This window comes from Nelumbo lutea, chromosome 3 (assembly GCF_056320005.1).
Source record: "Nelumbo lutea isolate HS-2025 chromosome 3, American lotus-T2T, whole genome shotgun sequence".
Lineage (NCBI taxonomy): Eukaryota > Viridiplantae > Streptophyta > Magnoliopsida > Proteales > Nelumbonaceae > Nelumbo > Nelumbo lutea.
Window position 1 is genome coordinate 75,180,399 of NC_142686.1, and position 144,179 is coordinate 75,324,577.

Consider the following 144,179-nt stretch of genomic DNA (forward strand, 5'->3'; position numbering starts at 1 on the left):
CTTGCCCTGGGTTGGCCTGGAACCTACTTACCACACTCACCGCCTGAGTGATGTCAGGGCGAGTGCACAACATGGCATACATGATGCTCCCAACGACTGAGGCATAGGGAACATCTTTCATGCCCTCAATCTCCTTAGAAGTCTTGGAAGACATCTTCTTGGAGAGAGTGACTCTGTACCTGAAAGGAACGCTTCATTTCTTGGAGTTCTCCATGCTATACCTTTTGACAACTTTGTCAATGTAAGCAGCCTGAGATAATCCAATTATCCACTTCGATCTATCTCAATAGAGTCAAAGACCGAGTATACAGGAGGCTTCTCCAAAATCTTTCATGGAGAATTGCTGCAAAAGCCACACCTAGACCGAAGTCAACATTCCTACATCATTCCCAATGAGTAGGATATCATCCACATACAACACCAAGAAGGTGACCTTATCCCCACTGGACTTCCTGTAAACACAGGGCTCATCTGGATTCTTCTCAAAGTCAAACGATTTGACTGTAGAGTCAAAACAGATGTTCCAACTCCTAGAAGCTTGCTTAAGTCCATATATGGATCTATTAAGTTTACATACCATGTGTTCTTGACCAGCAGCAGTGAAGCCTTGCGGCTACTGCATGTAGATATCTTCACTAAGATCTTCATCCAGGAACGCAGTTTCGACATCCATCTGCCAAATCTCATAGTCATGGTATACTATTACAACTAGCAGGATCCTAATGGATTTAAGCATGGCCACGGGCAAAAAGGTTTCCTCATAGTCGATGTCTTCTTTCTGAGTATACCATTTCGCCACCAAACGAGCTTTGTAGGTCTCAATCTTGCCATCAAGGCCCTTCTTCCTCTTATAGATCCATTTGCAACCAATTGTTCTTACCCCGAAGGGTGGATCTACTAGAGTCCAGACTCCATTAGCCTCCATTGAGTCCATCTCGACTCTCATGGCCTCCACCCACTTCTCAGAATCTATGTCCAACATAGCTTTCGTGTAAGTCCCGGGATCCTCCTCACTAGTTAAGGCTTCCACCAGGTAACTATCCTGGTCATAACTATAATGGACTAGTGGTCTGGATACCCAGGTGGATCTTCTAGATTGTCACTACCTGGAACTTGTGGGACATCTCCCACTGCTCCTGAGCGCTCCTCATCAAGAACTATTTCCTAACGATGGGTGTCTAGGATGTAATTGGTCTCTAAGAACTGGGCATTTCGACTGCAAAACACTTTCTACTCGCTTGGGTCATAGAATAGATAGCCCATCGAATCCTTTGGGTAGCCTACAAATAGGCAATAGCTGGTCTTGGATTCCAACTTGTTCGTGCTCATTCTTTTAACGTGCGCAGGACAACCCCAAATCTTCAAGTGTCTAACACTTGGTTTCTTTCCAATCCAAAGTTCGTATGGAGTTTTCAGAACCGATTTGGTTGGAACTCGATTCAGCATGTAGAAAGCAGTCTCTAGTGCATATCCCCAAAAGAATGTGGGTAATTCCGAGCGTGTGAGAAGTGACTGGACCATGTCTAACAATGTCCTATTCCTCCTCTCTAAAACACCATTAAGATGTGGTGTTGCAGGAGGAGTTAACTATGATATTATCCCGTTGACCTTCAAGTAGTCCCTAAATTTGTCAGAGAGATACTCGCCACCTCGATCTGATCGAAGGGCCTTAATTTCACTCCCTAACTGTTTCTCGATTTCTTGTCTGAACTCCTTGAACTTTTCAAAGGATTCTGACTTCTATCTCATTAAGTGCACGTAACCATATCATGAGTAATCATCGGTGAAGGTGACAAAATACACGTGTTGATTACGAGTCCTTACACTCCGGGGACCACATACATCAGTATGTATAAGGTCAAGCGTGCCTGTACATCTTTCAGGCTTACCGTTAAATGGTCGTTTCATCATCTTACCTCGAAGGCAAGGCTCACAAGTGGGAAGATCTTCTATGGTTAGAAAATCCAAAGGACCATCCTTGTGATTCGGTAAATACCGATATGGCCAAGTCGATAATGCCACAGGCACGTGGGACTAACTATATCACGAGTCTTTTTCTTGGGGATTTTGACTGACGTAGTTTCAATTAAGTTAGTTTCTAGAAGATGATGTAGAACATAGAGACCATTCTCCAGTTCCCCGCATGCGATGAATTTATTGTTCCTTTTAATAGTAATCATATTTCTAAAATAGACAATATATCCATCAGCACACAATTTAGAAACAGAAATCAAATTTCTTCTTAACTTTTGTACATAAAGACAATCCCTAAGTACAAGTATTCCTTCTCTAAAGACTAATTCTACGGTTTCTATCGCTGTAGCTGCAACACTTGTAGAAGTTCCCAAGTAAAGTGTCACTTCTCCTTCACTCAGCCTTCTGCTTACTTTGAACCCCTATAGTGAATTACATGCATGAGTTGAAGCCCTGGAGTCAACACACCAGGACACAGAAGTAACTAACAAATTAGTTTCTATGACACAAGTTTTGAAATTACCTTTCTTAGATTCCAAGTAGGCAGGACAGTTCCTTTTCCAGTGGTCGGCTTGCTTGCAGAAATGACAGGCATCAGATGCCTTGTCTTTCTTTTGCTTCTTAGATTTAGTGGCCTTTTTCTGGGGCTTCCTCTTTGTCCTCCTCTTCTTGCTAGATTTGCTAGCTTCAACAAGCATTGCTATCAGCTCATCCTTCCTAATCAGTTCTTTGGCTCGTTGCAACATATTGCTGAGCTCTTGAACGCTGACATTCAGCTTGTTCATATTATAGTTCATAATGAACGGATTGAAGGACGGAAGCAAGGAGTTAAGAATGGCGTCTATCTGTGTGACCAGATCTACCCCAGAACCAAGGGCCTCCAGCTCGATTATGTAACCCATCATCTGAAGACAATGGTCATGAACTTGCTACCCTTTGGTCATCTGCGCGATCATGAACTACTTCAAGACCTTTTGGCGAGTAGAATGATTCTGCTCTTCGTACATAGTTTTTAGACTATCCAATATGTCTTTGGCAAGTTTGATCCGATCGAACTGCCTCTGTTTCGGATTATCTAAGGAGGCTATGATATAGCAGCGGGCTAGGGAGTTTTTCTGAAGCCCCTCCTACGAGCTTCTGAAGCCCTGTCTCCCAGATGATCCGGTGCAGGATTCTTTGCCACTTTACCTAACTTTTCTGAAGTCAGGACCAGCATAAGGTTTCTATACCAGTCAGCATATTTTGGGCCCTTAAGCTTATTATCGTTGAGATGCTTTGCAAATTAACCGTTTGCCATTTTCTGGTAAAATAGCAAAACGTTAGTCCACAACCTTAGTTTGATTCATGTTACCTACATAGATATGGCTTTTAATCTATGTTCCATTTCCATTTGTTCATCTCTGAGATTTCCCTCCCATCTCAGTGATGGAGATGGTGAAATGTCTATGGAAATGTGGGAAATCACATAGGGTGCATGGAGCCAATTGTTTCAGCTACATAACCCCACCACCTTTCTGTGAAGGATCACATCCACTCATCGTATGAGTTTTCCTTTTGGCCTCTGTCAGACAAGGTTAATAGCCATTTTAGGGTAACCTTTCTATCTAGTGAGTGCTCACCTATCATATTCAGGTTACGCCAAGGTACTGTGAGAGAGTTCCCATTTTCTGGTGAAGCCCTCCCACATCGGTCTATAACGCCCCTATCATCTTATGAAACACTCTAACAAATCCAATAGCAAATGGATAGCCCAATTTTATGGTGTGTTTCCTCATTATTGAAGGACCCATCATCGTGCTAAAGATGAAAGGCCTTTAGAGAGTTCATCACATGAATCTCCCTATTACATGCACTCATATTTGTTGGAGGGAACAAAATTTACACCCTAGTTAATTTAGGTCAAACCAAAGTGGCTCCCACTAACATTCATAAAGTCAAATTTCTGGTGGCCCAATTCGGCTAGGGTTTCCGCATGCAACTCCTTTCAGGGTTGTGGGGCTCACCACGAAGGGAGGGGTCATCCAATGACCACAAGGGACACCATGGAAATGATGTGCGTTCAGCCATGGTGTGCGTAAGAGCCACTATCACATCATCATGGGCCAAGTGCTTATGGCCCATGGTCGCAGCACATCAAACATCCATACATCACATGACATGGAAGAATTGATGCAATCAATTACTTGCTGTAAAGCCCATTATTAAGCCCATTAAAAATCCATAATATTAACAATTAACATTTTCTAGGTATATGGGCTGAATAGCAGTTAGCAGTTCAGCCCATATAGCTTTCACGCAAAAGTGGGCTTTTGTAGTTTTAACTCTTTAAAATTGGGCTTCATAGGTTTGGCCAAAATTATTCTTGCAATTAAACATTAGTTTCATACCTGAAAGTGGGAGAAATCAGGACTGAAAATAGTCTCCTTCGAACCCTAGATTCGGTCCAAACAGTTTTGGTCCAATATGGTCCAAAATGGTCCAAAACCAAATTTCAATTCAAGAAAGATCTGAAATTAATAATTCTGATTATAGACAATCACAAATCAGAAATGGGATTGTTCGTACCAAATCCACATGCAAAACAGAGGTTAGAACGCAGGGTTGCAGTTTCACAAACTGTAAAACACAGATTGCGACAGCGACATCTGCGAACCTCCAGCACCGCCACCAACTTCAATCAAGAAATAAAAACATAAATCCTAATTTCTTATAATTAATTACAACTTGATTGAATCCTTTACATTCAGTCTAGAAAAAAAATTATTTATAGACCGAATGAATAGAAACTGCAAAAAAGAATGTGCAAACATTCTGCGTTGAATCTGCATCTCGATCTCCAAGTACGAACAGCCCAATAAATCAAGAAATAAATAAAGAACAATTCTAAATCAATTTTAGACTTAAAAATTAATTTCAAATCAATCACCCCACATCCAGAAACAAATTTTCTAGAAATAAAAACAATCTGCGCATTTGCATAGGTTCAAATCTAATTTTATTTTAGTCAAGATTTGAACCTATGGCTCTGATACCACTGAAAGAATGGTAAGATTCATCATATGGATGCCAAAAAGGTTGCGGACTGGGTGGGCAAATTTCAAAAATTTCTTGCCATTCTTCTAACTGAGAATCATATTCCCTGAATTTAGAATACAGTATTCAAGGATCTAACTTGAACCAAAACCGAACCAGATCTGAACCACAAGAGAAGGGAAGGGATATACCTGATCCGGAGTAGTATCTCCCAACGTCGGTGTTCACGCCCAAAGAAAATCCCAAGAACTACTCCCACTGAAGATGACATAGTGATGATGGAGCAGAACCAGCAGTGTTCATCCCACGAACCAGGTTCTTCTGAAGAACTCGATGGAAGCAGAGAGCACCACACGAAATCAAGAACTTTTCTTGATTTTCCTTCACAAAGAACTCGAACTGGCAGTAGATGGTAGCGGAAGTGGTTGCTAACAGTGCAAATGTAGTGGTCGCCTGAAGCATTAAGAAGAATCTTCATGCGGACTGGTTGAAATGATGGAACCGATGGGTGTCTTGGTGTAGGAGTCATAATTAGCTTTTGTCACTTGGGTCACGTCGTGCGAGCTGGAGAAATCGAACTCTGGGGAACATAAAAAGCATTACTTAGGATAATGATTAATTCTAGATGAATTTGTTGCCGGTGAAAACCCATCTGCTTTAGATTTAAATTTAGGCTGGATTTAATGGAAAAAAAAAGTGATTTCTTTGGAAAACAAAGGTGGGTTCAAAAATTGATTGCGCATGTGTTCTTGTCCAGCACTAGCACGCACAGAGTGAAACTATAGAAAGATTGGATTTTGAAGAATCCTTACCTAGAGTCTCACCAGTGGAGAAATTATGGCTAGAAGACCGGGTGGTGTAGAAACTATTGGAAGATGGACAACTGGTGTTGCCTCTGATGGTGTGTGTTGTCTACGCAGCTGCACTCTAAAACAAGCTACTACAACAAACATGCTGAAAGAATGGTAAGATCCATCATATGGATAACAAAAAGGTTGCGGAATGGGTGGGCAAATTTCAAAAATTACTTGCCATTCTTCCAACTGGGAATCATATTCCTTGAATTTAGAATACAATATTCAAGAATTTAACTTGAACCAAAACCAAAACAGATCTGAACCACAAGAGAAGAGAAGGGATATACCTGATCCGGAGAAGAAGTATCTCTCAACATCGATGTTCACGCCCAAAGAAAATCCCAAGAACTGCTCCCACTGGAGATGACACAGTGATGATGGAGCAGAACCAGCAGTGTTCGTCCCACGAACAAGGTTCTTCTGAAGAACTCAATGGAAGCAAAGATCACCACACAAAATCAAGAACTTTTCTTGATCTTCCTTCACAGAGAACTCGAACTAGCAGTAGATGGCGGTGGCTGCTAGAGGAGAAAGCTAGAGAAGAAGATGGCGAGCTGCTTTTCTCTTCTCTAGGGTTTTTTAGATCCTATCTCAAGAATGTAGAGAGCAATCTATGAAATCCTTAGGATTCGAATTCTTGTAATTCGAATTTCTTTTTTCTCCTCTTTTCTTTGGATAAGGAGTCTTCTTAATCCTATCTACAGATTAGAATAGTCCACTCCTGATCTTATCAGGAGGTTACCATATTCAAATCCTATTTGAATTTGGTCTCCATGAGTGGATAGGGTTAAGACCCAATCCTTTTTGGCTTAACCTAATCTCAGATCTGCCCCTTTAAGTGATTGATCAAATCAGCCTAGTTCAAAATGGGCTTTAGGCCCAATATGTATTAAGTGCTCAATAGGCTTCTAAACTATTGCCCAGGTGGGCTTCTTTGTGTGGTGTTGGACCCAAGCATTGATCTACACATCAGCCACATGGGTTTGGCCCAGCCTCTGTTACAAGGCCTAGCCGAATTCACTAGAAAGCCCATTGAACCCCTTGAGCCCATCACATGGACTCTATGGGCCCAACACTTACACTCAGTGGTCCCTAGGTCAAGCCATCTTATAAAACCCCAGGGACTATGGGAAGATGCAAGATTAGCCCATCAGGTATAACCCTCAATGGCTTTATAATCAACCACTCAGCCCATAATGATCAAACACTGCACGACAAGAGAGGACCTCTCACTCGGCTGCATGGAACAGTGTTGCACTCTCCACTCATATGGATCCCGGGAATTAAAACCATTTGCAAACATTTTGAAATCATACATATCTATATATCTTATATATAAATTTTGCAAAACAAAATTCCAATGATTGAAATCAACTACCGGAAGTTTGGTTTCTATCAGAGAGAGTGCATCCCCGATCATTACCTTTGTCTGACAAAGGGGCTGATCCTATCACTATGATCACCTACTCAGATGAATTCTCAAATAGTCCCAACATACTCAGGTTTTGACCCCCGCTAGGGATCTCATTGATTGGCATATCAAAGACAGCCCAATCCGACACCTAGTGCAGTATCATAATCGAGTCTAGGGGTCATGTGTAATTTTCCAGTTTTTCCCATCAATCTCCAAGGTCCAGGGCAATTTTGGAAATCTGGTCCAGTTCAAATATTTAAGTAATCCTACATTGCATGTGCTTTGGGTCTCACCCTGGTAGCTGAGACAGGCCACTCCAACACTTGGCAGCACACCAGTGTCAGCCTTGGTAGGATAAATCTCCCCAGACTTATGCAACAGTTGTGAACATTCTAAACTAACAGAGTCTCATTAAGTGTCCAATTTATGGGTCTTACACAGAAACATAACACATAACATGAATCAAACATTCACTTTATTCATTTACACTAAATGTCAAAAGTACATCAAAACTGATTGGAGCTAAGGGCATACAAAACCATCTAACACATGCACCCCATCAAACCCATCATCCTACGAGCCATGTTTTGATGTTCACCAGGTCATCCCTGTCTCTCTCTGAACAACGACGAGTTCAACTTGTTTGTTAGTTGTGACAGAGTGGGTGAGAAGATGGTGAAGTAATGCAGATTCGGTTAAGACGTGAGCAGGGAGAATAGTCAAAAGACTCAAGCCATCAAGGAATTAGTGAACCTTAACTACCCCCCGTCCATCACCACCGCCATCCGGCTGTCAAGTCTGCTTCAGAGACTTCTGGACTCCAAAGAGGGAGTTGGATCCAAACTCAAGCGGAGGGGAGTAGAATGGGTCAAGCACGATTTGAGGTTAAGGGGGCGGAATTGTTGAAATGAAGAGGGTTTTTGGGCTCGCCCCGCCCATGGAAATGCCCCATCATATGTGACTGGACATGTGGCAGTTGCACGTTATGTGGGGCGATAGACGATGGAAAGGAGATGTGAACTCCACCCTAACCCTCACTCACCCATATTGACCCACTTACATTGACTCGACCCATATGTTCAGAAAAAAGAAACAATTTTAAGAGAATTGCCTCACTATCATGACTATCACAATACAGATGTGGGTCAGGTTAACCTACCAGAAAAGGGAATTTTAAGAGGATCGCCTCACTCTTACTATCATGTGAAAGATGTGGGTTGGGTCAACCCATATACCCAACAACAAATTTAAAAGAATTGCCTAACTCTCATTTTGTAGTTTGACGAATATGGGTCAGGTTAACCCATATACTTGAAAACAATTTTAAGAGAATCTCTAGCTATTGTGATTGTTATTTGATAGATACGGGTCAGGTCAACCCATATACCCGGCAAACAATTTTAATCGAACCGTCTTGTTCTCATAACTATCACATGATAAATATGAGTAGAGTCAACCCATATGTACAAAAAATTGTAAAAATGGAAAATATTATAGAAATTTTCAAAAAAAATCATGAAAATGCATAAATTTTGTAGAAAAATAACAGAAATTGTAGAAAGATATCATAAATTATAGAAAATAGCAGAAAATACATAAAAGTGTTAATATTCAAAAATTATATATTTCACTAAAAACAATAATAGTAGAAAAATACATAAAATGATAATTTTTCAAAAATTATATATTTCTACAATAAAATAAGTTTTGCAAAAATACATAAAATAATAATAATTCAAAAAATATATATATTTTGACTAAAAAATAAAATATATAATTTAGTGGAAATAGAGATTTTCCTGCAGCAAACCACTCTGAATTTAGTATGAAACAACCATGGATTCCAATCATCTAATATCGAATGCCCCCAAATTCTAGATTTTAATAGATCAACAATAGATTAATAACGTTATTTCCACCATAAAAAACACAAATCAATAGCAATGGTGGTGCCGCCACCAACAATGACATCCTAAGATTCGAAGAGATCTACAAGCATTTTTCCAACAAGTAGAAGGACTTCCATATAGTAGCATTGTTGTTCGTGACTTCCATACACAATGGTGGTTCTGTCACCAATGGTATCGATCTACAAGCATCTTGTTGATGCCTTTGGGACTAAGATTGATATGGATGACATTAGTGACAGTTAAGTCAACAATGATGTTAATCCTAGTCATTTCCTGTCAGAGAAAAATGGGGTACACCCCCTTGATTGGTTATGGAATTTCAAATCAATAACTAGACGTACAAATTCTTTGGGGGTTCACCACTTGGATTCATGAAGTGAACAAAGAGAGTGACCATAAATTTTTGGGGATTCATTAGATGTAAGGCTCTGAGTCATCGATTACCTATATATATTAGATCTGAGTTTTCGATGTTTGTCAACACCCAATTTTTGCTCAGTCCCTTCACCCTACCTCTTTGTACCCTACTTTTAGACCCCAAAACTTGGAAATACAAACCAGACCAAATTGATACTTTTCAAAGACAAAATTCCTTCTTTTGCACACAATCCACAAGACATCCAATCATTGACCTACAGACTTAGGAAACTATAAATTAGTCACACATCTGCCATTCATCATGCCAACTTCCTTTGTAATGGCCTTGGTCCAACACACTAACCACCTTAAGATCACTAGGATACAATCAGCTAAAGAATCATATTGTAAGTTTACAATGATCAACCTCAAAAGCACCAAGATTTCATTCTAACGACCCTACACAACTAGATTTAGAAAACCTAGATTAACCATTTCTCTTTAAGATCATAACCATCTACTTAATCTCTTATCCACAAAATTTTATCACAAAATTCTCACATTTGATCTACCATCAAGCCTAGATCCTATTTCAATAAATCTCACCAATTAGAGCTTATCATCCATCACTCCATCTTCATTTGGCCAATCAAACCTCGTCACTATGTTCAAAAACCCAAAAAAACCCCAACACACCTAGATCCTACTTCAATAAATTTCACCAATTAGAGCTTATCATCCATCATCCCATCTTCACTTGAACAATCAAACCTCACCACTGTGTTCAAAAACCCAAAAAACCCCAGCACATCAAATTTTATGACCAAACTCCTCCATTAGATTGTTAAGAAAGTGAGATTCCATTTCAAGCCTTCTCATTAATTGATAAACCATTGGCTAAAACCTAGACCCAAACCAAATCTGTCAATCTACAACTCTGATCAAAGATCTGTCACCTCCATTAGATTCATGATGTTCAAAAGCGCATACCCACCAAATTTCATCCCGAAAGCCCCTCGTTGGACTTTTCATCAAGCAAAGATTCTATTTCGGCAAATCTCATTGATCCGAACTTGTCAACCATAGATCCCTATCATCACAACCCTATTAGACCAATCAAATCTCACCAATGTGTTTACAGTGTTTGAATAAAAGTGCATTACTGTGTCATGTTGTCATTGGTATGTTTCTATGAATTTGCCCCTTAAACTAGTCATTTATGAGACTCATGTTAGTTTAGAATGTTCTCAGTTGTTTGATAGACTTGAGGAGTTTATCCTACTAAGGCCAACACTAATGTGCTGCCAAAGAAGTTGGAGTAGCTTGTCGTAGCTGATAGGATTAGACCTAAAGCACATATAGTGTGTGTTTGGTTTAAACACTGAACCTGGACCACTTTTCCAATTATGCTCTGGACCTTGGAGATTTATGGGCGAAATTGGAAATGTACACATAACCCCTAGACTTGATTGTGGTACTGCACTGAGTGTTGGATTGGGATGCCTTTGATATGCCAATCAATGAGATCCTTTGTGGGTCAAAACTTGGGTAGGCTGGGGCAATCTAAGAATTCACTTAAATGGGTGATCAGAGTGATAGGATCGGCCCCTTTGTCACACAAAGTGAATTATTAGGACTGCACTCTCTTTGATGGAAACCTAAACCACCGATAGTGGATTTCAACCATTTTTGATATTTGGTTTTGCAAAATATATATATATATTATGTTATAAGAAAAGTATTTGCAAAAGGTTTTAACTCTCGGGATCTATTCGAGCAGAGAGTGTAACATTGCACCTTGCAGTTTGGGGAGATGTCCTTCCTGGTCGGGTAGTGTTTGATCATTGAGGGTTGAGAGGTTAAGTGTAAGAGACCATTAAGGGCTGATTACCTGATGGGCTATATCTTACTTATGTCCATTATCCTTGGGTCTTCATTGGATAGTTGGATTCAAGGATCATTTAACTGTAAATGTTGGGCTCATTTTGAGCTCATAGTGATGAGATTTGGGGTTCACTTTCACTGCATTTGGCAGTGAATCCGGCCAAGCCTTATCATAGATGCTAGGTCAAACCCATGTGGGCCTATGTGAGGTCATTGTGGGGTCCCATGCCATACAAATTAAACCTAAATTGGTCAAGCATCACTCTTGGGTTGTGAACCATACAGCTAATGGGCCTAAATCCCATAATTAGTATGATTAATTAAGATGTCACATGACAGCTTAAGTTATTATGTGACATAGGTGTTAGCACCCAGTTTTTGCTCAGTCCCTTCACCCTACCTCTCTGTACTCCCCCTTTGCACTCCAAATGTTCACCCTACCTCTCTGTACTCCCCTTTTGCACTCCAAATGTTAGATAGTTATGCCCTTAGCTTCAATCAGATTGATGTATCTTTTGACATTTATTGTAAATGAATAAAGTACATAATTGATTCATGTCATTGTGATGTGTTTCTGTGTAATACCCTTAAACTGAACACTTATGAGACTCATGTTAGTTTAGAATCTTCAGAGTCATTGGACAGATCTGGGGAGATTTAACCTGCCAAGGCTGACACTGAAGGGATGAGATATCCATCGTATGGATACCCGAATCTTGCGGAATAGAATGGGCGAATTTCAAAAATTTCTCTCCATCCTACTGGAAATCGTATTCCCTATTTTAGAAAAATCATATTTTTCAATGATTAATCTTGAACCAAAAACCAAACCAGATCTGAATAAAAACAGTAGCAGAGGGATATACCTGATACGGAGTAATAGTATCTCCCAATGGAGGTGTTCACGCCCAAGGAAGAAATCAAAAACAGTTTCCACTGAAGATGGCGCAGTTGATGAAACTAAAAAGTACCCTATTTTTATCCCCAAATATTCATTCTTTTTCATTATTTTAGCACTTAATTGGACTCATTACTCTTGTATTTCGATTCAGGGCAAGCAAGAAAGCGATTGGAAGAAAACAAGGCTAATCAGATGTTTTTGCACAGTTTCGGCACCTTTCAGTAATCTAGGCATAACTCTCTATTCCGGACTCCGATTTGGATAATTCAAGATGCACTAGAACGATGAGGGATAGACCCACAACTTTTATGTTTTGAATTTTGATAGATTCAATATGATTCGAAGGAAAAATCGGGCCCGAAGTTAGAGAAAGTTTGCAACAAAGCCCATTTTACAGTTGAAGCCCAATTCGCAGAAGAGCCTTGTAGCAACCCAAGTTATTAAAGCAGCCCAACTCGAATTCAACAGCCAAGAGTCCCAATTTCAAATATAATATCCATAAAGAGATTCTTATCAGATTTAAGTTTTGAATGTAATCCTAGAAAGATAAGATGATTGAGATTAGATCACTAGATAAGAGATAGGATAGGATTAGTTCAAAACAGATCAGGACTTTCTCAATTGAGGTTAATCTTCTAAAAGGAGTTGGAAAACAGCCCTCCTCCTAAAGCTATATAAAGGGGGGGGGGACTAGTTTTAAGAATCAATAAAGAAAAAATCAATCAAGAAATGAAGAAAATCAAGCAACTCAATCAAGAAGATCAGTCCAGCCTTCTGGAAACAGAGCAAGGAGGATTCAAAAATTATGAGCAGTTAAGCTTTACTTTTCTAGTTCAAGGGGGGATGTTCGATTGTGTCATCATGAGGTTCAGTATTTAATTCAAGTTCTTGTTTTTTTTTTCAAGTATTCGTTGATTCTTGTGCTTATTCTCTATGGATGTTAATGTTAATTAGTCTGACAAATTAGTTAATATTGATTTTCCTATTGCTATCCATGGTTCGGTGAACCATAATTGTCACAAATAGTGGTACAAGTAGCAGTTAGGTTAATATCCATCTAGGTCAATTGTTCGTGACAGCTTTTGACCAATGTATTGACATGTTTTAACCTAAAGGGAATCAATGGAACAAGATTCGATAATTGTAGCTATCTCAATTATTGTTATTTTGGTTTAACTATTTTCACAAAGTTTAATGCTATCACTAGTTAATAGGGAGTGCAATCGTACCCAGTCGATTAGTGATAAGTGTTGATCGAATGCTGGGTTTGGTCAGTGTTAGACAGTTGTATGCCATTAGCTCCAATCAGAATGATGTACATTATGAATTTATTGTAAATGAATAAAGTACATATTTGATTCATGTTCCTATGGTGTGTTTCTGTGAAATACTCTTAAATTGGACACTTATGAGACTCGTGTTAGTTTAGAATGTTCACAGCCATTGGATAAGTCTGAGGAGATTTATCCTGCCAAGGTTGACACTGGTGTGCAACCAAATGTTGGGGTGGTCTGTCTCAGCCGCCAGGGTGAGACCCAAGGTACATGCAGTGTAGGATTAATTGAATCTTTGAACCAGACCAGATTTCCAGTATTGTCCTGGACCTTGGAGATTGATGGGCAAAACTGGAAAGTTACACTTGACCCCTAAACTCGATTATGATACTGCACTAGGTGTCTGATTGGGCTGTCTTTGATATGCCAATCAGTGAGATCCTTATCGGGGGTCAAAACCTGGGTATGTTGGGACAGTCTGAGAATTCATCTGAGTGGATGATCATAGTGATAGGATCAGCCCCTTTGTTGGATAGAGGTAATGATCGGCGATTCACTCTCTCTGATGGAAACCAAGACTGTCGGGAGCCGATTTCAATCATTGAAATTTTGTTTTGCAAAATATATTTTATATGAAATATAAAAGTATATATATTATGGTTTTCAAACATTTGCAAAAGGTTTTAACTCCCGAGATCCATGTGAGCAGAGAGTGCAACATTGTTCCTTGCAGCCGAGGGAGAGGTCCTCTCTTGTCGGGCAGTGTTTGATCATTATGGGCTGAGAGGTTAAGTGTAAGACCATTGAGGGTAATACCTGATGGGCTAATCTTGCATATGCTCACAGTCCCTGGGTGTTACAAGGTGGCTTGGCCTAGGGACCACTTAGGGTAAGTGTTGGGCCCATAGAGCCCATGTGATGGATTTCAGGAGGTGCACTATCCATAATAGTGTATTTGGCCAGGCCTTGTAACAAAGGCTGGGCTGAACCTATGTGGCTGATGTGTAGATCAATGTTTGGGTCCCACGCCATACAAGGAAGCCCAACTGGGCAGCAATTTGGAAGGCTAAGTGAGCACATAACCTAATTGAGCCTAAAGCCCATTTCAAACTGGGCTGATTTGATCAGTTAAATAAGGGGTGAATTTTGAGATTAGATTAGCAGATAGGATTGGGTCTTACCCCTATCCACTCAGAGACTCCAGATCTAAATGTGATTCAGATCTAGAAACCTCCTAATAGGATTAGGAGGGGGGCTGATCTAATTTGTAGATAAGATAAGAGTTTACCCTTATGACTTATAGGGAATTCTGATCCAAATATGATTCGAATCAGCAAATCCTAATGGAATTAGGAGCTGATCCCTTTAAGCTTATAAAAGGAGGAGGGGGCGGCAGCCTTTAGAAGATACATATTCACATCCTCTTCAGAGCTGAAATCACAGAAGAGAGAATTCAGCATTATTGTGCTAAGTCTCTCTTGGTACCTCCTTCCTGCCGCCGCCACATCTGCCAGTTCGATCTCCTCTTGTCAGTAGGAATAATCAAGATTGGATCTTGATACCAGTCCTTTGAGAAAGGGCTGATTAGAAGAAGTGCTCACATTCCATCCAGCTGATACTTGCACAGGCTCTTGTTCTTTTGAAGAACGCTGTTGATTCTACCCCATTCTGCACTGCGCCATCTTCAGTGGGAGTAGTTTTTGGTTCCTTCCTTGGGCATGAACACCTTCATTGGGAGATACTATTTCTCCGTATCAGGTATATCCCTCTCCTAATGCTTTTGTTCAAATCTGGATCGGTTCTTGGTTCAAGATTGATCCTTGAAAAATATGATTTTTTTAAAATAGGGAATACGATTCCCAGAAGGATGGAGACAAATTTTTGAAATTCGCCCATTCTATTCTACAAGGTTTGAGCATCCATATGATGGATATCTCATCCCTTTAGTGGTATCAGAGCTAGGTTCAAGTCTTGAACCGAATTGGATCAAATCTGAACCTACGCAAATGGGCAAGAGGCGTTCTACCCGATTTGCACACTTATAGGGTTTTTCTGATTAATTTGTTTCCACTTGATGGGCGATTTATCTGAAATTAAATTTTATAAATCTGATTATTATTTAGAATTATTCTTTATAATTTTCTTGATTTATGGGTTGTTCGTATACCTAGAGATCGAAATCTCGATTGGCGCAGGGAACCTGCGAATTTGTAGTTTCTTATTTTTTTATTACATTCAGTCCTATGTAATTATAATAGAAATTAGGTTTTCTATTTATTTTATTTTGGATCGAAGATGGCGGCACAAGGAATGATATTTCGCAGATGGGAAAATCGCTATCTGCGATTTGCAGTTTATGAAAGTTTAAACTGTGATCTAACCTTTGTTTTGCAAGATGGATCGTGTGAACTGCCCTATCTGACTGATTATTGATTTTCTTTTATTAGTATTTAATTTTTGATTAATATCTTGAATTAAATCTTTAATTAAAAATCAAACCCTAGACTCATTCGAACCAGATTAGTCCAAATTGGTTGGACCAAATCTAGGGTTCGATCAAGGCTGAATGTCAGCCCTAGTTCTCCCACTAATGGGCCTAAGGATTGATAATTAATTGAATGTTTAATTCGGCCCAACCTGTGAAGGCCCAGTTTTAAGTTGTTAAAACTGCTAAAAGCCCTCCTCGCAGATAAAGCTATATGGACCAAATTGATCAACCCTAATTTCGGCCCATATACCAAGATAATATTAATGGTTAATATTATGGGCTTTAAATGGGCTTTACAGTTATTAATTGATTGAATCAATTCTTCCATGCAAGTGATGTATGGATGTGTGATGTGCTACATTCATGGGCCATAAGTATTTGGCCCATGCTAATTCGACAATGGCTCTTGCACGCACTATGGCTGAATGCACATCATTGTCATGGTGTCCCTGTTGGTCATTTGATGACCTCCCTTGGTGGTGGGCCCCACACCTCCTGAAGAGGATACGTGCGGAACCCTAGCCGATTTGGGTCACCCAAAATCTGGCTTTATAAAAGCCAATGGGAGCCACTTTGGTTTGACCTAAATCAAACTAGGGTGTAATTATTCGTTCCCTCTAGAAAATATGAGTGCATATGATAGGGAGATTCATATGATGAACTCTCTAAAAGCCTTCCATCATTAATATGAGGATGGGTCCTTCAGTAATGAGGAAACGCACCAGAAAATGGGATATCCATTTGTTGTTGGGCTTGTCTGAGTGTTTCACAAGATGATAGGGGTGTCATAGACCGATGTGGGAGGGAAAATGGGAACTCTCTCACGGTACCTTGGCGTTCATGAGTACGATGGGTGAGCACTCACTGGACAGAAAGGTTTACCTGAAAACGCCTCTGAACCTTGTCTGACAGAGGCCAAAGGGAAAACTCATATGATGAGTGGATATGATCCTTCACAGAAAGGTGGTGGGGTTTTGTAGTTGAAACAGTTGGCTCCATGCACCCTATGTGGTTTCCCACATTTCTAGAGACAAGTCATTGTCTCCATCACTGAGATGGGAGGGAAATCTCAGAGATGAACAAATGGGAATGGAACATAGATCAAAATCCATATCTATGTAATGAACATGAATCAAATAAGGTTGTGGACTAATGTTTGTTGTTTTACCAGAAAATGGCAAACAGACAATTTGCAAAGCTTCTTGATGACAATAAGCTTAAGGGCCCGAACTATGCTGATTGGTACCGTAACCTCATTCTGGTCTTAACATCTGAAAAATTGGATAAGGTAGTCAAAAATCCTGCCTCGGAGCGTCCGAGTGACAAGGCTTCTGAGGCCAAAAGGAAAGAATTCCAAGATTGGGAGGATAAGAACTCCCTAGCCCGCTGCTATGTCATTGCCTTGCCTCCCTAGACAATCCGATACAGAGGCAGTTTGATCAGATCGAACTAGCCAAGGACATATTGGATAGTTTAACAACAATGTACGAAGAGCAGAATCATTCTACTCGGCAGAATGTCTTGAAACAGTTCATGACCGCTCAAATGTCCAAGGGGCAACAGGTTCATAACCATTGTCTTCGGATGATGGGTTATATCAACGACCTTGAAGCCCTTGGATCTGGGCTAGATCATGGCACACAAGTGGATGCCATCCTTAACTCTTTGCCTCCTTCCTTCAACCCGTTCATAATGAATTACAATTTGAACAAGCTGAATGTCAACGTCCAGGAACTCAGCAACATGTTGCAGAGGGCTGAGGATTTGATTAACAAGATAAGCCTGTGGCTATGCTTACTGAAGCTAGCAAATCGGGCAAGAAAGGGAGGAAGGCAAAGAAGCCTCAAAAAAAAGTTGCCAAAACCAATAAGCAGAAAAAAGACAGGGCATCGGATGTGTGTCACTTCTGCAAACAGACCAGCCACTGGAAGAGTAATTGTCTTCAGTACCTAGAATCCAAGAAAGGTAATTTCAAATCTTGTGTCATAGAAACCAATTTATTGGTGTCTTCTGTGTCCTGGTGTATTGACTCCAGGGCTTCAACTCATGCGTGTAACTCACTACAGGGGTTCAAGGAAAGAAGGATGAATGAAGGTGAAGTGATGCTCTACTTGGGGACTTCTGCAAGTGTTTGCAGCTATGGCGATTGGAACCGTAGAGTTATTTTTTAGAGAAAGATCCATTGTACTTACAGATTGTCTTTTTGTTCAAAATTTAAGAAGAAATCAGATTTCTGTCTCAAAACTGTGTGTGGATGGATATTCTGTCTTTTTCAATAATGCGATTACTATTAAAAGAAACAACAGATTCATCACATACGGGGAACTGGAGAATGGTCTCTATGTTTTACATTCTTCTCTAGAAACTAACATAGCCGAAACTACATCGACTGATATCCCCAAGAAAAGAGTACATGATACAGTTAATCCCAGGTGCATGTGGCATTACCGACTTGGCCATATCGGTATTGACCGAATCACAAGACTGGTAAAGAGATGGTCCTTTGGATTTTCTAACTGTAGAAGATCTTCCCACTTGTGAGCCTTGCCTTCAAGGTAAGATGACAAAGAGACCATTTAACGGTAAGCCTGAAAAATGTACAGGCATGCTTGACCTTATACATACTGATGTATGTGGTCCCCTAAGTGTTAGGACCCGTATCCAGCACATGTACTTTATTACATTTACCGATGATTATTCTCGGTATGGTTACGCGTACCTAATGAGACATAAGTCCGAATCCTTTGAAAAGTTCAAAGAGTTCAGACAAGAGGTCGAGAAACAGTTAGGGAGAGAAATTAAGTCCCTTCAATCAGATCGAGGTGGCGAGTATCTCTCTGACGAATTCAAGGACTACTTGAAGGTCAACGGGATAGTATCACAATTAACACCTCCTACTACACCACAACTTAATGGTGTTTCAGAGAGGAGGAATAGGACCTTATTGGATATGGTCCGGTCACTTCTTGTTCATTCAGAGTTACCCACATCCTTTTGGGGATACGCATTGGAGACTGTGATATACATGCTGAACCGGGTTCCAACCAAATCAGTTTCGAAGACTCCTTATGAGCTTTGGGCAGGAAAGAAATCAAGTGTACAACACTTGAAGATTTCAGGTTGTCTGGCATACATTAAAAAAACAAGTCTGGACAAATTGAAATCCAAGACCAGCCATTGCCTATTTATAGGCTACCCAGAAGGCTCTATGGGTTACCTATTCTATAACCCAAGTGAGCAGAAGGTGTTTTGCAATTGAAATGCACAATTCTTGGAAATGATTACATCCTGAACAATCATCGTCAGAAAATTGTTCTTGATGAGGAGAGCTCGGATGTAGTGGGAGGTGTCCCATAAGTTCTAGATAGTGACCAACGTAGAAGATCTACCCTTGTATCCAGGCACCAGTCCATTTTGGTTATGACCAGGATAGTTACCTAGTGGAATCCTTGACTAGTGAGGAGGATCCCGTGACCTATGAGGAAGCTATGTTGGACATAGACTCCCTTAAGTGGGTAGATGCCATGAGAGCTGAGATTGACTCAATGGAGGCCAATGGAGTCTAGACTCTAGTAGATCTGCCATCCGCGGTAAAAAGCAATTGGTTGCAAATGGATCTACAAGAGGAAGAAAGGCCCTGATGGCAGGGTTGAGACCTACAAAGCTCGTCTGGTGGCGAAAGGGTACACTTAGAAAGAGGGCATTGATTATGAGGAAACCTTTTCGCCTGTGGCCATGCTTAAATCCATTATGATCCTGCTAGTTGTAACAGCATACCATGACTACAAGATTGGGCAAATGGATGTCATAACTACATTCCTAAATGAAGATCTTACTGAAAATATCTACATGTAGCAGCCGCAAGGCTTCATATCTGCAGGGTAGGAACACTTGGTATGTAAACTAAATAGATCCATATATGGACTTAAGCAAGCTTCTAGTAGTTGGAACATCCGATTTAACTCTACTATCAAAACGTTTGACTTTGAGCAGAATCCGGATGAGCCTTGTGTTTACAGGAAGACCAGTGGGGACAAGGTTACATTCTTTGGTTCTGTATGTAAATGAAATTCTACTCATTGGGAATGATGTAAGAATGTTAACAACGGTGAAAGTATAGCTTTCACAGCAATTCTCCTTGAAAGATCTTGGAGAAACCTCCTATATACTGGATCTTTGACTCTACAGAGATTGATCGAAGTGGATAATAGGATTATCCCAATCTACTTACATTGACAAAATTGTCAAGAGATACAGCATGCAGAATGCCAAGAAGGGAAATGTTCCTTTCAGGCATGGAGTCACTCTCTCCAAGAAGATGTCTCCCAAGACCTCTGAGAAGATTGAGGGCATGAAGGACGTTCCCTATGCCGCAGCCATAGGGAGCATCATGTATGCCATGCTGTGCACTCGTCCTGGCATTGCTCAGGCGGTGAGTGTGGTAAGCAGATTTCAGGCCAACCCAGGGCAGGAGCACTGGACTGTTATGAAAAATATACTAAAGTACCTTCGGAGGACAAAAGAGTTTTGTCTGGTATTCGATGTTAACTCACTATAAATCCAAGGGTATATTGATGCCGATTTCCAATCAGATCCAGATTATAGAAAGTCTACAGCTGTGTATGTTTTCATAATAGGATCGTGTGTTGTTTCCTGAATGTCAGCAAACAGGGGTCCAAAGTAGCAAATTAACAATCCACAACCCAAGCCGAACACATTGTCATAAGTGAGGCTGCCTTATGAATGAAAGTGTTCATTCCTGAATTTGGAATTCAGTACATCACCCATTCCACTGTTGTGTTTCAACACTGGACCTACAGGAGGTTGATGTTAAGAGGTAGCATCAACGGAGAATGTGGCAGACCCGTTGACTGAGCCACTGACACATAAAGTGTTTGAGAAACATGTGGAAAGTCTGGGACTCCGACTTGTACCATATTGGACCTAAGTGCAAGTGGGAGTTGTTAGACAGTTGTATGCCCTTAGCTCCAATCAGAATGATGTACATTATGAATTTGTTGTAAATGAATAAAGTACATATTTGATTCATGTTCCTATGGTGTGTTTCTGTGTAATACCCTTAAACTAGACACTTAGGAGACTTGTGTTAGTTTAGAATGTTCATAGCCGTTGGATAAGTCTGGGGAGATTTATCCTGCCAAGGCTGACATTGGTGTGTTGCCAAATGTTGGGGTGGCCTGTCTCAGCCATCAGGGTGAGACCCAAGGCACATGCAGTATAGGATTATATAAATCTTTGAACCATACCAGATTTCCAATATTGCTCTGGACCTTGGAGATTGATGGGCAAAACTGAAAAGTTACACCTAACCCCTAGACTCGATTATGATACTACACTAAGTGTTAGATTGGGCTATCTTTGATATGCCAATCAGTGAGATCCTTAGCGGGGGTCAAAACCTAGGTATGTTGGGACAGTCTGAGAATTCATCTGAGTGGGTGATCATAGTGGCAGGATCAGCCCCTTTGTCAGACAAAGGTAATGATCGGGGATGCACTCTCTCTGATGGAAACCAAGACTATCAGTAGCCGATTTCAATCGTTGAAATTTTGTTTTGCAAAATATATTTTATATGAGATATAAAAGTATATATTTTATGGTTTCCAAACGTTTGCAAAAGGTTTTAATTCCCGAAATCCATGTGAGCAGAGAGTGCAACACTGTTCCTTGCAGCCGATGGAGAGGTCCTCTCTTGTCGGGCAGTGTTTGATCATTATGGGCTGAGAGGTTAAGTGTAAGACCATTAAGGGTAATATCTGATGGGCTAATCTTGCATCTGCCCACAGTCCCTGGGTGTTACAAGGTGGCTTGGCCCAGGGACCACTTAGGGTAAGTGTTGGGCCCATAGAGCCCATGTGATGGGTTTTAGGGGGTGCACTGTCCATAACAGTGTATTCAACCTGGCCTTGTAAAAAAGGCTGGGCTGAACCCTTGTGGCTGATGTGTAGATCAATGTTTGGGTCCCACGCCATACAAGGAAGCCTAACAGGGCAGCAGTTTGGAAGGCTAAGTGAGCACATAACCTAATTGGTCCTAAAGCCCATTTCGAACTGGGCTGTTTTGATCAGTTAAATAAGGGGTGAATTCTGAGATTAGATTAGCATATAGGATTGGGTCTTAACCCTATCCACTCAGAGACTCCAGATTTGAATGTGATTCGGATCTAGAAACCTCCTAATAGGGTTAGGAGGGGGGCTGATCTAATCTGCAGATAAGATGAGGGTTTACCCTTGTCACTTAAAGGGAATTCTGGTCCAAATATGATTTGGATCAGCAACTCCTAATGGGATTAGGAGCTGATCATTTTAAGCTTATAAAAGGATGAGGGTGCGGCAGCCTTTAGAAGATACATATTCACATCCTCTTCGGTGCTGAAATCACAGAAGAGAGAATTCAGCATTATTGTGCTAAATCTCTCTTGCCGCTTCCTTCCTGTTGCCACCACATCTACCAGTTTGTTATCCTCTTGTCAGTAGGATTGATCAAGATTGGGTCTTGATATCAGTCTTTTGTGCAAGGGCAGATTAGAAGAAGTGCTCACATGCCATCCAACTGATACTTGCATAAGATCTTGTTCTTTTGAAGAACGCAGCTGATTCTGCTCCATCCTGCACTGCACCATTTTCAGTGGGAGTAGTTTTTGGTTCCTTCCTTGGGCGTGAACACGTGCATTGGGAGATACTATTTCTCCGTATCAGGTATATCCCTCTCCTAATGCTTTTGTTCAGATCTGGATCGGTTCTTGGTTCAAGATTGATCCTTGAAAAATATGATTTTTCTAAAATAAGGAATACGATTCCCAGTAGGATGGAGAGAAATTTTTTAAATCTGCCCATTCTATTCCGCAAGATTCGGGCGTCCATACGATGGATATCTCATCCCCTCAATCAGCTGATTTAGGAAAACACAAGGTTTATTATGGCTGTCCTAATAAATCTAAGGTTAAATGCTTGAATTGCAAGACTGCCGAAGTCTACCTAGGATCGATGACCAATTGATTAAATCCGAACCCTTGAATCAGAATTCGGTAAAGACTGATTTCTCTTAAGTTGATATTGCTCTCTTGATTCTTTTTGAATTTTAATTATTTAATTTTCCCACTCTTTATTTTGCACATTCGGCTGAGAAATTATTTCCCTAGCTCCCTATTGGATTTGACCTAGAACCACTATTTCTAAAAATTTATTGTGGGACTAGAATTAATTTTGAGGGCTTCGACAACCCATCAAAATTTTGGCACCGTTGCCGGGGAGCTACTTTAATTTCTTAGTTTGTTACCTTCTATTTGTGTTAACCTTCTTTGTTTTATGAGTCGTGCTTCTCAAAGAGATGAACTAGAGTACAACCCCGAAATTGAGAAAACTACCCATCATTTAATGAAGGAGGCAAAGCAAAGGAAGGACCGTTCACCTCTAAGGGTGAATTCTGAATTCGACATGCCAACTTGTGATCCACCTATTTTCGAAGAAGAAGAAAGGATGGCTGATAGGAAGAGAACGCTAAGGGAGTTGGCTGCACCAATCATGAACCAACAGTCCTTGTGCATAATATATCCCACTCTCGAGGTAGCCTTTGAACTAAAGTCTAGATTGATTCAACTAAATCCTATTTTTCAGGGCTTTCCAGGTGAGGACCCTCATAAGCATCTCAAGGAATTCCATGTTGTCTGTTCAAGCATGAAACCACAGGGTATAACTGAGGATCAGGTAAAACTTATATCTTTTCCTTTTACTTTACAAGATAAAGCAAAGGATTGGTTATACATTCTTCCTCCCGGTTCGACACATACATGGGATGAGATGAATAGAATGTTTTTAGATAAATATTTTCCTGCATCCCAAGCTGCAAATCTTAGGAAGGAAATCTGTGGAGTTCGGCAGTTTGGTGGTGAGACACTATACGAATATTGGAAAAGATTTAAACAACTTTGTGCTAGCTGTCCCCACCACCAAATACTCGAACAGTTCTTGATCCAATACTTCTATGAAGGACTCCAACCTATGGATAGAAGTATGGTAGATGCAACTAGTGGAGGAGCCTTGGTCAATAAAACACCCGAAGCGGCTAGGGAATTGATTTCCAACATGGCCAAAAATTCACAACAATTTGGAGCAAGAAAAGATGGTACTATCAGGCATGTTAATGAGGTAAGTCATTCTAATTTAGAAAATCAAATTTCCAATCTAACTGCCTTGGTTCGACAACTGGCTACAGGGCAATCAGAAACGGCAAAGGTATGTGGTGTCTATTCGATTCCTAGGCATCCAACGGATATGTGTCCATCATTGCAGGATGGTTCAATGCAGCGAGTTAGTGTCGTAGGAGGATTTCTGGGCCAACCTCAACACAAGTATGATCCCTATTCCAATTACTACAATCCTGGGTGGAGGAATCATCCCAATCTGAGCTATGGAAATCAAGGAGGACCACAGAGATATCAGCCCCAAGCTTTCAACAGACAACCCCCAATTTCAGCACCTATCTCAGCGCAAACTCAACCCTCAAGTTCAGGTATGTCATTAGATGAAATCGTTAAGGCTCTTGCTACTAACACTCAACAATTTTAATAGGAAACAAGGGCCAGCATCCAAAACTTAGGGAACCAAATCAGTCAGCTTGCTACTTCCATTAGCAAGTTGGAGGCACAGAACTCTGGAAGGCTACCATCACAGACGGTAGTTAACCCTAAGGAAAATGCTAGTGCAGTGGTGCTGAGAAGCGGGAAGGAATTGCAGCCACAACCTACCTCACCAAGGAAGGCAGATAAGGGATAGAAGGAAGAGGAGAAACAAGATTCAAACGAGAGCCCCATTAAGGTAATATCCGACCCCCCTCTCCCAAAGATTACTAATGCCATTGTGCCTCCATTTCCTAGTAGGTTGGAAAAATCCAAGAAGGAAGAATATGAGAAAGAAGTCTTGGATACCTTCAGGATGGTGGAGATAAATATACCCTTGTTAGATTCCATCAAACAGATCCCAAAATATGCAAAGTTTCTGAATGATTTGTGCACTAACAAGAGGAGGCTGCAAATCGATGAGAAGGTAAGGGTTGGAGAAAATGTTTCAATTGTCATTAAGAGGACCTTGCCGAAAAAACGTGTTGATCCAAGTATGTTCACTTTACCTTGTGTGATTGGCAATAAAAGAATCGAGCATGCCATGTTAGATTTAGGTGCATCCATCAATGTCATGCCATACTCGATTTATTGTGCTTTGAGATTAGGTTCCTTAAAGGAAACTAGGGTAGTCATTCAGCTAGCTTATCGTTCTAATGCCTACCCGAAAGGGATCATTGAGGATGTGTTGGTATAGGTTAATGATCTAATCTTTCCAGCCGACTTTTACATTCTGAAGATGGAGGAGGACACGGTCACAAGTTCAGCCCCACTTCAATTAGGCAAGCCATTCATGAAAATGGCCAAGACAAAAATAGATGTGGATGAGGGAACCCTCTCCGTCGAATTTGATGGCGAGATTGTCAAATTTAATATTTTTGAAGAAATGAAGTACCGCAATGAATGCCATTCGATTTTCTCAACTGACATTGTTGATTCAATTGTGCAAGAAACATTTGAAGAAAAAGATTTGAATGAGGAGCTCGAATTGAGTGCAAAATTGGATATGAAGAAATCATCACCCTCTGTTTTGCAGGCCCCTATTCCAGATTTGAACCCGCCCATGATGGATGAAAGGGGAAAACATAGAAAGCTGCAACCACGAGAGTTAGAGGATCCGATTCATGATTATTAAAAATAGGGAAGTTTGTTTTTCCATTTTCTTTTTGTTTTTACATTTCTAGTTTTGTTTTTTTGCCCTTTCGTTGCATTTAACCTCACATTGGGAACAATGTAAGTTTTAAGTGTGGGGGAGGGGATTTAGGTTAGAATTTAGGTTGCGTTTTAAAATTTGATTTAGGACATTTTTTTCTGCAGTTGCTTTTCCACAAAAAAAAAAAAAAAAAATCAACTCTATTGAAATCAATTGAAACAATGTTCTAGGGAAATTCTTGTGAACCTAGTAATGAGGCACGATCAAGGAGTACATGACTTATCTAAAGTCATTTCCAGTTGAGCTAGTCCTAAATTCAGGTTTAAGTAAATAGGGTAAATACTTCACCATTGCCACAAACGGTAGGATGGAGCATAAAATGCACCTACCAGTCAAGTAATCTGATGGTAGGATGGAGCATAAAATAAAATACACCTTTCAGCCAAGTCATCTGATAGTAGAACGGAGCATAAAATGCACCTACTAGCTAGTAAATCAAACAGTAGAATGGAGCATAAAATGCACCAACTGACACTAAAGGGATGAGATATCCATCGTATGGACGCCTGAATCTTGTGGAATAGAATGGGCGAATTTCAAAAATTTCTCTCCATCCTACTAGAAATCGTATTCCCTATTTTAGAAAAATCATATTTTTTAAGGATCAATCTTGAACCAAGAATCGAACCAGATCTAAATAAAATTAATAAGAGAGTAACCATATTTTTCAAGGATCAATCATATTTTTCTGTCTCATTAGGTATACGTAACCATATCGAGAATAATCATCGGTAAATGTAATAAAATACACGTGTTGGTTACGGGTCCTTACACTCAGGGGACCACATACATCAATATGTATAAGGTCAAGCGTACCTGTAAATATTCCAGGCTTACCGTTAAATGGCCTCTTTGTCATCTTACCCTGAAGGCAAGGCTCACAAGTGGGAAGATCTTCTACAGTTAGAAAATCTAAAGGACCATCCTTTACCAATCTTGTGATTCGGTCAATACCGATATGGCCAAGTCGGAAATGCCACAGGCACGTGGGATTAACTATATCACGTACTCTTTTCTTGGGGATATCAGTCGACGTAGTTTCAGCTATGTTAGTTTCTAGAGAATGATGTAGAACATAGAGACCGTTCTCCAGTTCCCCATATGCGATGAATATGTTGTTTCTTTTAACAGTAATCATATTAGTGAAAAAGACAGAATATCCATCCGCACACAATTTTGAGACAGAAATCAAATTTATTCTTAAATTTTGCACAAAATGACAATCTTTGTACAATGGATCCTTCTCTAAAAAATAACTCTATGGTTCCTATCGACATAGCTGCAACACTTGCTGAAGTCCCCAAGTAGACAGTCACTTCACCTTCATTCATCCTTCTGCTTACCTTGAACCCCTGCAATGACTTACATGCATGAGTTGAAGCCCCGGAGTCAATACACCAAGACGTAGAAGCCACCAAAAAATTGGTTTCTATGACACAAGATTTGAAATTACATTTCTTGGATTCCAAGTATTGAGGACAATTCCTCTTCTAGTGGTCGGTCTATTTGAAGAAGTGACATGCATCCAATGCCTTGTCCTTCTTCTGCTTCTTGGGTTTGGTAGCTTTCTTCTGAGGTTTCTTTGCCTTCCTCTTTTTCTTGCCCGATTTGCTAGCTTCAACAAGCATAGCCACAGGCTCATCCTTCTAAATTAAATCCCCGGCCCTCTGCAACATGTTGCTGAGTTCCTGGACGCTGACATTCAGTTTGTTCATATTGTAATTCATTATGAACGAGTTGAAGGAAGGAGGCAAAGAGTTAAGGATGGAATCCACTTGCATGTCAAGATCTAGCCCAGATCCAAGGGCTTCAAGCTTGTTGATATCACTCATCATCCAAAGACAATGGTCATGAACCTGTTGCCCCTTGGACATTTGAGCGGTCATGAACTGTTTCAAGACCTTTTGACGAGTAGAATGATTCTACACTTCGTACATTGTTTTTAAACTATCCAATATGTCCTTCGATAGTTCGATCTGATCGAACTGCCTCTGTATCAGATTGTTTAGGGAGGCAATGACAAAGCAGTGATCTAGGGAGTTCTTATCCTCCCAATCTTGGAATTCCCTCCTTCTGGCCTCAGAAGCCCTGTCACTCGGACGCACTGGGGCAGGATTTTTTACTACCTTATCCAAGACCCGCATGAGGTTATGGTACCAATCGGAATAATTCAAGCCCTTAAGCTTGTTGTCGTCAAGAAGCTTTGCAAATTGTCTGTTTGCGATTTTCTGGTAAAACAGCAAACATTAATCTACAACCTAATTTGATTCATGTTCATTACATAGATATGGATTTTAATCTATGTTCCATTCTCATTTGTTCATCTCTAAGATTTCCCTCCCATCTCAGTGATGGAGACAACGACTTGTCTCTAGAAATGTGGGAAACCACATAGGGTGCATGGAGCCAACTGTTTCAGCTGCAAAACCCCACCACCTTTCTATGAAGGATCATATCCACTCATCATATGAGTTTTCCCTTTGGTCTCTACCAAACAAGGTTCAGAGCCGTTTTCAGGTAAATCTTTCTATCCAGTGAGTGCTCACCCATCATATTCGTGAACGCCAAGGTACCATGAGAGAGTTCCCATTTTTTGGTGAAGCCCCCCCCCCCCATCGGTCTATGATGCCCCTATCATCTTATGAAACACTCAAACAAGCTCAACATCAAATGGATAGCCCATTTTCTGGTGTGCTTCCTCATTCTTAAAGGACCCATCCTCATGCTAATGATGGAAGGCCTTTAGAGAGTTTACCATATGAATCTCCCTATCACATGCACTCATATTTGCTGGAGGGAATGAAAAATTATGCCCTAATTTGATTTAGGTCAAACCAAAGTGGCTCCCACTGACTTTCATAAAGGCAGATTTTGGTGGGCCCAAATCGGCTAGGGTTCCGCACGTATTCTCTTCAGGAAGTGTGGGTCCCACCACTGAGAGAGGTCATCCAATGAACAGCAGAGACACCATAGCAATGATGTCCATTCAGCAATGGTGTGCGCAAGATCCACTATCGAATCCGCATGGGCCAAGCACTTATGGCCCATGAACATAGCACATCACACATCCATGCATCACATGCAGGGAAGAATTGATCCAATCAATTAATATCTGTAAAGCCCATTTTAAAGCCCATAAAATAAGGGATTATCCTTATCTTTATCTGCAAAGCCCATTTTAATTAGGAAGGTTGATCTTTATCTATAAATAAAATAAGGGTATCCTTATCTCTTCAAGAGAGTCTGGATCCAAATATAAGATTTGGATTAGGAAACTCCTAATAGGATTAGGAGAACCTCTCTTTAAGATTATAAATAGGAGAGCAGGGCAAACCTAAAGAGATACAACAAATAGTCTACTGAATTAAGAGAGAAGACAATATATAGTTCGATCTTCACTTGTTCCTGCTCTTGCCGCCCTACCCAGTTCAATCTCCACTAGTGGGAGTGATCAAGAATGGTTCTTGATATTGCCTTTTGCTAGAAGAGGCAAATTGAAGTCGTGCTCCCCAGCCCTCCATCATATTCTTGGTGAAGAATTCGGTTCCTATTGAAGAATCGTCTTGTTGATTCTACTTCACCTCACACCGTGTCATCTTTGGTGGAAGCAGTCTTTTGTCTTCTCATTGGGTGTGAACACCTTCATTGGGGGTTTACTATTACTCTGTACCAGGTATATCCATCTACTCCTTTTTTGGTTTCAGATCTGGTCTGGTTTGGTTTCAAGATTGATCCTTGAAAATGTAGTTTTCTAAAATAGGGAATGTGATTCTCACATGGAGAGAGAGAAATTTTTGAAATTTTGCCCAACCTTCCTGTAGGGTTCGACCATCATATGATGGATCCTTCATTCCTTCAGCCATGGTGCCAATAAGTTCATTGGATGATCTCCCTACATGATGGGCCCCACATCAGCTTCCTCACCAAGAGGAACCGTGCAGAACCCTAGCCGTTTAGGGCCCATCTAAATCTGGCTTTATGAAAGTTAGTGGGAGTCACTTTGCAATCTGGCTTATGAAAGTCAGTAGGTCGTACGCTATTTGGGAGAGAAGCAAAAAGGATTCATGACAAAAAGAGAAAAATTTTTGCATTTGGATATTTCTTCTTCTTTTTCAAAACCCAAGCCATCAATTGAGAAGCCTCCTACTCTTGAACTTAAATCTCTTCCTTCGCATTTAAAATATGTTTATTTGAGGAATTCATCTACCTTACCTGTGATTATTTCTTCTCACTTGATAGGTCTTGAAGAAGAAAAGTTGACAAGAGTGGTTCAGGAACACAAAAGGGCGATTGGATGGTGCATTGGTAACATTCAAGGAATAAGTCAATTAGTTTGTACACAAAATTTTGACGGAAGAATGATTCAATCCAATGGTGCAACCCCAAAGGAGGTTAAATCCTAATATGAAAGAGGTAGTCAAGAAAGAGGTGATAAAATGGCTTGATTTAGGTATTATCTTTTTATCTCTGATTCTTCCTGGGTAAGCCCTATGCAAGTTGTGCCTAAAAAAGGTGGGACCACTGTGGTCAAAAATGAAAATAATGAATTAATCCTTACAAAGACAATAACAAGTTGGAGGGTATGTATTGACTATAGGAAATTGAATGGTGCTACTAGAAAAGATCACTTCCCCCTTCCCTTTATTGATCAAACGATTAAAAAACTTGTTGGTTAGGAATTTTATTGTTTTCTTGATGGTTATTCTGGTTATCACCAAATTCCTATTGCTCCTGAAGACCAAGAGAAAATTACCTTTACATGCCCTTATGAAACATTTACATTTAGGATAATGCCTTTTGGTTTGTGCAATGCCCCAAATACTTTTCAAAGATGCATGATGTTTCTATTTTTGAATTTCATTGATGATTTTATGGAAATAATTATGGATGATTTCTCTATTTTTGTATCTTCATTTGATGGATCTTCAATTGAAAACTTCCTCCTCCAAAATCGTTGAAAGAAGTTAGAGGTTTTTTGGGACATGTAGGTTTTTATAGGAGGTTCATTAAGGAATTTTCTAAAATTGCTAGGCCTTTAACTAATCTTTTAGTAAAAGACACACCTTTTGTAATTGATAATGTTTGTTTACATGCATTTAATTGTTTAAAAGAGAAATTGATTCAAGCCCCCATAGTTTTGGCCCCCATGTGGAATTTGCCTTTTGAGATCATGTGTAATGCAAGTGATGATACTTTAGGCACAGCTTTAGGATAAAGAATAGACACGGAATTTCATATCTGGAGACTAAGAAGAAAGGTAATTTTGACCCTTTTATCATAGAGACCAATTTATTGGTCACTTCTACTTCCTGGTGTATTGACTCTGGGGCTTCAACTCATGCGTGTAACTCACTACAGGGGTTCAAGATAAGCAAAAGACTGAGTGACAGAGAGGTGACGCTCTACTTGGGCATTTCTGCAACAGTTGTAGTTACAGCCATAGGAACTACAGAAATAGTTTTCAAAGAAGGAATTATCGTACTGAAAGATTGTCTTTTCGTACCAAATTTAAGAAAAATTTTGATTTCTGTCTCAAAATTGTGCATGAATGGTTATTCTATCTTATACAGTAATGTGATTACTATTAAACTTAATAACAAATTCCTTGCATATGGAGAACTTGAGAATGGTCTCTATGTTCTCCATCCTTCTCTGGAAATGAACATTACCAAAACTACGTCAGAAATAATCCCCAAGAAAATGAACCATGATATAGTGAATCCCACATGCATGTGGCATTACCGACTTGGCCACATTAATATAGATCATATCACAAGGTTGGTAAAGGATTGTCCTTTGGATTTTCTAACTGTAGAAGATCTTCCAACTTGTGAACCATGCATTCAGGGTAAGATGACAAAACGGCCAATTAACAATAAGCCTAAAAGATGTACAGGCACACTTGACCTTATACATACTGATGTATGTGGTATCCTGAATGTTAGGACATGTAACCAGTATGTTTATTTCATAACCTTTACAGATGATTACTCACAATATGGTTACGTGTACCTAATGAGACATAAGTCTGAATCTTTTGAACAGTTCAAAGAATTCAAACATGAAGTCGAGAAATAGTTAGGGAGAGAAAATAAGACCCTTCAATCAGATCGAGGTGGTGAGTATCTCTCTGACGAATTCATGGACTACTTAAAGGACAATGGGATAGTATCACAACTAGCTCCTCCTACTACACCACAGCTAAACGGTGTGTTAGTGAGGAGGAACCTGACTTTATTGGATATGGTTCGATCACTTCTCGTACAATTAAAATTACCCACATCCTTTTGGGGTTACGCATTAGAAACTACGATATACGTGTTGAACCAAGTTCCAAACAAATCAGTTCCAAAGACTCCCTATGAGCTTTGGACCGGTAAGAAACCAAGTGTAAGACACTTGAAGATTTGGGTTGTCCAGCACATGTTAAAAGAATGAGTGCAGACAAATTGGAATCCAAGACCAACCGTTGCCTATTCATAGGCTACCCCGAAGGCTCTATGGGTTACTTATTCTATGACCCAGGAGAACAGAAGGTGTTCTATAGTCAAAATTTCCATTTCTTGTAAGATGATTACATCCTGAACAATCATCGTCCAGAAGTTGTTCTTGATGAGGAGAGCTCAGGGGTAGTGGGAGATGTCCCACAAGCTCCAGTTAATGACCAACTTAGGAGATCTACCCGAGTTTCTTGGCCTCCAATTCGCTTTGGCTATGAACAAGATAGTTACTTGGTGGAATCCACGACTAGTGAGGAGGATCTCATAACTTATACGGAAGCTATGTTGGACATAGATTCCATAAAGTGGGTAGATTCCATGAGAGCTAAGATGGACTCAATGAAAACCAATGGAGTCTGGATTCTAGTAGATTCGCCCCCTGGGGTAAAAGCAATTGGTTGAAAATGGATCTATAAGAGGAAGAAGGGCCCCGATGGTAAGGTTGAGACCTACAAGGCTCGTCTTGTGGTAAAAGGGTACACTCAAAAAGAATGAATCGATTATGAGGAAAAATTTTCACCCGTGGCCACACTTAAATCTATTAGGATCCTGCTATCTGTAGTAGCGTACCATGATTATGAGATTTGGCAAATGGATGTCAAAATAGTGTTCCTGAATGGAGATCTTAGTGAAGATATATATATGCAACAACTGCAAGGTTTCATAGCTGCGAGTCTGGAACATATGGTATTTAAACTAAATCAATCCAAATATGGACTTAAGCAAGCTTCTAAGAGTTTGAACATCCAGTTTGTCTCTACCATCAGAAGTTTGACTTTGAGCAAAATCCGGTTGAGCCCTATGTCTACAGGAAAACCAATGGTAAAAAGGTTATGTTCCTAGTTTTGTATGTAGATGACATTCTACTATTGGGAATGATGTAGGAATGTTGACTATGGTGAAAGTGTGGCTTTCATGTGGAAAGTCTGGGACTCCGGCTTATACCAGATTGAACCTAAGTGCAAGTGGGAGATGTTAGACAGTGTATGCCCTTAGCTCCAATCAGAATGATGTACATTATGACATTTAATGTAAATGAATAAAGCACATATTTGATTCATGTTATTATGGTGTATTTCTGTGTAACACCCTGAAACTAAACACATATGAGACTCATGTTAGTTTAGATTCTTCACATCCGTTGAATAGATCTAGGGAGATTTATCTTGCCAAAGATGACACTGATGTGCCACCAAGTTGGTTGGGGTGGTTTGTCTCAGCTGCCAGGGTGATACCTGAGGTACATGTAGTGTGGGTTTTCTTGAAACCCTGAACCGGACCAGAATTCCAGTATTGCCCTAGACCTTAGAAATAGATGGGCAAAATTGGAATATTATACCTCACCCCTAGACTTGATTATGATACTACACTAGGTGTCAAATTGGGTTGTCTTCGATATGCCAATCAGTGAGATCCTTAAAGGGGGTCAAAACCTGGGTATGTTGGGACAGTTTGAGAATTCATCTGAGTGGGTAATCATAGTGATAGGATCAGCCCCTTTGTCAAACAAAGTGAATGATTAGGAATGCACTCTCTGTAATTGAAGAATGGGGAATTCCTTATCTCCGTCCTTTAATCGGTTTATCATGAATTACAAGATGAATAAGCAAAACGTTAGCCTTCAGGAACTCAGCAATATGTTGCATGATGAGAATGAAAAGTATTATATTTTTATCCCTTAATATTTAGTCTTTTATACTTATTTACTGCCTAAATGGACTCATTATTCTCATATTTTGATTTAGAACATGAAAGGAGGCGTTAAGTGAAAAACAAGGCTAATCGGGTAATTCTGGACAATTTTGGAACCATGTCGTAATTTGGGCATAACTCTCTCATCCGGACTCTGATTGAGATGATTCAAGATGTGTTGGAAAGATAAGGGAAAGTAGTTCTACAACTTTCATGTTTTGAGTTTTGATATATCATGACTACATCGAGGTTAAAATCATGACCAAATTATCTGCAACCGCACTACTGATGTGCTGGAGCCATTCCTTAACCTACAAGTTTTCATTCGAGAATTCACCACTCTCCCACTTAGACAAGAACTTGGTTTTTGAACTCTTACTTGATGAGTCAGACTTAGAGACTGTTATCTAGAGAAATTTTAGGAGATTTTGGAGGCTTCTCTTGGAGGCTGAAGAGGAAAGGTATAAAAAGGAAAGAAAAAGAGAGGATTAGGGTTCAAACCCCTGGAAAAAAACTAAGGAAGAAGGACTGCTAAAGGGAAGAGAAGGCTGCTGAATGCGAACTGGAGAAGGATGACAGCAAGGAGATCAAAGTTTGATGCCAAGATTCATAAGTTGTCTTCTTCTTTGGTTCTTCATTGGTAACCAAGATTCGATTGGGTTTCTTGAGGTTCTCTATTGAATTTTTCTTCTTTCTTTCTTTTATGCGAACCATGATGAGTTTTAATTCTGATTTGTAATTAATTTTTAGCAAATCCGGTTGAGTGTGATTTAGTCATGGGATTCTTGATTACTTGAACTGCTTGAGAAAGAGTTAGGTAATTAGATCATCTAATCAAGAAATGGACTGAATGCACCTTAGAGATAAGTTGCATGCTTCGGTTGACAATCATTCATACCTGAATTGATGACCTACGAATTTTGTGTTCTTAATGCATGTATGATGACTCAATTTCTGATAGAGATATAGGAATTGTCATCATAGATAGGGTGGGCTGCACTTGAGAGAGGCTGCTCATAAATTAGGGTTTTGCCAACCCAAGATCGAATTCACTTCGGTTGGACAGCTTAAAGATTTGATTGCTGAATCAGTTCTGTCAATTCTTGTATGCAGTGACTCTTCTTATCATTAAGAGTGGTTTGATCCAAAGGTAATTAGGGTAGTTTGTTTGTTCTTGATTATATCATGAGGGGCTAGGTTTTTATTGTTAGGGAATAATGTTTGATCATGCATTGAATTTTGTTCATTAATAAAATCGATGTGGTTCTTGTTATATTGTGTTATTTGAGCTGATTACATGTCATTGGATGATCACCAATAAATCGTTCCTTGAACAAGATTATTCATTGAGAGATGATAATTGAGGTGGAACTAATAACACTTATTCAGCCAATAGTTAGGTAGAGATATCAATTTAAGGTAGGATTTCCATATAGGTGTACTGATAGCTTGTGTTTATGCAAAGAGGATTTCAATTAAAAGAATGAGAATTCATTGATAGTAATTCCATTTAATTGAACATAGGTTTAGCTAATCAACTCTTGAGAAAGATTGACTAGTGCTTTTAGGAAACACCTTGGAATATAATAGCCCTCGTGAGATTTTATTGATGTTGAATCTTAATGATTGTGATAGGATTATTCCCTAGCAACTTTGTTATTGACTTTGTTCAAGGTACTTGTTTTTGTCATTAAATTTCCTTAATCAGTAGCGCTAGTTTGAATTCCTAAATCGCAAACCAAATTGATTATTGCTTTAAACAAGTTAAGATGAAACTAATAGGTGGCTAAATAATTCATTCCTCGTGGGAATGATTCTGAACTCTCTACTATATTACTTGCACGACTCCGTACTCTTGCGCATAGTTGACAAGTTTTTTGCATCGTTGCTGCGGAATGAATTTTATTTAACACCATAATTAATTTAGTTTCTCTTGATTTAAAGCATAGTTTTTTTTATTAGTTTTTGCTAACTTTGTTTGTTTGCATTCTTTCTTTAGGTAGTGTTTCGGCGTATATGAAGAACTCGAAGTTCACAACCTGAGCTTCTTCCTTTCAGACCCGAAATCGAGAAGTTTGTTAGAGAAAACAAGAGAGCTCAGCAAGGAAGGGTTCCAGAGATGGTGGAGGATAATGGAGGTAACCAAGCAGATCGACATGATAATGAGAGAACTCTTAGAGATTTTGCTATGCCTAGACTACATGGTGCCCAACAGAGTATTGCAAGGCAGAACATCAATACCAACAACTTTGAGATTAAGCCAGCTCTACTCCAAATGATCCAATCAAGTGTGCAATTTTATGGCATGGGCAATGAAGATCCTCACATTGCAAATTTCTTGGAAATCTATGATACCTTCAAATACATTGGAGTTTTAGATGATGCTATTAGGCTGAGGCTCTTCTCTTTCACCTTGAAGGATAAAGCTAAAGCGTGATTAAATTCTCTACCAACAATTTCTATAACCACATGGGCACAGCTGGCACAGGCTTTCTTGGCTAAGTATTTTTCCCCAGCCAAAATCGCAAAGATCATCAAAGGCATCACTACCTTTCAACAATTCGAGAATGAATCATTGTGATGAGGCTTGGGAAAGATTTAAGGATTTGCAGAGAAGCTGCTCTCACCATGGCTTACCTAGGGGACTTTTGATTCAAACTTTCTACAATGGAGCCACTCGCACTACTAGAGATACTATTGATGCTGCTGCAGGAGGTTCCTTGATGAGGAAAACTATAGATGTTGCTTTTGATCTCTTAGAGGAAATGGCAACTAATAATTGTTTGTGGCCAGTCGAGTGGCTAAATCCACCTAGACAGGGAGGTAAACTAGAAGCGGACTCCATAGCATCCTTGCAGGCTCAGATTTCAACCTTAATCAAGCAATTGGGCACCATGAACATGCAAGCCAATGCCATCAACAATTCTATGTAATCAATCTGTGGATATTGTAATGATATAGGCCATGTTAGTTCTGATTGCTGTGTTGGAAATTTTAATTTTGCACGTGAAAATTTTATTGAGCAATGCAACTTTGTGGGGAATCAATTCCAAGGAAGGCAGGTCAACAACCCGTACTCCAACACATATAATCCAGGGTGGAGAAATCACCACAATTTTTAATGAAGTAGCAATAACAACAATGCGGGCAGTTCCAGTTTCCAAAACAACAACATGCCTAGATAGCAAGGACCACCAGGATTCTAGCCACATCCTCAACAGGATAGATCAGCTTCTTTTGAAGCTAAGCTGGATAAATTCATGGACATGATGAGTAGAAGGTTGAGCAGCCAGGATGAAGTCCAGAGAATGATGGAAGCTAAATTTGATCAAATTGCAAAGAACCATTCATCTTCAATTCACAACTTGTAGGTGCAAATAGGCCAACTAGCCAATGTTGTTTCGGCTAGGAACCAACGCAATTTACCAAGAAACACTAAGACTAATCCAAGGGAGCAGCTCAAAGCAATTTCACTAAGGAGTGGGAAAGTGTTGGAGCCAAAGCAAGATGTGCAAAGTAAGAGGACAGGTACAGATGTTGATAGTCCATCATCAACCAATTCTGAAATCTATGATGAAGAAACTAGTGATAAGTCAGAGGAGAACCAAGGTGACAAGGAGAACTACTCTAATGCCCAACCTTCACCCTATGCCACACGAATCCCTTTTTCTCAAAGACTGAAGAAACAGTAGACTAAATAGCAATTTTCCAAATTTTTGGATATTTTTAAGAAGTTGCAAATCAATATTCCTTTTGCTGAGGCTCTTGCCCAGATGCCTCAATATGCTAAATTTTTGAAGGAGATCATCAATAATAAGAGGAGATGGGAGGATGACCAAACTGTCCCATTGACTAAAAAGTGCAGTTCAATCATTTCCAGCAAGATGCCTGCCAAATTGAAAGACCCAGGGAGTTTTACAATTCCATGTGTTGTTGGTAGCATTGAGTTTCCTAAGTGTTTGTGTGATTTAGGTGCTAGCATTAATTTGATGCCTTTGTCTATTTTCAAGAAACTTGGTCTAGAAGAAGTGCAACCTACCTTGATGACTTTGCAACTGGTGGATCATTCCATCAAGAAACCTCATGGTGTGATTGAGGATGTACTTGTGAAAGTGGACAAGTTTATATTTCATGTGGACTTTGTTGTGCTCGATTTTGAGGAGGATCGTGATTGCACCTTGATCCTTGGCAGACCGTTTCTAAACATAGGGAAAGCCTTGGTTGAAGTGTATGAAGGGAAGTTGACCCTTCAAATTGGCAATGACAAAGTGGAGTTTAACATGTCCTACGCTATGAAGCATCCTATGGAGGAAGAACTTTGCATGAAAATTGATGTGATCGATTCATGTGTGAAAGAAATATGTCAAGTTAGTTAGGTAGAACAAGATTTAGAAGAAGATGTCAATGGTCAGCACCTCAAACCATATGTAGTGGATGGAGCATTGCCTACCCCGCCAACTGTGTACCTAGATGTTCATTGAGGCCATTGCAATGTCGAGATTTAGACGAAAAACAAGCGCTTATTGGGAGGCAACCCAATGCTGATAAGTAGTTCTTATTTTTATTTGTTTTCTGCTTTTCTTTTTCGTATCATTCAACTTTCTTTTTTAGGATGTTAATTTTGTTGATTGCTGATCTTTCTAAGTGTTTATCATTCTCTCCGCCTAGTCTCTTTTGGTTCTTAATAGCTAGAGGGTCCAAATAGAAGGATCCATTCTAGATTTCAGAATGCTCTTTAGGGAAGTTCTCGAAACCCCTTCAATTACTTGAAGTCCCACTGCCCTCATTGCTGAATTCATCTTCACATTCTATCTCTATGAACATTGAGGGCAATGTTCATGTTAAGTGTGTAGGGGATTAGGTGTGATGTTTTATTAATAGCAGCAGCTTTTCTTTATTAATTGCAGTAGTCTTAAAGGTATTACATAGAAACACACCAAAATGACATGAATCAATTATGTACTTTATTCATTTACAATAAATGTCAAAAGATACATCAATTTGATTGGAGCTAAGGGCATAACTGTCTAACAGCTCCCACTTGCACTTAAGTCCAATCGGGTACAAGCCGGAGTCCCAGACTTTCCACGTGTTTCTCAAACACTTTCTGTGTCAAGGGCTTAGTCAATGGGCCTGCCACATTTTCTGCTGATGCTACCTTTTGCCATCAATCTCCCGTAGAACCAGCATTGTCACACAACAATGGAATGTGTGATGTGCTGAATTCCAAATTATAAAATGAACACCTTCATTCATTAGGCAGCCTCACTTACAGCAATGTGATCGGCTTGGGTTGTGGACTGTTATTCTTACTACATAGGACCCCATTGTATATGTAACCAGATGTAGACATTCTACCATTTGGATCTGACTGGAAGTTGGTATCAATATACCCTTGGATCTGTAGTGAACTACCATCAAATACCAAATAAAACTCTTTTGTCCTTTGAGGGTATTTCAGTATGTTCTTCACATCTGTTCAGTGTTCCTATTATGGGTTAGACTAGTATCTACTTACCACACTAACTGCGTAAAAAATGTTAGGACAAGTGCACATCATGACATACATGATACTCCCTACAACTAAGACAAAGGTAATCTCCTTCATGCCCTCAATCTCCTCAGGAGTCTTGGGAGACATACCCTTGGAGAGAGTGACTCCGTGCCTGAAAGGAACATTTTTATTCTTAGAGTTCTCTATACTGTATCTCTTGACAATATTGTCAATGTAAGAAGACTGGATTAATCATACTATCTTCTTCAACCTAACTCTATAGAGTCGAAGTCCCAAGATATAGGTGGCTTCTCCAAGATCTTTCTTGGAGAATGGCAGTGAAAGCCACACTTTCACTGTAGTTAGAATTCCTACATCATTCCCAATGAGTAGAATGTCATCTACATACAGAACCAAGAACGTAACCTTATCCCCACTGGTCTTCTTGTAAACAATGGGTTCATCCGGATCTTGCTCAAAACCAAACTGTTTGACGATAGAGTCAAAACAGATGTACAAGTTCATAGAAGCTTGCTTAAGTCCATATATGGATCGATTAAGTTTGCATACATGTGTTCCTGACCTACAGCTATGAAACCTTGCAGTTGTTGCATATAGATATATTTAGTAAGATCTCTATTCAGGAATGTGGTTTTGACATCCATTTGCCAAATCTCGTAGTCATGGTATGCTGCTACAACTAGTATTGCCCTGAACCTTGGAGATAGATGGGCAAAACTACAATGTTACACCTGACCCCTTGACTCGATTATGGTGTTGCACTAGGTGTCGAATTGGGCTATTTTTGATATGACAATCAATGAGATCCTTAGACGGGGTCAAAACTTGGGTATGTTGGGATAGTCCAAGAATTCATCTGAGTTGGTGATCATAGTGACAGGATCATCCCCTTTGTCGAACAAAGTGAATGATCAAGGAATGCACTCTCTCTCATGGAAACCTAAACTACTAGCAGTTGATTTCAAACGTTGAGATTTGTTTTTGCAAAATATACTTATATAGAGATATGCATATATATAGATATATATTGTGGTTTCAAAATGTTTGCAAAAGGGTTTTAATTCCCAGGATCCATGTGAGTACAGAGTGTAGCACTATACCTTGTAGCCAAGGGAGAGGTCCTCTCTTGCCGTGCAATGTTTGATCATTATGGGCTGAGAGGTTAAGTGTAAGACCATTGAGGGTAATAGTTGATGGGCTAATCTTGCAACTGCCCATTAAGAGCCCATTAAGGGTAATAGTGTAATTGTTGGGCCCATTAAGAGCCCATGGTGATGGACTCGGGGGTTCATTGTCTCCTATAGTGAATTCGACCAAACCTTGTAACAAAGACTGGCCTGAAGCCATGTGGCTGATGTGTAGATCAATGTAAGGGTCCCACACCATACAAAGAGAGCCAAGTGGGCAGCAGGTTATGGAGTAAGTGAGTGAAGCTTAATGGAAATGCGATTCCGAGATGAGAGAGAGAGAGAAATTTTTTTAAATCTTGCCTAACCTTTCTACAAGGTTCGGCCATCCATGCGACGGATCTCTCATCCCTTCAGTGGTAGAGCCAAGTTCACATTCTTGAACCAAAATTAGATATAATCTGAACCTGCACAAATAGGCAAAATTGGTTCTACTCAATTTGCGCATATTAGGTTTTTTTCTGTGAATTTGGTTCTCAGGTATGGGCGATTGACCTGAAATTAAATTATTTATTTTCTACAAAATAATTAGAATTGTTCTATTTATATTTCTTCAAATCTGGGTTGTTCGTACGGTGGAGATTGAATTTCTTTAGGCGATGTGAATCTGCGCATCTACAACTTTATTCTATTCATTTTGGGTTTGTAAATAATTTATTTTTTTTATTTTTAGATGAAATGTATAGTAATTTGATTATGATGTAATTAGTAGAGAAATTAGGTTTTCCCTTTTAATTTTCATCGGAAGAAATTGTTAGAAGCGCGAAGGAGAAATTTTGCAATTTGGGTTTGGCAATCTGCGATTTCCAATTTTGGAAACTGCAAACTGCGTACTAACTTTTGTTTTACAAGGTTGCAGCCTTACGAACAGCCCTCTTGCTACTGTTTATTGGTTCTTGATTTTCATGTATCAATTTTTTAATTCCATATCATGTTTTAAAAACTGCATCTTGAATTAAATATCGAACCCTAGACCTATTCGACACAGATTGGACCAAACTGGTTGGACCGAATCTGTGGTTTGATTAAGGCTGTTAAGAGTCCTGAAAATCCATATATGGGATGAGGGTTTGATGGCTAATTGCAAGATGCAATTCAGCCCACAATTGGGGGTTTCAGCTATGAGTGTTTCTTCTATTCCCTTTCCTTCTTGTGAGCTTTGTGGGCAAGGGGGACATGCTAGTGTAGACTGTCAAGTAGGCAATCCATTTTATTCTTCTTCTGAACAAGCTAATTTTGTTTCTTATGGTAGCAACAGGTCCAATTTCAACCCCTACTCCAACACTTACAATCCGGGATGGAGAAACCATCCAAATTTTTCTTGGAGCAATAACCAACAAAGAGCACCTCCCGGCTTTCAACAGCAACAACAACAAAATCCACAAGAGAAGAAACCAAATTTAGAGGATATGATGGAAAATTTATCAACAGTATGGAGGCAAGAATTCAAGGGATAGAAACTCAAATTGGACAACTTGCTCAATCAATTTTGGCAAGGCCACAAGGAGGATTACCTAGCAATACCGAGAAGAATCCCAGGGAACAAGTAAAGGCCATCACTCTGTGAAGGGGAGAGGAACTTATAAAAGAAGAAAAAGATGATGAGCATCTAAAAGTGGAAGAAAGCCGAAACCTTGAAGCCAAAGAAGGAGATTATGAGTCATCAATGGAGAAAAAGGGAAGTTCTTCTACTCTTAATTTAAAATCCTACAAACTCCCTCTTCCTTTTCCTAAAAGATTTCTTAAGGTTAACTTGGATAAGCAATTTGCTAAATTTCTAAAAGTGATTCAAAAGTTGCATATTAACATTCATCTTCTTGATGTTATTTCTCATATGCCAAGTTATGCCAAATTTTTTAAAGAAATAATTTCAAATAAAAGAAAGTTGGAGGAGTTTGAGATGGTAAAACTTAATGAGGAATGATCAGTAATCCTACAAAATAAACTACCTCAAAAAATCAAGGATCCAAGGAGCTTCTCTATTCCATACACCATTGGCAAAATTAATTTTGATAAAGCTTTATGTGATCTCTTGGTGCAAGCATTAATTTGATGCCTTTTTTCTGTCTTCAGGAAACTTGGGTTGAAGGAGCCAACACCTACCACTGTTTCTCTACAGTTGGATGACAAAAGTATCAAATATCCAATGGGAGTAGTGGAAGATGTTTTGGTAAAAGTAGATAAATTTATTTTTCCTGTTGACTTTATCATTTTGGACATGGAATAAGATTATGATATGCCCCTAATTTTAGGGAGATCTTTTCTTGCCACAGGAAGAGCTTTAATTGATATCCAACAAGGAAAACTTAGCCTTAGGATTAATGATGAGGAAGTTATTTTTAATGTGTTTAAGACTATGAAACATTCTAATGATGAAAAAGAAGTCTTAATGATAGATTGTATTGATGATTTGGTAGAAAGAAAATTTTATGCATTTAGGTTAGATGATCCTATGGAAAATTGAATTGCTAACTCTTTTAATGTGAAGGAACAAATTTTAGATGATAAGCATAAGGAGGCCATAAGCTATTTGGGAGAAAAGCAAAGAGGATTCATGACAAAAAGAGAAGAATTTTTGCCTTTGGATATTTCTTCCTCTTTTTCAAAAGCCAAGCCATCAATCGAGATGCCTCCTACTCTTGAACTTAAACCTCTTCCTTCGCATTTAAAATATGTTTATTTGGGGAATTCATCTACCTTACCTATGATTATTTTTTCTTACTTGACAAGTATTGAAGAAGAAAATTTGATAAAGGTGCTTAGGGAACACAAAAGGGTGAGTGGATGGAGCATTGGCGACATTCAAGGAATAAGTCCATCAGTTTGCATGCACAAAGTCATGATGGAAGAATGATTCAAGCCTATCGTGCAGCACCAAAAGAGGTTAAATCCTAATATGAAAGAGGTGATAAAATGGCTTGATTCAGGTACTATCTTTTCTATCTCTGATTCTTCTTGGGTAAGTCCTGTACAAGTTGTGCCAAAAAAGGGTGGGACCACTGTAGTCAAAAACGAAAATAATGAATCAATCCCTACATGGACAGTAACAAGTTGGAGAATATGTATTGACTAGAAAAGATCATTTCCCCTTCCCTTTATTGATCAAACGATTGAAAAACTTGTTGGTCAATAATTTTATTATTTTCTTGATGGTTATTCTAGTTATCACCAAATTCCCATTGCTCCTGAAGACTAAGACAAAACTACATTTACATGCACTTATGAAACATTTGCATTTAGGAGAACGCCTTTTGGTTTGTGCAATGCCCCTGCTACTTTTCAAAGATGCATAGTTTGTCTTTGGTGCTTAAAAGATGCGAGAAATCTAACATTGTTCTTAATTGGGAAAAATGACATTTTATGATTAAGGAATGAATTGTTTTAGGCTACAAAGTATCTTCCAAAAGTATTGAAGTGGATAGAGCTAAAATTGAATTAATTGAGAAACTTCCCCCTCCAAAATTGTTGAAAGAAGTTAGAGGTTTTGTGGGACATGCAAGTTTTTATAGGAGGTTCACTAAGGACTTTTCTAAAATTGCTAGGCCTCTAACTAATCTTTTAGTGAATGATGCACCATTTTTTATTGATAGTGCTTGTTTGCATGCATTTAATTGTTTAAAAGAAAAATTAATCTAAGCTCCCATAGTTTCGGCCTCCATTTGGAATTTGCCTTTTCAGATCATGTGTGATGCAAGTGATGATACTTTAGGTGCAGTTTTAGAACAAAGAGTAGACAAGAAATTTTATACCATTTATTATGCAAGTAGAACCATGAATGAGGCACAAACAAATTATACAACAACTGAAAAGGAACTACTTGTTGTAATATTTGCTATTAAAAAATTTAGACATTTTTTTATTTTGTCTAAAGTGATTGTCTATACTGACCATTCTGCATTAAAGTATTTACTTGCTAAAAAATATGCAAAACCTAGGTTGATAAGATGGATTTTATTGTTGCAAGAATTTTACCTAGAAATCAAAGACAAGAAAGGCATCAAAAACATGGTAGCTGATCACTAGTCTAGATTGGACGGGGAGTATGTGGAGAGCATGGATGAACACCCTTTGCAAGATGAATTTCCTGACGAGAAATTATGTTTTGTGCATTATAATGATGAACCGTGGTATGCTGATTTTGCTAATTTTCTTGTAAGTGACAAGTTGCCCCCTAACATTTCTTTTCATCAAAAGAATAAATTTTTATCTAATGTAAGGCACTATCTTTGGGAGGAACTGTATCTATACAAGATTTGTGTAGATGGCATGGTGAGAAGATGCATACCAAAAGAAGAGGTGCAGAATATACTTAGTTTTTGTCATGACAAAGAAGCAAATGGACACCATGGACCATCCAAGACGGCAGCAAAGGTTTTACAAAGTGGATTTTATTGGCCTACATTATTCAAAGATGCTTATGCCTATGTAAGTTCTTGTGATTGATGCCAACGGACAATTAATATATCAAGGAAAAATGAAATACCCCAAAACAATATTCTTATTTGTGATATTTTTAATGTTTGGGGCATTGATTTCATGGGTCCTTTTCCAAAATCCTTCAATAATGAGTATATACTTGTTGTTGATTATGTGAGTAAATGGGTGGAAGCAATTGCATGTCCCATTAATGATGCTAAGGTTGTAACAAAATTCTTGAAAAAAATATATTTACTAGATTTGGTACACCGAGGGATGTCATTAGTGATGGAGGTAAATACTTTTGCAATAAATAGTTTGATAATTTATTAATTAAATATGGTGTTACCCACAAGATTGCTACCCCCTATCATCCCCAAACTAGTGGATAAGTATAAATTTCAAATAAGGAATTGAAAGGTATTTTGGAAAAGATTGTGAGCTTATCAAGGAAAGATTGGTCAATGAAATTGGATGATGCACTTTGGACCTATAGGACAGCTTTCAAAACACTCATTGGAATGTCTCCTTATAGGTTGGTGTTTGGTAAGGCTTGTCACCTCCCTATTGAATTAGAGTATAAAGCATATTGGGCAATGAAACTGCTTAACTTTGATTTGCAAGTTACAGGTGAACAAAGAAAGATGCAATTGAATGAACTTGAAGAATGGCGGCACCAAGCTTATAAGAATTCTAGAATTAAAAAAAAAAAAAAAACTAAGGCATGGCATGATACACACATTAAAAAGAAAGAGTTTACAATTGGAAACAAGGTTATTCTTTATAATTCTAGATTGAAGCTTTTTCCCAACAAACTAAAGTCAAGATGGAGTGATCTATACATAGTAACTAGAGTTTTTCCTCATGATCCATGAAAATGGAAACAGATCAAGCTAATGACTATAACTTAAAACTATATTTTTCATTTATGCACTTTAAGAATTCTAGTTGTTTCATGTTTCTTTATTTCCTTTTTAAGTTTTGTTTTAATTTTTGCTTTCTCTTGTTATTGTTGTTTCCCTCTTCTCTTTTGATTGATGAAACGTAGGTTGCAATTTTTGAGTCTATGAACAGGAAATTTCAGCATGTATAGTTGAAACCAAGATAAACTCGAAAGGAAGTTTATTTCCCTTCTTTTTTCTCTTTAATTTACTTAACATTGAGGACAATGTTAAATTTAAGTTTGGGGGGGAGAAGATTACAATTTTTGTGAAATTTTTTGTGAACCCAAGAGCATGGTATGATTGCACCAAAAAAAAATTTGAAATATGCTTTAGCTTAAGTTTGTGATTGCTGAATTTTTCTTGATGAGTAAGATTATGTTCTGAAATATATCATGAGCCTAAAATTATGTTCTGAAAAGTTTATTCACTACCCAAGAAGATCAAAAGAAATAAATTTGGGGTTTGTAATACATGTGAAAAATAAAGAATATGGGGATATCTAGAGAGTGCATTTATATGTGCACACCCTTCTATGCTCTCTTGCTTTGTAATTCCTTATCCTTTCTTTGTTAGCCCCTATCTAGGCCTCACATTACAAGCTTAATAAAGACCTATTGATCTAAAGTTTTATGATTATCAACATTAGTGGAGAAGGACTATGAAGAGCAAGTTTATGGAATATCCAAAAATTTCAAAGATCCATTGGTTGCATAATTTTAGCTAAAAAGGATGCATGACACTCGAAAATTGGCAAAACACACACACACTTCAATTTTCATGATGAGATTTTATTAGCATAAAATTCATGATAATTCTTGGATGGCATTTTGAATGCTTTCTAAGTTATGTACCTTATACAATCTTTGAGGCATATACTTTGGAAAATCAAGATAAGCAAAGCATGATCAATTCATGAGCTTAAGTATGATTTTATTCATATTTTGATCAAGGACAATCAAAAGCTAAGTTTGGAGGTATTTGATAAGCCTGTATTTGTACATATTTTCATACCTCTAACTTAATGATTTTGGGTAATAATGTTTTTGAATTAGAATGGTATTGCACTAATTATGATGAAATTGTCTTGCAAGATGATTTGGATGTTAATTGTACAATTTTAAGGAGGAGTTTGATTTAATTGATCAAGATAATCATAGAGGAAGGACCATTCAGAAATGATGCTCCATGATGTAGCCATGAAGGAGAAAATCCATTGAAATCGGATTTGATATGTACGCACAAAAATCGTGAAATTTCCTGTTTTGATATAGTTCACGTATTTTGGGCATAAATTTCTGTCTACAACTCGGATTGAGGTGATTCAAATGGATAATTAAAACTAAGAGACAGGGCTACAACTCTTCTTTTTATCACTCAACCTAGTTCCGCCGCAAACCAAGTGCAATTCGAGCTACAAGTTTTGGGTCTGACAATTGGCAGTGCAGAAGAGATAGGAATTCAACTAAGATAAAGACTAAGAGACATAATTTATGTTGAATTAGGAGTCTTCATTGAGAAGCAATTGAGGGGAGGCTGCATTATAAAACTGACCATAGACTCAAGGCAAAGGGACACATCCTTAGAGAGAATTCAGTAGAGAAGAGAAGAGAAAGTAGTCTCAACACATCAGAAGCAAATTCAAGAGGGAGAAAGGCTTAGTTGTTGCACTTGTCTTCTACCTTTAAAGGCTAAAGTTTTCTTGTTATTATATTCATTCTTTGATGTGTTCTTGTTGTGTTTCCCCTTTTAATTTTCCTGAGTATGTTCAATTTAATGGTGTCTAGCTAAATTCTCCTAGCTAGGGTTTAGATGGATTTTGATCTTAAGATTATATAGTTACTTGCTTAATTCAATTCAAGACCTTTATTATTTGCATGAGGAATTTTTATTGCTATGCTTAATGATTTAAAAGAATTGGCCGATCTTTTAAAGATTTGATGATTCATGTATGATTGACCAAAGAATTGTTATGAATTAGATCCCTAGACAATAAAAATCACATGATAGACTATGATATCGAAAGATGATTAGCTCATGTGTGGGAATCAAGGAAGCTTAGTGAGTCAAATCCCCTTCTACGATTAGATGTTTCCAAAGAAATTAATGCTTATTTTTCTTTTTGACAACCACTTAGAAATTTGATGGTAGAATTGGACTAATAAAGGATTAATATGACTTGAAAAAGCTTATTAATTAATCTAGAAGGTGAGTATCTCTCTAACCACACACTATGTCATCTTCAGTGGAGACGGGTTTTGGTCTTCTCCTTGGGCGTGAATACCTTCATTGGGAGTTACTGCTACTTCGTATTAGGTATGTCCCTCACTTCCTTTTGGTTTCAGATCTGGTCCAGTTTTGTTTCAAGAATGATCCTTGAAAATATAGTTTTCTAAAATAGGGAATGCGATTCTCAGATGGGAGAGAGAAATTTTTGAAATTTTGCCCAACCGTCCTGCAGGGTTCGGCCATTCCATATGATGGATCTCTCATCCCTTTACTAACCACTTCAAGGAATCTATGTCCAACATAGCTTCCAAATAAATCATGGGATCTTCCTCTCTGGTCATGGCTCCCACCAAATAACTTTCTTAGGCATAACCATAAAGAACCGGAGGCCTGGAAAGCCGGAAAGATCTTCTAGGTTGGTTACTTTCTAGAGCTGGTAGGACATCTCCCACTACCCATGGGCTCTTCTCATCAAGAACAACTTCCTGATGAAGATTATCCAAAATGCAATCTTCCTCTAGGTAGTGGGCATTTCGACTACAAAAAACCTTTTGCTCTTTTGGGTCACAGATAAGTAACCTATAGAGCCTTTGGTAACCTACAAATAGGCAACGGTTGGTCTTGGATTCTAATTTTTTTGCACTAGTTCTTTTAACATGTACTAGACAACCCCAAATCTTCAAGTGTCTTACACTTGGTTTCTTACCAGTCTATAGCTCATATGGAGTCTTAGGAACAGATTTGGTTGGAACTCGGTTCAGTACGTAAATCACAATCTCTAATGCAAAACCCCAAAAGGATGTGGGTAACTTTGTGTAGATGAGAAGTGAACGAACCATATCTAATAGAGTCTGGTTTCTCATCTCTGACACACCGCTTAACTGTAGTGTAGCAGGAGGAGACAGTTGTGATACAATCCCGTTTTCCTTTAAGTAGTCCCTGAATTCGTCAGAGAGATACTCGCCGCCTCGATCTGATCAAAGGGTCTTAATTTCTCTCCCTAATTGTTTCTTGACTTTCTTGTCTGAACTCTTTGAATTAAAGAGTTCAGACTTATGTCTCATTAGGTACGTGTAACCATACCGAGAATAATCATTTGTAGAGGTTATGAAATAAACGCGTTGATTATGTGTCCTAACATTTAGGGAACCACATACATCAGTTTGTATCAGGTCAAGTGTGCCTATAGATCATTCAGGCTTTCCCGTAAATGGTCACTTCGTTATCCTACCCTGAAGGCAAAGCTCACAGGATGGAATATCTTTTACAGTTAGAAAAACCAAAGGACCATCATTTACCAACCTTATGATACGATCTATGTTAATGTGGCCAAGTCAGTAATGCCACAGGCACGGGGGACTAACTGAATCACGAGTCCTATTCTTGGAAATTATTTCTGACATAGTTTTGGTAATGTTGGTATCCAGAGAAGGATGGTGAACATAGAGACCATCCTCAAGCTCTCCATATGTGAGAAATTTATTATTCCGTTTAATAGTGATCACATTACTAAATAAGATAGAATAACCATCCAAACACAATTTTGAGACAGAAATCAAATTTCTTCTTAAATTAGGTATGAAAAGACAATATTTAAATACAATTGTTCCCTCTCTAAAAACTAGTTCTACAGTTCCTATGACTATAGCTGCAACTATTGCAAAAGTCCCCAAGTACAGTGTTACTTCCCTATCACTCAGTCTTTTGCTTATCTTGAACCCCTACAGTGAGTTACACACATGAGTCAAAGCCCTAGAGTCAAAACACCAAAAAGCAAAAGTGACCAACAAATTGGTCTCTATGATAAAAGATTCGAAATTACCTTGCTTCTTAGTCTCCAGATATTGAGGACACTTCCTCTTCTAGTGGCTGATCTATTTGCAAAAGTGACATGCATCTAATGCCTTGTCCTTCTTCTGCTTGTTTGGTTTGTTAGTCTTCTTCAGAGGCTTTTTCTTTGCCCTTCTCTTTTTCTTACCCAAATTGCCACATTCAATAAGCATGGCTATCTGTTTATCCTTCTTAATCAGTTCTTCAGCCCTCTACAACATATTGTTGAATTCCTGAAGGCTAACATTTAGCTTATCCAGGTTGTAGTTCATGATAAACTAATTGAAGGTGAGAGGCAAGGAATTTAGGATGGAATCAACCTTGCTTACATGATCTATCCCTGACCCGAGTGCCTTTATTTCATTAATGTAACTCATTATCTTGAGACAATTGTCATGAACCATCTGGCTCTCGGTCATTTTTGCGGTCATGAACAACTACAAGACCTTTTGACGAGTAGAACGAGTCTACTCTTCATACATTATCCTCAGACTATCCAGGATATCCTTGGACACTTCAATCTGATCGAATTGTCTCTGTATTGGATTGTCGAGGGAAGCTATGATGTAGCACTGGGTAAGAAAATTCTTATCTTCCCAACCTTGTCCAATTTCTCAGACATTAATACCAGCATAAGGTTACGGAACTAGTCAGCATAATTTGCGCCCTTAAGTTTGTTATCGTCCAACAACTTGGCGAATTGTCTGTTTGTTATTTCTTATAAAAGGCAAGGCATATATTATTAGTCCACAACCTGAATTGATTCATGCTTACTACATAGATATGGCTTTTAATCTATGTTCCATTTCTGTTTATTCATCTCTGAGATTTCCCTCCCGTCTCAATGACGGAGACTGTGAAGTATGTCCCTAGAAATGTGGAAAATCACATACAGTGCATGGAGCAAACTGTTTCAACTCCATAACCCCACCACCCTCTATGAAGGATCATATCCACTCATCCTCTGATCTTTCCCTTTGGCCTCTATCAAACAAGGTTCAATGCCATTTTAAGTTAAACCTTTCTATCCAATAAGTGCTTACCCATCATATTCGTGAATGCCAAGGTACCATGAGAGTGTCTTCCAATTTAGGATAGGCCCCTCCCACATCGGTCTATGACGCCCCTATCATCTTATGAAACAATCCAATAGATCCGACAACAAATGGATAGCCCAATTTTATGGTGCATCTCGTCATTACTGAAGGACCCATCTGCATGCTAATGATGGAAGGCTTTAGAGAGTTCATCATATGAATCTCCCTATGACATGCACTTATATTTTCATAAGGGAACAAATAATTACGCCCTAGTTTTATTTAGACCAAACCAAAGTAGCTCCCACTGACTTTCTCAAAGTTAGATTTAGATGGGCCCTAAATGGCTAGGGTTCTGCACGGCTCCTTTTGGGGAGGAAGCTGATGTGGGGCCCATCACGCAGGGAGATCATCCAATGATCTTATAGACACCATTGCAATGATGTGCATTCAGCCATGGTGTGCGAAAGAGACACTAACATATTTACATGGGCCAAATGCTTATGGCCCATGTTCGCAGCACATCACATCACATCACATACCTCACATGATTCAACATCCATAATTGATCTAATCAATTAATAACAATAAAACCCACAATTAAAACCCATAATATTACCAATTAATATTATCTAGGTATATGGGTTGAATTGCAAAGAGTAGTTTGGCTCATATAGCTTTTATGTTGTATTGGGCTTATGTAGTTTTAACAAATTAAACTTAGGTTTTACAGTTGCAGGCCGAATTGCACCTTGCAATTTTCCATCAAACCCTCGGCCCATATATGGAATTTTAGAATTGTTAACAGCCCTAATCGAACCACAGATTCGGTCCAATCTATGTCAAAGAATTTAATTTCAGATCAATCACCGATAGTTGAGAACCGAATTCTCAAAAAAAAAAAATCCTAATCTGCGCAAATCGAGTAGAACCGATTCTACCTATTTGTTCAGGTTCAAATAAGATCTGATTTTGGTTCAAGAATGTGAACCTGGCTCTGATACCACTGAAGGGATGAGAGATCCATCATATGGATGTCTGAACCCTATAGGAATGTAGGGCAAATTTTCAAATTTGTCTCTCTCTCCCATCTGGGAATTGCATTCCCTATTTTAGAAAACTGCATTTTTAAGGATCAGCCTTGAACCAAATCAGACCAGATCTGAAACCAGAAGGGAGAAGAGGAATATACCAAATAGGAAGTAGTAGCAACTCCCAATGAATGTATTCACGCCCAAGGAGAAAACAAAAATCCGCTTCCACTGAAGATGACACAGTGTGTGGTGAAGCAAGATCAGCAGGACGACTCTCAGCAAGAACTGAATTCTTCAACAAGAATGGAGTAAAGGGCTGGTGAGCATGAGTTCAGATTAATTCTTCTACCAAAAAGCAATATCAAGAATATTTCTTGATCACTCCCACAACTGGAGATCGAACTGGGTAAAGGCGGCAAGAAAAGGGAAGAACTCTGCAGATTGTTGTGTTGTATAAATAAGGAATTCGGCCCTTTGTTTATAGCATTCTCATGATCAGCCTCCTAATCTAATTAGGAGAGGGTTTGCTTAATCCAATTCTGAAATTTGGACCTAGACTCTTGAATGGATAAGACTTATCTTATCCTTTAGTTAATCCTAATCAGATTATAAATCCTATCTTGCCTCTTTTTAATTAAGTGACTTAAGCCCATTTCGAATTAGGCTTTAGGCCCATTAAGTTTATGTGGTCACTTAACCTCTTAGCTTGCTGCCCAGTTGGCTCTCTTTGTATAGTGTGGGACCCAAACATTGATCTACAATTCAGCCACATAGGTTCAGTTCAGCCTTTGTTACAAGGCCGAGCCAAATTCACTGTAGGACATAGTGAAACCCTGAGTCCATCACCATGGGCTCTTAATGGACCCAACATTTACACTAAATGGTCCTTGGGTCCAGCCACCTTATGACAACCCAATGACTGTGGGCAGATGCAAGATTAGCAAATCAGGTATTACCCCCAATGGTCTTACACTTAACCTCTCAGCCCATAATGATCAAACACTGCCCGACAAGAGAGGATCTCTCCCTCGGCTGCAAGGAACAGTGTTGCACTCTCTACTCACATGGATCCCGGGAATTAAAACATTTTGCAAACATTTTGAAACCATAATATATCTATATGTATATCTCTATATAAATATATTTTGCAAAACAAATTTCAACGGTTGAATTCAATTGCCGGCAGTTTAGGTTTCCATCAAAGAGAGTGCATTCCCCGATCATTCACTTTGTCCAACAAAGGGGCTGATCCTATAACTATGATCACCCACTCAGGTGAATTCTCAGACTGACCCAAAATACCCAGGTTTTGACCCCCTCTAAGGATCTCACTGATTAGCATATCAAAGACAACCCAATCCAACACCTAGTGCAATACCATAATCGAGTCTAGGGGTCAAGTGTAACATTTCAGTTTTTCCCATCTATCTCCAAGGTCCAGGACAATACTAGAAATTTGGTCTGGTTCAGGGATTCAAGAAAACCCACACTGCATGTACCTCAAGTATCACCCTAGCAGCCGAGACAAGCCACCTAAACCAACTTGGTGGCACATTAGTGTTAGCCTTGGCAGGATAAATATCCCCAACGGCTGTGAAAATTCTAATCTAACATGAGTCTCATAAGTGCCCAATTTAAGGGTATTACACAGAAACACACCACAATCACATGAATCAATTATGTACTTTTATTCATTTACCATAAATGTTATCAAGTACATCAATCTGATTGGAGCTAAGGGCATACTATATTATGGTTTCAAAATGTTTGCAAAAGGTTTTAATTCCCGTGATCCATGTAAGTAGAGTGTAGCACTGTACCTTGCAACCGAGGGAGAGGTCCTCTCTTGTCGGGTAGTGTTTGATCATTATGGGCTGAGAGGTTAAGTGTAAGACCATTGAGGGTAATACCCGATGGGCTAATCTTGCATCTGCCCATAGTCATTGGGTTTTCATAAGGTGGCTAGACCCAACAACCATTTAGTGTAAATGTTGGGTCCATTAAGAGTTCATAGCAATGGACTCAGGGGTTCACTATCTTCTACAGTGAATTTGGCCAGGCCTTGTAACAAAGGTTGGGCTGAACTCATGTGAGTGATGTGTAGATCAATGTTTAAGTCCCACGCCATACAAAGAGAGCCAATTTGGTAGCAGGTTAAGAGGTTAAGTGAGCACATAACCACATGGGACCCTTACATCAATCTACACATCAGCCACATGGGTTCAACCCAGCCTTTGTTAGAAGGCCTGGTCGAAATCACTGTAGAAGACAGTGAACCCCTGAGTCCATCACCATGGTCTCTTAATGGGCCAAACATTTACACTAAATTGTTCTTGGATCCAGCCACCTTATGAGAATCCAAGAACTGTGGATAGATGCAAAATTATCTCATCATGTATTACCCTCAATGGTCTTACACTTAACCTCTCAGCCTATAACGATCAAACCCTCCCCAACAAGAGAGGACCTCTCCCTCGACTGCAAGGTACAATGCTACACTCTCTACTTACAAGGATCTTGGGAATTAAAACATTTTTGTAAACATTTTGAAATCATATATATATATATATATATATATATATATATATATATATATATATATATATATATATATATATGTGTGTGTGTGTGTGTGTGTGTGTATCTCTATATAAATGTATTTTGCAACATACCCAGGTTTTTCCTTCAAAGAAAGTGCATTTGCCGATCATTCACTTTGTCCGACAAAGGGGTTGATTCTGTCACTATGATCACCCACTTAGATGAATTCTCGAACTGTCCCAACATACCCAGGTTTTGACCCCCTCTAAGGATCTCATTGATTGGCATATTAAAGACAGCCCAATCTGACACCTAGTGTAGTACTATAATCGAGTCTAGGGGTCTAGTGTAACATTCCAGTTTTGCCCATCTATCTCCAAGGTCCAGGGCAATAAAGGAATTTGGTTCGGTTTAGGGTTTCAAGAAAACTCACTACATGTACCTCAGGTCTCACCCCGACAGCTGAGACAAGCCACCCCAACCAACTTGGCAGCACATTAGTGTCAACCTTGCTAGGATAAATCTCGCCAGATTTATCGAACGAATGTGAAGATTCAAAACTAACACGAGTCGCATAAGTGTCCAGCTTAAGGGTATTACATAGAAACACACCAAAATGACATGAATCAAATATGTACTTTATTCATTTTCGATAAATGTCAAAAGATACATCAATCTGATTGGAGCTAAGGACATAACTGTCTAACATTCAAAATGTGTCAGCAACTTGTGATTGACCTGCACCATGCACACCTCAGTGCGCTTAGACACTTTGGTAACGTTTTAATTTAGCCAAATTTATAACATGACGATTCGCTCTTAGCACCTCGGCTTAGAAACACCCTGACACCTCAACAAAGTAAACTTCATTATTTAACAAAAAAAGGGACAAGTACCTTAATGCAAAAAAGAAAAGCAATTCAATTTCCAATTTTCTGATCATGTAGGCCTAGGGTACATCCAGTCAAGAAAGGAAAAGAAATCAGTTTTCAGCAACTACTCCTTATAGTTGTCATCGTCTCCAGCAACCTCCTCGGGGTCATTCTCACTGCCATCTCCATTCTCCTCCTCGGTCCCAGGCTCTGCATCGACCTCGTCGGCCATCTCATCTGGAACCGACCTAATGAACATAGTGTCGAAATCAAAATTATGATGGAGAGACTAGAGGAAGTAGCCACACAATTTGAAGCCCCTCTGGAGGCGGGCATGGCATACTCTGCTTTCTCATGCTCATACTTCAGCGAGCAATGGAACTCCTCTGGGCCTGGAAAATATCCTCAAAATATTTGTTCCACCTCTCTTCAAGCTGACGAGTCCATTCCTACACTTCGCCAATCAGGTTAATGGCGGTGCCCCTGACCTCCAACTCATGGGTCAGGTCGGCATTGAGGCTACAAAATTGTTGATGATCCTCCTTAGTGTCGAGATGAGCTCCCTCCAGCTGGGAACAAAGGGACTCAACACCGGCCCTTAATTTGTTCAAGCCATGTTCCGAAGTGGCGACCCGGTCCAACAATATCTGGCCCATGTTGTTGGCCGCAAATAACAGAAATAGAGCAATCAAAACCTATAGAAAATATGTGCAAACATCCAAAGTGGAGATACATACCAAGAGGATGAGGGGATCATGACTTAAAGGACAATGAGGGGATCCCGAATTTGATTAGCGCCATGGAGGAATGAAGGGAGGACCATATGAACTAGAGGTGTCATCTACAGGGTCAGGTGTAGGGATGTGGGGCATCGGTGACTGAGTTGTTGCATCTGGTATGCCGTAGAAGGATGGATCGGCATACATTGGGCCTCCGCCCTCCTAAAGATCAACCACTTCATGCTTGACCGACCTCCTGCTAGCCGACCTGCCATCAGTCGACCCTTGTTCAATGACCGACGAGAGAGCTGAATCTCCAGCCCTTCTTTCTTCTTGGAGGGTCTCTTAGCAACAGCCAAAATGGATGAAATGCTAGAAATTTCTGCCGCTGAAACAAGAAAATGTCAAACTGCAAAAATAGCTATGTGCAACGAGGGCGACGAACCTACAGGGCTCAAACCAGCTCGGATAAACATCGATTTGGCCAAGAATTCATCGACCAGTGATTGTCGTGCTAGGAGAAATTGAACCTCGTTCAATAGTGTCTCATCGAATTCAAGACCTTTTTTGGTTCAGCCGACCAAGTAGTGCCCATAGGCCAGCTATTCTCTTGGGACAAGAAGTGTCTTGTCTTTTAGTGCGCCACCTTCACAGGGAAGCTACCCAGGAGCTTGTAGCCAGGTCAGTAGCACCGGTAAAAAAAGTAGGGTTCGTTGATGCTTTTTATCTGATAGAACCCCAAGAAGATGTCTATGTTCAAATGAAAACCAAGGTGGTAGCAAATGGAGATTATCCTGACAATGGTTTTAATGGAGTTCTGGTGAAGTTGATTTAAGGAAATGCCATAATGTCTCAGCACAGGGAAACAAAGTCCGACAATCAAGACCTCATCGAAGACACAAACTATAACTTCAAGGATGCTGGTCCTCGCCGAATTGGATGCAATTGTAAGTGTCCAGTATCTAGTAGGTTGTGACCAAGTCTACAATTTCTTCACCACTCAGTTCAGTAGGTCCGAACACTGACCTTGTCTTAGGTTGGCATTGAGAGGTCAAGGACCCTTTTTGGGATCCTCGTTGCTTTTTAGCCAAAGTCCCTGCCTCGGCTCAAGTGTACGGGTGGTACTCTCTCTCTCACTCACTAGAAGACATAACTTAAAGTAAGGGAAAAGGGCTCACTAACATGACTGCGAGAAAGTGGACCGACCTCACTGCGCAAAACCAACCTCGCCTGCTCTCATCAAACTCTTCGACCTCTTACTCCTACAACTCCACAAAAACTGCAAAAAATAATGCAAACGGTACCCCTTAGGGGCCCCCTATATATAGACAAGGGACCCAAGCAATTGACAGTTGTGATGCATCCGATCCAATGGTTCATATGAACATGCTACTTCAAAAATTAAATGGTACCCCTTAGGGCCCCCTGTATATAGACAAGGGACCCAAGCAATAGACAGTTGTGATGCATCCGATCCAACGGTTCATAAGAACATGCTACTTCAAGTTTCAAGGGTGGATTCAAAATTCGAATTTGCACGTGTGATTCAAAAATCAAATTTGTTGTGCAACATCTATGCGGCCAATGCAACCTATTGAACCAGTTCAAGTGAGCAAACTAAACCAGTAGTGATGAACAAACCAAACCCAGCCACTTCGAGCCAGAGACCTACATCAAGCTACTCCCTTCGCCAAACCGACTTTGACTTGGGAGTGGAGGGATCATCCAGTGACATCACGTCACATAGCACCTCCGCACCATTGCATAACACCTCAACGCTACGTAGGCAATGACTTGTCTTTGCCAAGATGATAGAGTTCACCATGGATGCACCTCGAACACACCTCGCACACTATGAGAGCGTTTTGGCACCACCTTGGTAGGGCCAACCTATAGGCACCTCAACATGAAGGGTGACTTCCGACCGAGGTCCCACCGACCTCATTGAGGCCTAATTGGTGACCTACGTGATGTGGCGACCAACCTCCTTTATGTGTGACTTATCATCTCCAAATCCTCTAGGATCATGTCACCTCACCAATGGAGCCGGCTCCCGCGCCACCCGCTTCGGAGGAAATCAAATAAACTTTATCTCTTTACGTGAAAACCGTGTTCAAGCGTAAAACCACCTCCGAGCGTGGCAGGCCGATAAACCATGTCCTCCCAAAGATCTCATTTGTGCTACATGAAGCTCACGACTACCTGCCCTTAATAAAGGCAAGCGTCCCCTCCAACTAGAGAAGGGATGTGTGATTAGCTCTCAGAATTCTCTTGCTCTCTTGCTTTCTAGCATCCTCAATCATTCTTCGCTAACTTAGGCATCGGACCAGATCGCACACATATTCAATGAAAAGAATGGAGGTTAATGCCTGAGATATGTGACTTCTCAGGGAATGCACCAAAAAATATTATTTAAACTACAATTTCTGATCTCATAAAAAAGGGGCAGAACTAAAAAATAGGGGAATTTTAGCTAAGAAAAAAGTCAAAAAGACACGTGAAACTTTTCATAATAATGATGATGACGATGATGATAATATCAAATATATATCAAGATTTCTTATCAAAATTTCTATATTTTCTATAATCCCTTATATGTCGATCTAATTATAAATTTGTATTATTAACATGATGTGATGACCCATTTAGCACAACAATAAATTGGTTTTATTTGTTTTCATTTTAAAATTTTTACACATTTTCATCATTAATAAAAGTTATTGTCTATGACACATTTTTGTATAATATGATGAATGTATATATTAGGGATGTCTTCTTGCTTTTCTATATAATTCCTTTGTTTTCTATAGCTTCTTGTACTTGTATCTTTTTTTATTTTTTATTTAATTATTACATCATGAGTTAACAAGACCATTGAATTTCTAAACCAACCCATAAATGAAATGAAAAAGACTTTCATTGCTAAGACGATTTAAAGTTTAGTCCATATCCATCATTAATAAAATTTATTGATTCTTATTTATTGCACTTATTTTCTTTTATATGATGATTATATAGTATTAGAGATGTGCAACATTTTCTGACTTGGACAATTGACCCATTTGATTTTAAATTTTGTACTCCATTATATCACTAATAAAAATATTTCTTATTTATCAATTTTTCTTTATTTATTATGAATTAAAATATTATATAAAAGACGTATCTAAATTTTTTCTGTTTCTTGTATTTTCTATATTTTTTATATTTTTATTTAAAAATTATCATTTAACTATGATATCACATGTTAATCCATTGATCTGAATGGTTGAACCATTGACCAACCACTCAAGGAAAAAACTGGTTTAATTTTTAATCAACTTTAAATTCACCCACCACTCAAGGAGGTAACTAGTTTAATTTTGTTAACAATTTTAAATTTGGTATTTTATTTCTATCATTGAGAAAGTGTTTTTTATTTATCATACTTCTTTTTGTTAAATATGACAAATATATAATACTAGTAGGGCCCCGTGTGATGCACAGGAAAAGCCGCTATCCAATACGATGATGGAGGGAATTAAAATTGAAGCAAAAGAGCAATCTAAGAAGTTTTTTGTTAAGAGAAATTGAAGAAAAAAAAGCCTTGTAAATTTAATTAATTAAATTTATATTTTATTAGTGTAGTTATGTTTAATCAAATTTATTTGAAATAATTAAAAGTAATTTAAATCCAAGTTATAATTAATTAGAATTGTTATAATATTGTTAAGTGAACTTTGTTAATGTAATATTTGCTAAAGTTTTGTTACTTAATTTTGAGTTTTTCTTAAGGAATTTGTAATTGAGAATGGTATAACAAATTAAGTTACTAAGTAATTTTTCTTTGTTTAACCAAAGATTAGTCTTCAAAGTTTCATTCACATTCTAGGTATCGTATAAGAAAATGCCAAACTAAATAAAAATGGCTATTAAGTTCGAATACTTCTAGATATAACTACAACAAACAAACAAAAAAAAAAAAAAAGGATTTTGCTTAACAAAGACCTCATCTCTTTCCTCCACCACCACCATGCTTTGGACCTTTTGAGTCCTTGCCCATCAACTTAGCCTTCCTCTCATCCTTAGTTTGTCTTCTTCACATAGTGCAAACATATAAAAATAGTAATATTTGGTATTCATAAGCAATAAAATTAAATATCATACAAAACAAAAATAAAATTTACCATCAAAGAAACTTATAACATTGAAGTCCAATAAAAACTTATGCCGCATGATTAAAAAATGTACAATTTAAAAAAAATAAAAAGTTTCAATGTCTTGATGATGGCACAAAGCTTAAGGTAGACAAAAAAAACTGTGGAAAAAAGTAAAAAAAAAATCACTTAAATAATATATTTAATAGTCATTAATGTATAAATGCATGTTATGTGTTGACGATTTTGTGTATTACCGTATATTCAAATTGCAAGTATATGCATTTTCCTCAGAATATCCATGATAATCAGCAAATTCTACATTTTATTGAAAATTTCTACACTTTTCAACAAATTCTATCCAAATGTTTCAGATAACTATTTTTAATCTTAAGTAAATATCAATAATTTTCATTAATTATTAACTCCAAATTATTTCTGTAATCATTAACTAATAATTATCTCTTTAATTATCATTAATGAATCATAAATAATTAATTAATGATAATTAATGATAAATAAATTTATCTAAATAAATTAATTTTCAAAATTTATGTATTTATAAATAATTAATTACTAAAAATATCAAAATACATTGATATTTTAATTATCCTATATGTTTAATTTTTGGAAAGTTTCCACCTTTGTTATGGTGGTGAAGTGGGAGGTAAGGTGATGTAACCAGTTAAGAGCTCGATGATGTGACAAATTGAAGGGCCTAGATAGGGTGAAGGCAAACATGTACTAAACGGGATTTGTTCTATTGATTTTTTATAATTTTAAATTTAAATTTAAATTTTGTTTAAATTAATAATTTTTACTTTAATTAAGTTTTAATTTTTTAATAAATTGTTACTGCTGTGTAATTTAAGTTATGATATTATGCTAAGTTTATTTATATCTAAAATTTTTAATAATGTTAGAACATTTTATTACAAATTAAGTATAATATTAATGTAATTAAATTTAACAATTATTATTGGTAAAATTAAAAACAATAAATAATTATGAATTTTATATTATATTAATCATTTTTAAATTGAAATAAATTTTATTATTTATAATTATATAATTAATTATTAAATTTTACAATGACAACATAAAAATATTATTTATAATTAAAATAATATTTTTAATTAATTACTAAGTTTTAATACTTTAGTTTTATTATTTGTCTTATTGTATTATTTATTTGTTTATCTTATTAGTATTTTAGATATTTTTTACTCATCTTATTTCAATGTTTAAACTTAAAACTGTTTTTTGAAAAATGCTTTGACTTAAACATTAATATTTTAATGGAGAGAGAGAGAGAGAGAGAGAGAGAGAGAAGGGTGTTAGCATTAGATGATTTATTGTGTGATAGATTAGGAGATGTTTTAGGAGGAAGTTTTAGATGGGAAAAGTAATTTAGAAGAAATTTTAGGAGAGAAGATTATTTTGATTAATGGGAACATACAAGAGAGAATGAGAGATTTTAGGAAGATTTTCATGGAAAAATGAGAGTTTCTCATTAGTTGTTTCAAAAATAACATGCGATAAAAAATCAAAAAAAAACAAAAAATTCAAGACTTCTTATATTTCCCAAACTTTTCTAAGGTTTGCTTTATTTCTGTATTTTTATCTAATTTAAATTTTTAGCATTTAATTATAACATCATGACTTCACTTATTTGACCAGGAACATTGAATTCCTTATAACATCATGACTTCACCAAGAAAAACCGAATTCATTTTAAGTCGATTTTAAAAATTAGTAGAATTTAATGATGAAAGACAACACCTTAATGATAAAATTCATATAGAATGGACTTAACGAGGGAATAAGATGCACTAAAATGTAATAAGTAAATTATAATTTTGCCCTCAACATAGAGATGCACCAAGCTCGAAATTAGAGATAATCAGTCAGAAAAAATCCAAGAACCCTTGCATGTTATTATTTATTAGTGTTCATGGATCTAATTAATGGAATTTAATGATGAAAGACAAGAATGCCTTTAAAGATAAAAATCATGATATAGAAAGGATTTGGGGAATAAGATGCACTAAAATGTAGCATGTAAATTACAATTTTCCCTCAAAATTGAGATGCACCAAGCTTAAGATTAGAGATAATCATAGTCAAAGAAAAAAATCAAAAACCCTTAGATATTATTATTTATTAATGCTTAGTGGAAGTTAATAATGAAAGACAAAAATACCTTAAAGAAGGGATGTGACTTTTTTTTTTGTCAGCGATGAGGTTACAATGGGAGTTAAAAGCCTTAAATGTAAAGACTGAGGAAATGGGATGCACCGAAAAGTACTATCTAAACTACAGTTTTTGTCCTCACAATAGAGAGGAACAAGTTCAAAAGGGGTATTATAATTATGAAAAAATCCAAAAGCCTATAGGGATATTTATAGATATATTATAGACAGATAGATAATAGTAGTGTACATAGTTATAGATATAGATATATATGAAGGCTTCGATGCGGACAAGAAATGATCAGCTACTGGAACATTACCAGAGAACCAACCAATATTCAACGTTGTATTAACATTAAACCTGTATATCTATACAGCTGCTGCACTGGAAGAACAGTGTGAAGTCACTAAACTAGAAAAATCCATTGCCCGAGCATACAATAAACTGATTTTCTAGGAATACCAATCTGTTTCACTCCCAGTAGCAAGTTATCTAAAAAGAAATTACCAAAAGAACTATACACACCCAAATCTGACTACTCTGGAGAAAATCTAGAACAACACTTTTGTAAGCCAGCAATACCGAGACGCATCAAATCCCTCTGGCTATTGATATAAAAGTTGTTTTGCCAGACACACTACTGCTATGTCTATTGCAGTGTAAACATTGCCTCCATGGTTTTCAAGATGCCGTCTCTGAGGAAGCTTGTTGGATTTTATTGGAATCGAGATTAGCATCTGATTGCGCTTCATCACCTGAGGCCCCTTTATTCTGTTGTTTCTCACTACTCTTGGCATTGAGAAAGCGGCCTCCACATCCCCTCGCTCTTCTCATAGCATGTAAATGTCGAGATTCATGTAGGTAAGGCTGCAAAGAATAGTTCCAATTGCTTATCGCTTTGTCCCAGAAGATCATATAGAGTGAGAAAAACGCTGTGCAGCTACAATAGTACTGTTTGTGTTTTCAATGTCCATCTGCTTCATGCAAAAATGTTTTTGACCAACTGAACATAAATGTAAGCATCTTTGCATCACTTCAGTGTGATATTGAGATACTCAGGGAACAATATTCAATATCTTCTAAAGAGATTATTCATCAAAAAAAAATATCTTCTGAAGAGATTTTAACGAAGAATTTCAATAAAGTATGCAACATCTAGCGAGAAATTGATTTCAATACTTGAGAGACTATGAACAATTTAAAATCAAAATTCACTAAACACCATCCATTTTGTAATAAACATAAAGAAAGAAAGGAGAAAAGGGAAGGAGGAAATATATTTGTGATAGTTTCAAGGTGTTTGACTAATCGTCTTTAACTGATTTTCTACAATTAAAGATGAAATATATAGTTTTTTTTTTTTTTTTGAAGTACACTGCATTGATTTATGACAATAAACCAATACACAAGTAAACCTGAAACTGGAGGGATTTCACTCCTATTTCAGCCTTCAAAAAACCTGTTTAGAACACCAAACCGGACTGGTTCAGTCATATGCTAAGAACCATAATTCATGAAAAACTGGTTTAACCGGAAAACCAGTGAACTGGTCCCGGTTTTATAGAACCATCCAGTCACCAAATGAATGAAGTTTCAAAATGTTAATGGCAAGACTTGAACTCATAACCTTTCTATTGTGTGTATCATCTTGTACATTTATGACCCTTTAATGTATATATGGCTTTAATGCACATGTTTTTTAAACAAAATGTAAAGTTTTAACCATTACATTCAAGTACAAAAACATTAGTAAAATATATGAAAAATGCACAATATGAAAAAAAAAAAAAGTAGATATTTTATTACTCAAAAGATAAGTGTTTCTACAATGCTCCAAAAACTCACATGGCTCACAATGCAAACTTGACAAACAGACTCCTTTAAACAATTCAAGAAATAAATGACTGAAAGCTGAAAAAAGACAAATGACCTAGACATAATATGACCAGTGGACTCTGAAGAGGAAGATCCAAAAGCAACTTTTATGGATTGTCCTTGGTTTTGCTTAGCAACATCTAGTAGGGACAACTTTTAGGGGTTGTCCCTGTATGTTTTGGCTTTTTGCAATATTCACATATAACATCTTTCATTTCTTTAGTTGCCTTAGGTTTCACCCCTACATTAGCAAAGTGGTCAATTGAACTACTCCTTGAAATTGTATTTGCCTTCTACTTCCTCACCACTCACCATAGAATAAGCCCAAGAGAGAATTACATCATCATTTGCCAATATATTCTATCTAGTGATGTCATATTCTGTATTCAGCCATGTAAGAAATTCAAACACCCAGTTTCTTTCCACAAGTTCTCTATATGTTTCAACATCGTTTTTACTCTCCTAAACAATTACCTCCATCGTACCAATCTCTTGCCATAGAAATTTCAGCAATAATAAACAGCTAATGGTTTCTCCTCCTGTTGTAAATTATCCACACCATTTTTCAGCTTAAATGCTCTAGTCACATTCAATTTCTGGGAGTATGTCTCTACAAAGAGACAACACTATCCCAAATATCCTTTGCAGAGTTTACCCACAAGTAATGTTGGCTGATACGAGGTTGCATTGAGTTCACCAACCAACCAATAACAGTATGATTTTCTTACATCCACTTCTCGTGGGAGGGATCATCTTGCTTTGGCTCCTTACTACTACTGGAGAGTGGAGACATATCCACACTTTTCTCTACTACAAACATATATTATCACTGACTGTGTCAAAGCCAAATAATTGGTTCCATCAAGCTTCAATATGGTCACAACCAGTAGAGGACTCAGAGCTTTGCTTGATATCTATTATCTACTTCAGAGTGCTCCATTACTTTTAAAACTTCAAGGAACAATCTTCAAATATAAAATAAGAATGACTAAAAGAGATAACAAATAATACCGACCTCGACAAGATCCTTGAACTGTCATTTCACCATAGAAACCCAGAGAAAACATAAAAATCTAGCCGCCCCTTATAGAACTTCTAGAATCCAGTTCTACTTGGATCAATTTCTATAGGGATCAAAAAGAATCCCTTCAAGCCTTGAGTGCCAAAGTTGGAACCCCATCTAGGACCCTTTATTCAAAATCTCCAATTAGCTAAGGTTTCGGCCAAGAAGTCCAATAATTATCTTGGGCACTTATCTGATCACCTCTTTTCTCCTAAAATCCTCTACCAACAAGGCTGATTATCTTCTCTAATCAATCACCCATTCAATTCTCCATGCACACTATGTATGGGATTAAAAAGAAAAGAAAAAAGGTAGTTGTACTACTCTAATACCCAGAAAAGAAAACTAACCAACAATTAATTCTTTTGTTTAATAAAAAAGCAACAAAGAAAGAGTACGAGAGCAAGAGAGGAAGAGGGCAAGAGAAGAGAAGAGAAGAGAGAAAAGAAGAGTCGATAAAACTCTCTCCAGCCCCCAAAATTTTTTATTTAAATTAAAATATAATTACATAAATACCCTTGATGGGGCAGTTGCTTCTAATACTTAAAGAAAAAAAGGTTAGCATGCCAATGAAACTAAAGGCCATTAACACAAAAAGAAATAAAATAAAGCTGAATCAAATTATGAACCATCCAGCCTAATATTTCTACATATTCAATCATAATTACCTGTCACTTCCAAGAAGTCAAGAACCTTTCTGCCCATAGAAATCTGCTTTACCACACACCAGTCACACCCTCTTTGGATACCAAATAGAGAGATTACACCATAGCACCAGCATATATCAATCACATATAGAATAAGAAAGAAAACCTGAATCTATGTTCAATTAGAATAGCTCTAATCTGATTGTTGTCCTATAGAGATCAAGGTTTTAAAAACCGACCCGGAAACGGAACCGTTCTAGCTACCGGTTTCCGGGTCGAACGGTTCGGATGGTCTGCATTAGGGAAAATATTTATATGAGAAAGGAGAACAGGAGAAGAGACTGTTGTCGGCTGAGAAAGAAAAAAAGAAAGAAGAAAAGAAGGAAAGAAAGGAAAGGAAGGAAAGGAAGGAAGGAAGGAGGGAAGAAGGAAGAGGAGGAGGATGATTAGATGCTACCGGCGAGGTGGTGGGATCTCAGATCTGAGATCAATTTCTCTACAACGTCTGTAGTCGTCGTCTTCTCTCTCTCTCTCTCTCTCTCTCTCTCTCTCTCTCTCTCTCTGCTGGATTTCAGATCTAAGTTCGTGTCCCAGACTCTCAGTTTCTCCCCTCTCTGCAACTTTCTTAAACCACAAACTGCTATCCGGATCAAACGAGTCGACGGTTCGACCGCCCAGGTCAGCAGTTTTCTGACATAACAGTTTTTTACCCAATAATGGGTTAGGGGTGAAACAGAACCGGTTGCTTGGACGGTTTCCGAGCCAAACGGTCTGACCACCCAGGTCAGCACGGTTCAAAAACATTGATAGAGATCAGTCTAATCAAATTCTAGTTGAACAAAAAGAATGAGAAAGTCAATCAGATAAGATTCTAATGCTTTGATACCATGTTCTATTCTTATTGACCCTAGGACAAACCAGTAACACAAAGACGAGGAGAAAATACATACAAGAGAGAAAAGAAGTGGGAGAGAAAAGAGATCTCACGGGATTCAAATCAGTGTTTAGGAAACCAGAATAGACTGGCTGATTGGACCTGTTGAACCATGACCCGGGCCCTGGCCAGTTCAGTCATACACTAAAAAACAGAGTTCGTGAACAAATGGTCCAATTGAACCTGACAGGGCCCCTGGCCATTTCGGTCATACCCTAAAACTGGAATGAAACAATGGTCAAAACTGGCTGACCGGCCGATTTAACTAGATAACTGATGAACCAGTCCCAGTTCTATATAACCGCTCAGGTCATTAATTGAATGGAATTTTCAAAACACTAATGTAGGAGTTGAACCATAACCTTTTATTTATGTGTAATATCTTGTTACCATTAATCCATTCCTTCATTTGTACTTAATTACCTCTTTAATGTATATTGTTTTATATATATTAGTTAAAGAGGCTTGAACCCCGGTCATTCGCTTTAAAAGTTAAGGAACTAACCATTTATCCACCACATTCAAGTGTAATATTATTTGTAAAGAATATCATATAGCATGTAACTATTTGTGTGATATATTGCATTATTGATTCAAATACTAGACCCATGACCTCAACTCATGGCATCTTTAAGTTACATGATGGACCACAAATTAAAACAATAAAAAAGCCACTGTGACCCTTTCAAGTGACTTCCTCTAGACTAACAAGAATACCACTGTTCACACCCCTTAAGCAAAATACAAAAACAGAATAATAACTCCTACATTTGACAAAGAAAAGGCATTAAAAATAATTTTAGTTATTTGTTTAACAGCATCCATTAGAAATAATTAGATGATACTTAGACAGTATGTCAAAATGTCAATCAAGAGTTTCAAAGGCCAATAATGTAACTTAATCAACAACTTAACGTAACAAACCTAAAAGTTGCAATCATTCAGGCAGAGCAAATCCATAACAGAGACGTGTTCTAAAAGATAAAAGCAAAGGAGAAAAGACAATCTGTCACAAGTATCAATAGCTATAGCTATTAAACAATCATTGAAGCATAGAAACCCGCTTAATTGCATAATGTATAAAGAAAGATTACTTGGGAAACAGAGACAGGTTCTAAAGCTGAATGTAAAGGGTGAAAGGCAATATGGGATAAGCATCAACTATTAAAAAATCATTCAAGTATATAAAGCTACTACTTTGTATAATACTTAAGAAAGATTACTTGAGATTGTTACATACCTTCCGAGACTTGATCAATTTATTCTCTGATTCAGCTTTTGCACGAGATTGCCGACGACGCAAGATACCATGATATTGTTTTGCATTGACATAAACAGGCTCTTCAGCGTCTAATGGCAATGGTACCCCAGCTTGATGAATTCCCATCAAGTGAGGGTGCATCTGACACTAGTCATCAACAAAGATATACAGAAATTGTATTTACAACTGACCAGTCCAGTATCACATGAAAAACATCTGTTTTATCAGACAATGAAGCAAAATGTGAACATACCATAGGTTGTGCACCATACGGAGCAAAGATACTTCTATAGTAAGGATCTGGATATGGGTAAACTGCCTGTGCCTGTGAGAAATGATTATACTTCAATTAGATTAGTTTTCTGTCATTAAGTTAGTTCAGCATAAATCAATGCTGAATCCCATTATTTTCTGTGGTTCAAGTAGGCAAGAAAGTTTGATTTCCTGAAACTGATCCAAGTATTGAAGGAATTTTATATTGCCCAGAAGAAGTAAATAGTTCCAGTGAATGCATGTCCTAGACATTCCAAAACCTTAAGTAAATGTTCTGAAATTGTAAGAGAGCACGACAAAAAAGAATTGTATAGGTCTAGCAATAGGCCCAAATTCAAAGTGATCCATTTTGGGGCTTATGCAGAGAATATGAAAACAAAGGAAGAAAAATCATGGCTAACTTTTAATATATTCAGTTGCATATACATAATCAAGAACAGTTGCCTAAGTCTAATATGGACTAAAACCACCCTCTGCTAGTATCCAACATTCAGAAATCAATCATCCTCTCCCCTGATAACAGAACAGCTCTATGGACTACGATCATTAAAAGGATAAACTTCAACCCCAGAATTAAACTGAAGCTTGCCCATAATAGCTTCAACTATTATTCCCCCCTCCCCCTTTTTTGTTTTTGATAAATGAATGCAATTTTAGTAAACAAAGAAAGAGTGTACATTCAGCCTAAGAGGGGAGGCACAAGATGTTACCTCCCCCTAGGACTGAACAACATGCACATAACACACACAAGCCTGAATTAAAATTATAAGGTAGCCCAAAACAGTTCTCCCCTTGATATCCCTTGTTTAGCCAGAGAATCAGCTATTGCATTTGCCGATCTGCTAACCCACTGAATCCTAACCGTCATGTTTCTTGTTAGCCAGTTAACTTTCTTTAAAAGATCCCTGTAACCCCAACAAACTGTTTCTGGATTTGTCAGCCTGCCTACTACTACCTTGGAGTCCCCCCTCAACTATCAAATTTTCCACTCCAAGTTGACTGGCCAGCTATATGTCTTGTACCCAAGGTTTAAAATGTCAATGTCGATGGAAATGTCGCTCACCCAAATAAAGGACATATGTCAAAATATCAGAAATGTCGAATGGAAATGTTGTAAAGAAATAGACATTGGGGAAATATTGTGAGATATATGGAAATATGCACTAATATTTTGTGAAAAGATAAAAGAAACATAATTACACCTTTCTAGATTATTATCATATTCCAAACCATCATAGAAAGCCAAGAAACTAATATTAAGAACAAAATGATGAACAACGAAGTTGTCCTATAGATTTCAACCATTTAATATTTCAACATTTTATTAGTATGAAATAATATCACATGCATGCATCTCTTTTTATTCTAATAAATAATTAGAATAAAATCATATAAACTTTAAATATTTGTATTATTATAAAATATTTTATTTATGCATTTTATTTTCTTCTAATAATTAATTAGTTTAATCATTTTTATTTTTTTCACAGTATTTTATCTTTAGTATTAACCTTCCTATTATTTGTTCATTTTTATTGGCTATTATAATGAGAATCTACAATATTACCATATAAACCATTTAATATTTTTATTTTTATAAATATTTTATTTATGCATTTTATTTTATTCTAATAGGTAATTAATTTAATCATTTGTTTTTATTTTGGTTTTCTAATGGATATTGTATATGTTATCTCAAATATTAATTTTCTTAGTATTTATTCATTTTTAGTGGCTTTTGTAGTGAGGGTCTACAATATTATCGTAGACCTTCATGTACTGAAATAGAGTGAAACAAAGATTCTATTTATAAGTTTTCATTTATGAGGTCTATAATATTACAATAGACCCTCTTGCATTGTAACATGTTTACAATGGTGTTTTAAAGATTCCATTTCGGGGCTTGCTATTGTTATGGTCTATAGGATTCCATAGACCATCATGGACTATAGCAAGTCTTTAAAGTTTAAACAACTTAAGTCTCCAAGAGATGTAGAGTGTGTCAGAAAGCAGTGAGCAGCAAATCACCACTCAATGAAACCCTTCAAGAAAAAAATAGAAGACAAAGAGCATTCTCCTCTCGACCTTGAGTTCACACCTTCCGCTGCCCTCTCTCCCTCCCTCCCTCCTTTTTTCCTAGGTTTTTCATGGTTATTCACCGTGAGAGAGAAATAGGGTTATTGCATACCTGAATCAAGATGAGAGCAAAATGAGAACAATTTCTTCAAAGTTTCATAAGCTGAATGTCATGCTTCCAAGAAAAAGGTATTTCAGTGCATGACCACTCTTGTGCTTGGTTAGATCCTGAAGTTGTAGTGCTCCAGCTCCAGGTACACAAGCTAAAACGTAAAACCCTCTTCTTCTTTTTTATCAAAAAACCCACTTCTTGAAATATTATACATTTTTTTGTTTTTTGGAACGATATGGTCAACATTTACTGAAATGGTCGAAATATTAACCGATATATTGTATTTTTTAATTCATGTAAAAGTTTATGTCGCTGGGTCTCAACACCGACATATGTCGGGTGACATTTCCGACATTTCGCAACATTTTGATTCATGTACCGCTGCTAGTATCTTAGCCCTTATAGAATCACCGACACCTGCTGGTCCTGAAAATAAAGGATGTTGCTGTCTTTCTCTCCCAGAATCCCTCCTATGCCCAATGGCCCTGGGTTGCCTTGACAGCTTCCGCCAAAGTTGTTTTTTATCAGTAAAGAAGGATAAATTTTATTAAATTGAAAAACAGATTATAACCAGCAGGAAATCACATTACAAAACTTCCCAGAAAAGATGTCTGTAAACTCCTTGTTTTGCTAGCGCATCAACCATGCCATTTGTTTTACCGGAAAAAAAAAAAAAAACGTCATTTGCAGTCTTTCTGATCCAAGTGAAAGTGCCATTGAGCTCCCTTGCTAAACTTTCAAACCCATGCAAGGTGTCTATAAATCCAAGGAGCATTACCTCTGAAGTTGAACCAAGAAATCACCGGTTTTGAATCTCCTTCAACCTCCAAGTTTTTAAAATCTGCTTGTTTGGCTAGTTTTAACCCCTAAAGAAGTGCATGAAGCTCAGCCTTTATTGAGTCTCCAACCCCTATAGGCCCTGAATACATAGCCAGCACTTTGTTTGCTGAATCTCTGAAAACACCCCCTATTCCTACCAATCCTGAGTTCCCTATGGAGCTTCCATCAATATACAGCTTTAACTTATTTGAAGCTGGGGCCTTCCATCCAATCCCCCATCTTTTCTTTTTTCTTAGTTGAAGAGGCCACTTCTTTCCAAGCCCGCAAGATATCAGCCACTAAGAAGCTTTGGGAACTGCTCAAGTGTTTTTTACCCAATGAGCGACTTTTATCTTTATAGTTTCCACCAACTCTTCATTTGATCTGCACTTTCCATTGAATATTCTTGCATTTCTTTCTCCTTCTTTGTCAGCTGTCTTAGGAAATTTGGATTGAAGAGGCTCACTACATCCTGTAGAGAGCTCCACCTGCAACCAAAAAGAGAGCAAAAAGACTCCCAGACCCAGACAAAGAGCATAGAAGGACAGTGGACCAGTAAGTGAGAAAGGGATTCACCATTTGCAAAACAAAGAAAGCACACATGAGGGGAGAGGCACATACGCGGCCTCCTCCTTTGAAGCATTTCACAGGTGCTCACCTTTCCAAGGAACATCTCCTAGCAAAGAGCTTGAATTTTGGGTGGAATGGGCTTACTCCAAACCTCTTTAACCAGGAAATCCTCTTCCCCCCAGAAGATTGCACGAAGGAGTTGAAAAAAGAAGCACAGGAAAAGGAACCATCAGAAGAGGTGGACCAAAATCTAGTGTCCTCCAAAGATTGAACAAGAAAAGCTGAATTGAGGTTGTCAAACAGGAGTAATAAGCTTTCACACTCATTATCCCTTAAACCTCTCTTAAAACCAAAGTCCCAACTCACACCAGAATGAGAAAAGGAGATGAAACTTGAGATAGGTCTTTTCTTATAGTTAGAAATCAAGTAGGGATCGGGGAAAAGGGAACAAAAAGAAGTCACCTAGACAAAGATCTTCTCAGAACAGAACCCTAGAACCACAACCCACATCAAATCTAATGAAGTTAAAAAAAAAAATGGATATACCTCTTGAATTTCTTTCCAAGGAGAGTGCAAGGTTGATGTTGGAGTAACCTTTGCATCCCAGTCATTATTCCTCAGCCCATGAATGCTTTCAATAACCTTGTGCCACAGACTGTCTCGTTCCAATGGAAACCTCCAAAGCCATTTTCCTAGTGACAAAGTATTTCTTTGAATTAGATTCCCCAACCCAAGACCTCCCTTTTCCTTTGTCTTGCAAACTTGTTCCCATTTTACTAGGTGGTCTCTCTTTTCATCCCCAAACTCCCAGAGAAAGTCCCTCATAAGTTTCTCTAGCTCCCTTGCTACCGTCATCGAGACTTTAAAGGTGGACAAGAAATAAACTGGAAGGCTTGTTAAGGTTGCTCTTATTAAAGTTATCCTTCCACCAAGGGATAAGTAGCTTCTCTTCCACATAGCCAATTTCTTTGTCAATCTCTCCACCACTGGTTTCCAAAAATCCTCTAATCTTCCATCAAAGTTCAATTTTACCATTCCTTCCAATGGGGGTTTCCAATTTGCTCTTGGTCTGTTCTTTGTGGAGGTTGTGGATGTCACTACTAGGTTCAAAATTTCGCAACGTATCGGTTGATACATATCGTTCCGATACACGGAACGCATAGAAATTATATATAGCGTTACTTTTCGTATGTATCGGTCTACATCAGACCGTTTCGGGCCCTATATCGAACTGTTTTGGGTCTGTATCGGCCAATACGGTTCCGAAACAGTCCAATACAGCCCGATACAAGTCCCCTTCTCTCTCATTAATTTCATTAAATTATATTTGAGGGCGAATTACCTCTCATTAATTTTATATTTACTCCTATATTTAAATGAACTTCTCTCTCATTAATTAGTTAATTACTCCTATAATTAATGCATAATTTTAAATTTCAATTTCAATTTTAACGCCTAATTGGAATTCTCTTCTCATTAATTTCGTTAATTGATAACCCTTTTTCTCATTAAATTTGTTTTGTCAGTATAAAACTACAAATTAGCAATAGCAATATTCGAACCCTAGACATTAAGCTTTAAGAACTAGAGGTTCACCACTAAGCCATGCCCATTTCTTGATATTTGTTTATGCATTTTTATTTTTAAGTAATTTCTCTTTTTCTTAGTGTATACTTATCAATAAATGTTAGAATTAATTATTAAAATTTATGTGTTAATAAATATTAAGATAAATTATATTGATTACTTTAAAACTAATGTATATCAATATACATTTTAGTTTTTTTTTGTTTTTTCACGTTTTAGTTATTCCATCATTTGTCAATAGACCATTAAATTACAGTTTTTTACTTTTAAATAACTTATTTATAGTCATCTAAAACTTGTAACTATCGTTATTAATATATTTTTTAGGATTTATTTGAGCTTTTTAGCATATTTATGCGTATCTTGATCTTTCGTCCGTATCCATACGTATCCAAAGTGTATCCCGATACGTCTCTTAAAATTATCTTTCCGATACTTTAAACCTTGGTCACTACTGCCCAATTTCTCCTTAAATCATCAAAGGAGTAATCCACTAACAAGTCTGAAGATTTCTGCCAAGAGGCTGTCCTCATTAATACATTCCTTGACTTCAGCAAGACTTCTTTCCTTTTTTCGAAAAATTCTAGCATTTCTCTCCTCCCATAAAGTCCACAAGCTAGCAGCTCTGATACACTTCCACATTAGTGTCCCTGTCTTTGTCAATCTCCCAAAGGCAGACGGAGTAAACAACAACTTTACTTCGAAGGGAAAGTTCCACCTGAACCCAAATAATGATACAACCCAGTTCCAAATATTGGCAGCAAAAGAGCAAGATATCAGCAAATGATTACTGTCCTCACCCTTCACTTTACACACAAAGCAATAATTTGGGGACAAGCACATTAAAGGTTCCTTCTTTTGCAAGTTTTCCACAGTATTGATCTTACCATAAAAGGCTTCCCAACAAAACGCAGCTATTTTAGGAGGTATTGGCCTTAACTAGACTTCTTTAATAGGGAAGACCTAAGAGGAGAGGCTGGAACAAAAGGATTTAAAAAAAAAAAAAAGATGCACAAGTGAGCCAACCGAGGTTAGAGACCAAATCCTTTTAAAAGGTCTAGGGGGGTCCAAACACAGAGTCTAGAAGCAACAAGAGCTCTGAAACATAAGCAAATTCATCATCCCTTAAACCTCTTTGAAAACCAAAATCCTAGTTTAAAGCCAAAGGGTGAATCAGGGGGGAACCTTGAGTTTTTAGGGGGCTTCTTTCTTTTGGATTTTGAGAGGGGGTAAGTTGGTCAATGGGATTTTCATTCCCATTGACCAAGAAACCCATGTTCTTTTTTCAAATTTATATCTGGGGACTAGGGAAAGTTTATTTTCTTGGGTATTCCCACCTAGGGGGAAGTCACTAACACTTGAATGGGACAAAAATGTCGCTTTTAATAATGAATTTTATGGCTAAAATGGTCATTGCCTTATTTACCTAGGAAATAAAAGAACATGGGTAAATGCACTAACACGAATAAGTCTTTCCTGGGAAACACTTACTTGGGTATGTGCATTTACCCAAGTAAGTAACTTACCGAAAAGCGAACGGGGCCTCAAAGAAGGAGATAGAATAGAGGGAAGGGAAACAATCTTTTAAGAATTGAGTGCCCCTCCAAATATCTTCCCAAAAAAGAACTGAATTTCTGAAGCAAGCATCATACCTTACAAACCTGAGGAATTTGGGGAGAATGCCAGAAATTTCCTTCCAGGGTATTGTGAGCAAAGCCCTTCGAGATACAACCTATGCTCCACCCTTTTTCCTACCTTAATAATCAACCTATGCTCCCAATCACCTTTATAACTCTCCAGAATTAATCTCTGCAACTTATAGGAGTTCACCATCATAAGTTGTTGGTGTGCCTCTTCTTGGCAATGGTCCTTTGCCTCAGACATTCCTTTCGAATTGAGAGTAATCTTTTTTGCTATTTTGCTTTTTCTGAATGATGTCTAAAGTTTTTCATCAATAGAAGGTTTCAGATCTTCTTCTTCAGTCAGTAAAAAATCCTGGATTCTCTGCACCATTAACCTCCATCCTTGTCCTTGTTTTCCTTATGGAACATAGATCAATTGTTTCCTGTTAATTCCGAAGGACTCAGATACCTCCACATACCATCCTTTGCAATTATTCTTCAACAACACCTAGTATTTCCTCCTTGAGAGCTCCAGCGATCTTCTCCAACCATCGTTTTAACAAAGAAGATTGCTCCATCGATGAACCCTTTCAACCACAAAATAACTTCTCCAATTAGGGAAATGGACACCCTCATTCCCTAAATCTTCAAAACCTGTTGACTTCAACTCTTCCCATCCAATAAGAAACCTTTTGCATCAAATGGACAGTTTACTTTTCCATCTTCTCGTCAGTACAAGCAACTCTTCTCACCACTTCTCCATCGTCAACTTCGATTTTTCACCTCTCCCAATTAGGTCTTTTTCTTTGAAGTAGATCACAGGTGTTAATCTAGAAATACTTCCTAGCAAAACCCCTTTTGCTTCAAACCTATTTAACAGGAAAGGATACTCCAAGACTATCACCCAACTAAATTAAGGACCTAAAGAACAATTGAAAGAACAAAAGGAAGAAAGAGTCCAAATCCGACTATCCCTTTTTGAAGGGTCCAAGATCACCACTTCAAGTCCTTTGAGCAAAATCAAAACATTATTTATTTCAGACTCATGGAGGCCTCTTCTAAAACCTAGACCTTGAGCTAGAAGGAACCATAAAAGAAGAAAAAAGCTCATCGCATGTGGTAAGAAAGGGAAAAAAGAGATGTAAATTATTCTTTAAGGGTAAATTTTCCAGCCAAACATGTTCCCAAAATTTAACAAGATTTCCTGAACAGGGGTTGTACTTGATATATGGCAAAAAATAAGGTAGTATGGCATGAATGGATTTCTAGGGGAAAGATCTTGTAGCCCTAGCTTGAAATCCAATGTCCCAACCTTCAACTGCAAGCCCATGAATCTAATCAATGATTTGCATATCCCCTTCTAACCCTTTTATTCTCAACACTTTCATTTGCGACTAAAATCTAATCATTGGTTTACCTATCCCCTTTACAAACGCCCCTAGAGTATGTGAAACTATGGAAGGGAGGAGAGACCTGATTCTTTTAGAAAGCACCTTAGCAATGATTCATTTTTGCTAATAAAGAAAATAGAAAAACAAATTATTAATAAAAGGAAAAGTAAATCAATCAGGGTGATGAGGAACTACCACGTCTTAGACTCTAAAAACAACTCAAAAGGGGATACATCAAAGAGGAAATAAAAATACAGGATTAACTGCTTAAAGTCCACCTCAAATGAAAACCAAGAATCCAACACTAAGGACCTTCTTTGAAATCCCTTCAAGGTCTAGAAATATAAGCAACCAAAACTGTTCTCCTTTTCTCACAAAAAAAAAGAGTGAGTTCATCTCTTCTTCAATGAACAAAATCAGGTATCCCTTTGATTCTTTCATTCCATACTTTCCAACATATGACAAAAGGAAACATAGTTCCAGAACCCCTTGCCTTAAGAATTCCTTTCAAAGTAGGCCAAAGAACAAGATCGTCTCCAAGAAACCTTGTATTCACCATATTAGGTTTGAAGCAGCCCAAAGACAACCCAGATAGAGAATTGAGATAGAGCAACAAGTATAGATGTAACACCATCTCCTCAACAGCTTCGCACAAGTACACCTTCCTAGCAGTTGGCTATCACTTGAAATCCTCAAAAAAAAAAAACAAGAAAGAAACCAAGAAGATTGCTTTCAAAGCAAAATAATCCTTGAGTGGCAAACACCAAGAAACGTCCACCCAACAATCTCCCCATACAAGAAAACTCTAAACTAACCCTAGACAAATCAAGACCTTCCAGCACTCATCAAGTATTGTAGCTCTAGCTCCCAGAATGCTCTTCTGGTGTATTCTTCCCATCCTAACGCCAGTAAAGTCTAACTTGTTTACTTAGAGACTAATTTCCACCACCTTTCTCCCACATCCATCATCTTTCAGCCTAAAAAATGCCTTGGTACTGTGAATTGGATGTGCAATGTTGTTGCTCTGTCTTCTTTGGGTTTACTAATGATTTTGAAGAGGAGAAATGTTGTTTCATTGACCCAAGTTTCCTTGGACCTTGCGTCTTCCTACCAAGATCTCTACCTAATTTCCCCACCATGATTTCTGAGACCTAGCCATTATCCTTACATATCCTTCTTTCCTCTAATTTCTGCCCCTCCTGATTAGATAGCAATGCTGCACTCATGAATAGATCTTCCACTAAACTTCCCACCTCATTATCAGGAATAGGGCCTGACGGCTGGTCCTTGTCCACAGTCAATACAGGTGCATCCCCCTTCTTCAACAATTGGGTATTTTTAGTCCTTTTCCCCCACCAAAATCAGAAAGCGGAAGAAGATCAACAAAGTCTTCCTTCACTGTTGAATGAAAATGTTCCGATACACCACGATTGAGGTAGATGTCATCAAGCATTTCTTTCTCCACACCTAAGATCAAGCTTGAATCTTCCTCAGACCTAACAGGATGAGATGACAATGTTGTATCACCCAAAGCTCCGCAAGCCCTAGACCTTTAACAAGTTTGCTCCAAAGTTGATTGAGTGTTGTGACTTTCTTGGATTGTACCTTGCCTATTCTCTGAAGGCTTCCTCTTGCATACGAATATTTTGTCACAAAACATTTAAACTCACCCATACTATACAACGGTCGTCTTCCCCAAAAGTCATCTCATCTCTCCATCGACACCCTCTGAGCTTTCTACTCTTTTACTCGAAGGAGGATTACCTCTACTAAGAGATGAGGAAGAGTTGGGTTGTTGTTGGGTTGAACCAGGAACTGGGCCAGCCTGGCTTGGTCCAATTTCAATCTTAACATTTAGGTCGGCCCCACTTGGGCTGAAATTTAAAAATTTATTTTCTTTTCGAATCAGAGGCTTGTACCTTTTCAAATTTACAATGCAGACCCCTGACCTTTCACCTTCTGCAATCCCTTATTTTTATCTCTCTCAAAGCATTTTGAAGCACAAAAAAAATTCATTAGATTATTTACAAAAAAAAATTATTTTCTTTTCGAATCAGAGGCTTGTACCTTTTCAAATTTACAATGCAGGCCCCTGACCTTTCACCTTCTGCAATCCCTTATTTTTATGTCTCTCTCAAAGCATTTTGAAGCACAAAAAAATTCTTTAGATTATTTACCTCGATGGCCTCCTCAATCGCCTTTTGATCCTTCCAACAAAATAGTGGATCACCGCCAGAAACTACAATCCAAAGTTTGAAGACTTCTGCAATAAAAAACAGATCCAAATGTGCTGGGATCGAGTTAACATCTTCCGTATCAACTAGAATTCTTGCATATTGTATACTTTCCCATCTTCTATTCCTAAAAATCAAATCTTTTGAAGCTTCCCACAGCAATTCCTATGGCCCTAAAAACCTCTGTACACCAAGTATGCAGCAAAATCCCATAGACATCAATCCAAACGTACCACATTTTCTCTACTTCCAAACCATTACTAGGAGACCAACGACTACAGAACATTTCAAGATTCTTCTTTTTCCAATGCATTCCCTTGCTAGTGTTTCTTCAATGTCTTTTTTCCACCTAAAACTAAACAAGAATAAAGACAACCCCATCCTTCAAACAAAAGAGAAACTTAGGTTTTTCCATTCTTGGTTCACTCACTTCTCCACAACTCTAATGTCAGGATCCAAGTGAACATATCTACCTACTAGACATCTATTTAATAACTCTAGTCTTTCTTCAACCTTGCCTCTATCCCTAACCAACACACCTCTCATCGTAATCGACAGTGGCTCTAACCACGATGCTGCTGATCAAACTAATCGGTCTAAAATACTTTGGGTGCACAACCTCAACTTTTTTTTGGGATCAAAGCAATGAAGGCTGAGTTGAGCCCTGGATTCATCACACCCCTCTCAAAAAAAATCTAAAGAAAAAAAAAATGGATGTCATGTTTCAATATATCCCAACAATCTTGGTAAGAGGACATAGTAAAATCATTCAAGCTAAGCGCTTTGGGTATGTCCATGGAGAAAACTGTTGCCTTTAGGCTATGTTTGGTTTGAAGGAAAATGTAGGAAAAGGAAGGGAAAGACAAAGAAACCTATACAAGATTTGCAAAGGTTTCCCTACCTTTTCATTCAAACCAAACACAGCCTTATCTCTTCTAATTCAAAATATCTTTCTAGCCAATCCTTAGACTCATCAAATAAGATAGTCCAATCCAAACCATCAAGCCACACTCTTTCATTCAATGGCTTCCTAAACATAGATTTAAAGTGATCCACAAAGGCTCAAGCAATCTCATTTTTGTTGAGTGATAATATTACCATCCACCTCCAATTTTGAAACACCAATTTCTTTTCATTGGATTCTTCCTCTCTATTTTGTTTACCCACTTCCTTTTCCTTTACTACAGGGTTCATTGCTATGTGCACTCTAAAGTTGCTTCTGAATCAATAAACTTATTATTATTCATCAAAAAAAAAAAGGATGGTGAGGTGTGGAGACACAAAAAGGCCATTTATGGACTTAAACAGTCACCCTGTGCATGATTTGGTAGATTCAGTGAAGTGGTGAAAAAAAATTGGCATGAAACAGTGTCAGATTGATCATCCAACATTCAACTATGATTCAGGTGCAGGGAATATGTTATTAGTGGTATATGTAGATGATAGTGTTATTACCGATAGAGATAGGTTGGGCATTGATAGATTGAAGACCTTTCTGCATCATCACTTCCAAACAAAGGACCTTAGTAAATTAAAATATTTCTTGGGGATAGAGGTAGCAAGGTCCAAGAATGATATTAATCTATGTCAAAGGAAGTATGTTCTTGATCTGTTATAGGAGATAGGATTGTTGGGTGCCAACTAAAACACCCATGGAACCAAATGTCAAGTTGAGTAGTGATGCGGGAGAGGAGTTTGAAGATCCCGGAAGGTACAGAAGGTTGGTGGGTAAGTTGAAATACTTGACCATTACTCGACCAAATATCTCATTTGCAGTTTGTGTGGTGAGTCAGTTTATGCGAAATCCTCAAGTTCCCCATTAAGATGCAGTTCTGAGGATTGTACGATACTTGAAGGGAGCTCAAGATCGTGAGTTGTTATACAAGAGTGGAGGAAACATTAAGATAGAGGGATAAACTGGTGCTAATTGGGGTGGCTCTATATCTAACAAGAGGTCCACTACAGGTTATTATACTTTTCTTGGGGACAATTTGGTGACATGGAAGAGCAAGAAACAAACAATGGTAGCAAGAAGCAGTGCAGAAACTAGAATATAGGGCCATGGCACATACAACATGTGAACTAGTGTGGTTGAAGAACCTCTTACAAGAGATGGGGTACTCAATTAATACCCCTATGAAGCTATAATTGTGACAACCAAGCTGTAGTCCACATTTCCTCCAATCCAATTTTTCATGAAAGAACAAAACATATAAAAGTTGATTGTTACTTTGTGAGAGAAAAGGTCCTCGGTAGAGTGATAAGTACTACATATGTAAACACAAGAAGTCAATGGGCAGACTTGTTCACCATAGGGTTGAGTCAGGGAAGAGTGGATTACATATCTAAAAATTGGGACTATATGACATATACTCACCAGCTTGACGGAGATGTTAGAGTCGGCTGTAGAGGGGCAGTTTGGTCTTTTTGTTTTATGTTAAGAGTGATGTAATGTCTGATTTAAGTGATGTGTCCCATACTTAACTAGGGGCACAACAGTCTTCTCTAGTTTGAACCAGTCTTCCTTCTCCTCTCCTCTTCTCTTCTCTTCCTTCTATTCTTTCTCTCTTCTCTCTTTTCTCTGTTATTCTGGAACTAAAACTAATACAGATCTGAACTTTAACAGTCTGGTATGTGCATTTGAATCTCATAACCTTCAGCATTACTTGCTTACTTATTTGGAGGAATAAATCAAATATTAGATGTCAACTTCAATAAATTACCAAAGAAATTTGATGGAGGATTCTTGGGCAAGCAGAACATTTTCAATGTAGAGTAAAGATAAATCTTTAACTAAGTTTGATTCTTGGCTTTGAAAAAAGTACCACAGAATGGCCAACTTCATGATGCAAAGGCATCGTATATCCAGCAGCAGGGGATGCCACAGCAGGATTAAGGATCCCATTTGCAGGAGGCTGATTTTGAGTCTGACATTCCAGCTTCTTTTGCTGCTCATCCTGTGCATCATTATCTGGATAAACAGAAGTTTCCAATAATTTATTTATAAAATATATATGAGCAAAAACAACCACATGGAATAGAGCATCAAAACAAGTGATTTGCACATAAACCAACATTTTGAGTTCAAGCCAATAAGTATAGTTGAATAAACATCAAAAAGAAAGAGGGCACATGCACATCACTATCTTAAGACAATTTTTCTCCTTCCTTTACACCAACATGCAAGTCAAAATACTTTGTAGTGGAATTAACAATTTTTAGGAAACAATACACCCTTCAGAACAACTAACATAGGAGGGACCATGGTACCCCCTCTATCAGGGAAGATGCATCTGTTCTTTCTTTAATCAGAATGGAAGAACAACTGTCAACTTGCCATGTGACAATACTAATTGGACTAACACTTGAACAAAGGCCCGCTTGCACTTCTTCCACAGTTGTTACATGTATTAGAAAGTATACAAACTAGCCTGCTGTAGATCAGGAGAGGGAAGCCAGTCGGGAAAAAAAAGAGGAAAATAAAGTAACAAACTATGAAGTACCAATAAACACAAAAGAAGAGTTTCAATGACTAATTGCATGAACAATTATCAAAAAAAAAATGACTAATTGCACGAAGTCTGCACCAACACAGATAAAGCTACACGACGGGAGCTGCCAATGAGTCAGATCTACCCAACAAAACTAAACCAAGTATACCAGTTCTGGTTCAAAGTTGTGTCCCAATTATAATTGGGTCAATTCTAGTTTTGCCACTTCTGTCCCAAATTCCCAATTATAATTGGGTCGAATTGGTTTTAACTGTCCCAAACCGATTATGTATACATGTCTCCATATCTCATGGGTCTAATATTATTTGTTATTGTTCATGTCTTTAAAGTGCAAATTCAAGAGCCAATATACAAGACAAAGAAAGCCCTAATCACTCAACTCCATTCTTTTCTCTTCACCCTTGTTTTCCATTTTTCTAGTGGTTTGCTTCTCTAACTAAGAAGCGCTAGCATTTCTCACCTATGATATTTTTCTCTTTTCTGAATCTCTTAGAGTGTTTGAGAGCTGAGGTGAGACCACAAGATGCTCTAGATGCTTTCACACCAAAAGCAAGCACCAGTTTTACCTGTGTTCTTTGGTTCTCTCTCCTCTATGTGGTAACCACAGCTCTTCTCTTCAACTGGTTCTGTAATTAGATTACTTTTCTCCACTTTTATAGCATGTTTTATCTCTTTTTAGTATATTTCTTGATTCATAGTTTATTTCAGCTTTTTCTAATGGCTATACACATTGGGTAGTGGTGGGGGCAAGGAGATCTGAAGATGAGCAAGGCAGCATTGAACATAAAGCATAGAGAGACGAGATACTGAGGTACAGGGAGAAAAGACAAAGCATGCTGTTCTCTAAGAAGATGAGATACAAAGTGTTGAAGCTCAACATTGAGAAGCACCCTTGGATGAACATTCATCTCTGCAACCCAAACCCTTTTTATCATTACCGAATGATAGGAATCATAGGATGGCTTCTTGGACTGCGATTGTTGGATGATCTCTGTTTTTTCTCATTAAAATTCCAATGTCAATTTGTGAAAGAGAACTTGAAAATTTGAAGTTGTAGAAGACCTTTGCGGGTTGAAGTTGTAAAAGCTGTTAGCACCTCTTTTCCCATTGGCTTCAGAGGAAAAGACCAAATTGGCCTTTGTCCCCCAACTGATGTTGCTTATGTAAGGTGAATGGTGAGACTGCTTTCCGTTTCTTAATCTCATGTCCTTTTATTTGCTGTATCTGGGAATGGTTTTTTTCTCTCTTTGGGTGTAGGTGGGACCCCCTGATAGTTTGGAGAGGTCTTTTATTATGAATAATAAAGTATTTCATTAAAAATTTTAAGAATGGTTTATAATTGATACAGCATTTAGTTTTCCCAAGAGGTGCGAGACAGCCTCAGAAGTCAAAATAAATTACAGTATAGCCCATAAAAGTTGGCTCCTATTCACCCCTTGCTTAGCTAGTAGGTCTGCCAGCCCATTTGCCAATCTTCTCTCCCACTGAATTCTGACTGTTAAATTAGAAGTTAGACATTTGAATCTTCTCATGGCCCCCTTGAAACGCCAAGCCGCTGTCTCCAGTTCTTTCAGCCACCCAATTACAACTTTGGAGTCTCCTTCTATGACCAGATTTCTGAGGCTCAAATCTTTAGCAATTTGAGCCCCCTAAACAGCAGACATTCCCACACAGAATCCTCATCCCCTTCTTTGTCATTAAAAATTCTGTTATTTCTTTCCTCCCGAACTGTCCAAACTAAAGCAGCCCCCCCTAACACACCTCCATAAGACTCTCCCTCTTTTCTTAGGCCACCTGAAAGCAGTAGGGTCAAAAAGCCCCCCGATTTGCAAAGGCCTCCTCCACCTGCACCCAAAAAGACCAAATATCTTTTCCCAAAATTTCACAACAAAAGGGCATGACATTAGAAGATGATAACAGCTCTCTCCATTTGCTTTGCAAAGGAAACACCAATTTGGGGAGATACAAAGGTTGGATCTTTTCTTTTGTAGGTTATCCAAGGTGTTTAATTTCGCAAGAGAGACTTCCCAACAAAGGGCTTTTACCTTAGCGGGAATTAAGGATGAAAGTGGTGCTGTTCGGGCCTTATTTTCTGGCCCAATCAAACAAGGGGACTCAGTAAAAGCAGAATTTCTAGCAGCAGTTTTTGGAGTGGAAAAAGCAAAAGAAATGGGCATTGACAGACTGATCGTTGAAGATGATTCTAAGAAAATTAGAGGGATTCTAAGAAAATTTTTAGAGGGATGACCAAGGAAAGGTGAAGGGGTGATTGGGCAGCTAATAAAATGATTCCAGATGCTTCGAATGGATCTCAAAAGACCTGAACATCCAAATTAGATGGATTAGGAGATCTGCAAATAGCTTGGCTGACGGCTTAGCTAAGCAAGGGGTTCAAACAAAAAAATTGTGCTGGGCACATTTGTGATTTTTTTTTTTTTTTTTTTTTTGGGGGGGGGGGGCTAGTCCTGTTTCAGACTGTCCTATAACAACTCCCTGTTGCAATCTGTTCCTTGTTCTCTATTAATAAAATTCTTCTTTGTGTTGCTGATCAACAAGAAAAGATGACTGTGATGAGATTGATAATAAAAGAAAACTTGTTTTAAAAGCATTTTCATAGAGCAGTTTATTGTCGTATTACAGGTTATTATAGACGCAAAATAAGTGGCTCGGTACTGGGTCAGGAACTATAACCAATAGGGTCTGGTTCAGAACCAGAATAACCTAATTTCTTATCAGACCAGATCCAACCCATTGACAACTCTAGCTATAGCAAAAAGTAATGCCTGAATTTGATTAGAATCCCACTTGTAAGTAACTAATGAATTAATTTCCTCCACAAATTCCCTAAACATTCCAAAATATGAATTTCAGGGTCACAAACCAGAATTAAATGATCTTTCTACCCAAGGAGAAAGGGCTAAACAACTTAACTCAGCAAGGCTTATGCAGTGCAAGATGTTTCACCTTTCCACTTTATCAAGGACCATATCTCTGCTTCTGTGCTAAGCTGGTCTAAGGTTCAAAGGCTAAATGCATTTGGATTTTAGTTTTCTTAAAAGAAAAATATATTCTCGTTATATATTATTTGAATCCCATTATCAAGCTTGATTATATAAAACTAACTTTATGCTTCCATGTCTTTTTGGAGCATTATCCACAACAGCACAACTTGGAAAATCAATGCTTATATGCATCGAACCCATGGATATATGATTTATGGAGACAATAATCAGAAAAATGGAGGAGCTGATAAATAGATGGAAGGGAAAAGGGATAAGCAAGCTGATGCATCAAAGTTTCCATTAGTTGCAATAAGCATACATAGTGACACCTTTCCAAAAAAGTAATCTGACTATCATTAGCTGAATCAGAAAAAGAGAAATGGGATACCATGTCTGAGGTCATAATACCATATCTCTATAATCATGTAGATCTCCCACTGCTCTTTCCTTTCCAGATGGCCAAATGATGATTGCAAACTACTGATCAAAAGAAAAATTAATGATTTCAATCTCATCATCATCATCATCATCATCCATGCCTTATCCCAACTAAATGGGGTCGGCTACATGAATTCTTTTTCACCAATATGTTCTATTTAAAATCATACCACTGCTAAATTATTAGTGCTTAAATCATTTCTCTTTCTTTTTTGATAATTGAAAGTTAATTTCATTAATCAAATAGAATAAGGATTTACAAGCATCCCTTGGAGAGGCAGGAGGTGCAGCCTCTCCAAAACATTACAAGAGATCAGAAATAAAGATTACAAAGCTGCCCAAAATAACCCACCCCTAGAGGATCCCTGTTTAGCAAGAGAATCAGCCAGAGCATTTGCCATTGTACCCATCAATTGGACTCTAAATGTTATGTGTCTTGTTAAGCAGTATACTCATGTCCTTCTTGGTCTACCACTAGCTCTTCTAGCCCCTTCCACTTGTAACAAATCACTTCTTCTAGCTGGAAACTGTTGGTGGTCTTCTATGCATGTGATCAAAACCATCTTAGCCTACTCTCTCTCATTTTATCACTTATTGGAGCTACTGCTAGGTTTCTACGGAATGGCTTCATTCCTGACCCTATCCTTTCTAGTTTTTCACTCATCCATCTTAGCCTTTGCATTTCTACCACACATTTTCTGAACATGTTGTTTCTTGACTACCCAACACTCTGCTCCATACATAGATTTCAATCTATGTACACAAATAGTAACCAGATCCAACATCCTCGAAGTTTTTACACCTTGAAAAAGAAAAGCCATTGCCTTTGTTCAACTTTCCCCTTGGGGAATTAGCATACATGGGTAATACTCCTATGGTCCAGAATTGAATATCTAGGTTCTGAATGCTAAATAATGTCACATCAACACCACCTAGAACTTCTTCTTTTTTTTATAATTGAAGAGGAATTTAATTAAGACAATATGAGAACTGTTACAATCATCTTATTGAGAGGCACGAGGTGTGACCTCCCTTAAAGAGTAAAAATCACATAGCACTCACTATAAATCAAGATTACAAGGTAGCCCAGTACAAATATTCCCACAAAACCCCTTGTTTAGCAAGATAATCTGCCATAGCGTTTGCAGACTTGCCAACCCACTGTATACTAATATCCATGTTTCTTAATAACCAGCTGGCTTTCTTTGAGAGGTTCTTGTAGAACCAAATGACTGAGCTTGGATCTGTTAACCAACCTACAACAATCTTGGAGTCACCTTCAATTTGAAGGTTCTCAACACCAAGTTGATTAGCAATCTAAATACCTTGTAAAGCTGTCAACAACTCAACCCTATTTGAGTCCCCTATTCCCACTTGACCCAAGTACAAGGCTAAGATATTAATATCCTTATCCCTCAAAATCCCTCCCATACCTGAGGGGCCAGGATTGCCTTGACTGCTTTCATACTATAGAAGTCCTTTCATTCTTGAGGGAGCTATTAGCCACCTCTAGCCAGTTCCTTCTAAAGTCATCAAAGGAGAACAAATGGAAAAATTCTGAAGTTCTCAACCAATGAATTGCCCTTGTTAAGATACACTCTTTGATATCCAGGAGGCTTCGTTCCTTTTCTTGAAAAATTCTTGAATTTCTTTCCTCCCAAATTGTTCAAAGTGTGGATGATCTAATAGATTTCCACATAAATCCTCCCTTTTTTTGTGGGCCATACAAAGACCGACGAGTCGAAAAGCAGACTTACATCAGTGGGCAAACCACCTGCAACCAAATAAGGCAAAAATCCAATCCCAAATAGCAATAGCAAAGGAGCAAGAAATTGGTAAGTGGAAGCAGTCCTCACCATTAGCTTAGGAAAGAGTACAGCAACTAGGGGACAAGCACATAAAAGGCTTCTTTTTTATAGGCAATTTAGAGTATTGATTTTTCCATAAAACACTTCCCAACAAAACAAGATAATTTTGGGGGGAACTGGCTTAGTCCAAAGCTCCTTTACCAGAAAAAAAATGACTGAGGGGAGGAAGAACAGAGGGCTTTCAAAAAGGAGGCACACTAAAAGGAGACACCTCCTCAAGAGAGGGAAGCGCAGAACCACCTAATATCTGTGCTCTCATCAACTCATAATCAGCTTTCAATCCCACTAAAAATTTGGTCACATCAAGTTATTTCCACTGTTTTTTGCCGAATTGACATTTGATGTCAACAAATGATAGACATTCAACTCATCTTGAAGATTTCTCATGCTGCTATAATACTCCTCAAGGCTTTGATTTCCCTATTGCAGATTAAAGTACTCTTGGTAAAGTTGGTATTATCTTGTAGTATTGTTTTGCCCATAATAAAATTTCTTATCATGATTCCAAATCTCCTTGGTTGTATCAAAAAGCATAAAATTCACACTAATTTTGAGCTCCATGCTATTCCACAACCATGTCATAATATATGCATCTTCTTGTTCACACTCATTGTACCCTTGAGAATCACATGAGGGTTTGTCATCTCTCACATGTTTCACCTTCTTCTTAGCCCTAAGGAAGACTTCCACTAACTCATCCCAAGGCACATAATTCTCACAATTTAGTTTGATAGAGGTCATTTGCACATTCAAGTAATCAGGGGGAACCATAACACTGGATTTGTGTTCACTACTGTTTCCTATGGTTGCCATGGGTTTGAAAAAAAAAATACGTTCATTTATTATATAATACCACACTACTTGGCACCCACCACACTATAGCACTAATGACTAATTATTGCTGAAAACATCTACTATCACAAGTTTCAGCAATGATAGTCAAGGCTGTCACACACTCTCATCACCACAAAACCACAAAGAAACACCTCAAACACATACCTAAAGGTCGACAACCAAATTACATTTGTTCTCAACTGCAACACCCACTCAAACAAACTGGCTATTGCATAGAAATCAACTGTGCACCAATCACACATCCCTCTTCAGTTCATCAATTAGAGGGTTTCTAGCAACCGCCGAAACACCCACTTCAGCACCAACTGGAGGCATGAAAACTCCTAAACAGAGAAACGATAACTCCTTTCTGGTGTCTTTTTTGATTCTCCAAAGAATCAATGAGATCTCTTCAAAACAGTAGGGTGAGAGACGATGGAAAATTCTAGGTTGATCTCTGGACTGATTACCAATGCTCTGATACCATGCTATTGGTTCAACCTGCACTGGATTCGGTCCGAGAATGAGAGAGAAAGAGAATAGAAGAAGCGGGAGAGAAAGAGAAGAGAAAGGAAGAGTAAAGAGAAAAAAACCCTTGGTTCGGTCTAGAGAGAATTCAATCAATCTCTCCAGTCAACCCGGTTGTATTTATATGTTTCTAATATGGAATACAATGACAGTTATGCTCCTAATTAAGTATGGGACATATCATTTAAAAGTAAGACATAAAGGACATAACACAAATCAATTAAAATAAGACAAAAGAACAAAATACCACTTGACAGCCGACTCTAACAGGCACAAATTGTAAACTTGCGTTTAATCCTTCACTTATCAAAATCCAGGGCACAGAACATGCAGATCCAATATGGTTCACCACTCTTTACCTTTATTCCTTCAGTTTTGTTGAACTACACTTTATTCAATATTTTATCCCATCAAATTCAAAGAAACTGCCAAAATTCATGAAGCTCCTTACAGAATATATGCTAAAATGTCCAATATATTTTGTTCAAACACATAGTAAGTTCTTAAGGAGTAAGGGGAGTAACAAATCAAAAGGTTGAACTTGCATTCTAAAACTATTCATGAATAACAAGCCTAAACTCACCTCCACTCTGTCGCTACCACCTTCTCCACATCAATCACACCCTCTACTTCATGAGTTTCATCAAGAAACACTTCATCCTTGGTTCACTCAGCATCTTCCTCAACATCGTCATCACCTTCCCTTGTTTCACACAAAGGCACAGTCCTATGTTTCTTTTTCTTAAACTTTTAAATGATCCCTTCCCGTCTTCTACTTCTACTTCCTCTATCTCATCGTCCCTTTGAATAACCACACAATATCTTCCCCTGTAACTGGATCGATTATCATTCCATCCATAGTTACATCAATCCCAGCGCATCTATCTCCACCCTCTTTCTCACTCCCAATTCTCTCCCTTTCCTCCCCTTCTTACTAGAAATAACTTAGCACAAATGCTCTCCCCACCTCCAAAATCAACTCCCTCCCTCCCCAGAATATCCTTCAACCTCCCACTTGAACCTCCCTTTTCCACTGGAACCATCAGTCATCTCCCCCTTCCTTTATTTTATCTTCCTTTGACTTTTTTTGGTAAGTAACAAGTAAAATTCATTCATTAAGGAACTGAAAAAATCATAGACTACATCAAACAGGCCCCAGAGGAATAAGAGGTCAGGTACAAGGCCGAAGCTAAAGCTAAGCAAAAAGAAAGACTCGAAAGTTACAAACTACAGCCCGGCCCTGGACAACCCCACTCTAACTGATATTTTGATGCTCCCGCTCTAACCAATGTGTCAGCCATCGAATTGGCACTTACTTCTGGGTATCCAATTCAATGAGATGTTCAAGGGGTCCCCTAGGAAGAGTGCCTGTCTTACCATAGGCCTCATCCTCTGTTCTTCATCCAAGTGATAACTGTTTGGCAATCTCCTTCAATGTCCACTTCTTTCCACCCCTTTAATGATAGCAACTTTAACCTTTGAATGACCACCAACAGTTCAGCCCTGAGAGAGATTCCATATCCAATTGGACCTGAGAAAATTTTACAATGTTCCAAACATTAATCATCCATATCCAAAATCAAACTTGTAAACTTTCTTTGTCACAAAACTTTATTCGTTTGGCTCTCCTTCAAAAGTTTCAGCCTGTTGACCCCAACAATGATCTACCGCACTCACACAGCCTACTGAGGTTACATGCCTTTAACGTAAAATGGTTAACTTCTCCACCGGGCCTAAACCTATAACCCAGCCCACACGCCTCGTTCAAAATTATTCCTCCCACAAGACCTTTCCTCAATCCAGACTCCTGACTATTCACGACCCCCAATAAGATATCATGTGTGGGATCCAAATCCAAAGAAACAAAAGTCTCCACTTGGTTCGGTTTTGAACCAACTTCCCCTTTGGCTTCTCTATCACGCTACTCACCTCCTTGGATAGTTGGAACTTAATACCAATTATCAAAAATTGTTCAGGAAAGCTGCCATACACATGTTCCCCTACCCTATTTAAACCTCCAATCTTGGTAACCTTCACTACGATAGAAATGGCAACAGTGCAAGGCAGGGGTTCCTTTTTTTTTATGAATGATGGAAATTTTATTAGACTAGGAGAAATATCACAAGGGAACAGAGTACATCCAGGAGAGGCGCAAGATGCAGCCCCATCTGGAAACAAGATTACAACTGAACCCAAAATAAATCAGATCTATGCACCCCACACTTTGCAAAAAAAATCAGCCATCTAATTAGCTGAACGTCTTTCCCATTGCACTGAGATTATCATATCCCTGGCCAGCCACTTAAATCTTTTCATATACTCTTTATTCCAAATTACCATTTCAGGTTCCTTCAACCAACCTATTACCAGTTTAGAGTCACCTTCCACTACCAGCCTATCATAATTTAATTCTCTAGCAATCTGCATTGCTTGTAAGACAGCTCGGAACTCCGCAAAGGCCGAATCCCCTACTCCAACTGGACCTGAAAAAACAGCAACAATATGACCTTCAGAGTTTCTAAAAACTCCTCCTATACCAGCCAGGCCTGGGTCCCCTAGACTGCTTCAATCAAAGTTCAGTTTGATGAAGCCTTCGTCCAGTGGTTTCCAGCCCACAACAGGTTTGACTCTCTTAGAGGAGCTTCTAGCTACCACTTCCAAATTCCTCCACAAATCATCAAAAAGAGAACTCAGAAAATAATATTAGAGACTTGGCCCACATTATAGCTCTATATAAAATGCATTCCAGCACTGCTTCCTTCTTTCTTTATCATTGAACACTCTACCTTCCTTTCCTCCCACACCGTCCAAATCAATGCAGTCTTTAGACATCTCCAAAAAATCTTACTCCTTCTCTTTGACCAACTGAAAGTCGTCGGGTCAAAGAGGTTTCCGATCTGAATAGGTAAACTCAAATACCCCGTCCCAGACCACGAACTCAAATACCCCACCCCGTGCCCCAACGAGGCTAGAAACCCAAACCCCTTCTCTTCGTTTTTTTAAACCTACTTATAACTATATTATATTATGTAATATTATATAATATAAATATATATATTTGATAAAATATAATATATTAAAGTTATATATATATATATAAAGACACACTTTTAGCCAGGGTGAGTTCAAGGCAGGGTGGACAAATACCACCCCTACCCCACCCCCAGTCACTAGAGTTTCGGGTTTCCCTGAAACCCATCCTAAACCAGTGGTCAAAAAACCTGCCCCGACAGATCAGAGCCCCGATTTGTCTTTTCAAACCCATATAACACTTTTCCTTGTTTGAACTATCCAACCAAACAGTGCCATGTAATCCATCTCTTTCGCCCTTCTCATCTCACTCTCTCTCTACAACTCTCTTTCCACAGCCCTGCTTCAATGGAAGACACCAGCCACATTTTGTTTTATTAATTCCTTATAAACTACAAGTGCAAAGTGTTTTTCATCACCGAAGAGAAATAGCATCTCTTCCCCATAAGACACCAATTAGGACACCAAGAAGGGCTTCCTTTTTAACCAATTATGAATTGTCTAGAAATATGCAAACAGCTTTCTACACATCAATTTCTTAGGCTTCATTCATTGCTGTATTCCCAAGACACCTGCTACTGGCAATCATCTTTCTGTCAGATTATCAAATGTTAGCACTATTTCTCCTTATAACCTGGGACAGCTAGGTTCATGGATATTACAAGCCTGATCCCCAGTTGCCTATCAAACTACAAGTACACAAGCTTATAATATGCTCCCAACAATAACAAAATAAGTCCATCTGAATCCTCTTTGCAGCAACGATATGAAATAGAGAGAAAAGACTGCATCATAAACCTACCCCAGTTTCTACCACCCAATAGCACCATTTCTCTTTCTACTTCCCTCTCCCTAAGCATCCAAGATACCTGGATATTTCTCCAACATCTAGAACTTCCCTGCAATATACAAGTCACTCTACAGTAATTTGAGACCTCCCAACAAAAGAAAATACATGGTAGATGCCTGAGTTAATCCACAGGAACATTTTAAATAAGAAATCACTCATCTAAACCACCTTCCCCACTGTCCAGAAGCTCATTCACCACAACCATCCACACCACTTTCCATTCATCCTTTCATTCCTTCAGCCCTTAGCCATCAGCAGACCATCTAGAATCCTTCCAATGCATCAAGATAAAGAAATAGCATCATTGTCCAACATATTAAGTCCCTAGTGGTAAACATCCAGATTAGGTGATCATATATCTAGCAGTCTTACAAGCCATTCCTGAATCACCCTCTTACACCCTTGCCAACATGCCATCTAGAATATGCCTACATGCTCTAAGGCAGAAAATACCATCATCCACCAATATAATCAGCCCCGTGTATAGAATGCCTAAACTATTTAAAAATCAAAAAGCCCCCTAGCATAACTTGATGGGTTCCAAAAAGTCGTGGTCAATGGTGTTATACCACAACTTATGAATTGCTGATGTTGGAGCAAGTGGTTGATGAATTCCCTTTGTGTTACCCAGAAAATACATATTTGCAATGAAGACCAACTAAAATCACTTTGCTAAAGATTGTTTCAATGAATCAATTGCAATTGTCAGAGAAAATTAAAACATTTACAAGGGTTATTTCCTTAAGGGAATAAGAGGCAACAAACCAAGGATATCAAGCTGGTGTCATATGAGGTGGTGTACCATATCCAACACCAATATGCTAGGACTGCAATGATTTCATTGGTATATAAACAAGTGCACAGGACAATTACTCATGGAATGAATGGTGAATGCAAACATCCCAGAAATATGAAGATCATTTACAACATCACATGCATGAAAATCCAAGTTATGAGATAATAACAGTGGATAACTATTCCAGTAAACGTGGCTAGCAAAATGCCATCTACAATTTCCAGTCATTGTATTCCCTTTCTTTTTCTGCTTTTCTGCTTAAGAAATTCCAATAATCACTGAATCAATATCATTCACCAAGTGATAGAAAAATAAATAAACCTAACAATTTCACCATGCCAGAACCCAGAAATCAATCAACTTAATTTACTTCTTATTGAGGCAACATCATCCAATTATGCAAATTAAAGGGTGGGTGTGCATCATAAATGGAAAGTTCAGGATTTCTAATTTTCCCTAACTGTTCTCTGTATATTTGGTCTGCTCCTCATGATTTGCATTGTTTTTTTTTTGTTCAATAACAGCAACTTTTATTAAGAAAAGAGATGAATCATGATTTGCATTGTTATCCAAAGCAACAACAAAACATTGGCAGAACCAATGAGGTGTTAAAGGCAATTGTTGCTTATTTTTGCACAATCCAATCTTGCATTCACATACAAAGAGGCTTTTGCCCAGTAAGGACTTGTGAAGTATTTTGGAGGATTGTTTTACATAAAATTCTTCAAAGAGGGTTACAATCATAAAAAATAATGTTTGAGAAAATTTTGAGAAAAAAAAAAGTACCAGAATTAGATGAAAAATCATGGACAGAAGATGTCATGATATTCAGATATTGAATCACCAAAGACTCGCTTCCTCAAGTGAAACAGGGAGAAGATATAGAAGCACAATCCAAGTCAATCTGATATGAAAAGCTTTAGTTAGAAGAACTGATTGAGGTCTCTGTATCATATGCTACGGTTTTGATAACCACTGAAATCCAATCTCATCTCCATTAACGCCTAATGCACAATCCTTCTGATCCTTCCAAGGAAATAAAGAGCATGAAAAACCTGAAAAACAACCTGCATTACTAGAGAGGAAAAACAAAGCTAAAAATCAAAAAATATAAGAAAAGTTAAGTATGAGATTTTCAATATCCAGCCATCAAAACACATATCAAATGGAAAAACATATCACCAAGCCTGTAATAATTTCTGGGGGCTCACAAAACAATTGAAAATTAAGAGGTACCACCTATTCTTCCAATCTAAAAAATACCACCTGTGAAATGGAATGACACTCCTTAAAAAGTGCTGATGATATCATGGAAAAGATGGAAAAGGATTTTGTTTCTTCCTCAGTTTTGCCTTGTTATTAACCTTTTGGAAATGTTGAGTCCCAAGTCCCTACATCTTTTTTATCAGTAGTTCTGAGCCCTTACACCTTTCTTTTTTTTTTGGTAATAACTAATAACTAGAAGTCACTCGAGAGAGAGAAAAGAAAAGGCAAACAACAACTCCCAAACAAGAAACTCAAACCAGCCAAACCTCAACAAAACCAGCAAAACCCAAAACCCAAGATTATCACCAAAAACCAACCCACAACAACCAAAAACCCACGCACCTCAAAGGTAGCACAAATAAAACACACTTCAGCGCCCCTGAAAAAAACAAAACAAACTCTCTTATCAAGACCTCACCAAATCACCCTCAAGGACTACATCCTTTAAAAGACTGGCCATTTAAAACTTCTTGAGGATTTCTTGACTTCAAGATCTTCTTGTTTGGTCTAATCCTGAAAAGACTCCCTTCTGGTCTAGTAAAATCCTTTGAGACCAGAACATCTCGATGTTTTCTCTGTTTTTCAAGTCTTCCATATGCTAAAACCATGGTTCAAAGTATCGATGCAGGGCGATACGCCGGTAGAGCATATCAGCCTGTATCGGTACTCTTTTTTTGTTTTTGTTTTTGTTTTTGTTTTATGTTTTTTTTTCAAATCTGGTTCAGAGGGGCCAGTTTAAGGCCGGTCTACCCCCTGAACCACTTGCCAACCCGAAACACCCCCTGTAGGGGCGTATCAGGAAGACTCTGATACAATACATATCAGCTGATACGGGCCGATACGTATCGATACTTTTGAACCTTGGCTAAAACATTCTTCCAGAAATCCACCAAGCAAGAAGGATTCTCATTAATCCTTTCCAGTTCCAGGACTGTGTTTTTCTCAAAGAGCTGGACTGCTGGACATCAAACAAAGCTTCAGTTTTTTCACCAACAGCTCCTACCAAACTAAATGTATTTAAATCAATGTGGCCTTCCTCAATCAGCGGTGGATGCACCTAGAAATCTCCAAGATTCTCCCTTACAGGCAACGCATAGCATTTCTCCAAATCTTGGAACATTTTCCTTGTAAAAGATTCACCTCCCAAAACAAACAAGCCTAGAGCTTTACCTACATCCACAGTCATGTCCACAACCTAAGTTAAATCAACAGCTTTATCAATCTGATGATTCTCATCTATACAAGCTTCTTCCCCACCATCCTCATCGGAAGATAAGGCATCAACAGGACTCTTTTTAACTTCAGTCTCTTTCAAAAGTCTTGTTCTGTATAATCACTTCCTGTAAGTTCTTTTCCTATTATAAACTTCCGTTCTCACATCAGTCTGACCTTTTCCTTTAGTTCTTTCCTCATCCTCTATCCCTTTCTCCTCTAGATCAGATATCGAATCCAAACAGGAGTGTGGACCCTCCACTATTCTTTCCCTACCACCATCAGGATTCAGCACTAGGAACTGTTCCGTACCCTCTGACAATATAGGATCAGCCCCCAACTCTTTTGGTTGTTTACTCTCAATTCCCATCCCCTTATTCTGTGGTTTCGATGGGCATGCCTTGGGATCCCTGAATCTCTTTCCTAATGTCCAGAGGGTGTTCCTGCACTTGTGCAAACCAGTAAAAGAAACTTGCATTGCATCCCAGAGGAGCCCACCCAGCTCTTGTCAAACTCAGAAAACAAGGAGTCAATGTAGCCTACCTCCGATGAACACTTGTGTTCTAAAACATTGCAGTTGAGGGAGATGCAATCCACAGACTCTTTCTTTACCCCTAAAAACCCTTTATTGGACGAGACAACATGGAAACCACTCCCAAACCTCTGTGATCCTTTGGTCCTTCACCTTTCTTCTCCATAGTCAATTGATTTCTTAGGTTTTCTTGGAATGAATCTTGTCAGTTCTCAGAACATTCACCATCAGTGGTAGGAATATCTTTTTTTTATCAATAACAGAAATCATTTTATTAATGGACAATAATATTACAACATTCCGGGAAGAGGTAAAGAGGCTTAACTCTCCTAGAAAAGAAAAAAGAAAAGAATATTACAATACAGCGCAAAACATCGGTTCCCTTCCCACCCCTTGTTTTGATCAGAGTAAGAATATCGTGACAAAACATTTGTATTCACCCCCTTCAAACACAACTCGTAGTCTTTCCCTGAAGTCATCTCGTTCCTTCTGCAGCAACATCTGCAATTTCTAAATCTTTGCTCGACTCAAATAAGTTCCTGTTCATAAGAGGAACAGAATTGGACTGCCTAAGGCTGTCAATGGGTAGGGTCTACCCGATAGAACCAAACCGACCGAACCAATTATGTTGGTTCTGGTTCAGAGTTCTATCCCATTGGGTCGGTTCTGGTTCTTTATTGTGTGTCCCAATTATTATCGGTTCGAGACTGGTCTTAGCTGTCCCGAACTGACTCAGACCCGAACCGATTAAATATCATAACATTTATGATATGTTAATGGTATTTTACGTAATATCAATTATAGTAGATGTCTAAAATTGTCCATCTAGTAGAAGTACTTTAATGAAATCCCATGCACCCCTAAACCCTTTCGTTTTTCACTCTTTCTATTATTGACTACTAGTTCTAAACCCTAAACTATTCTCATCTCATCTGCTGCCCACTAAGGGAGACACCTACACCAAAATCAAACACCACTCACAAAACTTTGAGACGTTGCAGTTGTAGGCGATAGGCACAAGACCAGATCTGTTTGTTTGGAAGTGTAGTGACGGCATCTATGCAGAGAATACAAGAATAGAAAGAACAGCAGCGGCAAGTAACCATTAATTGCTGATTTTTCTTCTTAAACCGCAGCAGGAAATGACCATCTGATCTGAGCTATGGTTTTTTTCTTCTTGAACGGCAGAAACATGTTGCAGCGGCAGGTAGCACTTTGAGCTGTGTTTTCTTCCTCTATGTGGTATTTTTTGTTTCTTTTGGTACATGAGGATGCTTGACGGCCCAATCATAGAGGGTTATCATTGCCTCTTTGCCTAAGCTCCTATTTACAACTCTGCCAAGTATTTTCTACATTCAATTTGATTCCAGCAGCCATTAGGGCAGATTTCAATTGCAGACTTGCAGCTTTACCTCTTAATCTTTGAGGAAAACCCTCTGAATTGTTCTTATCGGGCCAGACCCAATTAGCCCGATTAATAATGGGTTTGGTTCTGGGTCCCAAACTACTGTTCCGATAGGGTCTGGTTCGGGACCGGGACAACCTAATTTCTTGTTGGTTCGAAACAGTTTCATCCTGTCCTGAACCATTAACAGCCCTAGCCTAGACTGACCCCACTTGGTCCAACATTTAAAACCCTTTTGACTTTTCGGTCTAGGGACTTAGAGTTTTTCAAATTTACAATAGAAGCCTCTGACCTTTCACCTTCGACTACCCCCTTTCTCTACAACTCTCCCAGCATTGAACGAACAGCAGAAGGCTTCACTGCCTACTTTTAGCGCCTCTTTTTTTTTTTTTTGAAGAGTAATGAAGAAAAAACTTTATTAAAATTAAAAGCAGGTAAAACCTGTTCAGGTGTCAAGATGGCACCCTACTACAAACATACATCAAAAGCATCAGACTGGACTGAAAAGATTCACATTACAAACTGATACAGGATGACTCCCAGCATACTCCCCTACTTTCCTAAAGACCCATAGATCCCACAAGATGACCAAACCTCCTGCCAACTCTACCTCATTCAATTCCAATGGCTCTAAAAACCTCTGCACTCCAAGCATGTAACAGTATTCCATAGACATCAATCCAAACAAATCTCATTTTCTCGACATCCTTTACAAGACAGGGCGACCATCTACTGAAAAAAGATTTCTGGATTCCTTTTCTCCCTGTCCCTTCCCTAGCTAGGGCTTCTTCCATATCTTCTTTTTTTTTATTTTTTTTATCAATTCTTCCATATCTTCTCTCCACCAGAAGCTAAAGAGAAATAGTGATGTGATGCCCCCAACTTTCAAACATAGGAGAAACTCAAATTTCTCCACTCAGCACTTGTCCATTTCTCCACATCTCTAATAGCAGGGTCCATGTGAACTAACCTACTTACTAAATATCTATTTCAAACTCCAATCTCTCTTCTACCTTGCCTACTTCCCTAACAGACACACCCTTTGTCAAAGTTGACATTGGTTCTAGCCACGTCACAGCTGCCAAACCCAAAATTCTGTTCAAGCCCACCGATTCTTTGTCTTTGTTCAACATCATTGTTCACTATCACTGTTCACCTTCACATCACCGAGCCCACCAATTCTCTTGTCTTTGTTCAGAAAGCAGCAGCTCTTCATTCAGTTTTTCCACTAACTGGATCATTGAGCAGGGATGTCTAGAGAGTTCTATCACTTTCAAGCCCCTACACCTGAATAAACTCAAATATTAATATAGTCTTTTCGTTGTTCGTTCACTTCTGCATTTTTTAGATTATTTCCCACCTTTATTTGGGTCAAGATGGCATCCTCTTGTAGATACATGGATCATTCTCCCCTAACTTTCTTGCTCCACCAATGTCAAAAGGAAAGATACTAAGGTGTTGTACAAGGGCAACTTCTCTTTGGAACATTTGGGAGGGGAAACAACAATAGTTGATGACAAAAAGAGGACCTGAAGAATATCATCAATCTAATGATCATCCAAGCAATAAACTGAGTGTTAACCACAAACAGTTTAGTGTGGCCTCTATGGACTCTTACCAAGAGAATGGCAACCAACTTCTAATTTTACCATTCACAGATCACAAATGGCCAGTACAACAGGCATGGAACCACGAACACAAGGTCTTCATAAGCTAAATTTTGATAGATATTCCAGGAAAATACAGGACAACTCAGTATATAAGAAGCTACAGAGATGGGAAAGGCAAGGTACCATTGCTAAGGAAGCCAAATCCTTGGCCGAATAGCTTATTTAAATGGGTACTAAGGTGCTAGTTTCTTTACAGAAGCTTAACTAGAGGAGTGAATAAAGTTTATTTATATCAGGGAGACTATGCTCCTGGAAAATTGAATGCTGCAAATTATGTAATTTTTGCTTTATTTTGTCAGTTAGGAGACTGTGGTCCCCTTCTTGCTGATTTATCCTTTGGAGAGGCTTGGGGTTGTATCCAGCTTTTCTCTAATTTATGAAAACTCTCTTGATCTTGTCAATGACTTAGAGAGAGAGAGAGAGAGTTCCACTGTTGCTCAAAAGCAAAGCAATACAAAAGAACTTAAAAGTTCTCAAGACTGCATCATTAAGTTCCATTAACTTTCCCAATATCTCTTGATATCATTAATTCTATTATTTGTATTATTGCTGTTAGGTACTCTCTTTTTTTATTTTTTTTGCCTGCTTAGTAACATATGAATAACAAAAGCTTTTTGCATTATCAAATATAAATGGACAATGAATATAACAAAATATGAGATGCAACATGCACTCAAAATGATAGATAGTCCTGCCATCTCATAGAGTAACCATCAAATGATCCAAATGATCTATCTAAATTTTCTAATGTAGCCACCATCTCCAATGGATAAAGATTGGAACCAATGTTGCTAGAACCCATGGTATACAACTGAAACTGAAGGCTTAGGCTTCTATAGAAGACCCATGATAAAACACAATGTCAGTTCAAGCTTCAAATAGTTGACCACAACTAATTTGGATGAATCTTGGTTAACAAACAAAGCTTGGATCCTGCCTTATAAAATGATTTTGAATTTACTTGCAGAGGAGAATACTTAGTGACCCAGTTCTAGAAAATTCTTTTTTTTCTCTTTTGTTGATAATATTAGTCCAGATAATTCTTGACTTATAACAATGATAGCTTGGATCTTGTATTATAAAATGGCATTTGATAAGAGTCCATGCCTTCATGCATTTCAAAGATTGTATGCGGATGAAAGGGAATTACTCCAGATGAATAATATAGGCTTATCCAATGCATGATGGATCTTAAAGTTCAAAAATTTGCTAACCTATAAAAAAAAAATATGAAAAATAAAATCAAAACATACGCTTCTATACTCCTATTCTTTTAGTGTTAAAAATTTGAGTCCTTGATTTACATTATCTGGTTGACTACTTCAAATCCAGTTAAGTATTAGAATATTGATTGGAGTATCAGATTCTGTCATGTCACCATTCTAGACTGTAGATATAATTGTTTAATTTATTGGTAAAACTTATAAACAGCTAAGTTACAGGAATGGTTAAGAATAGACAAACTTTACATGGAAAATATACCACTATAGACAGTTGATCGAGAAGGATTCAATCTTTTCAAAATCATTGATCATTCTATGCAGTGACCTCAGAAAACTTCAAAACTACTACAGTAACATCACTATCCCCTGCAAGAACATTCAAGAACCATAACAATTAACTCTGATCCTTCAACACTTGCACTCATAAAGAAGATGCTAAGATTGATCATTCTATGCAGTGACCTCAGAAAACTTCAAAACTACTACAGTAACATCACTATCCCCTGCAAGAACATTCAAGAACCATAACAATTAACTCTGATCCTTCAACACTCGCACTCATAAAGAAGATGCTAAGAGCGCCCTTTTTATCTATTCTAAAGTAATGAAACTAAAATATCATTACTTGAAACACTGCCAATGCTGGCAAACAGGAAATGCAAAATCGTGGGTCTGTGTCATTCTCTAGTTGATCCCCCATTCTTGTCATTTCCAATTGGTCAATTCTCAAGAATCAACTTGTCACTCTTTCTCCATGATCCACCAATCAAGACCCATGACGTAACTAACAACCTCAGAACCAAACCAACTAGCCCCTTAGCAGTAACAACCAAAACAACACAGACAAAACGCCAAAACCATCACCCAAATACAACAAACAACCACCTCCTCATCACAAAGAACAGACCGAATTGCTCAAAAACTTTTAAACACTGCGAATTCAATCAATAGTTAGGGGCAACTCCTATAATAGAAACGCATGCAAATCAACAGAGCCGAAATAAAAACGATCGGACGACGAAACCAACCAACATAAACAGTTTAATCAAACAAATAACTGAAACTGAGATCAGCAACAAAAAATGGCATACAGATCGAGCCCCTAGGGTTCCGTTTTCTCTTACCTCAAAAAACAAATTTAACTTAGAGCTTCTCGTCTCCCTCTATTTCTCTGCTGCAACTTCGAAATGGATTTCGTTATCAGTGTACATCACAGCATCCATGCGAGACATTTTCGCTTTTATCTCCTTTTGTATTTAATTATTTATTCATTTATTCAAAATTTCCAAATTTTCTTTAATTTTAAAATTTTAATATTTCGTGGCGCTCGGCTAGTTATGTTCACGCATCTTTCGAGCTTCCGGGCTGCATCTGGACCGTCGACTATGGAGATGATGACAATGGATGGATGGATGGATATAGTGTTCGGATATTTGGGCAGTTATGAAATCTGCCGGGCAGCCTGACAGAACCCCTTCTGCTCCATCCACAGCCACAGAAGGGGGCGATACTCTGCGGGGCCCACGACATGACTGGCTGAGATTGAGGGAGGGTGCTGACCGATTGATGCTACTAGAAAGTCTCTTTTTTTTTTACTGGTAACGTTTCTTGAGTTGTATACTTTTATTCTTTCGTTGGATTTGCTTTTTTTTTCTTTTTTCTTTTTTCTTTTTATTTTGTAACTTTGAAATGTACTTTAATCATGTGGATGAGGAGAAGCCATGCAAAGAGCCACGTGTTAATTAATGAACGGTCATGACATGCAGCGGAAGGATAGGATGATGGGATGGGAAAATGGGTTGAAATTTTTCATGCTCCATAGTTCGGTTGCAAAAGAAAAATTAACCCTATTAACAATTATTAATTAATTATATTTTTATTATTTTGTATTTTATAATTAATTAACATTGATAATTATCTAATTAATTATTATTTAATATTTAATATAAAGTAATTGAATTATCTTTAATTATTTAAGATTTTTATTATTTATTTTTTATTGAATCAAGAGTTAGATTAATAACAAAATCCTTATTTATTTATTCATTATTACTTAGTTAATTAATTATTAACTATTTCTGTTAATTATTACTTATATAATAATACTTTTATTAATTAGTATTTTACTATTATTTAAAATCTATAATTAATTAATATTTTACATTTATTAGTATATAAGCTATTATTAATAAATGTAAAATGGTGCTGACCGATTGATGCTACTAGAAAGTCTAAGAATATCTTTTTTCTTTACTGGGAAAGTTTCTTGAGTTGTATACTTTTATTCTTTCGTTGGGTTTGCTTTTTTTTTTTTTTTTGTCACTGTGAAATATATTTTAATCATGTGGATGAGGAGAAGCCATGCAAAAAGCCACGTGTTGATTAATGAACGGTTCTCGACTCGGTATTCATTTTAGCATATGCTTGTGCTACGGTCATGACATGCACCGGAAGGATAGGATGACGGAATGGGAAAATGGATGGAAATTTTTCATGTTCCTTAGTTCGGTTGCAAAAGGAAAATTAACCCGATTAACAATTATTAATTAATTATATTTTTATTATTTTATATTTTATATTTAATTAATATTGAAATTTTATAATTCATTATTAATTAATATTTAATATTTAATATGAAGTGATTAAATTATATTTAATTATTTAACATTTTTATTATTTATTTTTTCATTGAATCAATAGTTAGATTAATAACAAAATCCTTATTTATTTATTCATTATTACTTAGTTAACTAATTATTAACTATTTCTGTTAATTATTACTTATATAATAATATTTTTATTAATTAGTATTTTATTATTATTTAAAATCTATAATTAATTATTTAATTAATATTTTACATTTATTAGTATGTAAGTTATTATTAATGATGGTGCGCAATCCGGGCACTCCTAGCTGGGAGCTGACTGGCTCCTCCCTGGCAACGGACGGTACTTGAGAAGAGAGCGGTGAAGGATTCCCGAGGGACTTGCCCGGTGGGAATACTCCGATGCTTAAGTTAGAACGCTAGAGAAAATAGTAAAGAGTGTAAAGAAGGCTAAGAGTGTAGGTCGCGCTACATCACTGAGTTAGCTCGAGAGAAGGTTCGAGATATTCAAGATATGATATCAGATCTTCGAGAGAGCCCTTCCCTTCAACTAGAGGGCTCTTATATATGAGCATTATTGTCAAATCGTGCATAACCGCCATTGGATCTCTGTCGCAGCGGTTATCCACCAGGGCTACGCAGGTAACCGTTGCAATGTACTACCCAATCGGATGAGTGACACGTCCTAGAAGGACAGACACGCCACCACCTGTCAAGAGACGTGGGCGCAAACTTGTCAGGTTGGCAGGGACTGAGCCGTCGGTTAGGAGATGTGGCAAAGTCTGACAGGTACAGTCTTGTCAGATAGAAGCTTCCTGAAAACATCGCGTCGCTTAGTAGCGAGCTACCCTATAGCGAGCTGCCCTGTAGCAAGCTACCTTGTAGCAAGCTACCTTGTAGCAAGCTCCTGAGGGTATTGCGAGGTGATTCCTCCTGAAGTGCCCCCTTAAGCAGTTTTTCTACCTAAGTATTGGAGCGAGCTATTCACCCTACCTCACGAGCTGGGATAGACTTGTCTTGGAGTATTCCATTTCAGTACATCGAGGGTCCTTGAGCTCGCGCTGTAGTGGGCTCCCCCTGTAGCGAGCTATGACGTAGTGAGCTGTCCTGCGAGCCCATTACTTAGTCGCGGTGAGGCTGTGGTGTTGAGCTATTACTTATGCTGAGTCATGTCCACGTGTCCTTGTCCCAAGGGGTTGGGTCAAATCACCCTCCATCAATTGCCCCCCACTCCTTGGGCTAAGAGTGTTACCTTAGCGTGAGGAGTTCATGAAGTGTGATGGGTGGATTTGACTGAAGTTCAAACTTGATTGACTGCTTGCATTAAATGTGCACGCGGAAGTCAGGGGATTTCTGACTTTTTGAATGCTGAGAAACGCGCCAAAGCGGCTCTTAACTCTAAATGTCGTGCAGCTGTCATTACCTCAATCATGGGAGACGTGCAGCCAGTCACATTTTGGTTTCAGAATACGTGCAATCAACTTGATAGTGAACCGTTAGATTTGTCTCAGTCCGAGCCATCGATTTGAGGGCACAGTAGCTATAAATATAAAGGCCCCAGACCTCACTTTCTTTTACGCTAACTTGCCTTGTCTTCGGATTTTGAGGTCGCGTCTCCATCTAGTTGGCCGAGCTCTTTTCCCGTTCACACCGTTTCTTCTTTTCTGATGAGTCTTATCACCTTGTCAACATGTGTGGATATCCGTACCACGTCTATTCCCGGGACGGTAACCAGGATGACGCCCCCTCGAGCTCAGGGAGAGCTTGGGGGCATGCTCCGAAGGCTCGAGAGGCCTCCGGCTAGACGGCTTCCACTTCTCGGGGCAAGGAGCCCGATAGCTTCGGTCCCTCCTCTATGTCGATGAAGAGACTTAGATCTTTAGTTCTTCATTTTAACCTTCCCGGAGACCTCATCTACAGTCTCCCTTCTGATAACTTTCCCTGGGAGCATGGTTCCAACGAGATAGTGATCTTTTAGGAACAGCTCGAGGCTGGCTTGCGTCTTCCTCTACATCCTCTGATAGTGGAGGTTTTGAACCATTTCAACGTCACCATTGACCAACTTTACCCCAACTCCATTCGAAATGTAGTTAGGACTATTTCTCTGTTTTATGAGTACCGTCGTCCTCTCAATCTTGATATCCTCTCCACCATCCTCTGCATCAATAATGCTTTTCCTGAAGCGCCTCCAGAAAGGCGTTCCTACTATTTTTCTCCCCGCCGTGGCTTCAAGCTCTTATACGAGCTGCCGGACAAGATCTCGCCCTGGAAGCGGGACTATTTTGTTGTTCGCAACCCCGAAGGGTGGCCCTTCCCAACTCACTGGAGGGCCACCATCCAGGATTCAGGGGTTGAGTTGGACCCCGAAGTTCGGAAAACGCTGCAGTCTTGGGCAGCAGTTGGCTTCCATTGGTCAGACTACTTGACCGAGGAGAAGCTCGGGCAGGCCGGTCTGAGCCCGGGTAGGTTGCCTTTTACGTCGCGTAGTGCCTTGTAAATTTTTTTTATAGGACTAATACCTTGTGTTTTTTTTTTTAATTTTGGCAGCCATCATGTTTGGTGTTGATGCACGCCGCCTTCTTTCTAGTCGAGTCTGTTGACCCGGTCTTCGCTTCTCCACCACCTGAGGTTCCACCTGTCCCATTCGAGAGAGTCGCCACGAAAGGTGGCACAGAAGGGCCCAAGCTCCTGGCGCAAGGGCAGTTTCCTTCGTCTAGGCCATCCCGCCCCTTCCCCTTCCCCTTCCAGCAGTTCCCTACCAGGAACTGGAAGGGTGTTAGACTACATCATGGCTGCACGAAAGAGCCAAAGGGCTATCTGCCACGAGGAGGTCGCTAGTTGGGGAGAGATGGACCCCAAGGAGCTCGCTAGGTTTGCCTCAGCCAATTGCATGGTGGTAAGTGTCCTTTCTCTTCCTCATTTCTTTTTTCTCCTCTTCTCCTTTCTGACCTTAGTCTTCTACTGGTAGGTGAACTCCGCCATCCACGCCATGGCCCTCCAGACCAACATCCACTCCGAAAATGCTCGTAATCAGAGGTCAACCGTGCAGAAGCTCCAGGGCGAGCTCGACCGGACCCGAGGTGAAGTCCTTCAGGTTCAAAAGGGGAGCGAGGCCTAGGAACTGCTCATCCGGGACCAGGAGGCGCAGATCGCTCGGCTATCTGAGGAGAGCACTCTCTACCGGGGGGGAGTCATTGAGGGTGGCGACGAAGAGGGAGCTTCTTCGCCAACAGGTTCGAGACTTGGAGCCCACTCTTCAAGACCGAACTCGGAACTTCGACGCCATGGTGGAGGCTAAGCGGGCTAAAGCGGTGTGGGACTTTAAGGACTCCCAGGAGTATCAAGTGGAGTATGGCTCGAGCTCGTACTGCTTCGGATTCAAGCTCTGTCATTGGTTGGTTCGAAAGAAGTTCTCTAGGCTCAACTTCGACGACATAATGATGAAGGGCCTGGATCCTAAGACAGCGGACCAGGCAGAGGAGGAGGAGCTTGACTCCCCGGAGGATGATGACGAGGTGGAGGAGGTGGACCCTTGAGGCTGGCAACTCTTCTATTTTTTTTCTTCTGACTGAATTCTAGTGGTTCCTAGGTGTCAGAACCCGGTTTTCAAAACTCTTTCTTGGGCGGTTGTGCCCTATCTACTTTTGTTGAACTCTCTCCGGGCTATTAAGCCCGATTTTATTTATGAATTAGTAATGGAATTTTTCTTTTCCTGCTAAGTATGGTGTGCTCTTTATTTTCTACCGAAAAGGTTTCATCACTCAGGCTATTAGAGCTACATACCCGAAGTAGGATTTTTCGGTAGTTGTTACCCCAAGCTATCCCATAATGCTTGAGGTATTTTTATAGTACACCCCGAAGTAATTACCATGTATGTCCGAACTGTATGTTCGTAGGTTGTTCCTTGTCAGGTTCAGCCAATATACTAAGACGATCTATGCTTCATAGGGTTCAGACTCGAGCTGCCTACGCCTCTGATACTTAATACTTTGCCTTTACCGGTGAAGCGGCTAAGTCTTCCATTGTGCCGAGGTCTTAGTTAGCTCGGTGTTTTAGCCCTTAGGCTGAGGGAGTGACTTATAGTTCACTCTTGGAGTTTGCCCATGCCATGGAGGAGACTAGGTCTCATTGCACCGAGGTCGTGTTAGCTCGACATTTTGGCCCTTAGGCTTTGAGAGTGACTCGTGATCTACTTAGTAGTTCACCCATGCCATAGAGGCGACTGGGTCTTATCGCACTGAGGTCAATGTTAGCTCGGCATTTTTTACCCTTAGGCTCTGAGAGTAACTAGCTCACGAGCGGATCAATCCAACTCGGCTCTGCTTGAATGACAGGAGTGACCTCCTATGCCCACCCCTGAGAATTCTAGGCTGAGACAGGTTGTCTATGTACACGGTTCTCATGGTATTATCACTGGTGCTGGCTAACCAGGACAGGCATCGGCCTCAGCGTTCTCCGACCTCGGGATTTGCTTGATAAAGTGTGACTGGAAGTTGAGCAGAGCCTCTCTTACTTTGGCTAAGTAGGCAATCTTAGTTGGTTCGCGAGCTTCGTATTCGCCTGTGACTTGATTGACCATGAGCTGGGAATCGCTGCGGATGATGATATGCTTGGCTTTCACTTCTTTGGCTAGAGCCAGCCCAGCTATCAATGCTTCGTACTCTGCATATTTGTTAGATGTCGCGAACTCGAAGCGTAGTGCATACTCCAACTTTGTGCCACTTGGGTCGTACAGAACGATTCTGGCTCCGCTACCCTACTGGTTCGAGGAGCCATCTACGTGAAGGATCCAGGGCTCCTCATCCCAGTTAGCGTTTGGCCTCACTAGGAGAGATGCCGCACTGGCAGCTACCTCACGGTGCTCGGACTCAACCGGCCTGGGAGCTTCGAGCTCGCCTGAACTAGAGGCCTCATGCTCAACCGGCCTGGGAGCTTCGAGCTCGCCTGAACTAGAGGCCTCATGCTCAACCGGCCTGGGGACTTCGAAGCTGAAAGTGCATTCCACAACGAAGTCTGTTAAGACTTGGGCCTTAATAGCAATTCACGGCTTGTATTGGAGGTCGTACTCATTGAGCTCAACGACCCACTTCATCAGTCGACCAGAGACCTCGGGCTTGAGCAGAACTTGCCTCAGAGGTTTGTTGGTGAGGACGACAACAGTATGAACTTGGAAGTACGGACAGAGCTTTTGGGCTGCAATAACCAGTGTGTAGGCCAGCTTTTCTATCTCCGGATATCTCGTCTCTGCTCCCTACAACACTTTATTAACATAGTAGATAGGTCGTTGGACCCGATCTACCTCTTTTATTTGTACCGAGCTGACCACTTCATCACTTGCTGAGAGGTACAACTCTAAAACATTGCCCTACTCGGGCCGGGTTAAAACCGGTATGCTAGCGAGGTACCTTTTGAGCTCGTCAAATGCGAACAGGCAATCTTGGGTCTATTCGAACCCTTTGCTTTTAATTGCCTTAAAGAAAGGTAGGCAACGGTCTGCCGACTTGGACATGAAGCGGCTCAGGGCAGCTATTCGACCATTCGACCTTTGAACCTCTTTCATTTTTCGGGGTGGTCTCATGTCTAGGATGGCCTTTATTTTGTCCAGGTTGCTTCAATGTCGCGCCGGTTAACAATGTATCCCAGGAATTTACCCGAGGTGACACCAGAGATGCACTTATTCAGGTTCAACTTCGTGTTAAATCTACGTAGAATTTCAAAAACTGAATGCAAGTCTTGTATTAATTCATGCGAAAATTGGGTTTTGTCGACCATGTCATCTACATAGCACTCTATTTTTTGGCCAATCAGTGATTCAAACAACTTATTTACAAGTCTTTGAAAGGTTGTCCCGGCATTTTTTAGCACAAAGGGCATGACCTTATAGCAGTACAGGCCAAGCTCGGTTATGAAGGTAGTCTTTTCTTCATCAGCTGGGGTCATCCTGATCTGGTTGTAGCCCGAATAGGCATCTAGAAAGCTCAGAAACTCGTGCCCCAAAGTCGCATCCACCAGACGGTCGATCCTGGGGAGTGGGAAGCAATCCTTTGGGAAAACTCGGTTCATGTCAGTGTAGTCGACGCACATGCGCCATTTATCGTTATACTTTTTTACCAGAACGAGGTTGGCCACCCAGCTCGGGTAATGGACTTCCTTGATAAAATCGGCTACAAGGAGCTTCTCGACCTCCTCATCAACTGCCCTCCATCGCTCTGGGGCTAGGTTGTGCTTCTTCTATCTAATGGGCCTGACTACAAGATCAATATTTAGCTTATGAGTGATAATGCTAGGGTCTATGCCGGGCATTTCTGTCGCAGACCATGCAAAAATATCTAAATTTTCAAGTAAGAAGCGTACTAGTTTAAATCGTAGAGGCTCCTCAATGGAAGCACCGATTTGAAGCATTCGGGCTGGGTCCTCCGTCGATGTTGGGATGGAGACGATCTCTTCTATGGGCGCAGCTCGCTCCTCGCTCTACTCCGTAGGTCGCTCCAGCTCGAGGTCATCAGCCACCTTGGCTTTCCCTTTAAGGGCAACGACGTAGCATTTGCGAGACTCAAGCTGGTCACCTCGCGCTATCCCGATCCCAAAGTCCATGGGGAACTTCATGGCCAGAGGTAGTAGGTGGATACCACAACTCGTAAGGCATGGATGATCAGCCAACCTACTATGGCATTATATGGGGAAGGGGTTGCGACCACTAAGAAATCGTGGTTGAGCCTCACTATGTTAGGTCAAGTGCCAACTTCCACAGGTACTGTGATCCTTCCAGGTGCTTGACTTCCTCTCCGTTGCAGCCTACCAGGGGAGTGTTCGTGGGCTTCAGGTCGCTCTTTTGGAGCTGAAACTGGTCAAAGGCCGCTTTGAAGAGGATGTCTGCTGAGCTACCTAAGTCGATGAGGACACGCCCGACTTCAAAGTCATTGATCTTCATCTTTATGATGAGCACGTCATCATGGGGTTAGTGGACCCCGTGCGCGTCATCTTCTGTAAAGAATATGGGATTTTCCGTTCGTGGCCGCTTCGGGGGGTTCTGTTATTCCCTGACGGCCTCGTGAGTTGATGTGCGAGCTGTAGCTGAGGTGTAGCCTCCCACAATCGAACCGCCAACTATCACATGGATGGTCCCCCGAACTAGTCTCTCTTCGAGGGGCTGCTTCTGCATCTGTTCTGCCTGCTTGCTGGACTCGGGAGCATCTCTACTCTGTTGACCTGCTTTATTATTACTATTATTATTTTTGTACAAAATTTCTCAGATACCCATGATGGATGAACTCCTCTATCTCGTTGTGGAGGTTTTTACAATTCTTGGTGCTGTGACTGTGATCTTTATGAAAACTATAATACGAATTTTTATTTTTAACATTAGGGTTTGCCTTCAGCCGAGGTGGCCACTTCACATACAGGGTGTTCTTGATTGCCATGAGGATCTCAGCCCGCTTTGCGTTGAGGGGCGTGTAGTCCCTTTTTCTTGCTGGAGCTCGAAAAGGTAGATTTGGCCTTGTCCCCCGAGCTTGGTCCTTATTCTTCTTGTTGTCGCCCTAAGTTGAGGGCTCTGGTTCCCTTTTCCTTTTTTCGAGGGCCTGCTCGCCCTTCTGGTTGATCTCTTCCTCCGTCCCGATAAACCGATCTGCGAACTTGAGGAACTTGGTCACGGTCTTGGGTTGATTGACGACCATGTGCCACTTGAACTCTTTGTGGGTAATACCTTGCTTGGCCGTGGTGAGGTGAACTACGGGGTCCAGATCGGGTATCTGTAGACAAGCGTCATTAAACCGCTTGATGTAACTCCGAATGGACCCCCCTTCCTTTTGAACTATGTCGATGAGGTTTTCTTGAGTTCTTGGGCACCTCTTGCTGGTGACGAAGTGGGAGGTAAAGACTTGCTCGAACTGTGCCCAGCTTCTTATCGAGTCGGGCGCGAGGTTTCGGTACCATGTGCGGGCTACCCCTTTGAAGGTGGTGGAGAAGGCCACACACATGCAAGATTCACTGGCCCTTGCCAGGTGCATGTAGGACTGAAAGGCGTCCACATGATCATTCAGATCGAAGGATCCAGCATACTTGTCCAGTTTATGGAGCTTGAAGTCTCTTGGCATGGGGGTAGCAAGAAGTTTTGGAGACAGTGGAGAAGGAAACGAGAGGAGAGGAGTAGCTTTTACTTCACCTGAGCTCACCTCCTCTTTACCTTTGAGCTCGAGCGAGATACAGGTAGCAGTTCGGTGAGCTCGTTGGCGTCTTCGCTGCTACTTTGTCGACTCAGCGTTGGTGCTGTTTGCTTCAGTGTTACCGAGCTTGATGGGTTCAGACTATTGGTAATAGCTCTGAACCGAAGGTCCCTGCCTGTAGTCGGTGGCTAGGACCTCGAATGGGTTCTCTGCGAGTGGGAGCCCGAACTGCGAGTGCTGGGGCGATGCGGGCTTGACTGGTTGGGAGGCTCCTGACCTGCCTATAGGCTGCAAGGCGGGGATGACCTGCCTCTCCTTTCTACATGGGAAGAGGCTTGGCTCTTGGCTGGATCCTAGGCCTGGGAGGCCTCTCCCCAGCGAGGTCATCCACTCCGGCGAGAGGGCTTGGTCTGCTTCATGGTCGGGTGCCGAGGAGTGAGTGGTTGTTGGGCCTGAGGCAAGGAAGAAAACTGTTTGCTGATATTGGTACTGAGAGACCTGATGCAGCACTTGTTGCTGGTAGAGTTGGAACTGCTAAAACTGCTGCATTTGAGCTTGCATGGCTCACATGCACTGCACTAAGTCTTCCAACTGATTCTGGTTGGTCACTGAGGGCACAACCGAAGGTTCAGCAAAGGTCACTCCACGGGTACCACTGTGAGAGGCACGTTCAGGCTAGAGATCCCGTCCATAGAAGGGGAATGGTGAACTGCCCGATATAGATAGTGGGAAGCTGGAGTTGCTCTCCAGAAGCGTTCTAGTTGGCGCCACGTTTGGCGTTGCTAGAGGACGCCATGAATGCTAAGTTCTCGAAAGGAAAGTGTAGAAACTTAGAGGAAGGATTTTTGAAGCATTTCCCACATATGGCGCCAAATGATGGTGCGTAATCCGGTCACTCCTAGCTGGCAGCTGACTGGCTCCTCGTTGGAGATGGACGGTACCTGAGAAGAGAGCAGTGAAGGATTCTCGGGGGATTTGCCCGGTGGGTATACTCTGATGCTTAAGTTAGAACACTGGAGAAAGTAGTAAAGAGTGTAAAGAAGGCTAAGAGTGTAGGTCGCACTACATCACTGAGTTAGCTCGAGAGAAGGTTCGAGATATTCAAGATATGATATCAGATCTTCGAGAGAGCCATTCCCTTCACCTAGGGGGCTCTTATATATGAGCGTTCTTGTCAAATCAGGTGTAACCGCCACTGGACCTCTGTTGTAGCCGTTATTCGCCAGGGCTACGTAGGTAACCGTTGCAGTGTACTACCCAATCGAATGAGTGACACGTCCCAGAAGGACAAACACGCCACCACCTATCAAGAGACGTGGGCGCAGACTTGTCAGGTTGGCAGGGACTGAGCCGTCGGTCAGGAGATGTGGTGCAGTCTGACGAGTACGGTCTTGTCAAGTAGAAGCTTATTGAAAACATTGCATCGCTTAGTAGCGAGCTACCTTGTAGCGAGCTCCTGAGGGTATTGCGAGGTGATTCCTCCTGAAGTGGCCCCTTAAGCAATTTTTCTACCTAAGTATTGGAGCAAGCTGGTCACCCTATCTCGCGAGCTGGGATAGACTTGTCTTGGAGTATTCCCTTTCAATACGTCGGGGGTCCTTGAGCTCGCGCTGTAGCGGGCTCCCCCTGTAGCGAGCTATGATGTAGCGAGCTGTCCTGCGGGCCCGTTACTTAGCCACGGTCAGGCTGTGATGCTGAACTGTTACTTATGCTTAATCATATCCACGTGTCACTGTCTCAATGGGTCGGGTCAAATCACCCTCCATCATAAAATGGTGCTGACTGATTGATGCTACTAGAAAGTTTAAGAATATCTTTTTTTTTTTTACTATTAAAGTTTCTTGAGTTGTATACTTTTATTCTTTCGTTGGATTTGCTTTTTTTTTCTTTTTTCTTTTTATTTTGTCACTATGAAATATACTTTAATTTTGTGGATGAGGAGAAGCCATGCACAAAGCCACGTGTTGATTAATGGACGGTTCTTGTCTCGGTATCCATTTTAGCATATGCTAGTGCTACGGTCATGAAAATTAAAGTATATTTCATGGAAAATTTTCCATGTTCCCTAGTTCGGTTGCATAAGGAAAATTAACCCTATTAACAATTATTAATTATTTTTATTTTTATTATTTTATATTTTATAATTAATTAATATTGATAATTATGATTTAATATTTAATATTTAAAATATATTAATATTTAATATAAAGTAGTTACATTATCTTTAATTATTTAACATTTTTATTATTTATTTTTTATTGAATCAATAGTTAGATTAATAACAAAATTCTTATTTATTTATTCATTATTACTTAGTTAATTAATCAATAACTATTTTTGTTAATTATTACTTATTTAATAATATATTTATTAATTAGTATTTTACTATTATTTAAAATCTATAATTAGATCATTAATTAATATTTTACATTTATTAGTATATAAGTTATTATTAATAAATGTAAAATAATATTTTTTTGATGTAGTATTTTATTGTTAATTATTAATTTGACATTAGTTATTATCATTAACTAATATTTTAATTTTTATTAGTTTATAATTTATTATTATTAATTTATTTTATTAATACTTATATCTTGATTAATAATTTAAATATTTTGTATTTTATTAATATGTTATTAAATAATTAATAATTTATTTATGGGTCATTGAATTATTATTAACTCTAAATACTACAAGGTGTTGCTTTTTGTTAAACAAGTTTTCCCCTGTATTTCCACTTGTTTCCCACCAAAATGGTGGGACTCCACACCCCATAACTAGGATCTATAATCACACCCTTTCTCTATCCTATATCATGATATTCCACATACCAAACATAGGAAGGGAAGAATATTCTAAAACATTCCATATTTTCCCTTCCCATCCCATAAACTAAAGAGAGCCTAAATCAAAACAAAGACACAGACGGTTTAAACTTGGGGGTCTATGAATGTTTGTGTTGAGTTGTAATTGAAATTGCCACATCAGCAAAATTAAAATTTAAAAATTATTGGATTTTGTTTCAAAAAAAAAAAAAAAAACAATAGAGACGAACAAAGGAGTATAAAAATTATTTATCTTAAGTATTAACTATCTATATTTATATCTATGTATATAGTAAAGTAGAACTTACCATGTCAATAGTCCTCTCCTTGCTCCTTACCCAAAACAAGCAATTCTAAATAGGATGCAAGACTCCCTCTAAAAGCACTAAGATTTGCCACTTAGCATGGCTTATCTCCTTTTTATTTGGAAACTAACAATCCCCCATTTTCTCCCAAATTATCTCTATCTCTCCCTAATTCCTATTTATCTCATAAATTATCAATAATTCATATTTATCCTCTCCCTCACTTTTCATCTATATCTATTTAAAAAAGTTTCAATTAAAACATTTAACAATTATTTAAATATTATAATGAAATTATGTAATAACTTAAAAATATTTATTAAAAACACAAAAAATAATTATAATAGGTTTAGTAATATTCATATTATTAATAATTTTATATTTTTATGAAATTTATAATGAAATTATGTAATAACAATATAAATAATAAATTTATGGATTATTCAATTTTATAACTAAATAATATTTTAAAAGCATAAATAAAAAATTATTTAAATAACAAAAGATTAAAAATAGATAAATAATTATGTAACAAAACATCTAAAATAACATAATAAAATTTAAATAAAAAGATTAAATATTTTACATACAGTTTAAATATTTAAATAATGAAATATTTAACATAACTAGATTTTAAATAGTTAAAATAACGAAATTCTACAAAAATTTCTTAAGAGTAGAATAATAATTATAATAGATTTCATAACTTCTGAATTAATAATAATTTTATTATTTACAAAATAATAAATGAATTAATAATAATTTTATATTTAACTAATAATCCACAATTTTGTAAATAAATAATAATTAAAAATTAGGAAAATAATCTATGAAAATAAATATTCTCCAAAACTATTTAAATAATAGTCCATTATTATTATTCAACTAAATAGTTATTAAAAGTTTTAGGAAATTTTAATTAAAAAATTAATCTATCAGAAATTATTTCATATTTATTTAAATAAAATCCATTATTATTATTTTAATTAATAAATTTGAAATAATTTAGGAAGATTATTAAATCTATCCACACCGGCCTAGACCACTTGGTTGTCTTAAACCATACTTGGTTTTACATTAATTAACAACAAATAATTTACTTTTAATTAAAATTAATATAATTTACCATAATTACCTTAGTTTACTATATATAATTACATCACTTTGATTAATAGTTAATAATTTAGGCTTAAAAAGTAAATAATTTACATTAATTCACATTAATTTATTGTTATTGTAAATAAGTAATTTACTATACATCTTTTCTAATCAACAACAATTTCAATAATTTTTGGAAATTATCATAAAAATATTGTAACTTATTGTTAGTTAATTAGTTATAGAAAATTATTAGAACTGTAGGGATGACAATTTTCACTATAAAACTAGGGCACTACCATGCCCCACCCCGAACGTGACAGTTTTTCTCAAATTTAAAATAGGGATGGGGAAGATATAGGGTGGGGGCGGGGAATATTTTTGCTCCAAATCAGGGATGGGGTTTGCGTATAATTCCCCAAACCCAATGCTGAATTAGTAAAATATTAGTAGATTTAATATTGATTTTTCAAATATATCTAAGTTTTCCTCATATTCTTATAATCCTGTGATCTCGCAATTCCATTTATAAAATACCCCCAAATTGTCATAATCCAAATCCTAAAATACCCCCAAATGGGATATACTTGATACGTTGTAATAGTAAACCCCCAATGAAGGTGTTCACGCCCGAGGAGAATACCAAAGACTGCTTTCCATCAAAAATGACACGGTGTGAGGTGAAGCATAATCAATAGGATGATTCTTCAGCAAGAACCGAATTCTTTAGCAAGAATGTGATGGAGGGCTGGTGAGCACGACTTCAAATTGCCTCTTCTACCGAAAGACAATATCAAGAATTATTCTTGATCTTGATTACTCCCACTGGTGGAGATCGAACTGGGTAGAGCGGCAAGAGCAGAAGACAAGTGCAGTCAAACTACTACCGGTGGAGATCTATGTACTCACTTAACCTCCTAACTGCTACCCAGTTTGCTATCTTTGTAAGGCATGAGACCCAAATATTGATATACACATCAACCACATGGGTTTCCTCCCAACCTCTGTTACAAGGCTTGGCCAAATTCACTTTAAGAAACAGTGATCCTTGAGTCCATCACCATGGGCTCTTAATGGGCCCAACATTTACACTAAATGATCATTGGGTCAAGCCACCTTATAAAAACCCAAGGGTTGTGGGCAGATGCAAGATTAGCGCATCAGGTATTATCTTCAATGGTCTTACACTTAACTTCTCAGCCTATAATGATAAAAAATTGCCCGACAAAAGAAGACCTCTCCCTCGGCTGCAAGGTATAGTGCTACACTCTCTACATACATGGATCTCGAGAATTAAAACTTTTTGCAAACATTTTGAAACCATGATATATATATATATATATTGCAAAACAAATTTCAACGGTTGAAATTGACTGTCGGCAGTTTTGGTTTCCATCAGAGAGAATGCATCCCTTATCATTTACTTTGTTCAACAAAGGGGCTGATCTTGTCACTATTATCACCCACTAAGATGAATTCTCGGACTGTCCCAACATACATAGGTTTTGACCCCCTCTAAGGATCTCACTGATTGATATATCGAAGACAACCCAATCCGACACCTAGTGTAGTATCATAATCGAGTCTAGGGGTTAGGTGTAACATTCAAGTTTTGCCCATTTATCTCAAAGGTCCAGGGCAATACTGAAATTTTGGTCCGGTTCAGGGTTTCAAGAAAACCCACACTGCATGTACCTCAGGTCTCACCCTGACAGTTGAGACAAGCCACCCCAATCAACTTGGCGGCACATTAGTGTTAGTCTTGATAAAATAAATCTCCCTAGATCTATCAAATGACTGTGAAGATTCTAAACTAACACGAGTCTCATAAGTGTTCAGTTTATGGGTTTTACACAGAAACACACCATAATAACATGAATCAAATATGTACTTTTTTCATTTACATTAAATGTCATAATGTACATCATTCTGATTGGAGCTAAGGGCATACACTGTCTAATAGAAGTCACCTCATCACTCCCTTCACCATTTTTCATAACGACACCTCATCATGCCTGGCCACCCTTCTTTCCTCTATGTTTATCCCTTTGGATATAATATCCCTTCTTAAAACTATTCCTAAAATCTCTTTCTACCAAAATCTAATATAATCTAGCCAAATGGCACCACTATCCTCAACTTTCTCCTAAATCATCTATAATTCCTATTTATCTTCTAAATTATCTCTAATGTAGTAGATATTATTCTCTCATAAATTATCTCTAATTCTTATTTATCCTCTCCTCCACTTTTCATCTATATCTATTATTATAAAATTATCTAATAACTTTAAAATATCTATTAAAAGCACAAAAATATCATAAATTTAGTAATATTCATATTACTAATGATTTTATACTTTTATGAAATTCATAACGAAATCGTGTATTAACAATATAAATTATAATTTTATGAATTATTCAATTTAAATATTAAAATTAAAAAATATTATTTAAAAATTTCAATAACTAAATATTATAAAATTATATAGAAAATATTTAATATTATGTAATAAATTTAAAATAATGAAAATTTTAGATAATAAAATTATGTAATAAATTTTAAATAGTTAAAATAACAAAATTATGTAATAAACTTAAAAACTTTATTAAAAGTAGAAAATCGTTATAAAAGATTTCATAATATTTGGATTAATAATAATTTTAATTTTACAAACTAATAGCAAAATTATGTAATAATAGTATAAATTGTAATTTTATGGATAATGAGATTCAATAAATAATTAATGTAGGGGCTAGTGGAATTGTGAAAGTAATTTGAATAAAATGATAAAACAAATAAATCATATAAATATCACTATATATTTATAATATAAAATTATATATAAATAAGATAACGCTTGCAACATTTGGTGAAGCATTAAATTATATGTATCGATCTTTTAACAAAATGAGAGGGGGAGCGTATGAACCCTATACCCTAAATCTTAAGAGAAGTAGGTAGGAGAAAGGAAGAGAAACCCCTCCTTTTATGATTTCGGGTCCATAGAAATCCGTCTCTTTCCTTTTCTCTCCCCCATTCTTTATATGTCATAGAAATATGTTAAAGTAACTAATTTAATTTAAATAAATATATTAATACTAATAAAATAATTAGTTAAATCAATTAATTAATCTAAATTTAGTTGATTAAGTGATTTAACTAACTATTTATTTTAACTGAATTGTATAAAATAATTAATTAATGAATGAATTTTAATTGAAAGGGGGAGATAAAGTGTACCTAAGAGAATAGGAGATAAAGAGTGAGTAGAGTAGCGATGGTTGATGCTTGGACTGAGAAAGAAAGAGTGAGATGTCTATGGTCTGAGAAGTATTCAATATGAACAAAATGACAAGTTGGGAGTTTATTTGTAATAAAAATCTTAAACAGTATATTATAATTAACATCTCATTGGATTCTTTTCTACAATTTTTTAGTATGAATTTAATTAGCAAATATAATATAATGGCCACATCTAAGAGAGTGCTCCTCACACTGACGTCACAGCCACACCCCACCGTGTAATTGGAACATGTTGTGACTGTCTTTACCTCCTCCCTGTAGTAGGTCGCAATATCTGATCGCTTCATTGTCATCTTCGAATACCTGAAATGATTTATAGGAAAAGTGGATGAACAAATAGGCAAAGATGGCAACGACAAGTTCCAAGTTTCCAGCTAATTTCTATGTGAAAGATATTTTTAATCCTTAAGTGGCCTATTTAATGGATCACATTACTTATCAATCACATATAGAATGTCTAGAGTCCCACATTATAGATTTGGCACAAAGGAAGAAACAATCGTTGCTCAAGAAGTTCATCAGTATCTAAGGCAGCAACGACAATATTAACTCATAGCATGAATAATACCAAGATTTTTAAACACGGGAATAACCTAAACAAAGTAGGACATCATTGACTGGTTCATGTTGAATCCTGAATGTCGGATACATAAGTCGGTTATTTAGAAACCAGAGGAAGATTAGGAATGGAAGCAGAACGATTTGAGTCTGGATTTCCTGCACTAACCAATCACTGAGTGGCAGGTGTCCAGGACTTGGTGTAAACCTCAGTTACTCTCATATGTATGGGCTTTTTACACATATAATGGAATGCCCATCACATTGTGATTGATTAATGTAACAAGTAAAGGAATTTCAAACTCATGATTTTGATACATGATTGGTATCTGAATACGAAGGTTTCCTACTACTAAAGTTTTTTTTTTTTTTTTTTAATTGTACTTTCCTGATACAATAGGTGATCATTTAGAAACTAGAGAACCGAGGAAGGTTTAGGAATGAAATCAAGATGATTTATTGACTCATAAAAAAAGGATGATTTTGGCTTTTGGAATTCATATCTAAATTTGAAGGTTCTTGAACCTGAGCTTTATTTCTAAAGCTACTCCATCTAAAGTAACATATTCTCAACATCCTCTGTGGAATGCATGGAGACAAGAGCCACTGGTCACAGGGTTTCATAAGAACAATCATCAGATTGGAACAACATTTTTAGCTGACATATTCCCTTAGATGCCACTCATTGAATGGCAGAGCCTTATGGATCCCCATTAGATATGAAATAGACAGAGAAAAGACATCAATCAGATGTCAATTTGTTAATATATCTCGAAAAGTAAAAGAGAAAATAAAATCACTTACAAGCACTCCCTCCCTGATATCCTCTACAAGCATCTGAAACCTTGCCCCAGTTCTTGATTGCTTAGTCTTATTTCCTATTTCAGATCTCCATTTTCCTCCTTTGGAAAACAAGAGCCCAAGCTCTCTTTCAGCTTGACTGTAGAAAATGAAAACATCAGCTATGAGTAAGATAGGATTTGTTAAGGTAAGCGCAACCTCTCCTGACCCGCACGAGCAAAGTTGTTACTTCCCCCCCCCCCCCCCCCCCCCCCCCCCAGTTTTTCTTAAATTTATGAAGCTGCCCTTGAATACTCTTTAAAATGAGGGGTTGAGCGCTTCACTTTCGGTGGCAAGAAGAACAGCCAAGAGAGAAAGAGTAAGGGAGGGGGAGAGATGAGAAGGAAGAGCGTAGAAGAGCTCTAGGGAAGAGAACAAATAGAGGGAGTGAGAAAGAGGGAAAGAGCGAGTTAAAAGAAGGAAAGCTGAGAAGAGAGTTCAGATAGGGAGAGAGCGTAGTCTCCCCCTACCCCACAGTGGCGATGAATGAAATGTAATGCTCTACAGTGAACGGTTGAGGTTACCATATGTATTCCGATGCATCCTTGCCCTTTCCGTGAACCACGTCCTATAAATTCTTACGAGTACCAGTCCTTGCTAACAGCACCAGCCGAATTCAGGCCAAAATACCCGTTCAGATTGAAGTAATTTCATCTGGTGGTAATTCCTTTTCCTCTTTTTGTTTTAATCCTCAACTGACACCCTCCCCTGCTCAAATGCGATACTCGATCGTAGATCATGAGAGACGGCAATGAACTGTGTTGAGCTGTCTCTATAAAAAGCAAAAAGCAGGATGGGAATGTTGTTCTGTAGTGCCATTTTCATCATTTGCATTTAGTTTAATCTTCTTGTTGCGTGGCATTGCTACTTAATCCTGCTCTGTTCATGGCTTTATTTCCTTTTATTTTCACTTCGAAGGTGCTCTGTCATTTAGTTTTGTTTCTTCTCATTAATGTTTTTGTTTTTTTTGTTACTGATACTTCTGATGTGAGTTGGCATAACATTGAATCCATGGTCTACGTTGGTGATAGGAATAACCATCGAACCAACTTCTATAATGGATTGAACGCAGCTCAGAGTTTACATCTTTAGGTCCATATTACTTTTTCCTAATGGTTTGTATCTTCAGGGATGTTATCTAAAGTTGACAATCAGCGCCGATGATTGTCCTGCTTCTCGTTGATTTAAGGGATTTGGGTTTTTTTTTTATAACAATTGACTATACCTCGCTCATATTGGGTTGCTTGTTTGTTGATTGCTGATAGTTAAACCAACAAAAAAGGGCAAGACCGATAACAATAAAAAAGGGATAAAAATGAAAAAAAAGTAACAGATGTAATATGAATTTGGTAGGCCCCTCGTGAGTAGCCCGGAAGAGGGGGTATATTGGTGAAACAGAGATTAAGAGGATAAAGATAGGGTAATTGAATGGAACAGAAGTGTTTAAGGGAATAAAAGGTAAAAAATGTAATCAAACAAGAAAAGAGAAATGCATAAACTATTAGAATTGCCAAAAAGTGTGAGAATTGCCACATTTTAGTGAGTTGTGATTATACCCAGGGTTAGAATTGCCAAAAAATGTTGAAATTTTAGAATTTGAGAAGTATGATGGAAGAAGTTGTCCTAGGGTGCATTTGAGCATATATTGTGGAGAAATGTTTCAGCTCGGGGCAAATGAAAGAGTCCTCATCCAACTTTTCCAACGGATACATCCGAACCAAATTACCTTGATTACATACATCCGAACCAGTCAAACCACACAATTAAATTCTGAATACATCAAAGCACCTGCCCATTAAGTTTCAACCCCTGATTTCCCCATTTGCCCTTCCATCGAACCAAAACATCCCATTAACCCAAATTTCTACGATCTTTACCCTCTAAGACTGATCATACCTCATCACCAGATCTTGAACACCCCCAAATACTCACCTATGAAATATCATCCCAAAATACCTCCGTTTACCCTCCATCGCATCAAGATTCCATTTTAAGGCTTCAGATTAACCGAATTCCAATTTTGCCCGATCCAGGCCTAGTTGACTCAATCTTACCTTACCAATCACCTTAGATTACCTAAAAATCCTATCTTATGAGATCTCAGCCCAAAACACTTTTGTTACCCCTCCTTCGTACCAAGATTCCATTTCAAAGCTTTAGATTGATCAAACCCCAAGTCCTTCCGACCTAAGCCCATTTGACCCAATCTGATTTTACCAATCATCTCGGACTACCTAAAAACCCTGCCCTAAGAAGTTTCATATCCAAAACAGACCTTATTTGCCTCCGAGACCCTAGATTAGCAAAATCAAACATTTTCCAGATTTATCCCATTTGGGCCCATTTGAACTAATCCAACCCCACCAAACAACTCAGGACCTCCAAAAACCTCACCCAATTTCAGTCAAAATACCCCATTTACCCATCTATGGTGAAGATTATGTTTCCGCCGATCTTGTTAGCATACTGACACAAAACCATTCTTTGCAGTCGGGCCAATTAAACCTCTCCTGACCTGCAAAGTTGTCAGTTTACCCCCAGTTTTTCTTAAATTTACGAAGCTGCCCCTGAATACTCTTTAAAAGGAGGGGCTGAGCGCCTTTCGGTGGCAAGAACAGCCGAGAGAGAGAAAGAGTAAGGGAAGGAGAGAGACGAGAAGGAAGAGCTCTGGGGAAGAGAACGAAGAGAGGGAGAGCAAAGCTTTGAGAGAGAGAGAGCGAGTTAAACGAAGGAGAGCTGAGAAGTGAGTTCAGGGAGAGAACGTCGTCGCCCCCTACTCCACAGTGGCGATGAATGAAGTGTAATGCGCTGCAGTGAACGGTTGAGGTTACCAGACGTATTCCGGCGCATCCTTGCCCTTTCCGTGAACCATGTCCTAGAAATTCTTACCAGTACCAGTCGTTGCTAGCAGCACCAGCCGAATTCTGGCCAAAATAGCCGTTAAGATTGAAGCAATTTCATCTGGTAATTCCTTTTCCTCTTTTTGTTTTAATCCTCGGCTGACACCCTCCCCTGCTCAAATGCGATACTCGATCGCAGATCATGACAGACGGCACTGAACTGTGTTGAGCTATCTCTGTAAAAAGCAGAATGGGAATGCTGTTCCGTAGTGCCATTTTCATCATCTGCATTTAGTTTAATCTTGCTGTTGCGTGGAATTGCCGTTTAATCCTGTTTTGTTCTTGGCTTTATTTCCTTTTATTTTCACTTCGAAGGTTCTCTGTCATTTAGTTTTCTTTCTTCTCATATTGTTTTCGTTTTTCTGTTACTATAATTCTGATGTGAGTTTGCATAACACTGAATCCATGGTCAACGTTGGTGATGGGAATAACCATCGGACCAACTTCTATAATGGATTAGACGCAGCTCAGAGTTTACGTCTTTAGGACCATATATCTTTTTCATAATGGTTTGCTCTGTTTTCTGTATATTTTCATAATGCATTAATCAACATTAATTTCAGGGGTGTTATCTAAAGTCGACAATCAGCGCCGATGATTGTCCTGCTTCTCGTTGATTTTGCTCTTTATGTTAGTTAGAGTTAGTGTTGGCTTAATTTTTTTCCTCTCTCTCTCTCTCTCTCTCTCTCTCTCTCTCTCTTTTTTAAACGAATGCAGGGATTTATCTTTCTGGGAATGAATTTCTCCTGAGCTTAATAATCTGGGAAGTGAATTGTGTTTGTTTTGATCTTCTTAAAACGAACCTTAGTGTGAACCTGGAACCTTGCGTTTTCTTCCTCGAAGGATGATTTAATCTGTTCTTAGTTTCTTCTTTTTATTTTATTTAGGATCAACTGGAATCCAGATTTCTCTTAGACACCTTTTTCATGGAGCTCAGATCCCATGGATGCGGATTTCTTCACCATCTCGTGTTTTGAGTTGTTTGTTACATTAGTCATGTTTTAGTTTTTGACTGTTTTCTGCATTAGTCCCTGTTCTTTAGTGATCAAATATTTGGTTTCAAGTATGTCGTTACATTTACGGGAATTGGGTTTTTTTATAACAATTGACTATACCCCGTTTAGATTGGGTTGCTTGTTTGCTGATTGCTGATAGTTAAACCAACAAAAAAGGGGTGCGAGAGCCAAATACGGAGGGTAAGACAGATAACAACAAAAAGGCATAAAAAATGAGAGAAGAAGTAACAAATGTAATATGAATTTGGCAGACCCCGGGTGAGTAGCCCGGAAGAGGGGGTATATTGGCAGAACAGGGATTAAGAGGATAAAGATAGGGTAATTGAATGGAGCAGAAGTGTGCAAGGGAATAAAAGGTAAAAAAAATGTAATCAAACAGGAACAGAGAAAGAGAGAACGTGGAGACCCCCGTATGTAGCTTTACCCACCACACTCACATATAGGCTCTAGCATCATCATCATGTTTCCATTTTGTAAGTGGTGTGGTTAGGCAAAGGAGGTTGGTCAAGTCTCCGAAGGTTCGAAGAGGACGATGGGAAAGAGAGAACGTGGAGAGAGATATTGGTTGTAGAGGACAATGGGAAAAAAGTAGAGAAGGGATGATAAGAGAGAGAGGTCCGCTAAGAGACTCTAGGGTCAAAGTTATATGGTTCTCTGACGTGGGGGAGAGTTATTCCCCTTTTTTTATAGAGAGGTCTCTAAGGCTACAAGTAGAAGTATCTAAAAGAAGACCTTTCCTATTAGGAGAGGGGATCTTTATCTTTATGTTGACTATAAAGGGAGCACCATTGGGATTTTGCCATGTGTCCAACAAGATCCTTTAAGGATAGGGTTTCCCTTCTTGTAAGGATTCTCGCGTGGCATATGTAGGCTATGTCCCCTTACGGGTTTCCTTGTGGACACGTGTCAAGGGTAAGACTTGGATTTGACGGGTGTGCTCAGGTGTTTTGCTCGATCGCTTCTGAGGTGCCTTGTCACAGTTAGTTGTGAACAGAAGGAATGCCAGTCTCCCGTAGGCGGGTGTTGCCGGCCTCAGGGTCTATCCTCCGTTCGTTACAGTAGGAGTTGCCATTTCATGCTCATCGCAAGGTGTTGATAGTGCATTGGGCTCTTGCAATATCATTTTATGTTCATCGCAAGTCTTAGGTGGTGCTAATTGCTTATTGCAGGTCCGAGGAGGTGTTTTATGTTCATCGCACGTCTCAGATGGCGTTTCATGCTCATCGCAAGTGTAGGATGGTTTTCTGTGCTCATCGCAAGTGTGTGGCCCTGTTGTGCTATTTCAGAGGTGTTCCGGTTGGGATTTCTCCGTTTTTCTTTTGACATCGCCACCGTAGTCCCGGTGATAGTGAACTACATGTACTTACACATTCTGTAGCCTGATAGTGATTCCTTCCATACTGAGGTAATGGCTGAATAATAGGTTGACAAGCTACGGTTCTGATAGGTCCCGGAGATTTTGCACACAATTCTCAGTCACACGGCAAAAATTACACAACTCCAATGAAAAGAAACTGGTATTCGTTCAGAGAAAAGCATTAACAGTTGGTTGGTTCTTCGAGAGACCGCTGACTCTTCTAAACACTCAAAATATTCTTCATTCCCAAAAAACATGCCCTTCCCCTTCCTCCAAAGATCCTTCTTATACCCTTCTGACAGCATAACTAACTCCCTCTATAATTGCCAAATTGGCCTAATTATAAATGCCCAAAACTCTTCTTATTCATAATTGACATAGCTATAAATGCCCCAAGACTCTTCTTATTCCCTTTTAACTTCCTCTATAAATGCCCAACTGGCAAGCCCCATGTGTTCAATCATTTCCCCCCCTTAACCGATTGCTGCCCTTTCCTTCTCCTAGCATACGTAAGGTTAATTAGGGGCCTATCAAATTCCCCTGTTTATAGGTTGAGGATTCAGCTTGTAATTGGTAGATCTTGGCATAGTGCCTTTTCTCAAAATAGATGGTTTTGGCCTGTTCCCATATCTCACTCGTAGTGTCTGCCCACATAAAGTTCTTCTTCACATCAAACTCCATGGCTACAAGAAGCCAAGACATCATCATATTGTTTTCTTGGTCCCATTGATCATGTTCAATAGTCCGACTCTTGGGTTCTTGTACTCTTCCATTTATGTAACCAGCTTTTCCCCTTGTTGGTACACAAAGTTTTACACCTTTAGCTAGTGATTTAAAAGGCACGCCTAGGCGCATTTTAGGGTAGGTGCCTCGCCCAGGTCCTAGGCGCAACCCTTTCAAAAGGCGCACACCTGGTGCGCCTTGTGCCTCAGCCCAGTCATGCACCTTTTGAAAAGGGGAGATAAGAACACATCCTTTTTTCATGCTTTTGCAAATAGAAGAATAAGAAGAAACCTGATAACAAGAAAAGAATTCAAGTAAAGGGGAGGTGGGAGACACTTGGGGAGAGATTCAAGAGAAAGTGATTGCTTACTATAAAAAGCTGTACTCAGGAAGGTAATGGAGTTGGATGGCATTGGGGGATTTAGAACCTAGTCAGCTGAGTGATATTTCAGCAAGGTGGTTAGAGAGGGAGATTGAAGTAGCAGAAGTTAAGGAGGCTCTGAAAAAGATTAATGGAGGCAAAGCACCAGGGCTTGATGGCTTCAATTTTGACTTAATTAAAAGCTGTTAGCACTTTTTGGAGGACTTTATACAGATGTTCAAGGAATTTTGAGTCTAAAGCATTAGATAGAAGAGCAAATGCAACATTTATTTCCCTAATTCAGAAGAAGAGTGGGGCAGTGAACATAAAAGACTTCAGGCCAATAAGTTTGATAAGCAACCCATACAAATTATTGGCAAAAGTGTTGGCATATAGGCTAAAAAAGTTGATTCATGAGGTGGTGGGGAAAACTCAAACAAGTGTTTGTCGGGGGAGGCAAATTCTGGATGGGGTATTGGTGGCTAGTGAATGCATGACTAGAATAAGAAGTGGGAGACTGGGTTTTGTTTGTAAGTTAGATGTAGAGAAGACTTATGATCATGTAGAGTGGGGATTCTTGGAAGAGATGCAAAGGCTGATGGGGTTTGGGGAGAAGTGGAGGAGCTGGATGTGTGGGTGTTTATCATCAGCATCTTTCTTCATGCTAATTAACGGAGTCTCATCTGAATTCTTCAAAGCCTCTAGAGGGTTGAGACAATGGGATCCAATCACCCCCATGTTATTTGTAGTAGTGATGGAAGTGCTGAATCTTCTTATGAAGAAAGGAGCTCAAAGGTGCTGGTTAGAAGGTTCCAAAGTGGGTTTAGATGGTCTGTTCATCTCTCACCTTCAATATGCAAATGATACACTCATTTTTATGGATCATCAGTAAATCAGGTATTAAATCTAAGAGCTATTTTGGCAAATTTTAGGATGTTGATGGGGATTAAAGTGAATTTAGAAAAAAGCTTATTGATCAAAGTTGGAGATTTGAGCAAGGAGGATTTGGAGCAGTTTGCAGTTGTGTTGGACTGTAAGGTTGGGGAGCTACCTTTTCTTTACCTTGGGCTTTCGGTTGGTCTAATCCAGCTTGCTGCTATTATAAGCATCTGCTGGAGGCCGCCTCATATAGAGAGAGTAGAAAAGAGGTTGGATAGGTGCAAGGCTAAGTAGTTCTCATTGGGAGGTAGAATTACTCTGATAAGGAGTGTTCTTTCTAGCTTACCAACTAATTACCTTTCATTGCTGAGGTGGTTAGGAAAATTGAAAAGGTCCAAAAGGATTTCCTATGGGAAGGGGTGGGGGGAACGTAAGAAGTTCCATCTGGTCAATTGGGAAAAGGTGTGTAGGTCAAAGCGGGGGGGGAGGATTGGGGCTGAGAAGGATAAAAGCATTTAACAAAGCTTTATTAAGGAAATGGTTGTGGTGATTTGGGCAAGAGGGAGAAGGGGAAGCTTTATGGAGGAGGGTGGTATTAGGGAAATATGGAGTGGTGAAGCTTGGGTGGGAAACAAGAGAAGTAAGAAGCTTTTATGGGGTAGGTGTTTGGAAAGGAATTATGAGGTTTAACTAGGAATTCAGGGGACTGATTAAATTCAAAGTGGGAGATAGATCTAGAGTTAGGTTTTGGGAAAATGAATGAATTGGAGTGGGTAAACTATGTGATGTTTGTCCAAGGCATGCTATATAAGTTGACTGACACCAAGTCACAATTGATCAATGCTACGAGTGGAGAGGCCCTTTACTTGATCAAGAAGTGGAAGAGTGTAATCTTCTGTTGGAAAGATTAGAAAAGTTCCAGTATTTCTATATCTGCAGGTGATGGTCTTTGGTGGAAACAGTGCAAAGATGGAAGGTTCTCAGTGAAGTCATTTTACAAGGCGTTAGTTAGAGAGAGAGAGTATGGGTTTAGGCCAGATAGAAGGTGTGTGGGGTAACCCGGTGCCCCCAAGGGTGGAAGGTTTTGCTTGACTGGTAGCTCATGAGTCATGACAGCGTTGTTACCACTGATCGCTTGAAGATTAAAGGTTTCAACTTGGCGAGCTATTGTTACTTGTGCAACATGGAAGAGGAGACAATTCTTCATTTGTTTTTTTTCCTGCAATGTGGCAAACTTTATATTGGAAGTTCTATTCTTTCCTTTTTGGAGTGACTGTTTTTCAACCTTCATCTTTGGCAGAAATCTTCTCCAGATGGCCAAAATTCAGAGGAAGCAAGAAAGCTAGAATCTTGTGGAGCTGTATCCCATTTACAGTTTGCCAGTCACTATGGAATGAGAGGAACAAAAGATTATTCAAGGATAAATTGAAGAGCATTGATCTTTTTGTAGCAGTAGTGGATAAACTTGTAACAGGTTGGGTTCTATCCCTTCCAGAGTTTGACCAAGTCAACAGATTTGATTTGTTAGAGAATTTCTAGAGTGTTCTTGATCTGCAACCTTCTAATGTGGATTTATTTTCAGTTTGAGCTGTTCTTTTTATGGTTTGGTATCTCAGTTTGACAACCATCTACTCTATAATGTATCTTTTTTTTAGTTTAATGAAAATTTTCTTCTTTATCCTTCAGAAAAAAAAAATCTGCCTTGCCATCTGTAGGTCCTACTGACCCCTCTACTCCAATTGTGCAGCCACCTTCAGACCTTGACCTCTCCATTGCCTTTCACAAAGGTAAGCGTTCTTGTATTTTGCACCCTATTAGTTGCTTTGTTTCTTATCAATCATTATCACCTTCTGCCCTTGCTTTTGTTACTTCCCTTTCTGCAGTCTCTATTCCTAAATCCCTATAGGAGGCCTTGTTTGACCCTAGGTGGAGGACAACTATGGAAGCAGAATTTTTTTTTTTTTTTTGATGAATTATGGAAGCAGAAATGTTGGCACTTCATTAAAATGGCACATGATATTTAGTTCCTCTCCCTTCTGGTAAGCAACCTATGGGATGTAGATGGGTGTATGCTATCAAATTTAATCATGATGGTACAATGGATAGACTTAAAGCTCGTTTAGTTGCTAAAGGGTTTACTCAAACTTATGGTGTAGATTTTGATGAAACGTTTTCTCCAGTTGCTAAGATCATCTCTGTCCGTTTGGTTATTTCTTTGGCTGCACTAAATCATTGGGCCTTGTATAAGTTAAATATTAAGAATGCTTTCTTGCATGGTTACCTTATGGAAGAAGTGTACATGGAGCAACCACTTGGGTTTGTTGCACAGGGGGAGTATAGGGGCATGGTTTGCAGGTTAAAGAAGGTTTGAAACAGTCTCCATGTGCTTGGTTTGGAAAGTTTAGTGAAGTAATTTTTTGGCTTTACATAGATGTCAATTCGACTATTCTTTGTTTAGTAGGACATTTGATGGTGGTACCATTATCCTTGTTGTCTATGTAGATGATATTGTTTTCACAAGGAGTGACTCACAAGGCATTAGTGAATTGAAGCATTTTTTGCAGGAGAGATTTCATACTAAAGATCTTGGCAAGCTGAGATATTTTCTTGGCATAGAGTTGTGAGATCAGCCACAAAGATCTTAGGTTGCCCCTATATGTTGGATCTACTTGAGGAGACAAGTATGATGGGATGTAAAACAGTTGCCACACCCATGGATCCCAATACTAAACTTATTTCAGGTCAGGGGGAGTTGGTAGATGATCCTAGGCAGTACAAGAGACTTGTAGGGAAGCTAAATTACATTTTTTATTTAAGAAAGAAGCTAAATTAATTACTATCACCCATCTAGATATTTGTTTTGCAGTGGGGGTTGTAAGTCAGTTTATGAGCTCTCCACATGTCTCACATCTTGAAGATGTGTACAGAATCCTAAAGTATCTTAAGGGATCACCCGGTATGGGGATTGTTTATAGAGATATGGTTATTTGGCTGTGTCTGGGTTCATAGGTGTAGACTGGGCTGGATCACCAACAGATAGGAGATCAACAACCAGGTATTGTATGTTTTTAGGTGGCAATCTTATTTCCTGGGAGAGCAAGAAACAAATGTTGTGGCTAAATCAAGTGTCGAAGCTGAGCATAGAGCCATGGGTCATGCATCAGGAGAATTAGTGTGGCTTAAGAGTCTTCTTCAAGAAATTGGGATTCTAGTGAATATTCCTATGCACCTACACTGATAATCAGGCCACCATTCATATTGCAGCAAACCTAGTTTTTCATGAGAGGACAAAACATATTGATTTCATCACTAACAAGCTGGGTCTATATGATATATATACACCAGCTTGAGGGGGAGCGTATTTAGGCAGCAAGGTAGATAAGTTATTTCCTTTTAAGTTGAGGACACTCCAGTCCAATGTTTTTTTTTTTTTATAAATAAGGGCATGACTGTAATTCTGCTGTTTATTTTAAGTTAATATAAAGGCTGGGCTGACTTTCAGTCTGGATTGTTCTATGCTTCTATAATACCATATTTTCAGTATGGACATTTTCTCTTCTTTTAAAAGGCATGCTTCAGTGTTAAGCAATGGACCTAATTTTCTTATTATCTGTTTAATAGAATGTTAAGTCCATCCTTTTAATTATGACTGTTAATCTCCTGATTATAATTATTATTTTTTGATAAGAAGGTAATATTCATTCAAACAATAAAATCAAGAAAACCATCATTCCCAAGCAAAAATAGCTAAAACGATGCACAAATATGCAATCCCAACCTCAAAAACATTAATATTAAAGCCCTACTTCCCCCAAGTAAAGACTGTGCTGTTATATGTGCTGCTGTGCTGTCTCATCTTAGCCGTTGAGTCACTGCACCTTGTTTAACTATTTGAGCATCAGATCATCCTTAAATCATCTGCCTCCATTTCTAATAGAAATGCTGCCTCAGTGACTAATATAACAGTAACATTGAGTTCTATGTGGAGGTTCCATGAAGTATTACTGTTGCATCAATAGCATTTTCTTAGTAGGTTCATCCTCTTAATGTGTTTAGTGTTGCTGTTATATCCAAGCCAGTTTCATTAGATAATGAATGATGCATTGTTTATATATGGTCTTCATTAGATAATGATGAAACAGGATTCTTGTAGCCGACCCATATAGTTGGAATAAGGTCTGGATGATGATGATGATGATGTTTAGTTTTCTTTGACCATTATGGTTGAGTTTGAGAAATATGTCATTTCTGCAGGTATTTTGGTGTACTTTTTTGTTTCCCATTATTATGTTCCTTTCAACATCTCTGACTAAAAGTCTCTGGTTTGTCTTTCTTGTTTAATTTTGCACTCTCTTCTAGTTTTGGAGATGTAATTAGGAAAAAAAAATTTCTCATGCAAAACAATCCACTCCTTTATTTCCACTTACCATTGTCCTGTTGTACACCTTTTTTGATCAATAACAGAAACTTTATATTTAAATGGTGGAAAGGAGAAATAAATACTGAAGCCAAGGGGACTCTTAACCCCCCCCCCCCCCCACAAAAAAAAAAAAAAACAATAAATCAATAAATAAATAAAATAAAAAGCAAAAATTACAAGCAAGCCCAAAAAGACTGAGCCCTTCCCAACCCCTGTTTAACCAATGCATCAGCAAAGGAGTTAGCACTCATTTTAACCCACTGCAGTCTTACTTCCATTCCTGGGTTAGCCACTTAAATTTCTCTCTTCCATTCACAAATCCCCACAGCCCATTTTCATCTTTTTTCTAACCATTCAATTGCTAGCTTCACCTTCAATAACCAGTTTATGAATATGTAACTCTTTTGCTCTTTACACTTTCCAAGACAGCCAGGATTTCAGCTCTGGGAGAATCTCCTACACCAATTGGCTCTGAGAATTTAAGTAAGGATGTTGAAACTCAGTACACATGGGTTAAGAGAAGTGCAAACTCACTGGCAGATGGTTTAGCTAGGCGAGGGGTTAATAGAACCTCTTTGTTTTGGGCTTTATTGTAATTGTATTTGCTGCTCATAGACTGTTATAGGGAGCTAAGATTGTTTAGCCCCCTTGCTTTGTAATTCTTCTTAATTTTAGTGAATACATTTCACAGTTATTGATAAAAAAAGGCTCCGAGAATAAAACAATAACTTTTCCTTCCTCATTCCTGAATACTCCTCCAATGCCCAAAGGACTGTGGTTGCCTTCACTGCTCCCATCAAAGTTTAGCTTTGTAAACCCACCATCTGGGGGAGACCAAATGGGATTGATTACAACTTTACATGGTGCTGATATAGCCACTTCCTCCCAGTTATTAAGCAAAGCCCATGTTTTGTTCTGTTTTACATGATATGGTGGGTATGGACTGAGACCAAATTCAATGAGGTTTAAGCTCAATACGTTAGATGCTAACTTGATAAATGCATACTTCATGATCAAAGTGCACATGCACTTTGATCACTTCCTCCCAGTTATTAAGCAAAGCCCATGTTTTGTTCTGTTTTACATGATATGGTGGGTCTGGACTGAGACCAAATTCAATGAGGTTTAAGCTCAATACGTTTTGATAAATGCGTACTTCACGATCAAAGTGCATGCCTCTACTTTCATAAGCTTGATCAGATTATATATGTTTAAGTATGCCTACGTTGCTCCTTGATATTCTCCTTTCTTTTTCTTTTTGGCTAGAAGAGAGTACCTACTGCTAGCTGTTTTAGTAATATAGTTCTTCCAATGAACTTAGCTCGACATGTTTGATTGGGTCCAATTTTGTAGATCTTAATCAGGAACAAGGTTAGATTTAATGCTTCATTTTTTGTTGTCTCAAAGCTAACTGGTCGCACCATGTTTACATATTGGCTAGTTGCTTAAATTTAGACCCATATTAACATAAAGGTGATAGGCCCCCAATTATCCTCACATATGCTAGGAGAGGAAAAGGGCAGCATAAGCCATGTCAGCAGTCGGTTAAGGAGGGAAATGTTTAGATATTGGTATGCTTATTGTAGCTATGCCAGCTGGGCATTTCTAGAGGGAGTTAGTTATGATATCAGGAGGGAATACTTCTAGAGGGAGTTAGTTAGGATGTCAGGAGGGAATATTTCTAGAGGGAGTTGGTTAGGATGTCAAGAGGGAATATTATATAGGAATTTCTGGATAGGGAGGGGGGGGGGCAGAGAAAAACATTTTGAGTGTTTGGGAGAGCTGGCGGTCTCTCGAAGAACCGACCAACTGTTATTACTCTCCATTGAATGAATACAAGTTTCTTTTCATTTGAGCTGTGTATTCTTGCTGTGTGCCTGTGAATTGTGTGTGAGATTTCCGGGACATATCAGTGGTATCAGAGCCCGACCTTCCTCGACCATGGTAACAGTTGAGGAGGTGGCATCACAGGTGGAGGGATTTGAAGAACGCTTGTCTTCTCTGCATTCTGATTTTCGTTTGGAGATGGACGGCTTACATAATGACTTTTAGTGTCTCGATCTAGATAAGGTAGCAGCTGGTCTTTCGAAGATCTTAACTCTGGAAAGCTTTGTACAATCTCTGGAAGAAGGCGTTCAGGGTCTGGTGAAACGTTTTGATCTGTTGCTTCATCAATATGATCTTCCTCAGGTATCTTCTGCTCCTTTATCTACTACTGACGTTTCTCCTCCATTTCTCGCATCGAGTCGTGCTGCTGACATAGGGAGGAGTACGACATTTCCGACGTCTTCTTCGATGCCGGTGTCAAAACATGCTTCTGATTCACTTCCTCGGAAGTTGGAGTTGCCTATTTTTGATGGGGAGAATCCAGATGGCTGGCTTTTTCGTGCTGAGCGCTATTTTGAGATTAATGGATTGCTTCCCGCGGAGCGTCTGCGAGCTGCCGTTGTCTGCTTAGAGGGCGATGCGTTGGCTTAGTATTACTAGGAAGAAGGTCGGTGACCTTTTCATGGCTGGGAAGAATTCAAAGAACTCCTCCTTGAACGTTTTTGATCGACTCATGAAGGTAATTTACAGGAGCAGCTCTTCTCGTTACATCAATCTTCTACTGTTAAAGAATATCGCCGCCAATTCGAGGTTCTCTCGGCTCCCTTACATGGCCTGCCGGAATCAGTCCTTGAAGCGGTGTTTGTTAATGAGTTGCGTCCAGATATTCAGGCTGAGCTCCGACAGATGGAACCCGTTGGGTTGATCAGGAAAATGGTCGCGGCCCAGAAGATTGAGGATAAGAACCAGGTCCTTTGGGCTTATTAATCGGGGTTATTTCCTCGTTGGCCCACAACATCCCCCTCTGGAGCCCATATTAATTCACATGTGTCGCAGGTGACTACTTCTGTGGTCACTCGACCTACACGTGCCGCGATTCCTTCTTCTTCATCGGTCCCTATTATTAAGTCTTCGCCACCCGCTTTCAAAAAGATGACCGATAAAGAGATGCAACAGAAGTATGCGAAGGGTCTATGTTTCCGTTGTGACGAGAAATACAGTCCTGGTCATCGTTGTGCTCAGAAATCACTTTAGGTTTTATGGGTTCAGGATGATGTGGAGGAATTTGCTTTTGATGTATCTAATTTGGACAGCACTTCGACTGACACTGAAATCACTCTGGCTCCAGATTCGGCCGTGCTTTGTGTTTCATCTCTTGTGGGCTTGTGTGCTGCTAATTCCCTTAAGGTGCGTGGACGCATTTTGTCGCGTGAGGTAGTCGTATTGATAGACTCGGGTGCCTCCCACAATTTTATCTCTGAAGCTTTAATTGAGGAGTTGAAATTGCCTCGTACTCCTACACACGAGTTTGGAGTTCAGATGGGTAATGGCGATGAGGTGAGAACTTCTGGAGTCTGCCGTCAAGTTTGCCTCAACTTACCTGAATTGGATGTCATTACAGATTTCTTCCCTTTGAAATTGGGTTCTACGGATGTCATTCTTGGTTTTCAATGGTTAGCATCTCTCGGTGATTCAGTGATGAATTGGGGTAACATGTCTATGAAGCTCAATTTGGGGGATATCCATGTGAAACTACAGGGCGACGACCCTTCTCTCTGTTCTTCTCAAGTGTCTTTGCACGCTATGATGCGTAACTTGCAACATGCGGGACAAGGGGTTTTGTTGGAACTGAGACATTTGTAGGTGGTGGGTTCTTCTTTGGACTCTGCTTTGTCTACACCCCTGTCCCTACCAATTTCTTCTTTACTAGATGAGTTCAAAGACGATTTTGATATGCCTACGGGTTTACCCCCTACTCGGGCTAGGGAGCACGCTATTGTCTTGCGTGAAGGCGCTTCCCCTATCTTTGTTCATCCTTACAGATACCCTCAGTTCTAGAAAGATGAAATTGAACGCCTTGTCTCTGAGATGCTGGCTGCGGGTATTATTCAACCAAGTATGAGCCCCTACTCAAGCCCGGTCCTTTTAGTCAAGAAAAAGGATGGAAGCTGGTGTTTCTGTGTTGTTTATCGAGCCCTTAATCGTGCCACGGTTCCGGATAAGTTTCCCATTCCGGTTATCAAGAACTTCTCGATGAGCTTCATGGTGCTTCTATTTTCAGCAAAATTGATCTTAAATCGGGCTACCATCAGATTCGTGTCCGCAGTGAGGATATCTCCAAGATCGCATTTCGCACACACGAGGGCCATTATGAGTTCCTTGTCATGCCCTTCGGTCTTACTAATGCGCCATCGACTTTTCAGTCGTTAATGAATACTGTTTTCCATAATTTCCTTCGTCGCTTTGTTCTGGTGTTTTTCGATGATATTCTGGTTTATAGTGCTTCCGAAGCTGCCCATTTGGATCACCTTCAACAGGTTTTTTCTGTATTGCGTGCCCACTGTCTTTTTGCTAACTCGAAGAAATGTATCTTTGCTCAGCCTAGCATTGAATACCTGGGTCATATTATCAGTGCGACTGGTGTTTCTGCCGATCCTTCTAAAGTCCAGGCTATGGTTGATTGGCCCCAACCATCTTCACTTAAAGCTCTTCGCGGTTTTCTGGGACTTACAAGTTTGGAAGTGCTTATTCATTGGCAGGACTTGCCTGATTTTGAAGACTCTTCGGAGCCCTTTGACTTGCTTCGAGACCAATTTCCTCATTTTAACCTTGAGGACAAGGTTAGACTTTGGGTGGCGGGTAATGATAGGCCCCCAATTATCCTTACATATGCTAGGAGAGGAAAAGGGCAGCGTAACCCAGGTCAGCAGTCGGTTAAGGAGGGAAATGTTTAGATATTGGTATGCTTATCGTAGCTATGCCAGCTGGCCATTTCTAGAGGGAGTTAGTTATGATATCAGGAGGGAATATTTCTAGAGGGAGGGAGTTAGGATGTCAGGAGGGAATACTTCTAGAGGGAGTTAGGATGTCAGGAAGGAATATTTCTAGAGGGAGTTAGTTATGGTGTCAGGAGGGAATATTTCTAGAGGGAGTTAGTTATGGTGTCAGGAGGGAATATTTCTAGAGGGAGTTAGTTAGGATGTCAGGAGGGAATATTATACGGGAGTTTCTGGATAGGGAGGGGGGGCAGAGAAAAACATTTTGAGTGTTTGGGAGAGCCGGCGGTCTCTCAAAGAACCGACCAACTGTTATTACTCTCCATTGAATGAATACAAGTTTCTTTTCATTTGAGCTGTGTATTCTTGCTGTGTGCCTGTGAATTGTGTGTGAGATTTCCGGGACATATCAAAAGGCTGTCTCGCTTTACTCGTTTTGCATATTTCATTTAACTCATCCGATGGCTCTCGTTTTCTTTTTTCCTGATTTAAATACTGCTACTATGTCAACAGACTTTTTGTACTACTTTAACAATGCATAGCCATTTTCTGTTTTGTTAACTTGTAGATTCTGTTTGGTGCAGTGAAGGCAATACCCATGGTTGGGTTGTGACATGCAATCGTCTTTCATGTCACAAGTTTGAGGTTTATCCCAATTCTGTTGGTACACCGGGGGGCAGATAAACATCTTGTATTTTTCCATTCTTTTCCAAAGGTTGTAGGTAAAGACATGGAACAACATGTGGATCCTTCTTCAGTTCACTTTGGAAATGACACAAACAACTCTCCTCTTGTTGGTCGTGTGAAGAAGCTGCTCAACCACCGAATGCTAGTTGGCATTAATGATGGCAGGTTCTTTTTGGGTGCCTTCCACTGTATTGACAAGCAGGGCAACATAATTCTCCAAGATGCAGTGGAATACCGCAGCACCCGGCGCACCTCACCTTCTCCAATGGAACAGCGGTGCCTTGGCCTTATTCTAATTCCTTCTTCATGCCGGTCCTCCTGTCATGTTGATTGCTCCATTGAAGAACAATTATCACTGTTATCACTTCAGAAGTAGGTGAAAGTACTTTGCTATGGACTATGGTTGGGAGAGGAAAAAGCAACTCAGCAAGTGTTTGGCTGAGTTAAAACACATGAAAACTATTTTTGTTCTTTGGAAAACCTTAATGCTTCATCCTTCTGTTAAAAGTTCGGCAATGTTTCTTTACCATGTTGGAGCAACCTTGTTCTAATACGAAATTGAACCACCATCCGTGGCATGGTGAGCAATACAAAAAAAAAAACCCAGAATAATTTCAGACTAAGCAATCACATAGCTAAACCTTGGTACAGTTGCAAAATCTTCAACAGAATCATCTCTAATTTATCCTGACTGGGATATTAGCATTACACAAATCGGTCATTATCATCATCATCCGCGTGGGGCTCTTATCAGACGTTACATTGAGTAGTTGATTGAGTTTGGTGTGCAGCCATGGTACACCATGAGCGTGGATGTTGGGGTGTGATGATAATCAAGAATGGGATGTCCCTGATCAGGTAGCCATTGGTACACCAGACATCTCCGTTAGTTGTTTCAATGAAATCCCATCCATTTGGTCGCCTATGACTCTCTTCACATCAGTGAAAAACTTGGAGATATCCAGCTTCCCTAACTTCCTGCCCCAGTCGTCTTCATTGAGACTCTTATATTGGCTTATAATGCATGTGGTTTCATATGGATCCTTTGGTGATATCCGGGGCTCCTCTGAGTCCGGCTCTCCGCCTTTGCAAGAAATCGTTAGATATTAAGATCAATGGGGTAAGGTGCCTTCAGCCCCTTGGAACACGTAGTTCTCGAAAAGGTATCTAAAATTGATATAAGATCACCCCAATCAGATTACTGGGCACAAAGTTATAGCCTTTGAAAGTTTCATGACGTTTTATTGGCAAACCAATTACCCAGTGACCAGGTCAAATGGATCAATGGTTCAACCATGTAGGTTTGATTTTTGGATCAAGTCAAATGGTTTTTGAAGAATTTCTAAAACTATATCCGGAATTGTGATTAGATAATGGTTCCAACGATTCGGCTGTTTGGATCAATGACATGTGTGTCAGAAGTTGAGCGTAGACTCGACTCTGGCCATTTCAAAGACAGCCTTAAGGGAGACCATATATCAGTATGTGTAGTAAAAAAATTGGAAGCACTAAGCCAATGAGAAAAAAAGTGAAAATGGAGGCATCGATAAAATTAAATGATTGCCCGCAATGAGAATTGAAGAAATTTCATTTGCCACCCACTTGCTCCTTAGGTTGATGGTGAATTGTAAATTTTGAAAGTTAAAAACTGTAGAGATAATGGGCCAAATGGGCCTTAGTTTCTTTGTTTTGTTTTTAGTTATATTTATGACGTGTTATTAGGTATTAGGCCTTATTTATGGGCCTGTTTCATCTTTTTTTTTTATTTTTTTTATTTTTTTTATTGTTGTCTTTAGTGATAGATGCCCTACTAAGGGCACTCATGTATTTGTCCTTATTTTTTACAACAAAAGAATAAAAAAAAATCATTGGGGGCTGAAGAGAGGTTTATAACTACTCTCTTTTCTTCTTCCTTTACTTCCATCTTCTTCCTCCATCACTTCTCTCTCTTCAATCTCCTTCTTTTCTCTTGTTTTTTTTTTCTTTTAATTCAGATTATTGCAGGTGTGATTTACAACTTGGTATCAGAGTAGGTTCTCACATTCTTTTCTTTCTTCTCTCTTTGCCTATACATAGTGTTTATGGAGAGTTGATCGGATGATTAGAGAGCACCTTATGTAGCCTAGTTGGGAGGGTTTCTGGAGAGGTTTTATGAAGTTTTTCATCCCTAGTTGAAGCCCAAGGTAGGTTTTTGGAGTTTTTTTCAAAAAACTCTAGACAATTGGAGAAAACTAGTTATAGGTCCTAGAGACACTTTGAATCTTGCGCTTGGGGATCAAAGGGTAGCCTTTTGATTTCCATTAAGGGCGATTTGAGTTGGACAGGGTTCTGAAACCTCTGGTATGAGTGGTTAAACTTTCTCCTCTTCTCCCATTTGAGTGAGTCATGTGAAACTCTAGATTTAGTTGTTTGAAGAGTAACTCTGTGCTTGGGATATCAATTCTAGTTTAGTTGAGACTTACTTTGATCTCCGTTTCACTCAATGTAGCAAACTAGAGGAGAAACCAAATATTCCACAGATCATGGGTTTGGACATGGGGGTCAATGAAGAATCTTTTGGGGCAGTGACCACTATGAAGCTAGATGTGACCAATTATTTAGCTTGGTCTCAGTCAATTAAGATACATGTGTGTAGTAGAGGTAAATTAGGTTACATTACCAAGAGCAAAAAGAAACATGGGGAGGATAGCCCTACTTATAAAGGTGGATGCAAGAGAATTACATAGTAGTGAGTTGGTTAGTGAATTCTATGTAACCACATATTAGCTAGCACTACTTATGGTTGAAACCACAAAGGTGTGGGATAATGTCATAGAGATTTATTTCCAAAAATTGAATGTTGCCTGGGTATACAAATTGAAGAATGATGTAAATAATCTAAAACAGGAGGATAAGCTCTTAGCCATTTACTTGTCAATGCTAAAATCTCTTTGGCAGGAGATTGATTTGATGGAGATAGTGGTTTGGGGGTGCACAAAGGATGTTGAAACACATAGGAAGTCGGTAGAAAAAAATCAGGTTTTTGAGTTCCTTACCAGACATAACCAAAAGTATGATATTGTGAGATAGAATGTTTTGGTGAAGGATGAGGTGACTTTATCTTAGGTTTATGGTGAGTAGTGAGAAGAGCAAGAGACAAGTTTAGTCTGTAGAGTCATTGATGGATCACTATGCTAATGTCAGGATGAAGCTGAAGGTCATCACTTGGAAGAATGATATTGTTTGTGAATACTACAAGAAGTCTAAGCATACTAAAGTCACCTGTTGGAAGCTGCATTTGGGGCTTATACTTGTCAGACTTGAGAATGCAATCAATGGAAAAATGAATGAAAAAGGGAAAGGTGGAAATGCAAATGTAACCACCTCCTCACAAAGTGAATATGGGCATAATGGTGAGAAGTTAGTGGGAGAGCAACTAGCAGCCGCTAGGCTGAGTATGAGAAGTATGGTCAAATAATTAGTCACTTAGAGTCTACTATCACAACACCTACATCATCAGAGATAGTTCCTTCTTCATTCTCATATGCCCATTTAGGTATTTGTGCTATTGCAAATCATGCTTCTATATTAGGTAATCGTAGGATCCCTTAGATAATTAATTCCGGTGCCTTTGACCATATGACTAGTGTGTCCCATTTAGTTTTTACTTACCAACTTTTATTTGGTCGAGATAAGATCACCCTTGTTGATGGCTCTTTTGCTCCTATCTTTTGCAAGGGAAATATTAGAGCTTTAGACACCCTTACCTTATCTCCAGTCCTTCATGTTCCTAAATTAAACACTAATTTTCTTTCAACTAGTAATTTGACAAAATCTTTAAATTGAAGTGTGACATTTTTACATTTTTATTGTGTTTTTCAGGACATGAACTCTCAGAAATGTGATTTAGAGTATCCATGAGGTGAATGAGATATACTTGTATCACCCCCAAGGCAGTTTTTGGTTTAGATGTTTCAGAGTTAGTCAATCGTATTATGTTATGTCGTTATCGTTTGGTTTATATTCCTTTTTTTGTTGAGTCTTTTGTTTCTGACTTTGTTTAAAGAAACTAATTTGTCAAGTCTACAATGTGAGTCATACAAGTTGTCAAAGTATTGTAAAAACTCTTATTCTACAAGTAATTAAAGAGCTATAGTTCATTTTCATATTGTTCACTCTAATGTATGGGGGCCATACCATTTACCTTGCATGGGTGGTTATAAATATTTTATTTTGTTTATTGATAATTTTCTCATTACACCTGACTTTATCTTATGCGTTCTCATACTAAAGTATCCAAACTTGTAAAGCAGTCTCATGAATTCGTTCTTACCCAATTTGATACCTACATCAATTTATTCTGATCGGATAATGCTAAGAATTGTTTTGAGAAGGATCTTGTTTCATACTTTGAGAAGTTTGGGGTTATATATCAAAGTTCTTGTCCTTGTACTTTGGAACAGAATGGGGTTGTAGAGAGAAAGAACCGACATGTTGAAATAACTAGGATCATCCTTTTTGCCACCCATGTTCCAATGAGGTTTTGGGGTGATGCAGTGATGACAACTACCCACCTTATTAACCGCATGCCTTCTCAAGTCTTGGGGTTTAAATCTTCTTTTGCTGTCATGTTTCCTAAGAGAGTGAATTGTTTCCTATTCCCTTGTGTCTTTGGGTGTACATGTTATGTTCATGTCTCTAATTCTCAGAGACTAAATTTGACTCCAAGGCCTAGAAGTGCATTTCCTTAGGGTATGCCTCCACATAAAGGGCTATTACTACTTTGATCCCACTAGTGAAACTCGTTTTGTCTCCATGAATGTTACATTTGTAGAGTCACTTCCATTTTATGGTCATCCTTTTGAGGGGGAGCATTTCATTGAATTGTTTGCTTGACCACTTCCTCTGTCTTCTCTTGTTGATTATGAGTTTGAGTCTCCTATGGTTTCTTCTGTTCTATTGGCAGAGCCTTTGCCTCTTAGTTATACCATTCCTACTCCTCTTCCTACTAGTTCTCTAGTTTTCATTATTCATACTATGTTCAGAGGTGGTACTGGAGACAAAGGATACAACATGATCAGATTGTTCTCTCATCTACAGTTGAGCCTCGGACACTCTCAACCCTTGAAGAGAGGACAAGTCCTTCACCACCTACTCTAGAACCTCCCTTCCCAGACTTGAACTTGCATATTTCTATGAGAAAAGGTGAGAGGAAATGTACAACGCATTGTACTTCCAAACACCTGTTATTGTCATCTTATTATTTTTTCTTAGCCTCCATCTTTTTTTTCAGCCTATACCCAAGTCAGCTATAGAGGCCTTGTTTAAGACAGAATGGAGGGAGGCTATGAAAATTGAAATAAAAGCACTTCGTAAAAATCATACCTGAGATATATACAGACATAGTCCAACCATACCTTGTTTGTGAAGAGGAGAGGCACTCAAGTTACCTTCCTCATTGTTTATGACTTTATGTTGATGATATTGTTGTTACAAGGAGTGATACAGGGGAAGTTCAAGCACTCAAGACATTCCTTAAATCATAATTTAAAATTAAGGATTTAAGGGAATTAAGATCTTTCTTGGGAATCAAAATTGCTAAGTCTAAAGATGACATCTTCATCTCCCAATGGAAGTGTGTGTTATATCTTCTCACGAAGACTGAGAAACTTGGTGTCAAACCTATTTCTACACCTATTGATGTTAACCATAAACTCTCAACTAATGATGGTGAGCTTTTGGAAAACAGAGGAGTGTTGCAAAGACTTTTGGGGAAGTTGCTATACATTTGATTGACATGACCAGATATTTCATATGCTATTAGTGTGATTAGTTAGTTTATGCAAGCTCCTAGAGACACACATATGGCTGCTGTAGAATGAGTTTTGTGTTACTTTAAGGGAACTCCAGGAT

General features: G+C 38.7%; 3 protein-coding genes, 2 long non-coding RNA genes and 1 other non-coding gene across 31 annotated transcripts; 2 read left to right on the forward strand and 4 right to left on the reverse strand.

The window, feature by feature from the left end:
* Positions 1 to 36,662: 36,662 nt before the first annotated feature.
* Positions 36,663 to 36,770, reverse strand: LOC148865499 (small nucleolar RNA R71). Its single transcript, XR_016112123.1, has one exon. It is a non-coding gene; the product is annotated as a small nucleolar RNA R71 (small nucleolar RNA).
* A 1,138-nt stretch (positions 36,771 to 37,908) lies between these two features.
* LOC148865500 (uncharacterized) lies at positions 37,909 to 38,511 on the forward strand. The gene has a single exon (XM_088976395.1). The coding sequence runs from the start codon at positions 37,909 to 37,911 to the stop codon at positions 38,509 to 38,511; it is 603 nt and encodes a 200-aa protein (XP_088832521.1).
* A 17,198-nt stretch (positions 38,512 to 55,709) lies between these two features.
* LOC148865501 (uncharacterized) lies at positions 55,710 to 57,034 on the reverse strand. The gene is made up of 2 exons (XR_016110943.1): positions 56,475 to 57,034; positions 55,710 to 56,384 (listed from the first exon to the last, which is right to left on the reverse strand). It is a non-coding gene; the product is annotated as an uncharacterized LOC148865501 (long non-coding RNA).
* Positions 57,035 to 63,100: 6,066 nt separating this feature from the next.
* Positions 63,101 to 102,976, reverse strand: LOC148865502 (nuclear transcription factor Y subunit A-7-like). Of its 26 annotated transcripts, XM_088975475.1 has the most exons (8): positions 102,540 to 102,629; positions 101,675 to 101,781; positions 94,894 to 95,162; positions 86,152 to 86,243; positions 82,075 to 82,220; positions 68,819 to 68,890; positions 68,545 to 68,712; positions 63,101 to 63,652 (listed from the first exon to the last, which is right to left on the reverse strand). In XM_088975475.1, the coding sequence occupies exons 4-8, from the start codon at positions 86,186 to 86,188 to the stop codon at positions 63,467 to 63,469; spliced, it is 609 nt and encodes a 202-aa protein (XP_088831601.1). In that variant the 5' UTR covers positions 86,189 to 86,243; positions 94,894 to 95,162; positions 101,675 to 101,781; positions 102,540 to 102,629; the 3' UTR covers positions 63,101 to 63,466. The 26 variants fall into 26 exon arrangements, with proteins under 26 accessions (XP_088831601.1, XP_088831614.1, XP_088831598.1 ...); XM_088975488.1 differs by lacking the exon at positions 101,675 to 101,781 and having other exon boundaries at positions 82,075 to 82,206; positions 86,152 to 86,240; positions 102,540 to 102,676; XM_088975472.1 differs by lacking the exon at positions 101,675 to 101,781 and having other exon boundaries at positions 86,152 to 86,240; positions 102,540 to 102,676.
* A 16,759-nt stretch (positions 102,977 to 119,735) lies between these two features.
* LOC148865503 (uncharacterized) lies at positions 119,736 to 121,506 on the reverse strand. The gene is made up of 2 exons (XR_016109516.1): positions 121,086 to 121,506; positions 119,736 to 120,026 (listed from the first exon to the last, which is right to left on the reverse strand). It is a non-coding gene; the product is annotated as an uncharacterized LOC148865503 (long non-coding RNA).
* A 16,686-nt stretch (positions 121,507 to 138,192) lies between these two features.
* LOC148865504 (Small nuclear ribonucleoprotein family protein) lies at positions 138,193 to 138,813 on the forward strand. Its single transcript, XM_088976129.1, has one exon. It carries the CDS (start codon positions 138,331 to 138,333, stop codon positions 138,661 to 138,663), a length of 333 nt encoding a protein of 110 aa, XP_088832255.1. The 5' UTR covers positions 138,193 to 138,330; the 3' UTR covers positions 138,664 to 138,813.
* Positions 138,814 to 144,179: the final 5,366 nt, after the last annotated feature.

Coding starts and splice junctions, on each gene's coding strand:
- LOC148865504 (XM_088976129.1), top strand. CDS start 138,331: ATGGAACAACATGTGGATCCTTCTTCAGTTCACTTTGGAAATGACACA.
- LOC148865500 (XM_088976395.1), top strand. CDS start 37,909: ATGCCTCAATATGCTAAATTTTTGAAGGAGATCATCAATAATAAGAGG.
- LOC148865502 (XM_088975464.1), bottom strand. CDS start 94,930: ATGACATCTTCTGTCCATGATTTTTCATCTAATTCTG. Junction 82,221..94,893: donor TGATTTTTCATCTAATTCTG/GTACTTTTTTTT, acceptor CTGTTTATCCAG/ATAATGATGCACAGGATGAG. Junction 63,653..68,544: donor AATTGATCAAGTCTCGGAAG/GTATGTAACAAT, acceptor TATTCTTTGCAG/CCTTACCTACATGAATCTCG.